Here is a 121,896-nt window from a genome sequence, read left to right on the forward strand (position 1 = left end):
TTTTGTTGAGATAAGAGTGCTGGAACAAGGTGACGTTTTTGTAAGTTTTTTTGGTTTATTACAATTCATTTATATTTTAAATTTCGTAGGTTTATTTAAATACATACATAGAATTACACAGAATTCATGTTTTCTTGATCACACATGGTCTATAATATAGCCAATAATGATTTACATTGAACTAAAACTAAAAGCAGACACTTATATAGTGATTTATATAGTCATTTATGGTTTATGACAGATATTCATGTTTCCTTATAATATTCCCATACTGATTCTCTACAGCTATAGCCTTCCTCAAATGTAAATCTGACTCCTTTACTCTAATTTAAGGGGTTTTAATAATTTTCCAATGCACATAGAATAAAATTAAACCTCCTCATAATGGCCAACCATCTGCTCTATCCTCATCTTATTGCATCCTCCTCCTACCCTACATCTCAGCCAACTCGAATTGCATGTAATTTGCTGACTACCACACCATATTGGACCTTTGGGTATTTATTTATGTGGTTGCCTCTGGCTGGAACACCCTTCCCAACATCAGATTTATTGGGAACAATTGCTCATGCTTTATCAAGACTTAGCTCAAGTGTCACCTTTTCCATGATGCCTGTCCTCTCTCTCCCATGGTCTCTGTGAGGTGTCCTTCCCTTCTACCTCTCACCAAGTGGATATGATTTTTCCCTTCTGCCCACTGCAGCCAGGACAGGTTTTCTTTACAGCACTCACCACATTTTCCTACACTGCTTTATATTCATGTCTGTCTCTCTTTCTAGACTGTAGGGTCCTTGAGGGCAGACTCTGAGTCTAGTTTAACTCTAACATGTCTCCAGTGACTGGTACTTAGTAGGTGCTTAATAAACATATATTGAATAGAGAATTTAATAAATGGATGGTTGAATGGGTAGATGGATGAATGGGTGGGTGGGTGAGTTGATGGTTGAATGGCATAGGAGAGATATTAGTAGTCCTAGAAGATTAAAATTGATCAAATAAACTGCCCAAGATTATACCACAGTAATTTGAGGGCTGAAAATCAAATTCAGATCTTCTAACCTAATGCTTTTATCCTCTACATGGTATTACCTTTTAAATTTAAAATTATAATATTAAAAACATTGTATAAGAGGACAATAATACATTTACTACTATTTAAGTGATTGAGTGTTTTTAAATAGGTGGATAAATCTAATCTGATTCCTTCAACACATTTAATTAGATTCCTGTTTCCTGATGTTCCTGTCTTATCTCATTTATGAAAGGTTTCATTAAAATTTAATCAAGGCTCCATATCATTTTGTTAATAAAGTCTTAATATTAATATAAATAGCCAAGAAGTTAAAAACATTTGCAATTTTTTCCTTTAAAGTGTATCTCACAATGATTTTTTTCATCCCATGTTTCCCCGTAGTAATGAAAATAGCATGGACATTTGACCCAGAGACGTTGGCTTGCATTGGCTTTTTGGGACTGTTATGACCTAGTTATCTGACCTTATCCAAGTCACCTCAGCTGTATGAGCCTCAGTTTCCTTACCTACAAAATGAAAATAATTATATCCACTTCATAGCCTTGTTGTGAGGATTAAGTAGGAGAATATATGCCCAGTGCCTGGTACTTATTAGTTATGCAAAACATGTCAGTTCCCTCCTAACATGAAATCAGTTCATTAAAAAAATATATAGATTTGTGTGTGTGTGTGTGTGTGTGTGTGTGTGTGTGTGTGTGTGTTTCAGAATGCAATTAGATAAATTCAAAAAGCAGGTCTTCTGTTCCAAAGAAGACTAAGGTTTCTTGAAGGCAAAGATCACAACTCATTTATCTTTCTCACAGTCTCACACACATTTTAAATAAATATTTCCTGATTGTTAATCATTTCCATCAGACATGTATATGTTTTTGTTTTTTTTTTTTAAACATATTTTATTGATATTTTACAGAGAGGAAGGGAGAGGGATAGAGAGCTAGAAACATCGATGAGAGAGAAACATCGATCAGCTGCCTCCTGCACACCTCCCACTGGGGATGTGCCCGCAACCAAGGTACATGCCCTTGACCGGAATCGAACCCGGGACCCTCCAGTCCGCAGGCCGACGCTCTATCCACTGAGCCAAACCGGTTTCGGCCATGTATATGTTTTTTGTTGTTGTTGTTGTCTGCTTGTTTTAATCCTCACCCCAGGATATTTTTCCATTGATTTTTTTTTTTTTTTTTTTTTTTTTTTTTTAGAGAGAGTGGAGGAGAGAGGGAAAGACAGAGAGAAATATCGATGTGAGAGAAACATATCGATTGGTTGCCTCCTGCTGGAGCCCCTCCTAGGGCCCAGGCCAGGGAGGAGCCTGCAACCGAGGTACATGCTCTTGATGGAAATTGAACCCGGGACCTTTTGGTCCACAGGCCAGTGCTCTATCCACTGAGTCAAAACTACTAGGGCTATAATATGCTTTTTAAAATTGTTTTAGACAGGGGGAAAGAGAGAGGGGGGGGGGGGCGGGGGAGAGAGAGAAACATCAATGTGCTGTTCCACTTAATATTTTTAAATTGATTTTTAGAGAGAGAGGAAGGGAGAAGGAAAGAGTGAAAGTGAAACATCGATTGGCTGCCGGGGATCAAGCACGCAACGGGGGCATGTGCCCTGATTGGGAATTGAACCAGCAACCTTTCGATGCATGGGATGAGAACCAACCAACTGAACTACTCTGGCCAGAGCTGTGGTCCCACTTATTTATGCATTTCTTGGTTGCTTATTGTATGTGCCCTGATGGGAGGTCAAACCCACAACCTTGGCATCGTGGGATGGTGCTCTAACCAACTGAACTACCCTGCCAGGGCCTACAGTACTTTTCAGTAACTTTTATGGATTTTCACTTACTATATACCTCAAAAGAAGAAATGCCTTCATTTTCAGCACTTTGGTGGTCACCAGTGAAGGAAGATGACTGATCATGGCCTTTGCAAGTTGTCACTGTGCAATGTCTTTATGGATGGGCTCAGGTGGAGAATCAGAAGCAAAGCTCATTTGGCCTCACATTATCTGGCTTTTTACACTGACTCCATTCTTGGCGCGCTCTGGAGGAATGAGGCTTAAGATTATATTGCAGTCTTCTCAGAACTTGCTATTAGAAGTCTAATATATATTGTATTTAGGTTTTTTTTGTTTTGCAAATATGTAATTAAAACAATAATTTTCAATGACTATTTACATGTTCCCTCATAGCCTAGGCAACTATTAATTTGCTCTCTTGAACAAAAACTATTCTGTCCTACATGTCCCAGCTCAAGTCCCACTATCCCTCAAAGTACTAATCATTCATTTTTGCCATTAGGAAAATTTCTTAAATCTTAACAAAAATAGATTATGTGCCTTTGATATGTTTAAGTTTTAACTGGCGGTGTGGCTCGTTCCTTATGAGTATATGATTCTCGGCTTCATATTTACTTTAGAATCCTGTAAACACAATTTAGAATCCCGTTTTATTTGACTCCCGAGAACCATGTGTAGGTCCACTGCGACAGGAGAATTAATAAAAAGACACACCCATGTTTCTGACTTGACTCTTCTTGTCTCTTGCTTAATTTAACTGATAAGGAGTTATTTATCATTTGTAGTGACTGAGGCTCTCTTACAATTTTAGGGGTTGGCAGAAGCATTGGACAATTCATATGATCTTCATGTGTACCTGGTAAGAGCATGGCCTTTTTCCAGAGTGGTCCCTGAATCATTCTTAGCAAAGTCATATGCTTTGTCCGTTTGGTGGGGAGCTCACAGACAAAACAGTTTCTAGCAGCGTTCCACAAGGTGGAAATCCAAAGAGGACCACGTCTCATGAGAATTAAAAAACTTCAGGTTAGGAATTATGGAAACAATTTAAATAGAATTAAATTTTTTAAATTTGTATTGTAATTTTATTTGGTCTCATTGGTTGTTTTTGTTTTCAAGAGCAAATAATTTTTTTTTTCATTTGCATTCTCCATGTCCGAATTTATGCCATATTAACAGAAAAGACTTGGGCTTTTCTCTCACTTTTTGAGATTCACAAAAGTTTTGAAATAATATAAAGTAACAGTATTTACTCAAGGAGGTTTTGAAACTCACATAACCAGAGCTTGGCCTGTAGACTCCATACAGAATTAGCCTGCGGAGCTGTGTGCTTGAGGCCAGCCTCTGCCCTCCGAAGCAGGCAGTTGCAATAGAGACATTTGTATTGGAGCAGTGGAACAACGTTAGAAACAAAGTCACTAACATAGTAAGAGACTGCCCTTCAGGCATATCCAACTTGGAATATCCTGTTTTCCTGTTTAAAATCCTGGAGGCTTCTAATTCACTCCCACCCTGAAAGTATTTAAAAGGCCCAAATGTCTGCTACATTGGCATTGGGCAATAGCAATTTTAAAAAGAACCCAAACTGCAAAACCAAAAGAAATAACCCTGCTGAACCTTGGGAGAGACAGAAATTTTGAACAATTGAGAGAATGAAGTCTCATGTGAGAAAGGGATCAGTCTCTTGTACACAACTCTGTCCCTGGCACACAGGGACCCATGTAAAACATAGAAGTGTACAGTAGAGGTCAGAGGCAGAGCACTTGACCCAATAGAAGAAGAGGAAGATCTGGACTAGGACCAGAAGAGAGGCACAGAACAGTGTGTTACTTCTGAGGGAGACTGACAGTTAACATCAGACTCACATTCCATGCTACCTGAAAATTGTTATATAACTACCTATCTTATATATAAACTATGCATAGCTTATCCCATTATGGTTCATATTTTCTTAACTAACTCTTTATAGTCCTTATGCAGAGTCCCCTAGGGTTTTGGTAAGGAGGGATGTCAGGATTACATGGACCCAAATTGGCTTTCCCAGTTGCCATCCTGGTCCCCAGGTTGGGTAGACAGTCAGCAGTTCTTCAAGTGCACAGCACATCCCTGGTGATTGATTAGGTCCTTGGGTGGGGTTGAGTGGCACATTAACTCTTTCAAATCCATGTTTGACCCTCAACTACGTTTCCCTCGAGAATTAAACAACTTAAGACAAATAAATATGTTTATTCTCTCTTCTAGATTAGTGAAGGAGTGGAGTGCATTTTTATTCCCAAAAACTTGTTTCTAGCAGAAGCCAGCCCTGAATTCAGGAGAACTGCTGGAGAGCTGGTGTGTGCATACCCCACAGAGGAGGACATTAGGGAGTACCTGGTGGAGCAACAAGCGTGGAATGAGTACAAGGCCAGGCTCTTGGCTCAGCAGCTGAAGACAGGAAGCTGACCGCCTGGCTCAGCTCATTTTTATTTTTATAATGAAAAATCTTAAGAGATTGAAAAACACAACTGGAAGGTAATTTTAATATGCGCTTAGAAGTGCCTCTGCAGAGGTCAGGGCCTGTGGTTTCTTGATTGCTTCAATAAATGATGCCGCACCCTAACTTGCTCAGAGCTCCAACTGTTAACTTCCTCATACTGGAAAACATTAATTGAAACTTGATAAGATATACTGCTGTTTGTCATTGAAAAGTGTGTTTAAGATTTAGTTAGTAAAGTGGTATCATTTCACACTGGAAAATCTGCAGCATATGACTATGCTGAAAATTTACTTTCATTCTCAAAGGCCTAAATTCTGAACCTTATTAAAATACCAAGTGTTATTTGTGCTTTGTTTTTATTCTATGTTCACAATAATTTAATTTTATTTCATTTTTAAATGACCCAACATTTTATCAATGGTGATCTGTGAATGATGCAGTTTTTTTGTGTGTGTTTAACCTTTTCTTCTTTGGGTGTTTTTTAATTACAAAAATAGTCTTAAAAAGTCTAGTTCTGCCAAGGTAATGTTTCTGTGAGATGAACTTGGCAGAGTTTGAAAGAATAACACAATAAATAAAGAGGGGGACACTCGTAAGGAGAACTTCATATTACATGAAACAGGTGTCTCGTCTTGGCGAAGTTAAAATGGTGCTATCCTGAGATACCTTAGCAGAAGCTTGCTGATGCCCCACCTCACATACCCGCAGCCCACATCCGCTTTCAGCTATGCGAGCTCCGGCATGTTGTTAGTATTCTACTTCCAGATTCTTGGATTTTGTGGGTAAATGCCTCCGCCTCCCAATTTTTGGTGGAAGGTTTCTGAGTTATAATCAACACAGTTCGTCAGAGGGTCCCGTATTCGTTATCTGTTGCTTTGTAACAAGTTACTTCAAATTTGCTGGCTTACAATAACACATTTCTTGTTTCACAATTTCTGTAAATCAGGATTCAGAGAGTAGTTTAACTGGGTAGTTCTGGCCTAGAATCTCTTCCAAGCCTGCGATCAGTGTGTTAGCCAAGGCCGCAATCACCTGAGGCATGACTGCACCTGACCATCCACTTCCAACTCCCTCATGTGGCTGTTGTCAGGAGGCTTCACCTCATCACGTGGACCCTTTCTAAGGCTCCTCACTCTATGGCTTCCCCCAGAGCGAGTGGTCTAAAAGAGGGCCAGTGCCCCAAATGGAAGTTGTAGTCTTTTTTATGACCTAATCTTGAAAGTGACATACCATTGCTTTTGCTGCTTTAGTCACATAGACCAACCCTGGTGGAGTGTGGAAGGACACGATACACAGGTGTGACCACAGGAGGCAGGGATCATTGGGGCCATCTGGGAGGTTGGCTACCACAGGTGGTCAGTCCCAGGTGCCTGGAGTGAGAGACCAAATTGATAATACATTCCCATGTTGTCTTTTTCTTCTTTCTTGTCATTCTTTCCATTTCTTCACTTCTGCTTCCTGAGATCATGTTCCTTTGCCCAGTCTCCCCCAAAACTGACCTAAACATAAACCTGACTCAGGTTCTCATCTCAGAGGGACCAAAGTAAGAGAAATCCTTGCCCATTATGAAAAATGTCACTTCCTTGAACTTTGTTAGTTGAGGGGAAAAAAAGGCCCTATTTCAAATTTATTTTTATTTGGAAACTAGAGGCCTGGTGCACAAAATTTGTGCATGGGTAGGGTCCCTAGTCCTGGCTGGTTGGTGATCAGGGCCGATCAAGGCCTTCCGGCTGCTGGCCAGGGACTTCCTTCGTTCCGTGCCGCCCCCTGGTGGTCGGCGCACATCATAGCCAGCTATGGAACTCCCAGTTGAACTCCCGAGGGGACACTGCATATTAGCCTTTTATATATAGAGATAATTTAAAACATGAAGTTGCAATAATAGTATAAAGAGCTCCCATAGGTCTTTACCCAGAGTCACCACTTCTTAATGTTTTGCCACATTTACTTTCATTCTCAAAGGCCTAAATTTTAAGCCTTATTAAAATATCCAGTGTCATTTGCTTTTATTCTATATGATTTAATGTAATTTAATTTAATTTATGTTTTATCTTTGGGGTATTCCCTTAATCTCTTCACATTGTTTTACTCACCTGAAATGTGAAGATAGTAATATTTATGTTTTTGGGTTGTTATAAGGATTAAGTGAATTGTGCACACAAAGCATTTAGTACAGAACCTGGCGCACAGTAAGTGCTCAATAAATTTTAGGCTTTTGTTCATTCAACAGATATTCTTTCAACAAATATTTATTGAAAAACTTGCTGTTGTTCTTATTATGTTGTTCTTTGATGACTGATAAATAATTTAATCCCAGGAGGAAAGCACTGGAAATAATAGTAAAAATTGTAATACATAGACACAGATGAAACAAAATGATATCTAGCTTCACTTCAAAATATTTTGCAGGGGAAATACATAAGGGTGTAGAAGAAACAAGATTGTTGAAGCTGAGTGATGGGTACATGAAGTTTTATTATACTCTCCTCTTTTTTGTATATGTTTGAAGTTTTCCATAATACAGAGTTTAAAAAAAGAACAAAGACACACTGCAGATTAACCACTCTCAAATGGCTAGGAAATGTCACATTTCCTCAGAGTTCGGTTATTTAATTGGTTCTAAAAATAGTAGAATGAGACAATGAATCTTAATATTCAGACGGTCACAGAAGTCATCTTCCTTTACCTTTACCATTAATTTGTCAGCCACTTTCGACATTTTTTTTAACTAATGAGCCTTGATACAAATTGTCTCTAGATATTAACCCACTGGCTATAACTGAATAGTAAGTTATTTATATCATGCTTATTATACAATATAGACATTTATAAAACTATATTTATAAACATGATTCTTAAATCTTCTAATCAGCTTAGGCCTTAAGTAATGGGAACCCAAACATTTTCAATGCAATGAAGCCAGTAGAGTTTAAATGTGTATTAGGAATGGCTATATTTTGAGAGCTAAACAGCAAACTTTTCTTGAATTTTTATAATGTTACTATATTGCTTTGATATGAAGAAACAAGTCTAAACAATAGGGAAGTTGTAAAGTTGAATACTTTCTAAGTTAGAGGACGCTGAGCTTTTTTAGTGGACTTCTGGACCTCGGCCTTCCAATGACTTTCAGATGAGCAGGCACTGCTCCACCCTTTCCCACTTCCTCCAGAATCTTTCTCCATTAATTATCCTCTCTCCCAATTGTATCTTCAGTCTCTCTCCATGTTCTTACATTGTATGGTTTTGGGATAGTGTGATCTGCTGATATTCCTTATCTTAAAATACTACATAACTCTTTCCAGGCACAAAACTCTTGCAGGTGCACAGAAGAGGACAAGAGTACATGCTCTAGTTGTTAAGACAATGTGGACAGAGAAAGCAGTGACTGCCCAATGTCCCAAGGACAGAGGCCAGGAACTGTGGTACTAATTTGCTTTCAAGGTGTTTTTCTTTTACATAGCTACCTCCAGGCATATGCTACAGGTTAAATGAGAGCAGAAATATTCCTATATAATAAAAGCCTAATATGCTAAGTGTCCGATCGTCCAGTCAGCTGTTCAACCAATCAAAGCGTAATATGCTAATGGTATGCTAAGGCATGTTAGCCTTTTGTATATATAGATATGTATAACCCATGGATACAAACAATAGTGAGGTGAAGAATTGCAGGGGAAGGGAGGTGGGTATGGGGTGGGGGGGTCAATGGGAGAAAAAGGGGACATCTGTAATACTTTCAATAATAAAAACCGCTTGCTATAATGTGCACTGACCACCAGGGGGAAGATGCTCTGACCGGTAGGTGAGCTTGCTGCTGGGGTCCGGCTGATTGGGACTAAGCGAGACGGGCCAGACATGCCATGGAGCCCTCCTGTGGTCCCTCCTTGGCTGGCCAACCTCCCAAGTCCCTCCCCACCCCTGATCATGCACTGGTGGGGTTCCTCAGCCTGGCCTGCACCCTCTCGCAATCTGGGACCCCTTGGGGGATGTCAGAGAGCTGGTTTCGGCCCGATCCCTCAGGCCAGGCTGAGGGACCCCACTCCATTCTGGCTACCTCTCCCGATAGAAGATGCTGCAAGTCTGACTTCATTCTTTCACCTGAGGTACATGGTTTGAAAATGCCAAAGTTAAAAATTTAAAAGTAGTGGATTCTAAGTGGAGGCTTTTATTCCTGGCAAAATCTTGGAAAAGGGGAATTGGAATTTTTCTCATTTTTTTCCTTATATATTGGAACTCTTTGGAAAAACTTAGTAGAAACAAACTCAATTGGGCTGTGTTAAAAGTGTACTCAGTGATAATTGAGAAATGTTCATCTGATTCACTGGACTGGTTTCTTATTTTTGTTCTTGAAGTTGCTTTCCAAAAAATATTAACTTAATTCTCCCTCTCTCATTCTCTGTTTATTATACTACTAGAGTCCCAGTGCACGAATTTGTGCACAGGTGGGGTTTGACCGGCCTGGCCCCAATCGGGGTGGATCAGGTCCAAGCCTGTCGAGAGGAGAAGATAGTGGGAGGTTGGCGGCTGGGGGGAGGGGCTGTGGGAAATTGGCTGGTGGGCCCCACCCCCGATTGGGGTGAAGTGGGCCGATTGGGGGTCAGCGGCTGGGGGAGGGACAATGGGAGGTCCCTCCCCCGGTTGGTGTGTGGGGGGCAATTGGGGGCAGAGCTGGCTGGGGGGAGGGGCCGCGGGCCAATCGGAGTGGTGGGGGCTGATCAGGGGTGGGGCCAGCCATGGGGAGGTGCTGTGGGTGGTTGTCTGGCCGGCCCTGCCCCTGATTGGAGTGGGGAGACCAATCTAAGGTGGGGCTGGGTGGGGGGAGGAGGTACAGGAGGTTGGCCAGCTGGCCACACCCCCTATTGGGGTGCGTGGCACAATCAGGGGCGGAGCTGGCTGGGGGGAGGGGCTGTGGGCCAATTGGGGTGGTGTGGGCCCTTTGGGGGCAGGGCCGGCTGGGGGGAGGGGCTGAGGGAGGTCAGTCGGCCAGCCCCACCCCCAGATCAGTCCAGTTCGCTGGTCGCAGTGGGCGTCATAGCAACTGGTCATTCTGGTCGTTCCAGCATTCCTGTCACTGGCTTTTTATATATATAGATGGCTCACCAAAAATAAGTAATTCTAATATTCAACATCAATAATATGTATTTAGTGAAATTAGATATGATTGCAGTTTGAAATGGAAACTTGGTCCAGTAGTGGGAAGAGATTAACCAAAGAAATTATATGCATACTAGAGGCCCAGTGCACGAAATTCGTGCACGGGTAGGGTCCCTAGGTCTGGCTGGCAATCGGGGCCGATCAGGTTCCCCACCTCCCTGCTTCCCCTCTCCTTCCCTTGCCACCCGTGCACCGCCACCATGTGGTCCCCCCTCCACCTTCCTGCCTCTTCCTTCCCTCGCTCCTGCTGCTGCTGCTGGTCACCCACCATGTTCCGCGCCACCCCCTGCTGGTCAGCGCACGTCATAGCGAGCGATCAAACTCCCAGTCTCAGGCTGAACTCCTGAGGGGACACTTTGCATATTAGCCTTTTGTATATATAGATATGTATAACCCATGGATACAGACAATAGTGAGGTGAAGAATTGCAAGGGAAGGGAGGTGGGTATGGGGTGGGGGGGTCAATGGGGGAAAAAGGGGACATCTGTAATACTTTCAATAATAAAAACAAATTTTTAAAAAAGAATGCCATACATTTTCATTTTTTGTTGCTTTGTCTTATGATGCTAAATGTATTTGCTGCATTTAATCACTAGCTCTTAGAATTGAAAGGTACCTTACACACCAGTACAGGGACTGATTCAGTACTTGTCCTCTGCACCTAGCTCCTGGAACATAGTATATGCTCAGCAAACATTTGCTGAATAGCATTACCTGGTTCAATCTTTCCAACCAGTGCAGGAATATAGGGTGTCCCAAAAAATGTACACATACTTTGAATAATTATAAAGGCAGTATTTATTAAAATACATTTTATTTTCAAAATGTAATAGAATCAGCTGTTAAAGTGTGTATACATTTTTGGGGGGGACACCCTGAATTTTCAATCGTTTTGCCCTAAAGATAGTCCTTCACATCTTCTGCTTGAACCTTTCTAGACCCAGGGACTCTCCTTCTTCCTCCTTCTTTCCTTCTCCCCCTCCCCTGCTTCCTTCAGTAGATATATGTTGAGTCCTTACTATGTGCAGGATCTATATTTTGAGTAAAAATACATTCCCTGCCTTCATGGAGTTTACAGATTAGGAGAGGAGACGAGCGTTACCTGAAGGGTCCAAAAAGAAAAGTGAAGGCAGGACTCTGATAAGTGCAGAGGGCAAAACGGCCTCTTCCAGGAGGTCAGGACAGATCCCACAAAGACGGGAAAGCTGAGATGAGTAGGACTGGGTTCGGTACAGGAAAGAAGAAAGACCACCCAGGCAGTAGGACCTGCACGTTCAAGACCGGGAGGGGGAAGAAGCCTGTGTACATCAGGGACTGAGAGAAGGTCGGTATGGCTGCGGCCAGCTGGGTACAAGCTGGGACTGGACACCCACAAAGGGCCTGTAAACCCTGCTCAGGAACTTGGACTTTATCCTAAGATAAAGGGGGTGACATGATCAAATTTACATCTCATTCACTGCTAGGTGTGTGTGTGTGTGTGTGTGTGTGTGTGTGTGTGTGTGTGTGTGTGTGTGTGTAAGTTCTTCCTTCTGTTTATTGACTTTAAACTGCCTCTATAGGACTTTCTTTCTCTGGTCTCACTCTTTCTTTGGGAGCTTTACAGAAGTAAGCCTACTTCTCAGAGAGGGCTTTTCAAACTCCAGTTCTGTTTCAGCTTCTTCTTATCCTGATCAGACCTTTCTGTACTTTATATACATCTATCTTCCTTTAAAAAGAAAAAAATGTGGCTCATCGAGTTGAGTGCAATCCTCCACAAAGTTTTGGAGAACAAATATATTATTTTCTGTAATCTGGACACTGTCCTTGATCACGCGCATCACCAAATTTTTCATAAGTTTGCAGTCTACTGAACAATCCAACCCCAACTTTTTCAGGTCTCTCTCATTGTGGTTTTGCTCCATTATTTGCTGGTTTGTTTTTTAATACGGATAAATGAGAGTTCCGGGGATCATCCCTGACACTGACACCAGCTTAGCTACATAATCCGGGGAAGGTTGCATAGTCTCTCTGGGCTTCCCTGCTTTACGGCAGGATTCTTTCCCGCTGATTGTCTCCTTCCGTGTGGTGGGGACCTCCTTCCTGAACAGGTCTAGGGCTCTCTACCCCTCTCAGTCTTCCTACAGAAGGAGTGATTTAATCTGATGCGTGTTTGGAGGGAGAAGATGGACATCTATAGCTCAATGTCCTTCCTCCTCATTCTTTGGGAGCAAGTGGCCTGCTCTCCATGTGCAGTAAGTTTTGCAAGGGGTTTGAGCCCCCAGGGAGGCCCGCATTGGTGCAGTGGGGTCCTGCATTGGGAGGCCCCACTGGCCTGCAGATTTAAGCCCATTTCTTTATTATCTTTTTCAGTCATAAGGTGCTATGTCATTGTCTTATTTCTGACAATGGTTCAGCACACGGTGCTATTTCACGGGCTTTCACAAATAATAAAGGATGAGCAATATTCATTTTCTAAAATTTCTTGTTCCTAGGAATATGACTTTACATTTATCCTATTAAATGTCTTGAGGTTTGTTTCAGCCCATTCTTCATTACAGCCACAATTAGCATTAATTGGTACCCAGTGGTCTGGAGGAGTTAGTTCATGTCCTTAACCAATTAGCTAACTCTAAGGAAGTGATGTTGGTCCTGCAGTACATTCTAGAAAAAGAATGCAATATGCTAGAATGTTGCCACATTATTATTCTCAATGTTATTCTCTTATTATGCTATTCTCAATGCCATTTTACAATTACATGGAAGCTCCCATTAGTAAAATGCCATTTCCCAGAGAGATTCAAAATCAAATCTGCTCTGTATTCAATTCCACTCTATTATAACTAATGTCACTGAAGCTTATATGCTACACATTTGACATATCCTTTGAAAAGTATGTCCATGGTGCCTGTCATGTAACAAATGCAGAAGTTAATTATATACATCGATGATGATATGTCAAAGTGTTAGTAGTTTATATTTGCCAAGTGCTGTAGGTGATTCAAGGAGCTCTTTAATTAGCAGTAATTATTTCTGACCTATCTACCTAAAAGAGTTAGAAATACCAAATTAAATAACTGCTCACATACAATTACAGTTCATTTTTAAGTGTTTTAAAGATAAAATTTAACTCTGATGTTGCTCATGAATATACTAAATATTTATTTCACTCAAATGCCATACTGAGGTGCTTTGATTCGAGCATCTATTATTATTGTAATTACTATCAATAGTGATAATAAGACTCATCTAAATGATTCAGTCTAGTAGAGAAAATATCATCTTGATTTAACTGAACATGCTTTCAAGGACCCAAAATGATAGGAGTTAGGCAAAAGACTCTGGAGACCTTTAGTGAAGGGAAAGAAATTAATGAAAATTTCCAAATATGAATCAACATCAAAAAGCATGTTCTTAAGTAAACTCTGTGTGACTTGGTCACCTTTCCTCAACTCAGTAAGTTGTAAGAAGTGGATTTTAGGATGAAATTCATAATTCTGGATATGACAGCATATTTAAATCACTTGTGATGCACCCAAATTGGTACTAATAGGAATCATTCCAGTTTTAATTCCGGGAACAATAGAGAGATGTGGACGAGGAGAGAGAGAAACATGTTTTCTCTCTCTTATCTGAGCAATGAATTGCAGAGTTCTGGCCCCTCCTATGCCTTTCTCCTATTTCCTAATTGTCTCCTCTCTGGTCCTACTATGTTCTACTTCTGCCCCGTGGAAGGGTCTGAGCGGAAATGCCTGCCTTTTATAGTAATCTGAGAATGACTAACCTTAAAAAAATCCCTGAACTATTTGGATTTTTTAACAGGATATTTGTGAGCCCAGAGCAACTGCTATTCCTAGGATTTCTGGCTAGATGACGAGGCCAATTTCAAAGATTCAGGTAGTGAGGGAGAAAGAGTTGGAGATTTTGCAGAAGGCCTTGTTGGCAGTTCCTCATCCTGTTGCCACTTGCTGCTGCTTCTTCTTTTCCTCCCCTTCAAACCCCACAGTTTTTCTCATATCTCTAGGATTATTCCCCCTGGCTCTCTGGCAACCACAGGAGAGATGCTTGGGTGAGAAGCAGAGGGTGTAGCTTAGTGACGTGGCTCCTTGTGTGGACAGACTGGCAGTCAGCTGTGCCATATTTCTGTGGACTTCGGTGCTTTTTAAAGGCCCAAAACTGCTATCATCAGAATAAACTTGTTTTTGCAGTCCTATTTATAATTTTAATTTCCCTAGTACATTTTTCTTCCTCCCTTTTTCTGGCTTTAAGCAACATGAACTTATTATCTCATAGTTTCTCTGGGTCTTTCCTTCCCTTTTTAATAGAGGGGGCCAAGTTAAATTATACCCAGCAATTACCTTCATCACAAATTCAGAACCAATCTAAAATAATGAGCAATCACAAAACACAGGCAAGTAAAACATAATTCATAATCTGCAGTTTCTTAGGTGCTGTGCTTGAGGAATAAGGAATAAGTAACAAACTGAGTTTGACTGCAAGGATGGGCAGATATGCACACACTCCTGTATGCCGTTCTGTTTCTCTTCCATTATGTCGCCATCATCGCTTTGAATCGTAAGGCTGCTGGTTTCTGTTGAAATGCCTTTTACATCCATCTCCTCTTCACGCCCACTCCCTGAATCAGTCCTGAGTGTGCACAATAGCTCCTGTCTTCTGGCTTACTCTTCTCCCATCCAGCCTCCCACATTGCATTAGAGTGATCTTTCTAAAATACAGATCTTCTAAACCACAGATCTTACCAAGGCATCTACCCACTTGAAACTCTTGATGGCTTATTATCACCCTATGAATACATCTTAGCACAATAAACAAAGCCCCTTTATAATCTTGCTGAGCCCATCTCTCCAGATTTACCTCCATTCATTCTCCCCAACAGATTTCTCACTGTGCACTTCCTTCCTCTATTCCATCTGACCTGCCTTTCCCTCTGCCTGGAATTCCTCTTTTACTTGGGGTCACCTGAGCTGCCCCCTGTGAAGCAGAAATAATCATTCCCTCTGTTCCCGTATACTTTATACTAGAGGCCCGGTGCACGAAAATTCGTGCACTCAGGGGGCGGGGGGGAGTTCCCTCAGCCCGGCCTGCACCCTCTCACAATCCGGGACCCCTCGGGTAGGGCCCCTAGGCCTGGCCTGAGATCAGGGCCTATCGGGGCTTTCCTTCCCCGGGCTGCAGGCAGCTGGCCCCACCCCTGCTGCTGCCACACTGCTTGCTATCTGTACAGCACTACCCCCCCTCCCCTGCCACTGGTGGCCTCCCTCTTCAGGTGACAGGCTGTGGTGCAATGGCTTGGCTGGCCTGGGCCTCCCTCTTTCTTTGCTGGGGGGCGGGGCCAGCCCTGGGAGGGGCCATCTGCCTACCTGATCTCCCCTAACCACTTGCCTGCCTACCTGATCACCCCTAACCACTCTGCCAGCCTGCCTGATTGCCCCTAACCACTCTGCCTGCCTGCCTGATTGCCCCTTACTGCTTGCTTGGGGGCAGGGCCAGCACTGACTTCCGGTTGGTCAGCCTCCTGTCCTTACTGGTTGTTACAACCCAGGGTTTTTATATATTAGGATAATACTAACCATTGCAATTTTTATAACATCTAACTTATTCTTGTAGTTATTTTTATTTGCTTCTCTATATTCCAACCTAAGAAACGAGCTCTATCAAGTCAGGGATTTCATTGTTATGAAATATAAAAGATGCACAAAATATCAAGATCAAATATTGAGAAATGTTGAGATTGAGTTGAGTCAATTTAAGTAAAACATAACAAGCAGAAATAGTCATCTAGAAATAACTCACTAAAATCTTAATAAATTAATCTGTTTACAGCACACACACAAAACATCTTTCCCATGTCTTCCAATTAGAGCCTTAAATAAAAATAATCAAATAAAACAATTAGAAATTCAGGAAATCAGAGAACACGGCAACTTAGGCATAAAAATAGAAAATAACATGTTATAATATTTTACACTAATGAAAATGATGAAGCTATCATTTGTTTGGTGTCTATTCGCCATGGCATTTCTTACATTACATTGCATTAGTTTATATAGTCTACCGTGAGCACCCACTATGCAGTAAGACACGTATTGGCGTTGTCATGCAAAAGAAAGTGAAAGACCTGTCTTTGCCCTTGGGAAGCCTTCACCAGTTCCTGACACGGACAATGTCCACAATATTGGAACTGATGTGCACCCAAAGATATAGTTGCTAGTGAAAAGACCCTTGTCTCGACACAAGCCTCTATCCTTTCAGCCATTGTGTTTCTTTTTGAAAGGAACATCTTAATCGTCTCACGGATAGGGTACTAATCCCTTCTACAGGAGTAGCAGGTCCAGATACCAGCAAGGATGCCAAGTAGCTCTTTTTTCTGGTTTGTAGTATTGAAAGTCTAAAATATTTTTTAGTCTATTTTCAGAAAGTGTTTTATGTAGAGGCATGTTTGTCATACTCTTCTTTCTAACAAACTTCCACTGAGCACCTATTTTACACAAGGCAGAGTGTTGGAGGCTCTTGAAGAAAGTGGACCCAGTTCCTGCTCTGCAGAAGAGGATACTATGTGGGGCTGTCAGATGTAATTGTTGTAAGAAGGCACTAACACAAGCTGGGGTGGGGGGGAGGGGAAGGGGCGAGGCTATGGGGGTTGCATAACATCTTCAGAGTAGGCTAGGTTTATGCTGGGCCTGATCTCCCCTAACCACTTGCCTGCCTACCTGATCACCCCTAACCACTGCAGGCCTGGTCCCCCCCCCCCCCAAACTGCCCTCCCCTGCAGGCCTGGTCGCTCCCAACTGCAGGGAAGTCTGGGCTCTTCATACAGTACTGGCGCTCTCTGCCTGTGTGTTTTGAGAAAGTTTTCTTTTGTACATGTTTTTCCACTTTACAATGAATGTGGGTAATATTGTCCAGTCTGAAGGTACAGAGGCCATCTGGGTGGGGGTGCTTGGCTAGTTTTCCAGGCAAGACCTCATAGATGGGTCTTTCCGTGGTGAAATCACCAGGCTCCCTAACCTTAGCTTTGTGACCTAGGCTCCTCACTTTCTCAGCCTGCCAAAAATCTTCTGACCTGTGTGATCTGACTTAAACTAACAACACCAGCCAAATGATCCATTTATGATGGGGGCTGCTCTTTCACGGCGACATGTTTACATCCGCCCTCCAGGAAAGTCCTCCTGGTTTCAAAATATCTGAAAGCCATCGTGGACATAAGTCAGTTTGTTGCTCTTTAAGCACAAAGCCAGAGCAAAGGGAGGGTAATAGATGGCTGAAGTCTCAGAAAACAGTCATTTCTAACTCAGAGCAGGTTTCTGCCCTGAAGTAGCATCTCCTTAGGGTTGGTATTTTCTCCCTGGACAGTGTTAAATGGGCATTGCCAACTTTAGTTATCCTGATCCCCATTTCCATATATTTATGTAGACTACCCTCTCATATTGCAACGTTCTTTATTAAGAGAAGTTAATATCACACAGATACATTCTCTCTTCTTGTTTGGGGGCAAGAATCCTTATTTATTTATTTTTCAATTTGGCGACCTTCGCATGTGTGTTGCCTTTTTTCAGTAAAGCCATTTTCTTACCCCCCTTCCTTACCTGCACCATACTGTCCTCATATACATGGCTTTCCCTGAATGGGGTAAATCAGACAGCTCTATGCAAGAAGTTATTTTTAAAACTTGCATTTTTCTTATTAAGATAGCTGTAAAAACACTGCTGGGGAAAATCAAGAAATAACAGCACTATTCCGCACAAGCCTTTACCTGGATTTCAGCCTTTTATATTTTGCTCCTATATTGGTTTGTTCTCCATAAAACTCCCTTATGAAAACCTAGAAGAGATCTTTAGACCACAAACACAGTTGTGTCAGATGGCTATTCAAGTTTGTAATATCTTTTTTCCTTTGGGGTGTACTTTCCCAGACGCTATCCGCTGACTTCCTTATTAACTTGATCTTTAAATGCCCTTATATGTATTTGGCTTATATCCATGACTAAAGGCCATGCTCTCCATTTGCAGTCTGTGCTCAATTGATTAAAACCTAAAAATGTTTCTGGTTTATTATGGATATTCACCTATTCCTTGAAGTTATAACCTCATCTATAATGCAAACATAATACCAGTACTAACTTATATTAGATTTTTTATCCACTGGTTCAGTCTCATATTACTTTCAGGCTCCCAACCATCTATATTCTTTAGTTCCAAAGGTAAGGAGTTAGTGTTGTATTCTAGGAGTTAAAGAAGCTCTTACTATCAAGTGAGAATGATTGGAAACCTCCCAAAATTTTAACTTATGTTCCTCCTCCACAGCCCTGGGGAATTTCAGAGTGGCATTGTAGCAGATGCTGTCAGGGTCTCACCCAGATTCCTCCCCCTGCCACTTCAGCTCACTCTAGTCCACTTCCAGCTGCCAGTGTCTGCACCGGTTTGCCTGAGGGCTTTTCCAGAGTCATGCTCTCTGCCCAGATACCAAGGAGCAGGCTAGAAGGAAGACATGGAGAATATCCCTGAATACCCTCAGCCAAGGCCTGATGGGACCTTTCCTCTAGGGTGGGTAACTTTGAAGTGTGCATTACGGTTCCTCCCGGTTCCTGGCACCACTAAGCTCCAGTTGCCCACAGTGCTAGCTGGCTCGATAACACAACCTTGACTGCTCCTTCCATTCCCTGGCTCACCTCCTCATTCTACCAGGTGTGATGCCATGGAGAAGGGGAAGCTTCCTAGCTGTAGGACCAATCAATATTCAGAAGCTGATGACCTAAAATATAGGACACAGTGTCTGGTACTTAATAATAATTGTTTTATGAATGCTTTCCAAAATATTTTCACATGTGTTCTCCCACTCAAGGAGTGTCAATCCATGGGGAGAGGTTGACATATAAACCACAAGACTTTAATACACTGTCGTTAGTGCTATAAGGGATGTGTGAGGAATTTTCTGTGGGAGAATAGAGGTGAGCCAACCATTCATCAGGATGGGATTGGAGGTGAAGGAGTAGTTTCAGAGAACGTTTTATTGTTGGGGTGACATTAGATAGGGAAGTTGTAAAAGAGCATTTCAAGAGGAAGAGCTTGGAAAAAGAGAGAGAGAGAGAGAGAGAGAGAGAGAGAGAGAGAGAGGTGAACAAGCTGTGAATACTGCCACAGTGAGGGAACAATGAGCAAGAGCCTGGGTGTTTGGGGAGCAGTGACTGGGATGAGATGGGGGGAGGCCTCAAATGCCATGCTGATGGAAGTTGGCCTCTTCCTGAAAGTGGTAGGGTGACATCAAAGTTTATTAAGCAAAGGAGTAACAGGATCAGCTCTCTGTATTAGCAAATCTTGTTTCCAGATTTATCCTATATAATAAAGAGGTAATATGCAAATTGACCATCACTCCAACACACAAGATGGCTGCCCCCATGTGGTCAAAAATGGCTGCCCCCATGTGGACACAAGATGGCCACCACAAGATGGCCTGCAGGGGAGGGCAGTTGCAGGGGACCAGGCCTGCAGAGGGGAGGGCAGTTGGGGGCAGCCAGGCCAGCAGTGGAGGGCAGTTAGGGGTGACCAGGCCTGCAGGGGAGGGCAGTTCAGGGCAATCGGGCCAGCAAGGGAGCAGTTAGGCATCAATCAGGCTGGCAGGGGAGTGGTTAGGGGGTGATCAGCCTGGCAGGTAGAAGTGGTTAGGGGCAATCAGGCAGGCAGGCAGACGAGCAGTTGGGAGCCAGCAGTCCTGGATTGTAAGAGGGATGTGCGACTGCCCGTTTAGGCCCGATTCCAGTGAGATTGGGCCTAAATGGGCAGTCGGACATCCCTTGAGGGGTTCCAGATTGGAGAGGGTGCCGGCTGGGCTGAGGGACACACACACACACACACACACACACACACACACACATACACACACACACCGTGCACATATTTGTGCACCGAGCCTCTAGTATGGAATAACTACAGATACTTCAGGCTATTTTTGGAGCTCAGTTTATAGATGGGGCAGAAGAAGGTGGTTAAGCATGTGGATGCCTTTATTGAGTACCAGCCTACTAATCATGTGATACAAATTATGTGATACCAATCATGTCACTTACTAATCATGTCATACAAATAGCTAACATTTATTGAGCCTACTAAGTACCCGGCACAGTTCTGAATGCTTTGCATGTACTAAATCATTAAGTCCTTTGTCCTTCAGAGTCTTCATCTATACAATGGAGATAACATTATTTCATGTCAAAAAAGTATTATTTTATGACAATATTTCATATAGCTGTCTTGCAGAATAATTACATAGATAAGTTTCTTTGTGTAAACTTCTTAGAACAGTGCCTTAAAACATAGGTAACTGGCGCTGAATAAATGCTCTTGTTATACTCCCCTCTGCTCTCAGAAGAGCTCATATGAAGGGGAATCTATGGTTTTCTGAATTCAGGCGTTACTGAACAGGAACCCTGACAGGCATCTGCCGAGGTAAGGGATGGGTAGGAGGCTAATGTGGTGCAACATCACATAGCCTTACTTCCCTTATGGAGCTCTAAGAATTCTGTCCTCTGAAAAAGCACTGTTCAACCTGGAGCAGAGCCTGTTCAGAGCTGTCCTTCAGTGGAGGTGCTGAAGAAGTTAGAATAAGTTCTTCAACAGCCAAGGCACCTAGGCAATGTTTGAAGTGCTAGAATCCAGGAGAAAAAAGACGCATAAAATTGGCAGCAAGCCCCAGGACCAGAATTTGGAGCGATGTCTGTCTGGTGTGTCTGACTCCACAGCTTCTGCTCCACTGCCTGTGGAGCTCTCGGTGGAGCCTGCAGTGAGCAACCAGGAAGTGGCCCAGCAGAGGGGAAGAGTCACATGGCTTTGATTATCTGTAAAAAGGGTTGCTGAGCTTCCTTCTGGAGGGACCTGATCCCTGAAGCTTCAGGTTCTGGTTATGAATGTACCATTTGAATCAGGTAGGACACCTTGAGGGGCAGTGGAGACTATGGAGCAAAAAGTCATTAAGCTTCTTATCCAGGCAGCTGATGAAAGTACAGATTTAGAATTATGAGTGTGGGCTGTAGGCACCCATGACAATTTGGTTTAGAACCCAACTTTTAGAATTCTGGAAACAAATGAGGTATGGAAAGAGAGAGGTGCAGTGATATTTTGATTTAATTTTTATACTCATGGTTTGAAGTAATTGTAATTCTTTCAGAAAAGCACTGCTTGCTTCTATGTATCCTTCCTGATTTTTATCTTTTTCACTGACTCTTTCATCCTGAAGCAAGCAGAAGTGGTGGAACTCAACTTTCTCAATAAAACATGATGAACTTGAGTCTTAAGATATTTCATGCTCACAAGGAACAGTTGGACCATTTTCAGGTTTCCTTAAAACAATGGTAGACGACTACTTACCATTGATTGTGTCCATATCTACTGATAATTTCAGTACATATCCTTGCCGTGTGTGTGTGTGTGTGTGTGTGTGTGTGTGTACATCTTTGATATCATATGTATGCTAGTCTGAAACCTGTTCACTTTTTTGAATAATACTCTATATTTAAAACTGCTTTTGATATTCACCTAACCTTTAAATTTAAAAAGCAAAGGTGTGAGATGTAATTTTGCAATTTGTGCTCTCTTGTGTCATGTAGGCAATAAATGGCATTTTTAATTTATGTGCTCTAGTCCTACTTTTTAAATTCAAACTTAAGTATTTTTAAAAATAATAGATATAAACAACTTTTTATTGTTTGCTTTCTTCATAACCAAGTACAATAAAAGAGAATTCACTTGTGTGAACAGCCTGGAAATTAAATTACCATTTTTATTATTTTAGGTAAGATCTAAAACATTAAGCAGGTTAAGTATCAACTTAGGAAATAATATTATCAGGGAAGTAAGAAGCATACTTTAGAATCCCCCATGCTAATTACATCAGTTATACCAAGTTACAAAAATAAAAGTGATTCAAATTCTCACCACACAGCATCAGAAACCATCTGACGCTCCCTTTTGTCCATCTGGGGAGCATTTCTAAGTCCTACAAACAATTACTAGTATATAGGAGCAGCCTTACAAACTTCTAGAATAAAATGTTTGTTATAAAATCTATTTAACAGGAGGTGAGTCTGTGAGTTTATGTATTTAAAAACATATACTTATGCATCTTATGGCCTTGCTACTCAAAGTGTGGGCCCTGGACCAGCAGTATTCAGATGACCTGGGAGCTTGTTAGAAATGCAGAATCTTGAGCCCTATTCTAGATCTTCTGAGTCCGAATCTACATTTTAATAACCTCCTCACTCAGTCGTATGCACACTGAAGTTTGAAAGGGGTTGCCCTGGGGAGATAAAATATATACTGAAAGAATATTATTTCAAGGCTATTCCTATCTAATTGTTTATAGGACTTAGGAATGCTCCCAACATGGGCAAAAGAGAGAAGCAGGTGGTCTCTTTCCTCTTTACCATGTTGATTCTCAAAATACTGAGAGGTCTTCTGTCTCATGAGGTATCAGAACTCCTTGGTTTGATTCCTGTCTTTACCATTATAATCTCTCTAAAACCTCAGCTTCTCTACCTGTATAAAAAGAATGATAGTATCTCATACAGTTATGAAGATTAAATTAATTAATATTTATACTTATACTAGAAAAGCTACTAGAACTTTAGTCAGTGTTCAAAAATAATTCATTGCATCGTTATCAAGGTCTGAGTTTTATAAGCCCTTATCTTAAAATTTCAGGTCCTCCTCTAAGGCTGTTGTTGATGGCAGAATGATCCAGAGACAAGGCTGCTCATCTCAGAGAGCCTGGGATGGAGAGCATGTCTAGGCCTGGCATAGGACTGTCATTTAGTAGCTTAGTGCCCAAGTGTAATGATCCTGGGATATTAATTATTGACCTCTTTTACTAAATTCCACCTATTAAAAGGGACAGAAGATTTTTAGCCAATTCCCTAAACCTTGTTTTCCTTATAGAAACAAAGCCTCTTGAGTAAAGTGAAAACCCTGTTAATTTATCTTATTTTCTTATTACATAAGTTGATGTCATTAATAGAATAAATTGTGACACCTCTCATTTCCCTCTTTACCTCCTATAAATAACTGTTTTAAGTAGAGTTAAGATGATATGTAAATGGCAGGACCCAGTTTTCATCCTTTACCAACCATTTATAAGAAAGAAATGTGGTCTGGACAGTGTGGCTCAGTGGCTGAGGAGCGACTGTTGAACTGGCAGGTCACAGTTTGATTCCTGGTCAGGGCACATGCCTGGGTTGCTGGCTCAATCCCCAGTTGTGGGGCGGAGGGGGGCGGGGGGGGGGGGGAGGCAGGAGGCAGCCAATCAACGATTCTCTCTCATCATTGATGTTTCTATATGAAATTATTTTGTTAAAAATTTTAAAAATGAGAGAAAACTATAGAACTAAACTTTTACTAGCATTGTTGTTGTTATGGTTATTGTTATTCAGGTTGATAATTCCTTGTCCAAAATGCTAGGAGCTAGATGTGTGTCAGAGTTCAGAATTTTTGGAACAAAATATTGGTTTGTGTTGTTGCCTCAAATGCAGCATCTCTTATTCACTCTTTGGAGACACACTCTGTTCTTAATTCTTGCCTTGGGCATGACCCATGAGAAACATTCAGATATGAAAATACAATATGAGGCTTAGCTTAAACTTTGGTATCATGAAATAAAATGCTTTCAAAGGCCTGTACTTGGCAAAAAAAAAAAAGTATGTGGAAGGTGTTGAAAAGAGTAGTTATTTATGTATAGTAACTCAATAATTTGAACTTGAAATTTCCCCAAGAGTTTGAGGAAGAATAATACATAATGTATATATATAAAAGGCTAAGTGACCATCCGACTGACTGATGGGCTGGTACATATGACGCACATTGGCAATTTAAAAATAAACATTGACTCAGACATGCATGATACATACAAAACTCTTGGAATGGATTTTATTGAAATCCCCCGTGAAATGATTTGTAACAGATCTATTATTGAAGCTACCTTTGGAAATAGTATATCTATAGGTAATATTAAAAATATATCTAAACGTGAGATTATTTGTCCTAAAAATGAGCATGTTCATAAATTAAATGAAGAAATTTTGTAATGTAAATATTATTTCTCTCTTTTCCATGTCCAGCGCGGCTAGAGAGTGGATCCAGTTCCTGAGTAGAGGAGCTGGGGATTGAGAAATAAAAGAAAGAAAGAGACAAGACACAGAGATAGAAGGAAAAAGCTGGGAACCGGGTGGGACCACTGCCCTCTTCTGCTGGAGAGACAGTGACCCAGAGCCAATGCAGCATGTTTATTTTATACCCCCACATACTAGGAAGTTTCACCAAAAGTCCAGACAAAGGAGATTATTTGCATTCTTGAGTAGGCCCGAGCATTCCTGGTGCTTGACTGGATTTACATATCAAAAACCCACTACCCGACACCTGGGTTGAAATGAAGGTCAAGCTGATAACACCCTTGCCTTTTTGGCAAAGCGTGTTCCCAGGGCGTGGCTTTGCCCATGTGCCTTCCCAGGCGATCTCCACAATTTTGGATATACTCAATGGAGATTTTCACACCTATTTGAGTGATGATTCCATCGATTCAACAGATGATGCCGAAAAGGAAAATTTTCCTATCAAATTTCTTAATAGTATAACTCCTTTGGGAATGCCATGTCATAAATTAAAATTGAAAGACTGTCAAAGCTCAGAGGGAAGGTAGGGGAGGGTGGGGGTAAGGGGAAGAGATCAACCAAAGGACTTGTATGCATGCATGTAAGCCTAACCAATGGACACAGACACCAGGGGGGTGAGGGCATGAGTTGGGGGGGGAGGCAATGGGGGGATAAAGACACATATGTAATACCTTAATCAATAAAGAACTAAAAAAAGAACAAATAAATCATTAAAAGTTGGTTATCTTACCCCAATACCATCATCTTTCAAATAAGCAGGGGAAAAAAAATCCCAGAAATGATTTTTTTTCTAACCCCTATAGTTAGATAAGGACAAAATAAAAGACTTACTTATCTTTGAATGTAACCTTATACCTATTACAGTAGGTGCTTCGTGAATTAAATTAACTTGCGCCAAGAAAAAAAGAAAGAAAGAAAGAAAGTGGGTGCAATCATCATGCTACTGAGAAATCTTAATAGTAAATGGGGTCTTTGTAATAATACTAGATTTATTATCACAAGATTTCGACCTAACATAATCAAAGCTGAAGTATTAACAGGATCTGCTGAAGGAGAGGTTGTTCTGATTCCAAGAATTGATTTGTCCCCATCTGACACTGGCCTCCCATTTAAATTAATTCGAAGACAGTTTCCTGTGATGCCAGCATTTACGATGACTATTAATAAATCACAAGGACAAACTAGACAGAGTAGGAATATTCTTACTTGAATCCGTTTTCAGACATTCTCACTTAATATGTTGCTTTCTCTCGAGTTCAAAGAGCGTGTGATGTTAAAGTTAAAGTTGTAAATACTTCATCACAAGGGAAATTAGTCAAGTCCTCTGAAAGTGTTTTTACTCTTAATGTGGTATACAGGGAGATATTAGAATAAGTTTAACCAATTTATCAGTCATTGTTTTTATCAATGTTGTTTTTATATCATGTTTTTATTGTTTTTATATCATGTCTTTCTTGTTATATCATGTGTTATTTATTTATTAATCAATTTATATATTATTTTCATATACATTTTACTAATTTTCTTTCATCTCTGACACTTCTATTTTAGAGAAAGGGCGAATAGTGATCTTAAAATATTTCTTCTAATTAATTTCCTTTCTTTTTTTTCTTTATTGATTAAAGTATTACATATGTGTCCTTATCCTCCCATTGCCCCCCCACTCCCGTTCATTCCCTCACCCCCCTAGTGTCTGTGTCCATTGGTTATGCTTATGCATACAAATCCTTTGGTTGATCTCTCCCCTTATCCCCACCCTCCCCTACCTTCCCTCTGAGTTTTGACGGTCTGATTGATGCTTCTCTATCTCTGGATCTGTTTTTATTCATCAGTTTTTGTTCATTATAATCCACAAATGAGTGAGATCATGTGGTATTTATCTTTCTCTAACTGACTTATTTCGCTTAGCATAATGCTAGAGCACCATCCAAGCTTTTGCAAATGGTAGCAGTTCCTTCTTTTTTTTTACCGCAGCATAGTATTCCATTGTGTAGATGTACCACAAGTTTTTAATTCACTCATCTGCTGATGGGCACTTAGGCTGTTTCCAAATCTTAGCTATAGTGAATTGTGCTGCTATGAACATAGGGATGCATACATCCTTTCTGATTTGTGTTTCTAGTTTCTTGGGATATATTCCTAGAAGTGGGATCACTGGGTCAAATGGGAGTTCCATTTTTAGTTTTTTAAGGAAACTCCATACTGTTCTCCACAGTGGCTGCACCAGTCTGCATTCCCACCAGCAGTGCACGAGGGTTCCTTTTTCTCCACATCCTCGCCAGCACTTGTCATTAGTTGATGATAGCCATTCTGACAGGTGTGAGATGGTACCGCATTGTCATTTTGATTTGCGTCTCTCAGATGATTAGTGATTTTGAGCATGTTTTCATATGTCTCTTGGCCTTCCTTATGTCTTTTTTTGAAAAGTATCTATTTAGGTCCGTTGCCCATTTTTTGATTGGGTTGTTTATCTTCCTTTTGTTAAGTTGTATGAGTTCCCTGTAAATGTTGGAGATTAAACCCTTATCGGAGAAAACATTGGCAAATATGTTCTCCCATGCAGTGGGCTTTCTTGTTGTTTTGTTAATTTCCTTTCAATGTGCACGAATCCGTGCACTGGGCCATTAGTGTTTAGATAATGGTTGCCAAACAAGGGAACTTTAAATACTCAAATTTTCAGAAATTTCATTCATAAAACAAAGTTTTATAATATAACTTAAAATTTCACTTTTACGTTACTTGTACTCCTGTACATTAAAAAAAAGCATTTAAATAAGCATTTCATTGATGTTATTTTTAGTATAATTTATGATGGTTGTATAATTTTCAGGTACTTTTGTAATGTTTAGGAATCCTTGACTTGGGGAGATACAGGATTTTGGGACTGTCTACAGCCATTTACATCTATCACAATCACTGATAATCCAGCTGAGCTTAGGTTTAGTTCATGAATCTAGAGTTGTTCAGGATAAAGTTAAATAATTCAGAATGCCTGCAATATGTCATTTTTTTGTGTGTAAGATTCAAAAGTGAGTCAAATGAATTTCAAGATATTACAGTTAATAGCCAAGAAAAGTAACACTTCAATTTTATCTCAGGCTTAGAAATTTAAAAGGGCTCTCATGAAGTCATATCCGCACAGAGGAGAAAGTCACAGAATTAAATCATCAATCAAACCTTGGGAAGAAAAGAGATATTATCCATTTGATATCTTTATAAGTTTTAAATGAGTACTGTGTGTGCTGGCAAATGAAAGTCTGGCTGTCAGAGCTACTGATGGACAATGGGAGTCATCTCATCGCCATCTCAAGAGAATGTTTATAATTCTTAGGAATGATGCATAGAATGAACCGTTTTCTCTGAACTGTCCTTTGACATAAGAATGATCAGTTATCTTGTGTGAGGTTTCCGTATTGTCATTTAAAAAATTGCAACCATTATAGATGAGAATGGTAATGTCTGGCAGTTTTGATATTATTGATAAATATAAAAATTAATTTCTAACAAGAAAGAACAAAAGTAATACATTAGAAGTCTATATAGTAAAAAGATAATGTTTATTTCTCATTTATTCATCTATCATCTGGGCAAGTTTTTTAGTCTCAAGATACTGAAAATAATGCTAATTATTTAATAAAATTTGATTACAGTGACTTTAAGTAGTTTTCCATTTTCCTGGGGCAATCAAAGTGCTCAGAGAAAACAAAAGTTATTAGTTATAAATTCGTCTATTTTCTCTCCAATAGAGTCTCTCTTTCTCTCTCTCTCTCTCTCTGGTACAACTAATACCATCATGATTTCACAAGAAATGAGTCTGTCAAATATCAGCCAAGGTAGTCAGAAAAGCTCTAAATGGTAACATTTTCTCATTATTATTAAGACTTGTTTCTCTCTAAATGTTCAAATAATGTGAAATAAAGCTGTTATATTAATGAATGTAGCAATGATATTCTCATGTACAAGAAGGGTAGTTTTTGAGGAGAAACTGTATGTAAGACGTTGGTACTTTATTACCTTTTAACACACTGAGAGTTATTTGCTAAGTAATACCTAGGGAACAGATTATAGATGCTCCAGAATGACATATTATGTCTGGTTTAATAGTTGTAAACAATATTCAGTTCATTTTAAAAATGTATACATATATTTTTAAAACATTTTATTATGAAAATTTCAAACTCACAGGATTAGAGAGAAAGGTTCAGTGAACATCCAGGCATTCATCCCCCAGCAACAAAACCTTCAGTTCATGGCTTCTCATTTCATCTAACTCAACCTCACTCTCTACCCACCTCCCTCATTGAATTATTATGAATCAAATTCCAGATAGCATTTAATTTCACCTGTAAAAATGCCAGCATTATCTCTAAAATATAAGAACACTATAAAAAACATGTAACGCCTATGCAACCATTACCTTAAAGTGTAATAATATTAGGAAAGCTAAAATTAAAAAAAGATTGGTAAGCATGTGGAGCAACTGGAACTCTCATATATTGCTGTTGGGAGTTTAAATAGCACAATTACTTTGCAGCTCCTTATAAAGCTAAATATGTATCTATCACCTAGCAATTTTGTTCCTAGGAATTTACACCCAAAGAAACAAAAGCTTACATATACCAAAAGACTTGTGCAAGGATGTTTATAATTTTTATTCACTAGATCCCAAACTGGAAACCACCTAAGTGTCTATGAACAGGAGAATGGATTTTTCAAAAAGTGATATTTTAATACAATTGAATGATATCTACTAGTATCCTATCTAATAAAAGAGCAATATGCAAATTAACCATCACTCTGCTACACCCACGAGCCACGCCCACCAGCCAATCAGGAGCAAGTATGCAAATTAACCCAACCAAGATGGCTGCAGCCACGGAGTGAGCAGGAGGCTTGGGTTTCCCTGGCAATGGAGGAAGCCAAGCTTTCTGCACACCCTGGCAGGCCCAGGCCTCCACTCAAGGCTACAAAGTTTCAAATATAGAAGATAAATAAATCCCAACAAAAATGGCAGCAGCCACAGAGCTGGAGAGAGCAGGAGGCTTGAGTTGCCTCCAGCGATGGAGGAAGCCAAGCTTTCCGCACACCCTGGCCAGCCCAGGCCTCCACTCAAGGCTACAAACTTTCAATTACAGAAGCTAAATAAATCCCAACAAAAATGGCTGCGGCCACGGAACAAGCAGGAGTCTTGGCTCTGCTCAAGGCTACAAAGTTTCAATTATGGACGATAAATAAATGCCAGATATCAGGGCCTCCACTTGGGTCGCTGGGGGGCGTGGCCAGCCTGAAAACTACCACAGGCCCCTCGCCCAGGCCGCCCCACACCCCAAGGGAACCCCCACCCTGATCCGGGATACCCTTCAGGGCAAACCAACTGGCCTCCACCCATGCACCAGGCCTCTATTCTATCTAATAAAAGAGTAATATGCAGATTGACCATCACTCCAACACACAAGATGGCTGCCCCCATGTGGTCAAAGATCCTGCCCCCATGTGGACACAAGATGGCCACCACAAGATGGCCAGCAGGGGAGGGCAGTTGGGAGGGACCAGGCCTGTAAGGGAGAGCAGTTAGGGGTGACCAGGCTGGCAGGGGAGGGCAGTTAGGGGTGACCAGGCCTGCAGGGGAGGGCGGTTAGGGGAAAACAGGCTGGCAGGGGAGCAGTTAGGTGAGATTAGACATAGTACTATAGTGCCAAGTGCATATGCTATTATTATTTTGCTGCAATTATTATAAATAATATCATTATTTATTATTACTATCACAGTACTATACTTTATTGACTTATGGTTGGAAAAAATTTAGCTGTTCAATGTAAAGTGCTCAGCATAAAGTCTGACAAAAAGAAATTCTTAGTAATGCTTTATAAACATTTTTATAACTTTACTAGAGGCCCAGTGCACGAAATTTGTGCACGGGGGGTGTGTCCCTCAGCCCAGCCTGCAACCTCTCCAATCTGGGACCCCTCGAGGGATGTCCGATTACCCATTTAGGCCCAATCCCAGTAGGATCGGGCCTAAACAGGCAGTTGGACATCCCTCGAGGAGTTCCAGATTGGAGAGGGTGCAGGCTGGGCTGAGGGACACACACACCCCCATGCACGAATTTCGTGCACCGGGCCTCTAGTATATATAAAAGCTTAAGCGACCATTCCACCTTTTGACAGTTTCACCGTTCAACCAGTAGCTGTGACGCACACTGACCACCAGGGGGCAGACATTCCGACCGGTAGGTTAGCTTGCTGCTGGGGTCCTGCTGATTGGGACTGGGCCAGATGGGCCAGACACACACTGGATCTCTCCTGTGGCCCCTCCCCAGCCCTGAGTATGCACCGGTGGGGTCCCTCAGCCTGGCCTGCACCCTCTCACAATCTGGGACCCTTCGGGGGATGTTGGAGAGCCAGTTTTGGCCCAATCTCCACAGGCCAGGCCAGGGGACCCCAATGGTGCATGAATCCATGCATCAGGCCTCTAGTTGAGCAATAAATAGGAATGAACTACTAATATATGCAATAACATGAATAGATCTCAAAAATATTATCTTGATATATCTCCATTAGAATGGCTGTCATCAAGAAGACAATAACACATATGAAAAAACAAAAATCCTCATGCATTGCTGGTGAGAATGTAACATGATGTAGCCACTTTAGAAAATAGTTTGACCTTTTATTTAAAAGTTAAACATAAATGTGCCATATGGCCCAGTAATTCATTTCCTACTTATCTACCCAAGATAAATGAAAACATATGTGAGAACAAAGACTCACATATGAGTGTTCATGGCAGCATTTTCCATACTAGCCAAAAAACCAGAAACAACCCAAAATGCTCATCCAAAGATGGATGGATAAACAAAATATGGTACAATAAAATATTCAGCTAATAAGCGGAAATGAAGTACAAATCTATGCTACAACATGGATGAACCTCAAAAATATGCTAAGTGAAAGAAGACAGACACAAAAGCCACTTATTGAATGGCTCAATTTACATGAATTGTCCAGAAAAGGGAAATATATGGAGAAAGAAAATAGATTAATAGTTTCCTGGCTGAGGAAATGGGGATTACCTGAAAATGAGTGTGAGGGTCCTAATTGGGTTAATGAAAATATTCTAAAACTAGATTGGATGATGGTTGCACATATTGACAAATTTACTCAAAGTCATTCAATTGTATACTTAGAGTGGGTGGATTTGGTGAGTACATTACTGTGTGAGTCCTTTTGTATGAAGCCCAGGAACAGGCAAAATTGATCTATGGCATTAGAAGCCAGGAACTGATGTCCTGCGTTAAGAGTCGGGGTTTAGTGACTGGAAATAAACAGGAGAGAACTTTCTGAGGGATTTAAATTTTCTGTATCTACAGCTACATCTGTATCAGTATCTTTTTGGGGGGTGATTGTTAGCCATATTGTTAAAGGAGATACAATTGTTAAAACTCGTCATACTGAACACTTAAGATCTGTACATTTTATTGTGTGAAAATTTCACATTTATTAAAAACATAATAATCTCTTTATAACATCAAATATCTAGTTCTGAATTGCCTAATTGTTTATTTACATATCATTGACTTGTTTGATTTAGTATCTAAATAAATTCCATACATTGCCCTTAATTGGTATGTCTCTCTTTCTTTTTCTTAAGAAAAATAACAAAATTGATTTATAGGTAGTGTGTTTTGCATGTGCATTTTATTTACCCTATTTCTCAGTACTTTATTGAGAAATATTTCACAAATAATAAAATGCAAGTGTTTGGTGTATAGCTCAATGATCTTTTGAATATGTACATGTATTTCTATTTAGAAAACTAATTTAAAACATGTGAAAATAAGAGAAAAATAAAGCATAAACAACCACAATTACCATTTTGGTGTGTTTCTTTTTATCTTTATTATTTGACAATTTACCCTCCTTCAGTAAAATAATATATGTAAAGTACAATTATTATTATTACTAGAGGGCCAGTTCACAAAATTCATGCACGGGTGCGGTCCCTAGGCCTGGCCTGCGATCCAAGCGCAAGTGTCTGGTGTGGAAGGGCAGGTCCCAGCTGACCTCTGGGCCCTGGGAAGCACCTGGGCCCCTGGGCCCCCCCACGCCCCCCTCTGCCTGAGCCAGGGTATCCGAGTCCCTACGCACGGAGATGCAGTAAGGGCAGCCAGATTCCGTGGGCCTCTGGGCCGCCCAGCAGAGCCACACAGAAGCCAAACGGGCAGCAGGCTCTCTTCCGGCCGGCCTTGCAGACTGGCTCCTATGTGAACCCACAGGGAGCCCGACCAGCCCCTGCAGTCCCAGCGGCTGTGGCCGGGCTCACCCAGAAGAGGCCACGCAGGTGCGGGGTGGGCCCCTCGCAGGCGCCTGGCACCTGAGCTCTGGGGTGGGGGGGGGGGGGAACCTGGGGGGGAAGGAAAGGGGCTTCCCCTGCGCATGAGCCCTGGCATCTAGGGGAGGGTAGCAGGGGAGTGAGAGTGAGCTTAATGGACACCCGCATTTTCACCGTACCTCCATCCCCGTCACCCCAGCCCCCAGGTAGCCGGTGAGAGGTCGCAACCTCCACCTGGGCGCTGCGGGAGGTTGGTCACCACTACCCACCCCCAGTTCCCTGTCCCAGCCTGGGCCCGGCCCCGATCAGGCAATCAGGGTGTGCCGGCCGCTGGTCAACGTCCGTCTGCTGGGGGATTGAGCCCCTGCTTGCATTAGCCTTGGCATGGCACCGCCCGCTCACCTGCTCCACTATTCCACTGTGGTCCTGCTCCCGTTGGGGCCCATTGAGGCCGGCAGAGCCTCCACTGCCGCCCGCTGCCAGCTACACATCACCAACACCTGCCATGTTCTGCACCACCCCCTGGTGGTCATCGCATGTCATAGCAAGCAGTCAAACTCCCGGTGGAACTCCCCGTTGGACAATTTGCATATTAGGCTTTTATTATATAGGATTGTTGTTATTCCACAGGCATATACTGCCGAGGAAATGCTCAGATTTGTAGCTGTAAATCTTAGTAATATAACCATATTGAATTTTGAAGCCCCAAGCATGAGATCCAATGCTACTCTTCTATTATGTCCACATCTAAGCAATAATTAGGAAAAGGACACGGGTGCAGCAGCACTGTGTATACTTACAAGTAATGTGAAGAATTGATTTCTTTTCTAGGATATACACAAACCTGTTCAAATTTCCCTGAGCATTGTAAAGATCTCTGTGTTGGATTCAGGGGAAGAGATACTGTATTAGTCCATCCACAGACCCACTCTCACTTTCCAGTACAGTCTTCCAGTTGACAGAAGGATCTCACAGGTCTTTCCTTTGACATTTTCAAGTTCTAAACTGAATATGTTTTCTTAAAAATGAAGTCACATCCCAGCACGTTTTGATCTACACTTAATGTAAACTGACTTACCCCATACACGGGCTTTTTGAAACAGTTTCTATGCAACACTTGAGGCACTGATGTCATTGCCTCTCATGTAAGTGCCAGGTTTTGTTGAGGAAGAAGAAACTGTTAAATGACTGGGCCCTTGGGGTTTGAGTATGAATTTTACAAGCAGCACTTTTTTTTCTGGCCTGGAAAAGGTCACACCATTTTAAAGAGTGTGCTCCTTGGGAGAGAGGGCGATGTTCTTTTTCCTGAGATGTAATGAGATGCAATTGATCTGTCAACAAAAATGGCTTTCAGAGGCTGCAAATCCAGTAAAATCAAATCACCGCAAACAAGATTATCCTAAAGTGACTTTTGAATAAAAAGTGGTTCTCCTGCTTTTTTAAACAGCTTTGAAAATAATGCCGAAAGGAAGAAAATATAACCAAAGGCAACTTAATGTTTTTAAAAGTTTATGCGAGCCTTTTCAAATAATGGCGTGGGAGCAATTGAACGTCCACAGGCAAAACCTTGGCTTAAACTTTACGCCTTATGTAAAAAATTAATTTCAAATTAACTACAGATTTAAATATAAAGCATAAAACTTTTAGAAAAAAAAAAACACAGAAGAAAATATTCAGAACCTAGGGCTAGCTGAAAATCTTTCAGGTATGACACTAAAAGCATGGTCCATAAAAGGAAAAATTTGATAAATTGGACCTCATCAAAATTAAAACCTTTGCTCTGTGAAAGACCTTGTGAAGATGATGAAAAGTGAAGCCATTAACTGGAAGAAAATATTTGTGAGTAACTATTCAATAAAGGACCTTGTATTTAGAATATATAAAGAATTTTCAAAACCCAAGAGTAAAAAAAATTAGTTAGAAAATGGGCAAAAGACATGATCATGCATTTCATTGAAGAGGACATACAGATTGCAAATAAGCAATAAAAAGATGCCCAATATCAATAGCTGTTAAAACCACAATAAGGTATCACTATACATATACCCATCAGGATGCCTAACATCTACACTAATAAAAGAGAAATATGGAAATTGACAGTACCCCCATGACGCCCACCAGCCAATCAGGAGTGAGTATGCAAATTAACCCAACAAAGATGGTGGGTTAATTTGCATACACAGGCACGGAGTGAAGACTGAAGGCTCTGGCCCGAGCAAAGACTGAAGACTGGAGAGAAACCAAGATGGCGGCATAGGTAAACACCTGAACTGCTGCCTTGCACAACAATTTCAAAACTACAACTAAAAGACAAAACAGACATCATCCAGAACCACAGGAAAGCTGGCTGAGTGGAAATTCTACAACTAGAAGGAAAGAGAAAAGCATACTGAGACTCACAGGAGTTGTGGAAGGCAGAGGTACGGAGGTGCGCGCGCAGAGAGGGCTGGCAACTGAGGACGCGGCTGGCTTTCTCAAGTGGGAGGGAGACAAAAGCTCCTGACTGCGCTCAACTCCAGTTCCGGGCAAGACTCTGGGGACCCAGACTCATACGGGGAGAAACTGGACTGTCTGGCAGCGGGTGAAACTCGAGGGCGGCTTTCTCTCCGAGGTGCTTGCAGCAATTACTGCAGGACACTGAGACCCAGGGGCCTCTTAGGGCAGGGCTGACGTGAAGCCATTGCTGTTTGCTCCGCCCTGAGACTCCGCCCCATCCAAGCTGAGCGCAGAGGCTTTTGCAAATGAATGGCCTGGTCCTTTGAATTCTAAACTTACCTATCAAACTGCAGCTGAGTCAGTGAGACCCAGAACATCCAAAAGAAGGCCCAAGGCCCTGCAGCAGCTTGCATTGCTTCACAGCTGGGCCTCATATGGGCACCTCCAAAACCCAAACAAAGAAGAGGAATCTGCAGATCTCTGTAGCTCCTGCTGGGTGGCCTCAGGCAGAGGCTAAATTAGCACCTCCTTGGAGATCCAAGAGCCAGTGTACCCAGGGGTTGGGGTGGGACCATCCAGATTACAACTCTTCAGATCCATAAGGGACACACTAAGGGGGCAGACTCAGTGAGCACCAAACCCTACTGAAGCAAGTCTTGCCCCATAAGGGTGTCTCCAGCACAGAAGTTCTCCCAGCATAGACACAGCTGATCCTCACAGCCAGTTGGCCTGGAGGTCAATTCGTCCCAGTGATAGCAACAACAATCAAGGCTTAACTACAACAGGACTGTGCACACAGCCCACAAAGGGGTGCACCAACAGTGTCCACCTCAGGTAAATGGGGAGACTGAGCCATTGGGTCCTATACGACACCTAGCACACAAAGCCACTCTATCAACTCAGGGAAGCAGCCAAAATGCGGAGACAAAGACAGATCACAAATGAAAGAAATGGAGGAAAGCAAACGACTGGATATAGAGTTCAAAACCACGGTTATAAGATTTTTCAAGAATTTTCTAGAAAAGGCCGATAAATTTAGCAAGACCCTCGAGGATATGAAAAAGGACCAACTAGAAATTAAGCATACACTGACTGAAATAAAAAATAATATACAGAGATCCAACAGTAGACTAGAGGATCGCAAGAATCAAGTCAAAGATTTGAAATACGAAGAAGCAAAAAACACCCAACCGGAAAAGCAAAAAGAATCCAAAAATATGAAGATAGTGTAAGGAGCCTCTGGGACAACTTCAAGCATACCAACATTCGAATTATGGGGGTGCCAGAAGAAGAGAGAGAGCAAGATACTAAAAACCTATTTGAAGAAATAATGACCGAAAACTTCCCCCACCTGGTGAAAGAAATAGACTTACAAGTCCAGGAAGCACACAGAACCCCAAACAAAAGGAATCCAAAGAGGACCATACCAAGACACATCATAATTAAAATGCCAAGAGCAAAAGACAAAGAGAGAATATTAAAAGCAGCAAGAGAAAAACAGTTAGTTACCTACAAGAGAGCACTCATACAACTGTCATTTCTCAACAGAAACTATGCAGGCCAGATGGGAGTGGCAAGTAATATTCAAAGTGATGAATAGCAAGAACCTACAACCAAGATCACTCTACCTAGCAAAGCTATCATTCAGAATTGAAGGGCAGATAAAGAGCTTCACAGATAAGAAAAAGCTAAAGGAGTTCATCACCGCCAAACCAGTATTATATGTAATGCTGAAAGGTATTCTTTAAGAAGAGGAGGAAGAAGAAAAAGGTAAAGATAAAAATTATGAACAACAAATACATATCTATCAACAAGTGAATCTAAAAATCAAGTGAATAAAAAAATCTGATGAACAGAATAAACTGGTGAATATAATAGAATCAGGGGCATAGAAAGGGAGTGGACTGACAATTCTCAGGAGGGAAGGGGTGTGGGGGGTGCGGGAAGAGACTGGACAAAAATCATACACCTATGGATGAGGACAGTGCGGTGGGGGGCGGGGGGGTGGTAAGGGCAGAGGGTGGGGTGGGAACCGGGTGGAGGGGAGCTATGGGGGGAAAAAAGAGGAACTATTGTAATAATCTGAACAATAAAGATTTATTTAAAAAAAGAAGAAGAAGAAGACTGAAGACTGAAGACTGAAGAGGCTTGGCTTCTCTGCTGCGACCAGAGCGAAGGCATGGGTCCCGAGTGCCAGAGGAAAACCGGTGCCGGCAGCCAGGGGAAGGAAGGCCTATTGCACAAATCTTTGTGCAACGGGCCTCTAGTAAAACATAATGATAACACCAAGTGCTGGAAAAGATACAGAGAAACTGGGTCACTCATTGCTAATGGAAAAGTAATATGGTGTATCCACTCCGAAATAGTTTTTCAATCTTTTATAAAATTAAATATTAACCAAATGAGCCAGCAGTTGCACTCTTGGACATTTATCCCAGGGAAGTGAAAACAAAAACCTGCACACAAATGTTCATAGCAGCTTTATTTATAATAGCTAACAACTGGATGCCCTTCCACAGGTGACAACAGGTGAATGGTTAAACAGAATGTAATAAAAAGAGATGAACTTTGATGCACACAATGTGGATTATGCTGAGTGAAAAAAAAAAAACCATTCTCCAAAGGTAACATAATAGATGATTATATATATATGTAACATTCTTAAAATAATAAAATAATAGAGAATATCAGATGGTTGCTAGGGTTAGGGATGAGGAGAGGGGGCTGGGTATGGCTATAAAAGAGTAGCATAAGGGAGCCATGTGGTGATGGGATTGTTCTGTATTTTTTTTTAACAAGATGAGATCACCAAATTTAAGTACATACACATGTACAGGAGAATTGTTCTATGTTTCAGTGATGGTAGGTACAAGAATCTATGCATTTGATAAAATTGCACAGAACTGCACACACACACACATGAGTACATGTAAACCTTGTGCGATCTAAATAAGCTTTATGGATTGTACCAATGTCACTTTCCTGACTTTGATATTGTACTGTAGTTATGCAAGATGTTACCTTTGGGGGAAACTAAGCAAAGGACACATAGAACCTGTCCATTTTTTTTTTTGAGGGGGGGGGGCAACTTCTTGTGAATCTATAGTTACTTCAAAATAAAAAGTTGTAAAAGTTTGTAAGAGCTTGGGTTGTGTGTTCATGTGAAGCCTGGATGGTAAAAGATTATTATAGTAAATTGTCCCATCTTCTCCTTCTAAGGTGGGTCTATATCTTGAAAGTTTTGTGGAAGAAAATGAATTCTCCTCTTTGTGTCTGTTCTTTATGAAATAAAATTTTTAAAAAGGTAAAACTTTAGAAGTTTCCAAAACCCTTTTATTTGAAGCCTTTTCTACTTCCTCCATTTTCTTGTCATCAACATAGTAAAACTTATTATGCACTTATTTTGTGCCAGTCACTGTTGCAAATTTAAGAAACCCAACTTAAACAAAATAAAAATGGAAAATTTGACTTACCTAACTTTGAACTCCAAAGGATGGACCTAGCTTCAGGCATGGCTGAATGTTAGCATGTATGTTGATTTCAATCTCTTTCTCTCTCCATTTCTCATCACTACTTGGTGTCATTCTAAGACAGCCTCTCTTCATGTAACCCACATGATCCTTGTATGTTAGACTTACATAGAGAGAAAGTCTTGCCATAGTCCCTGCAAAAATCCAGGGATTTATCCTTGAACTATGTGAGATTCTCACAGAGGAGGGAAGGGTTGATTTTCCAAAGGAAGGGGATGTTGTGCAGGCAAAAATATTATACACTCCTGTTTTAGAAATAATAAAAACTGCATCTTTTAAAGGTCAATTACTATCCCAAGGTCTTCCAGCTAGTAGGTGGTGTTGTCATGACTCAAAGCGAGATGGTCCAGCTCCATTGCTCAAGTTCTCAATCATGAGGTCATACTGCCTCCAAGAATTCTTGCTCTCCTAGTTAGACAATCCCACTTCCTAACAATATTTCTGTATTTATTTTAATTTTGTACCATATACTTATTCACTCTTTTCTATATCAATTCCAGGTTCTGACGTTTCCCAAACTGAGTAGAACAGAATAAGAAATAGAACCTAGGAATATTCTAAGCAATGCTTAATGCAGTGAAAGATCATTTCATCATTCCTATATAAGTTAAGGGTGTATCACTATTTATGCAGTATATATATACATGCATAAGGGTTGTATGCTATTAGAAATAAATGTTTCAGAAATCAGATGATCTATTTCCATTTACATGTATATTTCCCTTCTTTACACACACACACACACACACACACACACACACACACACAGTTAGTTCTCACTTCATGCTAAGTACCATTTTTTTTTTCAATTTAAATCTCACATAGCATTTAAAAAAATCTTGATTGTTGAAAGGATTACATAGGTCCTCCTTTTTCCCCCCATTATCCTCTTCTCGCTCGGCCCCCTTCCCCCCTGCCAGGCCCTCACCACCCCCTTGTCTGTGTCCACGGGTTATGCATATATACATACAAGTTCATTGCTTGATCTCTTCCCACCCATGCCCCCTCTGCCTTCCCTCTGAGGTTCAACAGTCTATTCATGCTTCTAAGTCTCTGGGTCTATTTTTGATCATCAGTTTATTTGCTTCATTAGATTCCACATATGAGTGAGATCATGTGATACTTATCTTTCTCTGCCTGGCTTATTTTGTTTAGCATAATACTATCAGGCCCATCCATGCTGTTGCAAATGGTAAGAGTTCTTTCTTTTTTATTGCCGTGTAGCATTCCACTGTGTAAATGTACCACAGTGTGTTTTTTTTTTAATCCACTCATTTGCTGATGGGCACTTAGGCTGTTTCCAAATTAACAACACCAAGAACTTGAGATAACAGAACAAAATGAAAGTGTATATAAAGTAAGTGTATTTTAAATGATAGGAGAGATTAAAAATCTGACTTGGAGTTTTTTTCTAGTAAAGGGAGACATAATAAACAAACCAACAACTACATAAGTAAAGATATCTAACATGGTATATCAAGTGGTAATAAGTGCTAAGGAGAAAAAAATAAAGCTATGTGGAAGACATAGGAAGTGATTAGAGGGAGGAGGGTGCTATTTAGTATCAAGTGATCAGGAATGAAGATGCCATCAGTAAGGTAATATATTATCTGCCTGGGATGCTTTGTCCAGCATAAAATTAGTTCAATATTCCTGAAGGTCTCTACTTTAAGATGGAGCAATGACGTGGTAGGATAGGGTAGGAATTGGAGGCAATTCCTTGACACAGTTTTATAGAGAATAAAAGCACAGGAGGATAGAAGGGTATGAAAAGAAGATCAAATTGATTTTGATTGATTAACTACAATTGTCACAAATCAATTGTTGGCAGCTGACCCAATAGACATTAAATATATGGATGTCATGATAGAAAATACCAGGGGTGATCTGCTTGGAAACCTACTTTTATTATTCAGTTTTCCCTAAGAAATAAATATATTAACCTACCTATTTCTGCTTTTTTTCCTTTAAGCTGTTTAAAACCTCTTAAATTAGGGTTGAAACTCAGTAAGATTGAAAGTAGCTTACTTTTTAGAAAATATATGTTTTATTCAGCCAGCGTGGCTCAGTGGTTGAGCATCAACCTATGAAACAGGAGGTCAGGGTTTGTTTCCTGGTGAGGGCACATGCCTGGGGTTGAGGGTTCGATCCCCATGTGGGGTGTGCAGGAGGCAGCCAATTGGTGATTCTTTCTCATTATTGGTGTTTCTCTCTCTCCCTTCCTCTTTGAAATCAATAAAAATATATTTTAAAAATATATAAACTTTTATTTTTTTAGAGTGAGAGAAAGGGAAAGGTATAGAGAGATAGAAACATTGATGAGAGAGAAACATCAATCGGCTGCCTCCTGCAAGCCCCCTCACTGGGGATCAAGCCCACAGCTCAGGCATGTGCACTGACCAGGAATCGAACCTGTGACCTCTTGGTTCATGGGTTGATGCTCAACCACTGAGCCACCCTGGCCAGGTGAAAGTAGCTTATATTTGAAATCATATTAACGGGTAAGGAAATATAGAAAAGGGACCTGTGATTAATTTTTTAGAAAAAGGAATTTGATTACCTTACAAATGAACAAAGACAACATTGCTAATTTCATTCTTCTCAAATTTCTTAAAATAGTATCAACTGGTATTTAATTTAGAGCAATATGACATACATATATATACAACTTTCAGCACTTCATATCTGTATGATACACTTAAAAGTCAGAGCTAAAATTATTTGAGACAGTAGAGATAAAATGAGTAGTGATTACCCCCTTTATAATACTAACTGAAATGTCACTTATTTTTATATTCAGTAACTCATTCCAGGTCTCTTAGATTATTTTAGCATTTCTTTATAAAGAACAAATTATGCCATTTTTTCCCTCTCAATTCCTTTGACCAAATGCCATAAAAATTTTGATGTGAACATGCCTATGTAAGGAAATTATGTATTTTTCATAAATATAAGATGTCTAGAAAATATGTTTTGATTCATTCTTAAGTAGATTAAAAACCAGTCTAGCTATAAAAAATGGTTATACAATTTACTATGTAGAAATAATGAAATTTACTTGATCGGTCCTTGTATTTTATAGCTATCATTTAATTTTAGGTTCCATTTTAATAAAACCTCACATGTCTGAAGTATCTGTTTTACTGCCAGATTTGCCCTGAGGTGATTCATAAATATCTCAAGAAAATCTAATAAATCTTTCACGAGTGTGTATTAATATTTTAATTGCAAATTAAGGAACAAAGAAAAGATTCTGACTTTGGCAGATGGGAATTTTTTTCAATGTCATGTTTCAAATTAGCAGAAACATTACTGCTTTTCTATAATGGCTTTACTCTCAGAACATCTATCACATGAAAATTCTAGCCTTGTGGGCACTGAAGGAACTGCAAGACGTTGCTTTTTTAAAAACCTCATTTCTTTTCTCGAAAGGCACTTACCTCCGAAGGCCCTCTGAGATGAACCCCAGCTGCTGTCCCTGGCCTGTGCGGAGAGAATTCACCCACAGTATCTCTACCCACAGTGCCTCCTGACTTCGAGAGACTGAAGAGATGAAACCTAGCTGCTTTTGCAAAAAAAATGGCAAGAATGTCTCTTGGACATACAAATCTCTTATTCGCCATCAGTCCACAGCACAGTCACTATGGGCATTGGATGAACCTGAAAACAACCTCAAGGGGAAGGACTTTTAATAATGTTGCTTGCTATTTCTCTCAACTGTTCAAATTAATTTTTCAAGAAAATAAGAAAAGTTTCTGTCTCCTGTAGAGGATGTTGTATCTCTTAGAATTATGTGTCGTATCTCTTAGAATAACTATGTTATTATCATGGCAAAGTTATTTATTCTACAACAGGAAGTCTTAAGACATGTAGGTGTATTTGGTCTGTGACCTTCCTTTATTATTATTATTATTATTATTATTATTTTTGGTATTGATTGTTCATGTGTTGTCTTTTAGAACTGTGTTTCTCTTGGGATGATTTCTCAGTACAATGTAGTTCACTCAAAACACTTTAGTCAAGAGATATTCCTGGAAGCAGAGGTTGATCTCTATATAGTTGAAGAGATAGATGGGAAAAAGATAATTATGATAATTTTATTGAAGTCACTATAGAACTTATGATATATTAGTGTTCAAAGAGAAGACAAACTCAGTTGTGAAATGGGAATTTCATCCAGATGCCAAAGACGTTTGTGGAGAGAGCTGAGAGGTATCCTTGAAACTAAGTAGATACCCATCTTCTGAACCAAACAGACCTTTTGCTATTTGGTCATTGTCCTGTAATTGCCACAAATGACCGTCTCTTCTGGAGCTTCTGCTCTGTAGCTCCACAAGTGACCCAACCTTCTTCTTAGAACCCACAGGCTAAACTGGGTTTTTGCAGTAGTTTGCTGTTAACGTCCATAACCTCCGTAGAATGTTTACTCTTTAGCCTTAGACACCCTTAAGCAAAACCTTTTCTCTACATTTCCAATTTGAAATGAGGGTGGTATATCTAAATGGTCCATCCTGCATAAGCATAGGCAAAAATAATAGGAAATTGGGAAGATATATGACTGGGTGCAGGTGGTCTTAGAAAAGATAAAACAGAACACTTAATGTTCAGCATTTTGTGAGTCTATAAATCTTAACAGCTGATACTGGCTTAAAAAATGCTCACTGAATGAACGAATGACTGCATATCCTATTGAGACATAACATCATTTCACAAATAGTATTCGCTTTCTATTTATTAGGTATCTATCATAGTTAACAGTTATATCAAAGTGACGATAAAGACCAACATTCTCCATCTGGTTTCCATGAAGTATTTTCTGCCCTGTAAACATTAAAGCTAGTGACTATAGCATAGTCATTGAGGCAGACATGTCTTAGGTGAATGCCTTCACAGTGTGGGAGAGAAGGATTTCATAGTTACCAAGGACATCCAGGCATTAAGTAGCAAAATTTGTATATTTCATGCCAAAAATAGACACGTTTTCCTTGTGCTAAATTGCAGACTGCCACCATTCAGGCCAACAGGTTTTCATCATCATATCTGGCCTGGACTTGTTTCTTTTTTTATAATTGAGATTTTAATTCACATACCATAAAATTCATCCTTTTAAAAATGTAGAATTCACTATTTTTAGTACACTGAGTGGCCAGATTATTATGATCTCTGAACGCATAATAATCTGGCCACTCAGTGTATATACTATGTAATAAAAGGCTAATATGCAAATGGTCCCCTTGACCAGGAGTTCGACCAGCAGGCAAGCCGGCCAACCGCCCATGTCCCCTCACCCTGGCCAGGCTGGCCAGACCCCACCCATGCACGAATTCATGCACCAGGCCTCTAATATATATACCGAGTGGCCAGATTATTATGCGTTCAGAGATCATAATAATCTGGCCACTCAGGTATATTCACAAGATTATGGGACCATTACCGATGTCTAATTCCAGAATATTTTCATCACCTCAAAAGGAAACCTCCGTACTTATTAGCAGTGACTCCTCTATCTCCCCAGGCCCTAGAAACCACTTAATCTATTTTTCTGTTTCCATAGCGTTGCCTGTTCTGGATATTATACATACCTGGAATCATATAATATGTAGCCATTTGTTTGTGTCTGGCTTCTTTCACTTAGCATAATATTGTCAAGGTTCCTCCATGTTGTGGTATATATAGAACTTCATCTCTTTTCTGGGGCGGACCTATGCAATGTCCTTCCACCTCTTCTACTGTACTTGCTTCTACTAGGGTCTCCCAGAACCTGCTCACCACGAAAGTGAGAGTACTCTTTTCCAAAGTTAAATCAGATTATCCCTTTACTTAAAATCCCCCAAAAGCTCCCCATTTTACTTAGAGAAAAATTTGAATTCCTTGCCATGGCCTCCAAGACCTCTCAATGATCAGGACCCACCCTGTCTACTTCTCTAACCTCAGTCCCCCACACTCCATCCACTCACCCTATGCCTGTTACACTGGTTTCCTCCAGCTTCTTGAGTGGTTCAGATTACTTTCTGCCTCAGGGCCTTTGCACGTGATATTCCCTCTGCCTGGGACTTTTTCACAGCTCTTTTGACAGTTTTCTTATCATCTTTCTGGCCTCTAATATCTTCTCTGAGCAGGCAAGCCTAGATAATCCTGTCTCAAGTATATTTCCCCCAACTCCCAGTCATCTTCTATTATTTCATTACCTTGTTTTAATTTCTTTGCAGCACTTACTACTATCTGAGATTACTTTGTTTTGTTTTCTCATTGCTATCTGCCAACTTCACCGAGGCAGAGTCTTTATCTGACTTGGCCACTGCTGCATCCCAAGCTTCTAGAATGAAACTTAGGTGCTCAATTAATAGTTGAAGGAATGCAGATCTTGCCTAGAATTACTAAATCTTCAGATCTTGCCCCTACTCTCAGTTCCTAAAACTGGTTCTTTTTACCTATTACTAGACTTTGCTATTGTTAACTATTGCCTCGCTATATTTCTAACTAGTATTTATTGCCAACTCTCCTCTTCTCCTGACATGCAACCATCCTACTCTTCCTATTGCTTTTTGTGATGACTTTTCTGGACATTCCTATGACAAGCTAGCAGATCTAGCTAATCTGGAAGTCCACAATCTAACTGAGTTTTAATTCTTGCAGGTTGTAAACAGAAATTAAAGTCCAGTTCCCAATGTGTGGTCAGGAATGTAAGCGATAACAGATGAGAGGAATCAGCATGGTACTCAGAATCCCCCATCCATCTTCTTTTATCATCCAAACACATAATGGCATGACCATTAGTGTGCAAGGCTTTTCTTAAGCATTTCTTCAAAAATAACAACTCCTACATACAGAAAGAAGAAAATCCCATAAATAGGGAGTAAAATTTACTACACATTTAACTAACAAAAGTTCCAGAATACATAAGACATCCCTACACTGGGATGAAAAAAACACAAAAAAAAACACACCTAACAATCCCTGGGAGGAAATGGGCAAAAGAGATACGTAGACATCTCACTAAAGAGAAAATAATAATGGCCAATACATTTGTGAAAAGATATTCAACCTCATTAGTACTGGGAACTGCAAATCCACAGTGAGATGCCACACCCACCAGACTGGCAAAGGTATTTGCAATGTCGCCAAGGGACACTTCATGCATTGCAGTGGAGTGTAAGTTGGTACAACACATTGGAAAAACCATTTAAAGCAGAGGTTACTAGATTATTCCCTGTGAGCTAAATCCTCTGCTACGAGGTTATACCCCAGAAAACTCTTTCACATGTGCACCAAGGAACTTGTACAAGAACATTCAGAACAGCTTAGTTTGGATAGGAAACACAAAAACAAAGCAAAACTTGTAATGCATGAGTTTTTCTTTTGCTGATCCTCTGAGAGCCACCTTGTTAGAAAGCACTGAGCCCGCTATCTTCAGGCTTCTGTTTCCACTGCCATCTCACCCCACATAGGCCACTGACAGCAGGAATCTTTCAGTGCATCTTCAGGAGACACAAGGAAAGCAATGAGGAACCAGAGCCACCTCCTACATCCTTACTTCATTTACCTCCTTTGCATCTTTTGCACTACTATTTTATTATTCTGGGAATAAATCAAAGTACAAGCACTCTTGAATCAAGGCTATTCTGATCCATCCTTGGACCTGGACCAGGCTCTATCATCTGGCCTTGCTCACAGATTTTGTGTATGTAAAGAACTTAAAAATGGCAGCCATTATTTTTGTTCACTGTTTCTGCCCGGCTTATACCTGGCCTCTCTCTGTATTTCCCAATCTGCCTTGTAATGCAGCTATTTGAGTGTGAGTTTGGCCTTCCTTACCTAATTGTAAATTCCTTTTGGAAAGGCCCTACTGTTATTAAGTGTTGTATGCTTAAGGGCAGGCCTTGATTATAGCGGGCTGCACAATGCACGCCTGATACATTAAAAAGCCTGATTTGGGGAAGGAGCCTCTTGCGAGAGTAGAAGGGACAATGGCTCTCTCACATGCTGACAACCTTGAACAGATCGTAGAAATCTCTCCGAGCATCATCAAAGGAGGAGCAAAATACCTCAACATCCCATAGAGGCCGTGAATATGAAATGAAATAGCAAGGGAAAGTGCCTGACTTAAAGACGTCCCTTAAGAAATGTTAATGTACTTCCTTCCTACGCTTTCCTCTGCGTTCCTTTCAAAAGGAGATCAAATAAGATCAGCCTTGCCTCGTTCTGTAGAAGGAAATTAAAACCTTATCAGGCCGTGTCCTGAAAGAGGCTGTTCCTGGACAGTTCCACTTAGGAAGTAAAGCACGGACAGTGACCGCAGAAGTCGGGTCACCCTAGAAATCAGAATGCAACCGCTAGGGATTGAGAGCCGCTGAGATGCAAAGGAAAGGGGGTTGGTTACCTTAGGCTTGGAAACCCACCCACAAGATAACCCGAGACATTCTAGGCTTGTTAGAAATGTATGTGTGGTCAAGCCCCCTCGCGGTGCTTTCTTCTTAACCTTCATTAACAGACAACTGCGTTTCCCCAAGTGGCCTCAGACCTTGCAGGAATTGGGGAGCATCAACATCCCTGTGGAACCAGTGTTTTCCTACGCACCAGGCATCGTGCTAGGAGCTGGGAATGAGGGAGTGAACCAGGTGCTGTGGCTCAGGAAGAGGAGGCACCACCCAGGAGGGTGGGCAGGGCAGGCTTCCCCAAGAGGGTGGGTGACTAAGCAGGTCGTCCCAGACACGCTCAAGAACCGGGAGAGGGTAGCCGCATTCAAGTGAAAAGTCCCAGCCTCTTGGGGCCACCTGGTTTGCCATCCCCCTTCGGAGGCCACCCTAATCCTTCCAAAGAAGGGAATGGGGTTCATTGTTTTAATTCCGTTCTCCGCGTTCCCAAAGCCCCGAGGGCGGCGACGACGAAAACCTTGGTAGCCTGAGTCAGAGTCCGGGCGAGGGGGCGCGGGTCCCGACGAGCGGTGGAGCGGGGGCGGGCAGCGGGTCGGGAGTGACGCCGGAGAGGCCTGGCGGGGGGCGCGCCCAGGGCCCGCGCCGCATCAGCCCACGTGTCCACGAGACTTAAAAGTTGGCGGCGAGCGGGGCGGTCAGTTCAGCGGCCGAGCCCCACGAGCGGCGCTCCAGGGACGCAGAGGCGAGGCCAGGACACCGACCCCGCGTGGGGCAGAGCACGTCGCGATCCCCGAGCCGTCCGTCCGCAGGCGCCGAGATGCCGCCAGCAGCGAACCGCCTCCCCGGGACGCCCCCCGGACTAGGGGCCACGGCGACCCCGCTCCTGGCGCTGCTGCTGCTGGCCTGCTGGGCGGGCACCTGCCGAGGTAAGCCGCCCCGCGCCTCTCCCGCGCCCGCCGCCCGCCCGGCCGCGCGCTCCGCTCCCTCTCCAGCCGCGACTCGTTTTCGCCCCGGCCCGGTGCGCTGCAGCCCGGGCGCAGGTGCCTCCGGCCGGCTGGCGCGCGCTCTCGGGCCGGCGCCTCGGAGCCCACCGGGCCGGGGACAGCCTGCGGTGAGGAAAACTCGCAGGGCTCCCTCGTGGCCCACGGGTAACGCGAGTGGAAAGAGTGGAAATGGAAATGCTTTCCCTTTGATCTTCATGAGCGGAGGGAGTGGTGGTCGAAGCACAACTAGAGGGAGTGCGATAGTGCACCTGCTGATGCGGAGTCAGTTTGGAGAGCGCTCCACCTGCGTCCGGAGAAACTGGCCCCGCTCTAGTTAGACCGTTAGAGGGATGAAAGGGGGCGGGGGGGGGGGCTCTGCGCCTTGTAGGTTTCAGGCGCCAGATCCGGAAAAGGGATACTTTTATTTTTTGTTTTTTATTTTTTAGCACACAGAGTTGGAGAGGCACATGTGCAAGCAGGCTTTCAGCCTGTGCTACAGCTCAGGTCGGAAGGCGGGTGTGACTTGATAACCATAGGGACGTCCTGAGCTTGGGTTAGGAAAGAAGTGGGAAAAGCAAAGACACGGCCAGGGAGGGAGGCCTGAAGCTCGGGAGGCAAGGCAGAGCAGAGCGCACCTCATAGTGGGGAGATCACTTACCGGGTCCCTCAAGGTTTCTTTCCAGGGACCTTGAGGGACCGTCCTTCAGGGCAGCCACTGCCCTAAGACCATGAATTTCCCAGCTTCCCCGCTTCCCTCTTCTCCCCTGTCAGAAACAGCAGACCCTTTCCTCATTGCTCAGAATATCGGGAACAGAAACCGCAACTGCAGGGACCTTTCAGGGCACGCAGCTCAGCTCTCAGGTAGAGGTGGGGAGACGGAAGCTATTTTCCCTTTTCCTAATGTATTTCTTTTTATTGTTGTCCTTCAATGGTTTTGATTTTCTCCTTTCCTTGGTGGTGGCGGGAGGGGAGGGGAGGAAGAGTCCCCTGCTTGAAAAACAAGGTAGTTTGACTTTGAAAGCTAAGCAATCAGAAGCTAGGAGTCCAGAACCTTCTCCATCACATAGCCAGCAGGGACACAGTGACTTATGCAAAGGAATGGTGATGTTTTTCAATTTGTTATTGGTAAAATTAGGAAGGTGATCTTTATCTAGCTTATCAAGGAAGCAGATAATCAGTTTTAAAAGTGTTTTTGTTTGTTTCCTTTGTAAAGCGAATGTACTTTCCATGCAGGTTACCTGCTCTATGTTTGCAGTGGTTTTGGCATCAGTGAGAGATAACTGCTTTTGGCGGGCTGGCGCGGGGGAGGGGGGGTGGGGGGGTGGGGGGGGAGGGCACTTCGGGGTGCTGCTGATTGCACAGAAACTAGGGAAGGCAGCAGCTGCTTTCAAAAAAGGATACGTCTTGGGCTTCATTTCCCAAAGAGCATATCTGCTGTCTGACAGATTGACTCATAAATATCCCCTAACATTTCTCAAGCAAAGGGATGAAACACATCTGTTACTACTCAGAGATCTCCCAAACGACCCTTTTGTGTCTTCTTTCCCCTTCAGACTGCTCTTGATACTAAAAGCTAATTTTATGTCTCCACAATTGTGAAGGGATGGGGAGAGGGTGGATATACAGTGTGAATATTCAGCCCTAGTCCTGAATCTCTCAAGATGACACTGATGGGGAAGCTTGACTTACATAAGCACACCTGGGAGATAATCTACCTGGATTACTCCTTACAGGAGATACAACTGGATGTGTCTAAGAACAAAATGCAGGTCATGAAGCCAGAAGAAAATAAAATAGTGTCAATAAATGAATTAGCAGAGCATGCGATAGCAATGAGAAGACAAAGGGCCAGTCGGATTCTGTGGATGGAAACTGTTTACTATTCAGAGAACAATCCTATATAATAAAGATGTAATATGCAAATGGTCATTACCCCATGAAGCATAACGACCTAACCAGACCTAACCACGGGATCACAGATCAGCAGGTGGGCAGCGGAGAGCTATAGGAGGGGGCAGGGCAGCAAGCTATGAGGGGGGAGGGGGGAGGGGGAGGGGGGAGGGGGGAGGGGGAATTCAGGACAGCGGCAGCGAGCTACTGGCACACAGATTCGTGCGCAGGGTTACTAGTATTAAAATAAAGGAAATTTCTGATAACTGGGCAACATTTGGGATATCTGCAACAAACTATCACTTGACTTGATCTGTGACAGTAAGTGATAAAGTGCCCAGGACTAAATTAAGAAGTGTCCTTTTCTAGTCAGGCCCCTACTCTCTGAAGAACTCTTAAAATTCATTCCTACTCCCAGCTCCAGGCAACCACTAATTTTTCTATCACTATAGATTTGTCTTCTCTAGAAATTCCATATAAGTGAAATCATACAATGCTTGGTCTTATTTGACTTAGTCTTACATGTCTGATGTTCAGCTATGTTGTAATATATATCAGTACAGACAGTCCCCGACTAATGGTGGCTCGACTTACTACTTATTTACTTCATGGTGGCACAAAGCAATATACATTCAGTGGAAACTATACTTTGAATTTTGATCCTTTCTCAGGCCAGCAATTCAGGATAGGGCAAAAGTAGGTTTACAGTTGTATGTGAAACAGAGTTTATTCTTGTACTATTACTAGTATTTATTTATTAATTACTGTATTATTTTCCGTACGAACAACTGTAAACCTACTTTTGCCCCACCCTGTATGTGGTGTGACAGTCTCTTCTGATGCTAGGCAGCGGCAGCACGTCACAGCTCCCAGCTGGCCACGTGGTCGTGAGGGTAAACAACTGACCCTCTACAGAGTACTAGTACTGTGTTGCCACCATTTTGGGGATATTGTGTTTTGTGTTTTGCATCCCACCATGGCTACAAAATGCCCATCTGTATCTCCTGCTTATGGTGAAAAAAAGAGGAAGGCAATTACTGTGGAGATGAAACTCAAAGTAATTGCCCAACTGTAGGCTAATGTAAGTGTTCTGAGCACATTTGATACAGGCTAGGCTAAGCTGTGATGTTGGGGTGTAACTCCATCATATGTTGAGGAGCATCTGTAGTTCTTTTATTATTATTATTATTATTATTTATTGTTGAAAGTATTACAGATAATGGGGGGGGGGAAGGAGACATGTACTATTTGTAATACTTTAAACAATAAAATAAAATTTAAAAAAAAGAAAAAAGGAAGTATTACAGCTATACCCCCCCCCTCATTTTGCCCCCATCAACCCCCTACAGGCCCTTACCACACTATTGTCCATGTCCATGGGTTATGCCTATATGCACATAAGTTCTTTGGTTAATCTCTTCCCGCCTTCCTCTCCTCCCTTCCTTCTGAGATTTGTCATTCCTTTTGATGGCTAATAGTGTTCTATTGTGTGGATGTACTATATTTTTTTACCGATTCATCGGACGGTAGATATTTGGATTTTTTTGTACTTTTGGCTATTATGAATAATGCTGCTATGCACATTCATGTACTAATACAGGTTTTTGTGTGGACATATGTGATTCTTTCCTGAGAGTAATGCCTTCGTAATGTTATAAAGGTTTATTTCATAATTATGTCTTCTTATCTGAAGTCAAATATAACTACAGTCATGTGCTGCATAATGACCTTTCAGTCAATGATGGAGGTCCTATTCTTACATAATAAAGAGATAATATGCAAATTAACCCTCACACCCTCACACAAGATGGCTGCCCCCATGTGGTCAAAGATGGCCACCACAAGATGGCCGGCAGGGGAGGGTAGTTGTGGGCGATCAGGCCAGCAGGGGAGGGCAGTTAGGGGCGACCAGGCTGGCAGGGGAGGGCAGTTAGGGGAAACCAGGCCTTCAGGGGAGAGCAGTTGGGGGTGACTGGGCCTGCAGGGGAGGGCAGTTAGGGGCAACTAGGCCTGCAAGGGAGGGCAGTTGGGGGTGACCAGGTCAGCAGGGGAGGGCAGTTGGGAGCAATCAGGCCTGCAGGGGAGCAGTTAGGCGTCAATCAGGCTAGCAGGGGAGTGGTTAGGGGGTGATCAGGCTGACTGGCAGGCAAGCGGTTAGGAGCCAGCAGTCCCGGATTGTGAGAGGGATGTCCGACTGCTGGTTTTGGCCCGATCCCTGTGGAAATTTCCTATAACCGGGCAACATTTGGGATATCTGCAACAAACTATCACTTGACTTGAACTATGACAGTAAGTGATAAAGTGCCCAGGACTAAATCAAGAAGTGTCTTTTTCTAGTAAGACCCCTACTCACTGAAGAATTCTTAAAATTCATTCCTACTCCCAGCTCCACAGGGATCAGGCCTAAACCAGCAGTCGGACATCCCCCGAGGGGTCCCAGATTGGAGAGGGTGCAGGCTGGGCTGAGGGACACCCCCCCTCCAGTGCACGAATTTTGTGCACCAGGCCTCTAGTAAGATTATAATAGAGCTGAAAAATCCCTATTGCCTAGTGATGTCCTAGCCATCTGATTGTCCTGCCACAATGCATTGCTTGTGTGTTGGTATGAACATACTTACTGCACTGACAGTTGTATAAAAGTCTAGCACATACAGTTAGGTAAAGTACATGATACTTGATAATGATAAGAAACGACTATGGTACTGTTTTACGTATTTACTATACTATACTTTTGATCATTATTTTAGAGTGTACTCTTTACACTTATAAAAAAAGTTTTGCTGTAAAACAGGATGTCATGTTATGCCAGCAGCAGCCTCATGCATCTTGTATTTACTGTGTCTCTTAATTGTTCCTTTTCTCTTGTGCTTGATTTAGTCTCATGTTGTTTTCATCATGGCCCCCAAGCAAACAAAATCCACTGCTAATCTTGCCAATAAGAGGTGTTTAGTGATTGACCTGGAAACAAAATAAAAGTGATTGACTACAAAGATGGAAAATTAGCGATGGTTATTGCTTGCCAGTCAGGCATATCCCACTTCACCATCACTATAATCTCGAAGAACAAGAACAAAGTGACAGGATCTGCTTCATTGTTAAGGATCTACTTCATTAAAGACAACGAGACTAACAAAATTTGAGAAGGGCCTAGGACAGACATGGCCTTGATTGGAGACCGGACACAGAAGTTATCCCTCTCAGCACCATGATGATCGTGGTCAAAGCAAAAAGTTTCTTTGTAGTGTTGAAAGAAAAGGCTGGGCCTTACTACAGTGTTGGGTTTACTGCTAGCTCCGGGTGGTTTAAACAATTCAAGACTTGTTATTGATTACATCATGAGAGAGTGAGTGGTGAGTCTGACAGGCTGATGTGAAGGCAGCTGAAGAATTTTTGGAAACTCTTAGATGATTGTGGTGGAAAATTACTTGCCAGAGCAAATAATTTTCAGCATGTATGAAAACTCCCCGTTCTGAAATGGATGCCTAAAAGGACTTTCTTCTTTCTCAGGATTGCTGTGGCTATTCGGGGTCTTTTTTTATTCCAGATGAATTTTTGGAGAGTTCTTTCTAGGTCTGTGAAATATGCCGTTGGTATTTTAATGGGGAGTGCATTGAATCTATAGATTGCTTTGGGTAGTATGGACATTTTAATGATGTTGATTCTCCCAATCCATGAATATGGTATGTTCTTCCGTCTGTTTACATCTTCCTCTATCTCTTTTTTCAGTGTCCTGTAGTTTTCCGCGTATAGGTCTTTTACCTCCTTGGTTAAGTTTATTCCTAGGTATCTTAATTTTTTTGGTGCGATGGTAAATGGGATTGCTTTTTTAGTCTTTCTTTCTGTAAGTTCACTATTGGTGTATAGAAATGCCATAGATTTCTTGGCGTTAATTTTGTATCCTGCTACATTGCCGAATTCATTTATTAAGTCTGTTAGTTTTTTGATGGAGTCTTAATGGCTATCATCAACAAATCAACAAACGACAAGTGTTGGCGAGGATGTGGAGAAAAAGGAACCCTCATCACTGCTGGTGGGAATGCAGAGTGGTGAAGCCACTGTGGAGAACAGTATGGAGTTTCCTCAAAAAACTGAAAATGGAACTCCCATTTGACCCAGTAATCCCACTCCTAGGAATATATCCTAAGCAACTAGAAACACCAATCAGAAAGGATATATGCACCCCTATGTTCATAGCAGCACAATTTACAATAGCTAAGATTTGGAAACAGCCTAGGTGCCCGTCAGCAGATGACTGGATCAGAAAACTATGGTATATCTACACAATGGAATACTATGCTGCCATAAAAAAGAAGGAATTCTTACCGTTTGTAGCAACCTGGATGGAATTAGAGAACATTATGCTAAGTGAAATAAGCCAGTCAATGAAAGAAAAATACCACATGATCTCACTCATTTGTGGATAATAAAAAAACATTATAAACTAATGAACAAAAGGATAGATACAGAGGCAATAAAGCATCAAACAGACTGTCAAATTACAGCGGGAAAGTTAGGGAGAGGTGGGGGAAATAAGAGATCAACCGAAGGACTTATATGCATGCATATAAGAATAACCAATGGATGCAAAACATTGGGGGGTGAGGGCATGTATGGGAGTGGGGTGGGGTTGGGCAATGGTAAGATATGTACACATATAATACCTTAATAAAAAAATTTTAAAAATAAAAAAATAAAAATAAATAAAAGACTTTCATCCAAAAGGAGGCCATGTCAATGCCAGGTTTCCAGGCTTCTCAGGACAGGATAACAGTCTTACTTGGGGCCATGTCACAGGCTGCAAATTGAAACCCTTTGTGATCTGGCATAGTGAGAACCCCAGGACCTGGAGGCATATCAATAAGCACACACTGCCAGTGTCCTACAGGAGCAACAAGAAGTTGTGAATGACCCAACTTCTCTTCCAAGATGTCCCCCTGAATTGCTGTGCCAGTGAAATGAAGTACTGTTTGGAGAATAATATACCTTTTGAGATTTTGGTTATTGTCGATAATGCTCCCAGACATCCACTTTTTATTGGTGATTTTCATCTCTATCTCAAACTGATATTTCTCCCTCCAAACATCACTTCTTTGATCCAAACAGTGAATCAAGGAATTATAGCACCTTTCAGGCCTATGACATGAGGAGGACCTTTGAGTAGGCTATTGCTGCAACTGAGGAAAACACTGAGAAGATACTAATGCAATTATGGAAGGATTACAACATCTGTGACTGCATCAAGAACCTTTCTCGGGTTTGGGTGATGTCACCAAGGAGTGTATGAATGGCATCGGGAAGAAGAAACTTAAGAGATTTCTCCATGACTTCAAAGGATTTGCCAAGGATGAAGAAGTTGCAAAAATCAACAAGGCTGTGGTTGAGACGACAGACATATTTAACCTGGATTGTGGACCAGGGTGACTTTGAGGAGCTTCTAGACATGGGTCCTAAGGAACTGACGAATGAGGAGGTGTTGGAACTGGAATGGTAATACAGAGCTAAATAAAAGGCAAGAGAAAAGGAAACTACAGGATAAGAAAAGGAACCTCCAAGAAAACTCACAATGAATGACTTGGCAGAAGTTTTAGCAGACCTCAGTAAGTTAATTAAAAAGTTTAAAAACATGGACCCCAATGCCAAAAGGTTTTCATTAATAGAGAAGAATAATTATGATGCACTATCTGCTTATAAGGAAATCTATGATGGGAAAAAGAGACAAATCAAGCAAACCACCATGGACGCATTTCTGAAAAGTTTGACACCTCCTCAAAAAGAGCCTCAGGCGGATCCTTCAGGAAGTGTTCCAGAAGAAGGCATTGTTGCCATAGATGATAGCTCCATATGCCTTCTGCCCCTGAAGAAGACCTTCCAGGGGGGGCAAGGTGTGCAGGTGCAAGATAGTGATATTCCTGATACTGACCCTGTGTAGGCCTAGGCTAATGTGTGTGTTTGTGGTTTAGCTTTTAACAAAAAAGTTTGAAAAGTAAAAAACAAAATTTTAAAATAGAAAAAAATCTACACAACAAAAAAGAAAGAATATTTTTGTACAGCTGTAAAATGTGTTTGTTTTAAGCTAAGTATTATTACAATAGTCAAAAGCTAAACATTCAAAAAGTTTATAAATTAAAAAAGTTACAGTAAGCTAAGGTTAATTTATTATTGAATAAAGAATAAGTTTTTATATAAATTTAGTATAGTCTAAGTGTACAGTGTTTATAAAGTCTATAGTATGTACAATAATGTCCTAGGGTTTCACATTCACTCACCACTTACTCACTGACTCATTCAGAGCAACTTCCAGTCCTGCACATTCCATTTACAGTAAGTGTCCTATACGGGTGTTACATTTTAATCTTTTTTTTTTTTTTAATCCTCACCCAAGGATATTTTTTCCATTGGTTGTTTTTTTTCTTTTAGAGAGAGTGGAGGGGAGGAAGGGTGAGGGGAGAGGAAACATCCATGTGAGAGAGACACATCGATTGGTTGCCCATCCCCTCACCCCGCCCCATACTCTGACCGGAGCTAGGATAGAACTGCAACCAAGGTACGTGCCCTTGACCAGGAATCAAATCCATGACTCTCCAGTCTAGAGGCTGATGCTCTAACCACTGAGAAAACCTGGCCAGAGCCCATTTTTAAATCTTTTATACTGTATTTTTATTATACATTTCCTATATTTATATATGTTTAATTATTTTGTATTGATTTGAGAGAAATGTCAATTTGTTGATCCACTTATTTATGCATTCATTGGTTGCTTCTTCTATGTGCCCTGACCAGAGATTGAACCCGTACCTTAGCAAATCATGACGACACTCTAACCAACTGAGCTACCTGACCAGGGCTGTTTAGATACACAAATAGCATTGTGTTACAATTGCCTATAGGATTCAGTACGGTAACATGCTGTATAAGTTTTTAGCTTAGAAGCAGTAATTGGCTATACTATATAGCAGGTATATCTTAAGCTATACCATCTAAGTTTCCCTAAGTGCACTCTATGATGTTCACATTATGATAAAATCACCTAACAATGGATTTCTCAGAACATATCCCCGCTGTTAAGCAACTAATAAATGTATATATAAATGTTTAATTTTTGAAGAAGTACTACAAAATTAACATGTGAATATAACTTTTTTTTTAGGTGCTCCAATTTTACCTCAAGGATTACAGCCTGAAGAAGAGCTACAATTGTGGAATGAGGTAAAGAATTACCCTCATACAAATTAGTGGAAACTATACCCTTCTTTGAACTTACAGTAAAATGAAATAATATAATTGAGTTTTGAGACAGCTATAATTTTACTAACATTCTGATATTATAACATTTAGGATTATAATTTTTATTAAATAAAAGAAGGAAAAGTGAAAAGAAACAAAGGTGGCAGAAATAATTTCTCATAAGAGAGAAATTAAAAAAAAAAAAAGTGGGCTAAAATACACCACTTAAAAGACGGTCAAACCTGAGAGAGAAGGTAGGGGAGGGTGGGGGTAAGAGGGAGAGATCAACCAAAGGACTTGTATGCATGCATATAAGCCTAACCAATGGACACAAACAACAGGGGGGTGAGGGCATGAGTGGGGGTGTGGGGGCAATGAGGGGATAAGGACACATATGTAATACCTTAATCAGTAAAGAAATTTTTTAAAAAAGTGAAAAAAAAGACAGAGCTTCTCAGATTGTATTTTTTTTAAAAAAAGAGTTAGCATATCTATATATATAAAACCCTAATATGCACATAGACTGAACAGTGGAACAACCGAACAACCGGTCATTATGGCGTGTGCTGACCACCAGGGGGTGTGCGCAAAACATGGTGGGTGTTGGCCGTGGTGGGATGGTGGAGCAGGTGAGCAGGAGACCAAGGTGGGGCACCAGTCGCTGTCATCGGGGCCAGCCTCTGGTGGTTACTGGAAATTCTTTGCTCTCGCGTGCTGTGGTCCCATCCGGTGCTCTCACTTGCTGCCGGTGCTGGAGCCCACGGCTTGCACCTGCTGCTGGCCCCCAGCGCCGGCCCCAATTGCTCAGCGCCATTAGCAGGTGAGAGTGGTGGCTGCCGGCCCCGATTGCCCCTCACGGCTTCTCCACCTTCCCCTACTCCTGAGGGGCAATCAGGGCAGCAGCTGCCGCTCGCACCCACTGCCAGCGATGGCTCTGCTTGCACCCACTGCCGGTGCCAGAGCTGCCGCTCGCACCACTGCCAGCATCGGGCCTGCTCTCACCTGCAGCCGGCGCCAGAGCCACTGATCACACCCACTGCTGGCACCCGGCGCCGGTCCTGATTGCTCAGCACCATCAGCAGGTGTGAGTGGCAATTGCCGGCCCCAATTGCCCCTGAGGGCTTCTTCACCTCCCCCTGCTCCTGAGGGGTGATTGGGGCAGTAGCCACCGTTCACACCTGCTGACAGCACTGGCCCTGCTTACACCTGATGCTGGCACTGGCCCCAATTGCTCCACGTTGTCAGTGGGTGCTAGCGGGGCAGGCACCATCAGCATGTGGGAGCGGTGGTGGTGGTGAGAGTGGGGCTGCTGGCAGAGAGGGGACTGGGAGTCACGGTGGGAGAGGCTGGGTGGGGGCGTGGAGGATGGGCTGAGACCCGCCCCTGTGCCCACTTCAGCCTTGCGGCCCACAGTACCTTCCAAGGTGTACAAATTCATGCGCTGGGCCCCTAGTGTTATCTATAAAATGTACATTTAAAACAGAAAACAAAACAAAAAAAAGGCTAAGCATAAAAGGATGGAAAATGATGTGCCAAGCAAATATGAATGGCAAGAAAATTGGAATAGCAATCTTATATCTGATAACATAGAATTAAATGAACAAACTGTTATAACAAAGACGAATGTTATATGCTAATAAAAGAACAAACAAAGATACAATCATCCTTAATATATATTAACAAAACAACCTCAAAATTTATTTAACAATTGATAGAACTTCAAGGAATAATAGGTAAATGAACAGTTGTAGTTAAAAACTTTAATATACCTTTCTCAAAACAGATAGTTAAAACAGATAACACAAAGTAGATATAGCAAAGACCTAATCATAACATTAATAAATTTGAGCTATTATATTTTTAAAATCCGGCACTAAATAGTATACACATTCTTTTCTAATATAATTGGACATTAACAAAAAATAGACCAGGTGTTAACACGCAAGGAAAGTTTCCATAAATTAGAAAGGATCCATTTTAAATGTATTCCAATCATAATTCAATAAAATTTGAAATGAATAACAGAAGTATAACTTAAATATTCCATCTATTTAGAATTCAAATATCATTTTGGTAAATAACCCTAGGCTAAAAAAGGAAATTACAAAATATTTGAACCAAATTACATAAAAATATAAGTCAAAATTTGTAGGCAACAACTTAAATAATAGCTAGAGATAAATTTTAGCTTCATATATATTTATCAAAAAGGAAGAAAATTTTAAAACAAGCTAAGCAGTCAACTAAAAAATGTGAGATAAAAAAACAACAGGGAAAATTCAAAGAAACAGGAATGAAGTAGGTAATAAAGATAAGGGCAGAATAAATTTTTAAAAGGTGCACTAGTAACACAATAAGCACTGAAGAAACAACTTCTTTTTTCCTTTGTTTTTTCCTAAAGCCACCAATACTATATTACATAGTAAATAATATAAAGCTTCTCCATAAAGTACATACATTTGCTCTAGAATTTTGTTATGTAATTTATCGAGTTAAGGAAATTCTCTTTTTAAATTCTCTTTTGATTTTAGAGAGAGAGGAGGGAAGAGGGATAGATAAAAACATTGATGAGAGATGTTTCTTCTGCACACCCTGTACTGAGGATCGAGCCCACAACCTGGGCATGTGCCCTGACCTGGAATCAAACCGGTGACCTCTTAGTTCATGGGTCCATGCTTGACCATTGTGCCACACCGGCTGGGCATGGAAATTATCTTTTATTTATTTATTTTTTTATTGATTAAGGTATTACGTATGTGTCCTTATCCCCCACTGCGCCTCCACCCCACTCCTGTTCATGCCCTCACCCCCCTGGTGTGTGTGTCCATTGGTTATGCTTATTGAATGCATACAAGTCCTTTGGTTGATTTCTTCCCCTTACCCCCACCCTCCTCTACCTTCCCTCTGAAATTTGAGCATCTGATCGATGCTTCTTTGACCTGGAATCAAACCGGTGACCTCTTAGTTCATGGGTCCATGCTTGACCACTGAGCCACACTGGCTGGGCATGGAAATTACCTTTAAAAAAAATCTTTATTGTTGAAAATGTTGCATATGTCCCCCTTTTTCCCCTTGTAGCCCACCCCTGCCCCCGGCCTTCACCACCCTATTGTCTGTGTCCATGGGTTATGCATATATGCGTACAAGTTCTTTGGTTGATCTCTTCCCACTCACGCACCCACCCCCGTCTTCCCTCTGAGATTTCAGTCTGTTCCATGCTTCTGTGTCTCTGGATTTATTTTGTTCATCAGTTTATTTTGTTCATTAGATTCCACATATGCGTGAGATCATGTGATACTTGTCTTTCCCTGACTGGCTTATTCTGCTTAGCATAATAATCTTACTAAGAGTTTTGTTAATCTTAAATCAAATTTGAACTTAATCAAATACGTTATCTGCATCTTTCGAAATAAGCAATATGCCTTTTCTCCTTTATAATCATAATGAATTACATTAAGAAAATTCATTTAGTTTTTTTCCAGAAACTTCATAAATGTAACATAAAATTGATATGGAAAAGTCTAGGTCTAAAAATAGCTAAGGAGCTTTTAAATATAAGGAGCTAAGAATGAGAACCAGCCCTAGCAGTTATCAAGAAGTACTAGAAAACTGTAGTAATAAGAAAGGTAATGACACAAGAACAGACAGATGAGCTAACAGAACAGGGACGAAAGCCTGGAGAGTTTAACGGACACTGTCAGTGCCCTGCTCTGTCCCTTTGGCACTCACCGCCCCAGGGCACCCCAAATTTGTTGATTCTAATCGCATGCCCCTGTGAATCTGCCTGCTTGGCCTATGCTCAGGGCACACCAGAAATGCCTGGGAGTAAATGCCCCCATGGAGAGCAGCCCCCAAGTGGTGACCCAAGGGAGTTGGTGGCTAAATACCTTAACTCTGAGTTCTACGTTGGCTCCCAGAGTTCCCCAGACATATTGACCCCAGCTACCAACAGTGATAACCTGCTTGATAACATTCCCTTAATTTGATTTCTTCTCGTCCCTGTTTTATTTCTCTGGTCTTCTATTAGTGCTCCTTGGGTCATCTCCCCCAAATCTACTTATATCAACATCCTTATCTCAAGGCCTGTTTCTGGGGGAACCCAACTTAAGACAGAAATTCAGGTACACGCAAACTTAACTTACAATACAAGTGATGCTAAAATTCAGCGGGGAAAAGACAGAGTGTTTGGCCAGTGAGGGTTGAGAAACTGTCTTGCTATATGGAGGAAAGTAAAACTTAACACCCTAACAAAAGGGGGCTCCAGGTGGATTAAAGATCCTATATAATAAAAGCCTAATATGCAAATCGACCAAATGGTGGGACGACTGGTGGAACGACTGGTTGCTATGACACGCACTGACTACTAGGGGGCAGATGCTCAACGCAGGAGCTTCCCCCAGCCCGCAGGCCCCAGGCCAGCCAAGGTGGGTGCCAGTGGGGGCCCCCCAATCACCCTGCCAGTCGCCCTGCAGAAGAAGGCAACTGACAGCAGTGGTGGGGGGTGGGGCCGGCGAGCAGGTGGTGCCAGGCCGGCCAAGGCAGGTGCCAGTGGTGGCCCCCCGATCACCCTGCTGGTCGCCCCACAGATTGGCCCTGATCGCCAGCCAGGCCTAGGGATCCTACCTGTGCTTGAATTTCATGCACCAGGCCTTTAGTCTAATATAAAGGGTAAAATTATGGAATTAATAGAAAACATTTTCTATTAGGAAAACATCTTTGGGACCTAGTAGCAGGGAAGGACTCCCTAAATAAAACCTCAAATATAAATCGTAGGGTCAAAAAATGATGAATTGAATTACATTAAAAGTAAAGATTTCTTTCAACAAAAGATACCATGGAAAAAGGTAAGAACCTTTGAAATGAGATACTAACAATGTTTAAACTGATAAGGGATTAATTTCTCGAATAAGCTAAGAAATACTGTCAAATCAATTGGATAAGGATGGGAATCCAGGTAAAAATAGTCAAAGGATAGAACAATTTAAGACGAAACCGAAAAGGCCAACAAACCTGTCTACAGCGATGCTTAAATTCATTAGTAATAATGAAATGAAAATTAAGAAAACAGCAAAGTGTCATAATGGCGAATGTTAGCAAGAATGTGGGGTGTACGTACCCTCACGCATTGATGGTGAAAGTGTCAACTCCGGAGCCATCTTTAAAGCCACCTAGATTTCCCCATTACCTCTCCTGGGTATATAGCTCAGATATTCTCCTACAGATCCATGAGTGGAGGACAGATACAAGGAGGTAAAGGAGGGATTCGAGGGAACCCAGCTGTCCATCATCGGGGAATGTGTAGGCAACATGTGGTACACATTGTAGGTATTCTCCAACAGTTGGGAGCAGCATACTAAAGTACCCAGTATCATGGATAGGTCTCAAAGTATAGTGCTAATTGAAAAAAAATTAAGAAAATACCATAAGTGCACACCAAACAACAGTAACATTTCATAGGATCCTAAGCAAACGAAGGATCTACATAAATGACAGAAGAGTTGCCTATGGGAGGATGGAATGGGAGTAGGAAACGGAAATATAAAAATAATAAATAGAGTCCAATGATGATAGTGAGCTATGAACTGAGAAGTATACCCTTTGTACCTAGCCACCCCCATCCTATCTAATAAAAGAGCAATATGCAAATTAACCATCACTCCACTACACTAGCAAGCCATGCCCACCAGCCAATCAGGAGCGAGTATGCAAATTAACCAAACCAAGATGGCTGCAGCCATGGAGTGAACAGGAGGCTTGGGTTGCCCCCACTGATGGAGGAAGCCAAGCTTTCCGCACACCCTGGCCAGCCCAGGCCTCCACTCAAGGCTACAAAGTTTCAATTATAGAAGATAAATAAATTCCAACAAAAATGGCTGCAGCCATGGAGCAAGCAGGAGGCTTGGCTCTGCTCAAGGCTACAAAGTTTCAATTATAGAAGATAAATAAATGCCAGATACCAGGGCCTCCACTTGGGTCGCTGGGGGGCGTGGCCGGCCTGAAAACCACCACAGGCCCCTCGCCCAGGCCACCCCACGCCCCAAGGGAACCCCCACCCTGATCCGGGACACCCTTCAGGGCACACCAGCTGGCCCCCACCCATGCACCAGGCCTCTAGCCTATCTCATAAAAGAGTAATATGCAAATTGACCATCACTCCAACACACAAGATGGCTGCCCCCATGTGGTCAAAGATCCTGCCCCCATGTGGACACAAGATGGCCACCACAAGATGGCCAGCAGGGGAGGGCAGTTGGGAGGGACAAGGCCTGCAAGGGAGGGCAGTTGTGGGTGATCAGGCCTGCAAGGGAGGACAGTTGGGGGCAATCAAGCCTGCAGGGGAGGGCAGTTAGGGGTGACCAGGCTGGCAGAGGAGGGAAGTGGGGGCGACCAGGCCTGCAGGGAAGGGCAGTTGGGGGTACCCAGGCCTGCAGGGAAGGGCAGTTGGGGGTACCCAGGCCTGCAGGGGAGGGCAGTTAGGGGTGACCAGGCCTGCAGGGAGGGCAGTTAGGGGCAAACAGGCTGGCAGGGGAGTGGTTAGGGGGTGATCAGGCTGGCAGGCAGAAGCGGTTAAGGGCAGTCAGGAAGGCAGGCAGGCGAGCAGTTGGGAGCCAGTAGTCCTGGATTGTGAGAGGGATGTCCAACTGCCCATTTAGGCCCTACCAGGATCGGGCCTAAACGGGCAGTCGGACATCCCTTGAGGGGTCCCAGAATGGAGAGAGTGCAGGCTGGGCTGAGGGACACACACCCCCGTGCATGAATTTCGTGCACTGGGCCTCTAGTAATATATATAAGGGAAAAGATAAGATAGATGGTGAGTGCCAAGTACTAAACAGTCTTTAATCACATAGAATTCATAAAGTTTATTATAAGGATCTTTGCTTTGGTATATCGAAACACACACCAGAAAAATATAAACAAGATGAAAGATAACTTAGACAACAGCTAATGTATAATAAAGAAACATTTATTGTAGCTTGAAACCATCTACTAGTATATTCTGTGGGAAATTTTTGAAAAAAAATAATTTAGATGATAATGCTGGGTAAAACTCCGAGATGTAAAAGCCCTATCATTTAAGTAAGTTAAGATGCTAAGAATACTAGAAACACATATTTTCAACCCATTTACAGAGAATTAATGGACAGGAAAGATGAACAAGCAGCGTCTATCTGTGAAAAAACGAAATGCCAGTTATAATACATTTTCAACCAAATTCATCAATGGATTCTGCAGAGTTCTCGAAAGCCATTAGTGGCACTTAAAACCATTAGGGCCAGAATCTGCGTACAGTGAACAAATGGGTGAGCAATGTTGCTGTGCCCTCTAAAAGAAAGGAGGACAAAGACTGAAAAGCTTTGCAGTTATCTCTTAATTTAATTAATTGGTGTTTTTTCTGATTCTGATGTTTTTATTCAAACGATGTGGATGCACTCATTACTTATCTTGTGGCTCAAGAGTTCTGTATTCTTGGACACTGTGGCCATCCCACACAGATGGGCATCCTGGTCTGTGGGGAGACAGCCTTCCCCCGAGCTTTTCTGTCTTCAGATACGTAAGCAACACAAAAATTTTAGGAGGAATCACTTTCTCCAACCTGCTAAATCACAGTAAATATCATTGGGAGGTGATAGATTACACATGGGTCACAATTCAGAGCTTGAAAGGGTATCTTTTTTTGACTTTCCTCTCTCAGTTGACTTGTCTTATATTTTTTCCATAAGTTCAATTACATTTAGTTAAATAATATTTATTGAAAACTTATTCTAGGCAAGTTAGATATGGCATAGCCCCTGCCCTCAAGAAGTTTGTCACTATGTGTATATATGTGTGTGTGTCTTTATATTCATGATTCTGGGTTTATATGGCATGGAAGAGGGAGCGAGGGATAAGTGGGATAAAACAATTTCCCCAAATCTGCAATATATAGAGAGGATAACAAGTTCTGTGAGGATAAAGAGGAGAGAGATGTAAGCTTGCTTTTTTATAGTATTGGGCACCTTTGTTATTCCCTAATTAGAGAATAATATATTTTAGGACATGTTCAACTTGAAAGCAACAAGGAACTTGAGAAATTATGACTGAAGAGTATGATAATCCCTTCTTCAGTTTGGTAGGAGAATGGAAATTAAATTAAACTGTTCAAAAAAGAATTCTGAGACTAGAAAGGGGCCCCTGCTATATTATGCCATAAACAGGACTCAACCTAAATGATTCCAGACAAGAATCAGTTCCATTTTAAAAGGCCACTAAAGCCGAAACCGGTTTGGCTCAGTGGATAGAGTGTCGGCCTGCGGACTGAAAGGTCCCAGGTTCGATTCCGGTCAAGGGCATGTACCTTGGTTGCAGGCCAATCCCCAGTGGGGGCTGTGCAGGAGGCAGCTGATCGATGTTTCTCTCTCATCGATGTTTCTAACTCTCTGTCCCTCTCCCTTCCTCTCTGTAAAATATCAATAAAATATATTTAAAAAAAAAAAAAAGGCCACTAAAAAATAATAATAATAATAATAAATGCCACAAATAACTTCAGATATCTAGCTTAGTGCTTAACTTCTCAACACTGTTTTATGAATGATTAATAGAAGTCCTTTATATTACAGTTTAAAATATTTCAAGTTTTCTCTTTAGGAGAACAGCTAGTTGCCAACTGTAATTCAATAAACTCTTGTACAATAGAACCCTTTCTGATGCTGGTTCCTTGGTAGCAAACTAGTAGGCTGCCCTTGTTGTGTAAGAGTTTTTACCGTCTGCTACTTACCATGCTATTTGTAATTTAGCACTTACACTATTATCATTTAATTTAGATGGTGTGGTTAGATTTATGTGTAATAAAGAACCACATAATAATAGGGTGCTCCTTAATTCCGAGGCCATTTTTTTGGTCACCACTCACATTTCTCAGGCTGAAGAATACAGGAAGTATTTTTCCCTCAGTGTTTGAAGCATCTTTATACTCTCTAATGATCCCTGTGAACATAGGACCCCTGTGACTGGGGGTGAGTTTTTGGGAAATCCCAGTTGCAGGACTTCCTTAGAAAGTTTAAGAGGCTCCTCTCCCGCAAATCCAAGAGTCCTAAGCTGTCATGGAACTTCGATTACCGTTGCATAGATAACCTGACTTTGTAAAATCTGCTTTCCATTTTCTGTCTATCTCCAAGATGTAACTAGCATTTTTGTTTTCTACAGATAGATGCTGCTTGTTCATCTTTCCTGTCCATTGGTTCTCAGCCTCAGGTAATTCCAGTGGGAGGTGTTTTGTAATGACATAGGCATTTGTGTAGTGCTGAATGCTCCATTTTCCCCTTTGGATCTGTCCTGACTTTGTGGACTTATTAAAACACTAGTGGCCTGGTGCACGAAATTCGTGCATGTGGGGGGGGGGGGTTGTCCCTCAACCCGGCCTGCACCCTCTCCAATCTGGGATCCCTCGGACATCCCACTTGCAATCCGGGACTGCTGGCTTCTAACCGCTCACCTACCTACCTGCCTGATCGCCCCTAACCAGTCTGCCTGCTGGCCTGCTTGCCCCCAACTGCCCCCCCTGCCAGCCTGATTACCCCCAACTGCCCTCCCTGCCAGCCTGCCCTCCCCACCGGCCTGCTCACCCCCAACTGACCCCCTGCTAGCCTGATCGCTCCCAACTGCTCCCCCTGCCAGCCTACTCACCCCCAACTGCCCCCCCTTGCCAGCCTGCTCACCCCCAACTTCCCTCGCCTCCTGGCCTGATTGCCCCTAACCGCCACTGCCTCGGCCCCGCCATCATGGCTTTGTCTGGAAGGACATCCAGAAGGTCTCCCGGTCTAATTAGCATATTACCCTTTTATTAGTATAGATAGAGGCCTGGTGCACAGGTGGGGGCCAGCTCTGCCCTGAAGGGGGTCCTGGATCAGGGTGGGGGGGTCCCCTTGAGGGGTGGGGCCGGCCTGATGAGGGGCCTGGGGCAGTTTGCAGGCTGGGCACATTCCCATTGGGTGGGGGTCCTCGCTGGGGAGCGTGGCCAACCTGGGTGAGGGGCTGAAGGCCGTTTGCAGGCTGGCCACACCGCCATCGAGGTGGGGGTCCTCACTGGGGGGCATGGCCAGCCTGGGTGAGGGGCTGAGGGCAGTTTGCAGGCTGGCCACACCGCCATCGAGGTGGGGGTCCCCACTGGGGGGCGTGGCCAGCCTGGGTGAGGGGCTGATGGCTGTTTGTCTGGAAGGACGTCCCGAAGGTCTCCCGGTCTAATTAGCATATTACTCTTTTATTAGTATAGAAGTCAGCATATTGGAAATTATTACATCATCTGCAGGTAATATTGAGAGCTAAGAGCTTATGTTGTAAAGTGCTAGGACTTTTATCTCTAAGAAAAATATATTTGCAGATAATATTCATGTATTTTGGAAATTAAAATGCTAATTAAAATAATGATCCTGTTGCTGTATTTGGGGGCTGATATTCTGTCCCTCAATTGAGTTTGAAACCCATGGAGGGAGAAACTTACAGAATCAGACTTATGGAGATCAAAGTATTATTGTAACTGAAAAGTCAATGTGTGAATGTGGCCTTAGAGCTGATACCAAGAGTGTTTGCTAAAACTATCCCCAGAACTAAACTGGGTTAGACAGTGACTTGGGCCTCCCGCGAGATTCAGATTTTCTGCCACAGGACAGAGACCTGACAAGAACAGCTGGCCAAAGAGCTGGCTCCCTAGGAGGAAAGGGCTGAATGGAACATGCCCAATTTCCTCCTCTCACTCACCGCTCGGATCACTCACTCCTCTCCCCATGGGAAAGAGTTAAGAGGGGGTGGGGAGAGAGGAGTGTTAGTCTAACTCCTGTACATGGAAACATGAGGAGTGGGATATACGTATGTCTTCCGTACACCGGCTTTGGGCACTACTGCTTCTGTCTGCAGCTCTGAGTTAAAGTACAGCAGAGTTAGCCTTAAGTGTCTTGACTTTTTAAATCAGTATCACTAGTCTTCCAGATGGAGAAGAGGGCTCAGCAGAAGTCTGGTTTGACCCTTTCAGAGTAATCAGCTTAGTGCTTAACTGAGGGCATACCTTGGGCGTATCTCCAAATAGTCTGGCCAAGATTCCATCTCCTTCACAGTCCTTCCAGGATGTCATCCTGGCCAGTGTGGGGACAGCAGCCCTATATAATGCTGTATTTCTTCTGCCTCAAGCCATTCCTTGATCTGCAGAGGATCACCTGCAGGAAGTTAGGTGGTAAAGCGAGACCAGGATTGTAATAGGTGACCTGTTTATGAATAATAATTCAAATTACTTTAGGAGGGTTGATAGATATATAACACATGATGGATACAGCATACAATTTAAAATTCAGGAACACCCTCAGAATCACTTTCATTTCTGCAGTACTAAAAAGACAAATTTTAAAGCACTCATCTAACCCCCATCAAGTTAAACTAGGCTTTTGTTGGATTTGGATAGCGAGTACATTTTGAGGAGAGGTTGGTTAATTTATTACGGAATTTTTTACATTACCTGATACAATTTTTTAAAAAATCATTAAGTTTCACATTAACTATTATTTTATTTTTATGTGATTATCTGAATAGTGCTTCAAAACATTTTTACCAAATAGGGAATAAAGGATCTTTAAGGTCCACATATAAAACAATAAAATATTAAAAACTGAGTCTAAAATAGATCCTTAGAGAATATTGTAGCTCATTAAATAATGGCTTTGCATAAAGAGTTGTTGGAGAAAATGTAAAGTTTGTTTAGAAACTTTTTCTGTCAAATTTCAGTCTTGTTGCAAAGACTAATCCATTTTAGAATATGTTTTCTAAGGAGACACTCATGTATCAGAATTTATTCTTCTTCAAATTAAGAGATGCATCTTTGACAAATGACATCACTGGACAGTTTTGTCATTGTTTTATATTTTGTAGCATTTCTAGATGGGCCATAAAAGGAAATTTCAGGGATTTATTTCCAGATTTTTATGGGGGGACCAGTGTCCCCATCCCTGAAGAGAAAAAGTGAGAAAGGATGTCACAGTGTTCACACTATTTTTCCTCTCATCCAACTCCCAACCATAGGTGTAGCAGTCAATACTAGCATGATGCGGGGATATCTAAAGGTCACATTCTATCAACTACTAGCCATGTGTGGTTTTGGGCAAGTGACAGTCTCTTAGAACCTTACTTCTACATGTGAGAATAACACTTCCTGTCTTATATACCTCCCAGCTGGATTATAAGGACAGAATAAGAATTATGTATGTGAAAGTGTTTTGTAATTTATTGAAGCACTATATAAACACGAGCCATTTAATACTATTAATAAATATCCCAACCATTTGCATGGCAGACAAACAAATGGAAGAGAACAAAGTAGACCTCTGATGCTAGGAAGGATGCTAAAAGAAGCTGTTTCATGATTACAACTATATCCCTCACTAAAACCAATCATATTACCCATTCACTGTTGTTCAAAAGTTGAGGATATTGGTGGCCCAAATAATCCTTTTTTTTTTTTTTTTTTTTTTTTCTTTTTTTCTTTTTTTTTTTTTTTTTTTTCAAATTTTTATTAAGGTATTATATGTGTACATATCTTATCATTGCCCCCGACCCCCACCCCACTCCCATATATGCCCTCACCCCCCAATGTTTTGCATCCGTTGGTTACTCTTATATACATGCATATAAGTCCTTCAGTTGATCTCTTATTTCCCTCACCTCTCCCTAACCTTACCACTGTAATTTGACAGTCTGTTTGATGCTTTACTGCCTCTGTAACTATCTTTTTGTTCATCAGTTTATAATGTTTTTCATTATCCCCAAATGAGGGGGATCATGTGGTATTTTTCTTTCATTGACTGGCTTATTTCACTTAGCATAATGTTCTCTAATTCCATCCAAGTGCCTACAAATGGTAGTAATTCCTTCTTTTTTACGGCAGCATAGTATTCCATTGTGTAGATGTACCATAGTTTTCTGATCCAGTCATCTGCTGATGGGCATTTAGGCTGTTTCCAAATCTTAGCTATTGTAAATTGTGCTGCTATGAACATAGGGGTGCATATATCCTTTCTGATTGGTGTTTCTGGTTTCTTAGGATATATTCCTAGGAGTGGGATTACTGGGTCAAATGGGAGTTCCATTTTCAGTTTTTTGAGGAAACTCCATACTGTTCTCCACAGTGGCTGCACCAGTCTGCATTCCCACCAGCAGTGCACGAGGGTTCCTTTTTCTCCGCATCCTCGCCAACACTTGTCGTTTGTTGATTTGTTGATGATAGCCATTCTGACAGGTGTGAGATGGTATCGCATTGTTGTTTTGATTTGCATCTCTCGGATAATTAGTGACTTTGAGCATGTTTTCATGTGTCTCTTGGCCTTCCTTCTGTCTTCTTTCGAAAAGCTTCTATTTAGGTCCGTTGCCCATTTTTTTATTGGATCATTTATCTTCCTTTTATTAAGTTGTATAAGCTGCCTGTAGATGTTGGAAATTAAACCTTTATCAGTGATACCATTTGCAAATATGTTCTCCCATACAGTGGGGTTTCTTGTTGTTTTGTTGATGGTTTCTTTTGCTGTGCAAAAGCTTTTTATTTTGATGTAGTCCCATTTGTTTATTTTCTGTTTGGCTTCCATTACCCTAGGGGCAGTATCACTGAAAAAGTTCTTTTGGCATATGTCTGAGATTTTGCTGCCTGTGGATTCCTCTAGTATTTTTATGGTTTCCCGTCTTATATTTAAGTCCTGTACCCATTTTGAGTTTATTTTTGTGTATGGTGTAAGTTGGTGATCTAGTTTCATTTTTTTGCATGTATCTGTCCAATTTTCCCAACACCATTTATTAAAGAGACTGTCTTGACTCCATTGTATGCTCATGCCTCCTTTGTCAAATATTAAATGCGCATATTGGTTTGGGTCGATATCTGGATTCTCTATTCTGTTCCATTGATCTATATGTCTGTTCTTGTGCCAGTACCAGGCTGTTTTGATGACAGTGGCTTTGTAATACAGCTTGAAATCTGGTATTGAGATCCCTCCTACTTTATTCTTCTTTCTCAGGATTGCTGTGGCTATTCGGGGTCTTTTTTTATTCCAGATGAATTTTTGGAGAGTTCTTTCTAGGTCTGTGAAATACGCCGTTGGTATTTTAATGGGGAGTGCATTGAATCTATAGATTGCTTTGGGTAGTATGGACATTTTAATGATGTTGATTCTACCAATCCATGAACATGGTATGTTCTTCCATCTGTTTACATCTTCCTCTATCTCTTTTTTCAGTGTCCTGTAGTTTTCCGCATATAGGTCTTTTACCTCCTTGGTTAGGTTTATTCCTAAGTATCTTAATTTTTTTGGTGCGATGGAAAATGGGATTGCTTTTTTAGTCTCTCTTTCTGTAAGTTCATTGTTGGTGTATAGAAATGCCATAGATTTCTTGGTGTTAATTTTGTATCCTGCTACATTGCCGAATTCATTTATTAAGTCTGTTAGTTTTTTGATGGAGTCTTTCGGGTTTTTTATGTACAATATCATGTCATCTGCAAATAAGGACAGCTTTACTTCTTCTTTTCCAATTTGGATGCCTTTTATTTCTTCTTCTTGTCTAATTGCAGTGGCTAATACTTCCAGTACTATGTCAAACAGGAGTGGTGAGAGTGGGCATCCCTGTCTTGTTCCTGTTCTTAGGGGAAATGGTTTTAGTTTTTGCCCATTGAGTATGATGTTAGCTGTGGGTTTATCATATATAGCTTTTATGATGTTGAGGTATGATCCTTCTATTCCCACCTTGTTGAGAGTTTTTATCAAGAAAGGGTGTTGGATTTTGTCAAATGCTTTTTCTGCATCAATTGATATGACTATGTGATTTTTATCTCTCAATTTGTTTATGTGATGTATCACATTTATTGATTTGCGGATATTGAACCATCCTTGCATTCCTGGGATAAATCCTACTTGGTCATGGTGTATGATCTTTCTGATGTACTGCTGGATCCTATTTGCTAGAATTTTATTGAGGATTTTGGCATCTACATTCATGAGGGATATTGGCCTGTAATTCTCCTTCATTGTGTTGTCTTTATCTGGTTTTGGTATTAGGGTGATGCTGGCTTCATAGAAGGAGCTGGGAAGTGTTCCTTCCTCTTGAATTTTTTGGAATAGTCTGAGGAGGATAGGTTTTAGTTCTTCCTTGAATGTTTGGTAGAACTCTCCTGTGAAGCCGTCTGGCCCCGGGCTTTTGTTTGCCGGAAGCTCTTTGATGACTGCTTCAATTTCTTCCATAGTTACAGGCATGTTGAGCTGTTTAGATTCTTCCTGATTGAGTTTTGGAAGGTTATATTTTTCTAGGAATATGTCCATTTCCTCCAGGTTGTCCAGTTTGTTGGAATAGAGTTGTTCGTAGTATTTTTTAACAATCCTTTGTATTTCGGCGGGATCTGTTGTTATTTCACCTCTTTCATTTCTGATCTTGTTTATTTGGGTCCTCTCCCTTTGCTTCTTGGTGAGCCTGGCTAGAGGTTCATCAATCTTGTTTATCCTTTCAAAGAACCAGCTCTTGGTTTTGTTGATCTTTTGTATTGTTTCTTTGGTCTCTATGTCGTTTATCTGTGCTCTGATCTTTATTATTTCCTTCCTTCTGCTTACACTGGGCTTTTCTTGTTGCTCTTTTTCTAACTCTTTGAGTTGTTGGGTTAGGTAATTTATTACCCCTGTTTCTTGTTTTTTGCAGTAGGCTTGTAGAGCTATGAACTTCCCTCTCAAGACTGCTTTCGCTGTGTCCCATAGATTTTGGATTGTAGTGTTTTCATTGTCATTTGTTGTCATGATGTTTTTTATTTCTTCTTTGATCTCTCTGGTAACCCAGTCATGGTTTAATAGCATGCTGTTTAGTCTCCATGTGTTTGATTTCTTTGGGTTGTTTTTATTGTAGTTGATTTCCAGTTTTATGCCACTGTGGTCTGAGAAGATGCTTGATATGATTTCTATCTTCTTGAATTTGAAGAGACTTTGCCTATGTCCCAACATATGGTCTATCTTTGAAAATGACCCATGTGCGCTTGAGAAGAATGTATATTCTGTGGCTTTGGGGTGAAATGTTCTGAAGATGTCAATTAATTCCATCTGGTCTAGTGAGTCATTTAGGATTGATGTTTCTTTGCTGATGTTTTGTTTAGAGGATTTGTCCAATGGTGATAGTGGGGTATTAAAGTCTCCTACTATGATTGTATTGCTGTCAATGTCTCCCTTAATATCCTCCAGGAGTTTTTTTATGTATTTGGGTGCTCCTGTATTGGGTGCATATATGTTTACCAGAGTTATTTCTTCTTGTTGGATTGCTCCCTTTAGTATTATGAAATGGCCTTCCTTATCTCTTGTTATGTCCTTCAGTTTGAGATCTAATTTGTCAGAAATAAGTATTGCTACCCCAGCTTTTTTTTCAGTTCCATTTGCCTGGAAAACCTTTTTCCATCCCTTCACCCTCAGTCTGTGTGCGTCTTTTTTTCTGAGGTGGGTTTCTTGTAGACAGCAGATATATGGGTCGTGTTTTCTTATCCAATCTGTTACCCTATGTCTTTTGATTGGGGCATTTAATCCATTTACATTTAAAGTTATTATTGATAGGTACTTATTTGTCGCCATTCCTATTCTTTACCCCTGTGTTACTTCTTCGCTTCCTGTTTCTTTCTTTCTTTTTTTTTTTTTTTTTTACAGTAGACCCTTTAGCATTTCTTGCATTGCTGGTTTGGTGGTAATAAATTCCCTTAGTCCTTTTTTGTCTGTGAAGCTCCTGATTTCACCTTCAATTTTGATTGACAGCCTTGCTGGGTACAGTATTCTTGGATTCAGCCCCTTCCTTTGCATGACTTTGTATATTTCATTCCATTCCCTTCTGGCCTGATGAGTTTCTGTTGAGAAATCAGTTGCTAGTCTGATGGGGGTTCCTTTGTATGTAACTTTCTGTCTCTCTCTTGCTGCTTTTAAGATTCTTACTTTGTCGTTGGTGTTTGCCAATTTAATTATAATGTGCCTTGGCGTCGGTCTTTTGGGGTTCATTTTGCTTGGGACTCTGTGAGCTTCTTGGATTTGTGTGGGTTTTTTCTTCCCTATATCTGGGAAATTTTCTGTCATTATTTCTTCAAAGAGGTTTTCTATTCCTTGCTCAGCTTCCTTTCCTTCTGGAACCCCTATTATGCGGATGTTGTTTTGTTTCGTGTTGTCCCAAAGTTCCCTTAGACTCTCCTCCTGCCTTTTAATTTTTTTTTCTAGAAGTTGCTTTTCTTGGGTATTTTTTTCCATCTTGTCTTCTAGCTCACTGATGCGGTCCTCTGCTTCTTCTAGTCTACTCTTGATGCTTTCTATTGAGTTCTTTACAGCGGCGATGTCATTTTTCATTTCTTCTTGGTTCTTCTTCATTTCCTCTTGGTTCTTGCTCATATTGTCGAATTTGTCTTCCATTCTTTTCAGCCACCTTATGACCATTTCTCTGAATTCTTTTTCTGGAAGGTTGCTTGCCTCCATTTCGTTTACTTCCTTTTCTGGTGATGCCTGCTTTTCTTTCATATGCGGGCTGCTTCTTTGTCTCCCCATGGTCTCTCTTCTCTGGGTGTCTGGTTATGTAGTTCTCTCTCTCCTGGGTTGATTTAAAGGCACAAAATACAGCACTACCAGGTACAACTCACAAGGCACTGAACAGGAATGTATTCACGATATTAATAACCTCCAATAAAGGTGACCACCAGAGAAAGGCAAATTAGGTGATAGGAGAGAAAGAAGAAGAGGAAAAAAGAAAGAAAGAAAGAAAAAAAGAAAAAAGGAGTGTGAAAATGAAATTGGGAAAAGGGAAAGTAAAGAGAAAAAAAAAGTAAGAGAGACAAGAAAGTGACTAAGAGAGAAAGGGGAACAGACTATATATATTGGGGATAAAACTCCAATAGAACAATCACTAATCCCAGCAAATGCCAGCAACAAGTGCCTGGGGATTAATACAAACTACAACACCAACTAATATGGATTGAGGCAAGGGAAAGCTGAAGCACAAAACAAACAAAAAAATAAAAGAAGAATAAGCAAAACAATCTCACAAAAACAGCATAAAAATTGGATATAATCTACATTCAAGCAAACAACAACAAAAGGACAGAGAGAAGGACAAGTTTATGGATAGCTCAGACAGCGAAGGGAGAGGTGTATGTGGACTTGGAGCAGGGGATTAGAGATTAGATATGTAAGTAGGGTGAAATTTTAACAAGGGGTAAACAGAAAGAATAGGGAAAATCTAAAGCAGTAAAAGGGTAAGACAAACAGGACACTGAAAAGGGGGAGGTTGGGAAGAGAGTGATGGCCTAAAAGTAGAGTTGAGATAGAGTAAAACGATGCTAAAGGAAAGATAAAAAATAGAATGTAGAACCCTAATCCCAAAATAAAATGAAGAGAAAATAAAATGACACTTTAAAAAAAAAAAAGATAAAATAGCAGTAGTAATAATACGGATTGAAAATAAAAATGTAATCATTAAAAAGGTAAAATCAAGTGATGAAAAAAGAAAAAAAAGTTTCTTGATTAAAAGATGCAAAAAATGAAAATAAAAAAAAAATAAAAAAATAAAAAAATAAAAGGTAAAAATAAAATGTGAAGTAGTGAAGGTCATTCACTTCCTCTGTTTTTCTGTTTGGCACGCCTGTTTCTCAGTCCAGACAGTATTGCAGTTCCCTGCGATCCACTGCTCTTCGGTGTTGTAAGCCAGTCCTGATTTTAAGCAGGCGGTGTGTCTTAATTTCTCGTATTCCTTTATTTTTGATTACGCAAGAGTCAATTTGTGATTCAGCCCCTGGGTGGCAGTGTTTCTGGATTGACTTCCGGGTCTATCTATGGCCTCTCTAGGCAGTGTTAGAGCCTTCTTTCCCTGTGGCACTGCCACCGGCCTGTGGGCGTGGTCTGCCTCAGAGCTGACTCTCTGATGGTCACTCCCCGCTCCGATCCCCAGGTTCCAGAAAAACAACTTTCCCCTGCAGTCTCCCAGGGTGTCCCCAACTGGGTGATCCTATGTATTGGGCTTAGTAATCAGAAGCAAGGATTTGAAGAGGAAAAAGCCCAAGTGTGCGAACTCCAGGACTGCGAGTAAACCCAGGCACAAAGGGAGCGCACGGGCTGCGCGTAAGTCTGGACAGCCTGAAATTCTTAGGGTGTCCCTGCACTTCAGATCAAAATGGGTTGCTTTTTAGAGTGCCCTTCTCTTAGCAGCTCTGAGGACCCCTTTCCACAATCACAGATCACGCCAGCCCCTACAGCCACGGACTTTTCTAGGCACAGACTTCCCTGGTCCTCCAGCTCCCGCAAAACGCGCGTTCCTCTCTCCCGCCGGGACCAGAGACCTCACCTTATCCCAGGCAAAATCTGACCTTTCCGTGGTGGAGTGTAGAGCTCCTCTGAACCCGTGTGCTTGCGCCAGTTGGGGAGCGTTGTTCTGGGGCTCGCAGCTGTTCCTGGGGTGCCGCAGTTGTGGATTCTCAGGCTTCAGATAAGCTCCACTTTCCGGATCAAGATGGCGCAGACTCCGCGTCCAAGCCCGCAGCTCCGGGAGGGGACCCAGCCGCAGTTGGTGCTGCCAGGTCAGGGGAACCCCGTTCAGCAGTCCCCCACCTCCTTCTGGAATTCAGCTGTCTCCCAACCAGCCAACAAACACTCCTTGTGCGTCCCTCAGCTGTTCTTTCTTTCTGCTCCGGGACAAGGCTCGGAACACGTCTGTCTATTCCGCCGCCATTATTCCCCCAAATAATCCTTTTGACATGTCTTCTAAATTATGAGTAAACTAGAGGCCTGGTGCATGAAATTCGTGCACGGCGGGGGGGGGGGTGTCCCTCAGCCCAGTCTGCACTCTCTCCAATCTGGGACCCCTCAAGGGATGTCCGACTGCCCGTTTAGGCCCGATCCCAGTGGGCAGTCGGACATCCCTCTCACAATCCAGGACTTCTGGCTCCCAACTGCTCGCCTGCTTGCCTTCCTGATTGCCCCTAACCGCTTCTGCCTGCCAGCCTGATCACCCCCTAACCACTTCCCTGCCAGCCTGATTGATGCCTAACTGCTCCCCTGCCAGCCTGTTTGCCCCTAACTGCCCTCTCCTGCAGGCCTGGTCCCCCCCAACTGCCCTTCCCTGCAGGCCTGGTCGCCCCCAACTTCCCCCCTCTGCCGGCCTGGTCACCCCTAACTGCCCTCCCCAGCAGGCTTGATTGCCCCCAACTGCCCTCCCTTGCTGGCCTGATCATCCACAACTGCCCTCCCTTGCTGGCCATCTTGTGGTGGCCATCTTGTGTCCACATGGGGGCAGGATCTTTGACCACATGGGGGGAGCCATCTTGTGTGTTGGAGTGATGGTCAATCTGCATATTACTCTTTTATTAGATAGGATACAGCTGAAAATCAAGCTTCACATATTTTTTTAATGCTGCCATTGTTAACTGCTAGATACCTGGCACTGTACTAAGAGCTTTACTGACATTTAATCCTTCCAAGAGCTCCCTGCAGTGATGTTGTCATCCCTGATTTATGGCTGAAGAAACTGAAGCTTAGAGAGGTTAGGTAGCCAGCCCAAAGTAGCACAGCTAACAAAGAGTAGAAATGGAATTTGTATTGCTATAGCGCTGCAGGCTGCTCAACTCCATAGCCCATGTTTTTAACCATTAATTATATCACCCCCATGGTTCCAGATCCTCATTATTTCCTATGTGCGTTTTTATTAAGTAATCAATTGTTTATGGTACTACTGTGCTAAATTCTGTGCAAAGTAGGTTTCGCCTCTGCTTGTCCATTTGTGCTGCTCCTCACCACACCCAGCTGGCTGCTAACCACAGGGAGCCCTGCCCTACTTCTGTACTCAGATGCTTTGAAAAACCTGATCCTGGGGTGTGCAGTCAGCAGCCTGGAAGGGTGGTAACTCAGGTTAGGTGCCCCATTGACCGCTCCTTCCCCTCCAACTCCCAATGTTTTCGAGCAATTGAAGGACTTCCAAATTAGCCAATAATAAGTAATATTCATATTCAGCGAGGCTCACAGCTTTGGCCTGTAGATTCAGACTTTGCTACAAATCGGGAACCATAATCCCTCTTTTGGCACTGCCTTCATTATTGTCAGTCATAGAACTCCATGAAATCTTAGCAAGTACTGAGGACTATGTATCTGGACCACAGTGGAAGGCTTAATCAGTGCATATATATTGTACATAATTCCTTTTTTCTAATTGGAAGGAAGGTTTTATGTTTAAGAGTCAAGTTTTTGTCGTGAGAAAAATCAAGGGATTCCAACAGAGTTTCAGTGGGCCACCAGAAGGATTCTAGTCTGGGTAGTTGGAATATCCTTGTTTTCCCAATATTCTGCAGTTATGTCTTCTATGCAAATGTTGTTAAAACAGAAGCATAGCCTGTGTGCCTTCTCATTTCCATTAGGCAACCAATGCTTTGGAGGATCTTTGCTTCACAATTATGGGGACCCTACCAAAGCCCCAGGTAAGGTTGAAATAGTATTTTGTTTGCAGGGAAAAATTGCTCAGTGATATTTTGGAATTCCTACTAGAAGAAAATGCCCTATTTAGGGAACAAGCCAAGAGGAGCTTGAAGACGATAAGCTGTTTTGGATGAGAAACAAATACTTGAATTTCTCTGATGTCTGAGGATTTAAGGTCTTATCAATGAAGTTTACAGTCATGGAATGAAAAGTTATATGTCCCCCTCAAGTATGTGTCCTACCTCTGATGAGAGAAATGTGGGGTCATTTGGCTTCTTCTCTCTCCCTGACTCACATTACAATTGGAGAACAGATGAATCTTTGTTAGAGAGAAGGATGTTAAGAATGCAAAAAAATCAAACTATATTGTCAATGTCAGTTTGAAAATTATATTCTTACTGTCTTGGCTTCTTATTAAAATTACTTGATTCTTCTGGGAGAACTTTTAGTCCTGAAATGAGAATATGTGGGAAATGGAAAAATAGCATAATGTACCAAACCTTATTTTATATTCTATATCTTACCGATGAGCTTATTTTAAAACTATCTTACTAAGGATAACAGCCTCAAGTTTAGAATTATATTTTTCATTAATAATTCTAATTTAACCACGATCATTGATACATTCTGACTGTCTTGCCTTTCACATACAATAAATCAAGGAAACCTTGATATTTTGAAAGCATAAATATTTACTGAAACTAAGTGTTTATGACTGTATTTGTTTCCAGTGTTTTTAATGGTCATTTTCCAAAATTTTTTCTTCTAATTAAAATAAAAGAAATGACAATGGTGTTTATCCATGAGTTTCCTTTAATATTAAAAGCAAATGGGGACAAAAAAGAACAACAACAAAAAAAGGAATGATATGATTCATTCTTAAAAACAGATTTGTGGAGTGAAAGAGGAATATAGAAAAGTTTATGGAAGAAAGCAAAAATAACTTACAATCTTATTACTTGGTGATAACAACTACAAGTATTTTCATGTGACTCCTTGTCTATTTCACTGAATATTTTAGACATAATCATATCCTTCCCAATGTTGAACTTGTAGGATGTTTCCAATTTTTTACTCTTATGAATAATGCTGTAGTAAAGATCTTGTACTCTTTATTTATGAATAGTCTTTAATTTCTCATTTATTTTTAGAGCAATATATGTTTAATCAATTTAAGTCTTACATTTTTTATGTAACTTGTCATATGTTTTAAAACTTATGTGACAATTTTATATATAAATTTTATACTATATAATATATTACATATAACATACATTATAATTTTATGTTAGGCATAATATAATGATATTTGTATATCTTTTTTCAACAGAAAACAGATGAAAAAGTTAATAACAAAAGGGTAAGGTGATTTCCATAAAAATATACATTAAAAAATAATAAAGGAAAGTACTAATCATCTATAGTAAAGCTCACTGCTTATTTTTTAACAGTTCTTATTTCATTATTCGAAGACAGGGAAGTTGGGCAACTCAAATGTTGTGGTAAGTAGAATTACTTCTTATTAGTAATCATTGGTATTTTTTTCTAAACCTGTTTTTGCAGTTTATTTAATAGACCTAGAACAAAATTCATTTTTTTACTTTAAAAGTTTATACATACCTGAACAAATAGCATTCAATATTTATTATACATTTAATTTATTTTATATCTCAATAATTGCATATATATTAAAATCATTCATTCAGTCAACAATTATTTACTGAGTATCTGCTATGTGCTAATCACAATTCTAGGTACTAGAAATAAAGCAGTAAATCAAATTAAAAATTAAAAAAGAAATCCCTGCTGTCATGGAACTTACATTCTAAAGGCAAAACCAAGTAAAACATATTATTTTAGATGGTGATTAGTACAAGGGAGAAATAGTTTTATTCAAAAGCATTTTGAGAATAATATTAAAATATAATTGTTAAAAATATAATTAAATATAACTAGATATATCTACTTCTATTTCTAAGATCTCCTTATTTGTAATTAGACATTTAGAGTGAGAATTTACTAAGATTTGCCGGATACCAATAACTTGAATTCAGTTCACTTCTAAGTTTTGTGGTTTAGTGGTAGTTTTTCTTTTTATGCATGGATTTAAAAAATGCTAATGAACCTACTTTGGCATTTCAGTTAGAATACTTAATAATAACTTGACTATAATATTCTTTCTAAGCTTGTGACTCACAGCTATAGACCAATTTAGGGAATGAGGAGCATAGTGTATTTTAAACATGTATATACCTGTAGAAAGGGAACTGTAATCTTAAACTCAGTTTTAAATGTTTATCACATTGAGTATTCTTACAAATTAGGAGTTGAAAGTTAGGTTATACTGGCTTTAAAAACCAAAGACAAGTTGAATTGGTTAACAGATAGCCTTCTATAGGGCTTAAAGCAATCCATTTGATAAGTGATTTTAATATTTGTGAGAAGGTTCAATCCAAGCCATGCTTTTAAAATGAGACTGAAGCAGGTAACCACATGTCTCCGATGTGCTTTCATTTCCTTCTGCTTGGCATCTTTACATTTCGAGAGAATGTATCTTAGTCGTATTTTTTGCTATCAACAACACACTGTGTCATTTTTTGTGTCCCCTGTCATCTTGTTCCATATGTTGAATTTTCAATAAACTATATCATTTATAAAGGAGATTACTAGATGTGTGAACAGTATAATCTTCTAGAGAAACATTTTCATAATCAAAAACTGATTCTCCCAGAGTTGTTTCCATCTGCCCCAGATCATTGAGGAAGTCTGGACGCAGACACTGCTCTTTGTCAAAGATGCAGGCGGGTGTTCTACTTCTTGGCAGGGCTGAAGCCTTCAGGAAAGTGCCTCATCAACATAATGGCAAAGATCCTAGCGTAGAGCTACCAAATTTTATTACATCTCTTGGCGCATCCTCCGCAGTTCTTTGAAATGCTCACAAAAGGCCATCTTCGATAACATCTTTCTTGTTCTGTTTTGTCTGAAGCAAGTATAGTGGGTGAAAAGAGACAAATAGGAAACAGTCTTTATGCCCAGTGCTGAGAAGCCTTTGTGCTCATTGTGTGTGTGTTCGTGTCTCTCAGTCGTCTGTCGTGCATCCGTTGCTGCAGCTCGTTCCTCAACTGCATGAGAGAAGAATGAAGAGATTCCAAAAATTGAACGTATGTAACACAACTGCATGCTCGCTTTGCCGCTCTGTGCGGGGCAGCCCTTCTGATAATTCCCAGCTGTGGTAATTTATAAAGATCCTCTTCTTCAGGATAAACCACACAGAAACGCCCAGGTAGCTGAAGAGCGTCTGTTTGCCTAAATGTTCTCACACTCTGAAAGAAAGCAGGTATTTTCCTTCCCCCTAGTATGGCCCCTCTATCCCAAGCTATGGGCAGTGAGGAAAGCTGGGATTAGATTCCCTTCCAAGGATCATGACCCCCCCAGCGAGGAAGCCTATGCTGGGTTTAAGAAAGGACACCGCCAGGCCCTGGCCAGGTAGCTCGGCTGGTTAGAGTGTGGACCTGGTATACCAAGGTGGCGGGTTTGGTCCCAGGTTCGGGCACATACAAGAATCAACCAATGAATGCCTAAATAAGTGGAACAACAAATTGATCTCTCTCTCTCATCAATTTTTTAAAAAAAGAAAGGACACATCCACTGTGGCTAGTCAGTAGACGGGGAACAGAAAAAAAGAAAAAATACAATTTACTGCCCCTCTGTATACAAGTTGGCTACTGACTGGGATGGCAATCTTTCTAAAGTGTTAGTAAAAGCAACATTTTAGGCTCAAGAAATAAATATATCAGGAACTAATTGCAGGTGTGTTTTGTTTTTCCCACAATTAACAAAAATAGGCCCTAAATCAGTATTGTGTTTAAGATAAATATAACTTTGTTAACAGCTTTTTAAACTAGAAATTGAGGAGTTTATATTGTTTTTTAAAAAGAATGTTATCTCTTTCAATGATGAAAGTTTCTAGGTATTATTTTTAAGTAATGCCTTACATTGTTAAAATGCATTATAGTTTTCAGTCTTATTTTATTCTTTTGGTAACTCTGCTGGCACTTATGTAAGTACTGTTATCCTCAGTTTACTAAAGGGAAAACAATTCGGAACAGTTAAAGGTGTTTCCCAAGATCATTCTAGTAAGTGAGATTAGAAATTCCAATCGATTCTTCTGACTTCTAGTCTTGGCAAATATTTTTTTTTTTCACTATGCCATTTCGTTATAGTCTAGTCTTGGATACTTCAATTATTTTATTTTATATTTCCCCTTAATTTAAATGCCATCTTAATTTTATTCTTCTTAAATGTACTACTGAAAGTCTTCAAATACTTTTTAAACATCCATACAGTTTAGGCAAATACATTTCTCAAAATTTAGTTTTATGGTCACTATTTCCTCCCAAATTCTTCACTCTCTTAAACTCAGATTCCATCAAGGAAGAGAGTAGCTGCCACCTGCTTAAATAGAAATGTAAAAGGAACTGTAATAGCCTTTAAAATTACAGAATTTCCAGTATGAAAAGAAACAAATCAATTGTTATCAAGCTTTCTAGAAGTAAGAGGTGCTTTTAAAAATTAACTTCTACTCTCTGAAGTTTGCTTAACTTATGAATGGTGTAAGATTTCAATTTAAAGATTCAGTTTCTTAAAATATACCAACAAATTATGAGTTTACAATATCACTTCAGACTATATTTCCAGACAATCTAAAAATATAAACTGTGACTTGGTAGTATATTCTGCTAACTCCTGTATTGCAGCAAGATAAGTTTCCTAGGAACCTGTGAAAGAAAAGAATGTAAGACATAAATAGAAACAAATTACAGTAGTGTTAGCTTTGCTGGGCCTAAGTCGCCTAATTTTAAAACATATTTTTTAAGTGAAGTATTTTGGGTTCTTAAAGAAAATGAGTTTTCAGGTCCTAGTACATTCCAACACTCTTCTTAAAATTTGATTGCTAGACATCCTCACTTCCATCCCCATATCTCTTTACCTCCCAAATTATTTTATATACTGCTCTTCTTCAATGATAAGACTAAAACAACCTGTATGTTTGGATTTGAGAGTTTTAAATTTTAGCACATTTTAAGTTACATTTTGCCCTTTTAAAAAATATAACAGTACAAATGTATAGTTATAATGTATACATTTTTAATAGAAAAAATTCAATCTTTTAAGTATTTTGAGTGGATTTAGTCAAGATGAGAATTAGGTATAAAATATTGAAAATGTAAGATATGTTTGTTGTAAAGCAGGGATTTCAGAATTTTAATAGTTGTCAGAGCTATTTCATAGAATTTAAAAATATGAATTTACTTATATTATGGAATAATTTTAAAAAGGTCTTGTTGACACATTTTCTAGTGAATGCCATCCTGATACTTTTATAGTAAGTAGTTGATGAAAATAGGAAGCTATGAAAACCAATTTTATGGAAACCATAAAATGTTAAATATTTTTTCCATTAAGTTTAAAAGGAAATGTTTTAAGAAAAGAAACACTTCTCAATATACCCATTATGAATAATTGATTTATTCCTATTTGATTTTTTATTACTATTTTTATAAATAGAATTATATTGGGAAAATCTCTTCTTAAGTCTCATTGAATAAATATAGTTTACCCTCAATTTCTATATAAATTTCCATAGCAATATTGTGTATTTTAGCTCTGACAATTATATTTTATATTTTTCCTTGTTGTTGTGTTAGCACATACAATATGTATTTTAAAGAAATTATTTTGTTCTAACAAAATGCTGAAAGGAGATTTTAAATACAGTTCATTATAAAGTGTCTCTCATTTCTCTTTCTACTTATTGATGAATATACATTGTGACAACTTCCTGAAAATAGAATCTTTATATTAGTAAGGAAATTATTTTAAAATACAACATTCTGTTGTACTGCTAGTTGTTGAAAATTCTTCAAGTATAAATACAAAGGTTAACTATTGTTATGAATTATATACTCAAGTCCTTGATTCCCTCTTTGTTTAATCATGATAGTTGTAAATAACTTTGAGCTTCACTATACCCTCAAGAGGAATTTGCACTTATTTCTCCTGTTATTTTATTTGGAATGTCCTCATTTTGTCTTCCAGGGAGAATTTCAAGGTCCTATTGCAAGCCATAGTCGCAGATACTTTTTATTCAGGGTATGCACATACTGTATTTTTTAAAAAATCAATTAATATCAAAATTGAAAAATATTCTCACTGTGCATTTATTTGCATTAACTTGTAAGTTTTGAGTTTTGAAGTTTATTTATAGATATTTGACATCAAGTGTCATAGTCTGAGATTTACTTCTTTTACCAACTTATTTACTGCTTTAATACTATGTCATATGTGGCCTCTAATCCACTACTCATGCTTGTAAATACCCCAGGCGACATTCACCTATTTCTCAGTTTAGTTCCATAAAATTTCATGCGCAGGAAATGAGTGTCTTAAAGATGTATTCTCCTTAAGTTCTAAGGACTCATTTACTAAATGTTTTATTAAGTAGACTAGTGACCCGGTGCACGAAATTCATGCACATTAAAAGGGGATTAATTAGAGGAAATAATTTAATATTGCTATTTGCCCTTTCTCTATAATAGAAGTGATAGAGATGAAAGAAAATAAGTAAAATGTATATGAAAACCTTCCTCCTGTCAGAGTCTGGGGCTCACCACCAGACCCAGAGTCAAGTCCCTGCCTACCCACATGCACCTCAAAATCGCGTGAGACCCAGACCCAGCCGGCCCCCCTACCCCATTGGGCTAGATCCAGACCCGGCCAGTCCCACCCATGTCAAGCCCTGCCAGGCAGGGGGCGTAGCCTCAGGTCCCCTGGCCCGGCGCCAGGATGGGGGGCGTGGCCTGAGGTCCCCCAGCCCAGACCAGGGTGGGAGGCATGCCTTGAGGTCCTCTGTCAAGCCCCTCCAGGTGAGGGACACGGCCTGAGGTCCCCCATCAAGCCCTGCTGGGTGGGGGGCATGGCCTGAAGTCCCCCGGCCTGGCGCTGGGGCAGGGGGAGAAGCCTGAGGTCCCCTAGCCCAGCACCAGGACGGGAAGCACACCTTGAGGTCCCCTGTCAAGCCCCACGGGGGCGAGGGGAGGGCGTAGCCTCAGGTCCCTGCTGATTGCTCATTAAGGCTCCTTATGGAAACTTGGCCTCAGCTGTGGGTACAGCCATCTTTGTGATGGAGTGATGGTCAATTAGCATATTCCCTTTTATTAGGATTGGGAGATTTATGGCTATTTTCATCCACTTTTAAAAGTAAAAGAATCAACTACAATAGAGGGTATAAATAGACAAATCTTTGTTATTGTAGTTAGTATTTTGTATGTCCAAATTGTCTATTAAGTATGAGTTTCTTCCTAAGCAGCTATACTTTCTAAAATGCTTGTATTCCTAATATATTACCAGAAATTTTTCATTCATTCATTCATTCAGCAGCTAATTATTGAATATCTATTGGGTGCTGGACAATCTATTAAAGGCTAAGAATATAAAGCCAGATAAGATTATATTCTTATCTCTAGAAGTTTACAGCCTAATACAGGAAATTGATAAATAAGTACATACAAAATACTATATTAAATGCACCTTCAATCCAGGGGCTATGGTTCTAAAAGAAAGGCATGCAACTCAGGCTATGGAGTGAAGGAGATCCAGAGAGGCTTTAAGGGCTGAGTTTAAAGAATTAATGGAAATTATCCAATACAATATTTAGCTAAGGAATTTAAACTTTAATGTAGAAATAAGGGGAACCATATGGTAAAATTTGCATTTTGAGAACTAATTCTAACAACCAATTGGAGAATTAATTGAAGGAAAGAACAAGACTACATAGAGGAAAAGATAATATCATCCATCAAGATCATTATTAGGCTGCTTTCTATAAAATTAGCTTCCTTCCTTAGTTACACTGATTTATTGCTAATTTGTTATTTTCTAGCCACGCAATGGAAGAAGATCAGAAGGTTACATTTAAAATGGTATGTGTTTCACAATTCAACCCAGTTGGGAAATTTCTGTTGTTTTCAGATATCCACAAATTAAACTATATGCAATATATTTCTATTATTTGATTGCATGTATACATTAATATTCCTATATAAGTACTATAATTTTAGGATCTGTGAGGGCTATATGATGGAAAATGTCAGTATTTTAGGGCCAAATTTGCTTTATCCATGTCATGTATTTCTCAGGCTGTGCCACAATATTCATTATCATTGATTTTGTAGACAGTGACCTCACCATCATTTGTTGTGCAAGTAGTTGTAAGGGATTGCGTTTTTTTTTTGGCAATTAGTATTCAATGTAATGGGTCGAAACTTACAGAATAAATGTACTTCTGTTGTCCAAATGATTCATATTCAAAGATTCTTTTTTAAATCATTTTTATTTTTCAAGTATAGTTTTTTTACAGAATAACAAAATGTGTAAGACATGAAAGCATGACTTTTGCTTTGGGACTCCCAGTTCCCACTCCAGTGCTGGAGATACAGTAGACAGTTTGAATTGCCCTACCTGTTTAATAAATATGGTCATCCTAATATCTTATTATGCTATGACTTTTGAAATCAACCCAAATGCAGACTGATAAATTTATACCATAGTAATGAAAGTATGTTCTACTACTACTTTATGTAATCCTAAATGCAGATTCCATGCTGAACATATTTTTGCAAATATTTCATCCATATAATTTATCTCAACCCTTAATACATATTTAGCTTTAGAGTTATAAAATTCTTAATATTTTCTCAAAAAAAAAAATCCCCAAGTCCTAGCCAGTTTGGCTCAGTGGATAGAGCATTGGCCTGTGGACTGAAAGGTCCCGGGTTTGATTCTGGTCAAGGACATGTACCTTGGCTGCAGGCACATCCCCAGTAGGAGGTGTGCAGGAGGCAGCTGATCGATGTTTCTCTCTGATCGATGTTTCTAACTCTCTATCCTTCTCCCTTCCTCTCTGTAAAAAATCAATAAAACATATTTTTTTAAAAAGCCCCAAAATAAAATTGCACTACTTCTAACCAAAGAAGATATCAACACAAATTATACAATACTTAGAAAATAAAGATAATGAAAACAATGAATATTAAAACTTATGGGACTCTGCCAAAGCCATAGTTAGTGGAAAATTTAAGACCTCAAAAACTCTCAAGCAAGAAAGAATGAGTGAATTAAGGATTAACTCAATAAGTTAAAAAAGAATAAGTTGAACCTTAGGAAAGCAAATGAAATAAAACTATAAATGGAAGATCAAATTAATAAAATGTGAAGTGGAAGAATAGATAAAGCAAATTATCTGATTATTTTCAAAAATAAAATAAGCTAGTTTAATTAGCCTAGCCTAATTAAGAAAAAGGGAGAAACCATAAATATACAAAACTACAAGTGAAAAGAGAAAAATTAAAACAGATATGGAAGAAATGGATATTATAAAAGAGTACTTGACAAATCTCTATGCCTATCTATTTAGAAACCTACGTAAAATAAAGCGTTGTCAGTAAAGTAGGTGTTACCAAAATTCACTTTAGAAGAAAGAAAAAAATCTAAACAGACGAATGGCCATGGAAAAAAAATTGAAAACATTATCCAGAAACTCTCCCCTCAAAAAGTCCTAGACCAACAGATTTTGAATTTTTCCAGCTCAGAGAAGAAAAAAATCTCAAAATATTTTTTATAAAGTCTACCATATTTTTTTAAGTGAAGCTTATACCCAAACTGTACAAAAGTAGTATAGAAATGGAAAATGTGGGCAGTAAAGGCCTGGGGTGGGGGGCGGCTTAATGGGAGGAATAAGGGGACATATGTAAAACTTTCAACAATGAAGATTTATTTTTTAAGAAAAGGAAACTGAAGGTCAAAGTTATTTATAAATTTTAATGCAAAATTTAAAAGAAATATTAGTGAACCATATGCAGCAGTATATTTAAAGAATTTCATGACCCGAAGTTTGTTCCAGCAACTAAGTATGGTTTGACACTAGGGAGCCTATTAAAATATTTTCACCATTAGAAGAAAATTATATGATTATCTCAATAGATGCTTTTGGTAAAATTCCACATCAATTTCTGATGTATTAAAAGAATAAAGAGATGAGTTTTCATATTATATATATAATGGTTTCAAACAAAGTTAGTACAGGCTTGATAGTAAAACACTTCAGAACATTTTCATTAATGTCAGGAATAAAGCAAGGATGCTCTGTTACCTTTTATTTAATGTGGTTCTTATGCATTAGTCATTCAGTTGGACAAGAAAAAAATAAAACATAAATATGAGAAAAGTAAAGAAAAAATTTAACATGATCATGGGGCATAGTTAGGAATATAGATTTTCAAACTATTTCTGGCATTAACTCCTATTTCAACAAAGGCCTGTTCATTTAAGAAATATGAGCCAACATATTCTTATTTTTTCTTTTTTCAAGGAAATAAGAACAAAGAGTTGTGGAAAAGAAACTATCTTTCATAATACTTTACAAATGTAGAGGCATTTACATAATGTGAACAAAAAATACTTTAATACTTAATGGAAAAAAATCTGTGATTATAACATCAAACTAAGTATTAGCATGCTCACAAATGTGAAATAGAATTTATTCTATGATTGGATCCATTTAGTAAAATATTCTCTCTGAAGCTGAGAAAAATAGCTCTATCTGGATTGCTTCCAAAATTTGGCTTTACACAGACTAATTCACTCAGGATTTCATTTTATTTTGTCAATAAAAAACAGTTCAATGATTACTTTTTCTTTGTTTTTCTTACCTGATTATCTGAAGTTTTAAACTTTTTCCTGATGACTTATATTTACTTACAAGGTAGCTACACATATAACAGGAAGATTTAACTGCAAATACATAAGGAAATAAATACACGAGGAATAACTGTGCAACTTTTGAAATATTTTATTTATAAACTTTGTTGATATCAGTGAACTTTAGGAAACCACTTTTATATATTACTGGAAACTTTTGAGAAATATAGACATACAGAGTAAATGTTCCAGTGAAGAGAGATTAGAAAGATTAAATGATAGCTAAAAATATACAAACTGAAGAAATGCTGAGAAATACCTCAAGTGTCAGTTTTATCATACATGACAAAATATAGGAACATCTATATAAAAACATTATATACACATTTACATGCTCATGTATACTTGAATCTAAATTCAATTTTTCTTTTTTTACAGAATACCAACTATTTTCCACAGAAGCAATGCCATGGAATACAAAATATACTGAGATTTTGTGTGTTTTCTTTTCTCAAAAGCAATCCTTGCTAAGTTTAACATGTTTGAGAATATTTGTGTTGTAAACATTCTCAGTAAAAGTCAGTTGAGATTATAAATGTCTAATTTGTTGAAAATTAAAAGAGCATCTTAAAATATATTTTCTTAAGTGTTGTAATCCCATCTAATAAGAGAGTAATATGCAAAGTGACCATACCTCTGCTACACACAAGCCACGCCCACCAGTCAATCAGGAGTGAGTATGCAAATTAACCCAACCAAGATGGCTGCCACCACAGAGCGAGCAGGAGGGAGGCTTGGGTTTCCCCAGTGATGGAGGAAGCCAAGCTTCCCACACACCCTGGCCATCCCAGGCCTCCACTCAAGGCTACAAAGTTTCAATTATAGAAGATAAATAAATCCCAACAAAAATGGTGGCAGCCACAGAGCTGGAGAGAGCAGGAGGCTTGGGTTGCCCCCGGCGATAGAGGAGGCCAAGCTTCCTGGCCGCCTTGGCCTCCGCTCAAGGCTACCAAGTTTCAAGTATAGAAGATAAATAAATCTCAACAAAAATGGCTGTGGCCACGGAATGAGCAGGAGGCTTGGGTTTCCCTGGTGATGGAGGAAGCCAAGCTTTCCGCCCGCCCTGGCCTGCCCTGGCCTCTGCTCAAGGCTACAAAGTTTCAATTATAGAAGATAAATTAATCCCAGATACCAGGGCCTCCACTGGGGGGCGTGGCCGGCTTGAAAACCACCACAGGCCCCACGCCTCAAGGGAACCCTCACCCTGATCCGGGACACCCTTCAGGGCAAACCAGTTGGCCCCCACCGGTGCACCAAGCCTCTATCTAATAAAAGAGTAATATGCAAATTGACCATCACTCCAACACACAAGATGGCTGCCCCTGTGTGGTTAAAGATGGCTGCCCCCATGTGGACACAAGATGGCCACCACAAGATGGCCATCAGGGGAGGGCAGTTGGGAGGGACCAGGCCTGCAAGGGAGGGCAGTTGGGGGTGATCAAGCCTGCAGGGGAGGGCAGTTAGGGATGACCAGGCCAGCAGAGGAGGGAAGTTGGGGGTGACTGGGCCTGCAGGGAAGGGCAGTTGGGGGGGACCCAGGCCTGCAGAGGAGAGCAGTTGGTCAGGGGGGCCAGGCCTGCAGGGGAGGGCAGTTAAGGGCAATCAGGCTGGCAGGGGAGGGCAGTTAGGGGCAATCAGGCTGGCAGGGGAGTGGTTAGGGGGTGATCAGGCTGGCAGGCAGAAGCGGTTAGGGCAATCAGGAAGGCAGGCAGGTGAGCACTTGGGAACCAGTGGTCCCGGATTGGAGAGGGTGCAGGCTGGGCTGAGGGACACACACCCCCCAACACACACACCCGTGCATGAATTTCGTGCACTGGGCCTCTAGTGATAAATAGTGTACAAGAAAGCTGTAAAAATGATGTTTCTTTGATCCCTGCAGCTTTTGACAGTACCGATACACATGCCCTTTTGTTATTTTTATTAAAAGCAGCCAGTAGAAAGTTGAGTTTTAATGAGCTATTTTAGTTTATCCTATTTGGATTTTGTCAGTAACAAATTCACCAGCTCTTAAAATACCAGAATGCCCAATAGCTAACAATCTTAGACTGTGAATACCAAATAAGCCTGCTGGAGGAATACCAACTAAACCTATTGGGGAATTTGGCCATGATCCATCCAATAGTCCAATAAGCAAGTTCTGATTTATATTATGTAAAATTGGCGTCTGATTGCTACAAACATATCGAGGGACTAGCTTTTTCTACCAACTAGTAGTATTCACTTTATCTTAATATAAGTTATTTTATCTTGCAACATCTAAAAGGCAACCAGTCTGGTCCATTATCAGAAAGAAAACAGTCTTCCTAGTAGAGGATCATGAATATACTGTTAGAACTTTTTACATCAAATCAGTGTTTGGTGGACACAGCATTAACCTTGGATAGATGTTGAGATTATCTCCCTTCAGGTTCCCTTGGGTTTTTCTTTTTTGACACTGACTCTTGCATAATCACCTACTCCACCAACCAGGTTGCTGGCTGATGACGGAAGGGTGGCTCTGACTGGATAGGATTAGGTATTATATTCATCAGAGCAGAGTATCTTGGTTAATGTTGACCACTGACTATAGTTTAAATTATACCTTATACTTTAAGGTGTAAGGTATAATTTAAAGTATAAGGTATAAAGTATAAGGTAAAGTCCCTGAATTTCACTTCTTCTCAATCTGTGTGAAGAACATAGGTAAAGAACGGAGCAGAATAGGACAAAAGGTACATTCATCTTTGAAAAATGATTTGCTTTGACAAGCTGGGGACTTGAAAGTGGAGAGGGCCTCCTGCTGTATAACAACAGATGCATAGGTAGTGCTATGCATAGTAATCAACTAGCATGAATTTTGGATTGTTAAAATAAGAAAACGGACTGGGTCCTAGCCGGTTTGGCTCAGTGGATAGAGCACCAGCCTGTGGACTGAAGGGTCCTGGGTTCAGTTCTGGTCAAGCCACATGCTCAGATTGCCTATTTGATCCCCAGTAGTGGATATGTAGGAGGCAGCCCATCAATGATTCTCTCTCAACATTGATGTTTCTATCTCTCTCTCCCTCTCCCTTCCTCTCTGAAATCAATAAAAAATATATTTAAAAAAAAGGCGGGGGGGAGTGGAACACTAATTTAACCAGCAGTTCCCAGGGCCTCTCAGAAATCCAGAGACTTAGGCCATTTACATGTTTTAGGGCTCACATGATATTAAAATAAGAAATACCAAAACATAGTTACAAAAATTGTGGGATGTTTTAAAAATATTTTATATTTAACACATTAATATCTTATATACAAACACCACAAAACACATAGGCTACAGGGAGTATAGTGCTTTTATTAAGTAACTAGAGGCCCAGTGCATGAAATTCATGCATGGGGGGAGGGGTGTCCCTCAACCCAGCCTGCACCCTCTCCAATCTGGGATCCCTCTCACAATCCAGGACTGCTGGCTCCCAACTGCTCACCTGCCTGCCTTCTTGATTGCCCCTAACTGCTTCTGCCTGCCAGCCTGATCACCCCCTAACCACTCCCCTGCCAGCCTGATTGACGCCTAACTGCTCCCCTGCTAGCCTGTTTGCCCCCAACTTCCCTCCTCTGCTGGCTTGGTCACCCCTAACTGCCCTCCCCTGCAGGCTTGATCGCCCCCAACTGCCCTCCCTTGCAGGCCTGGTCCCTCCCAACTGCCCTCCCTGATGGCCATCTTGTGGTGGCCATCTTGTGTCCACATGGGGGCAGGATCTTTGACCACATGGGGGCAGCCATCTTGTGTGTTGGAGTGATGGTCAATCTGCATATTACTCTTTTATTAGATAGGATAGAGGCCTGGTGCATGGGTGGGGGACAGCTGATTTGCCCTGAAGGGTGTCCCGGATCAGGGTGGGGGTTCCCTTGGGGCGTGGGGTGGCCTGGGTGAGGGGCCTGTGGTGGTTTGCAGGCTGGCCACGCCCCCCAGCGACCCAAGTGGAGGCCCTGGTATCTGGGATTTATATTCTATAATTGAAACTTTGTAGCCTGGAGCGGAGCCAAGCCTTCTGCTCACTCCATGGCGGCAGCCATTTCTGTTGGGATTTATTTATCTTCTATAATTGAAACTTTGTAGCCTTAAGCAGAGGCCAAAGCAGGCCAGGGCTTCAGAAGCTTGGCTTCCTCCATCGCCGGAGGCAACTCAAGTCTCCTGGTCTCTCCAGCTTCCTGGCTGCCACCATTTCTGTTTGGATTTATGTATCCTCTATCATTAAAACTTTGTAGCCTGGAATGCAGGCCAGGGTGTGCGGAAAGCTTGGCTTCCTCCATGACCGGGGAAACCCAAGCCTCCCTCCTGCTCTCTCTGTGGCCGCAGCCATCTTGGTTGGGTTAATTTGCATACTCGCTCCTGATTGGCTTGTGGGCATGGCTTGTGGGTGTAGGAGAGTGATGGTTAATTTGCATATTACTCTTTTATTAGATAGGATAACTGAGCACCACAGATGTTAAACTACCCCAGTTTAACATTGTGTCCTTAAAAACATCTTTTTTCTTTTCTCCAAATCTTATCAGACTATCTCTGTGACCATCCTATATAATAAAGAAGTGATATGCAAATGGTTGTTACGCTATGAAGCGTAATGACCGACCACGTAATGACCCGATCACAGATCAGCAGAAGGGTGGGGCAGTGAGCTACAGGAGGGGGCAGGGAAGCAAGCTATTGGGGGGTGGGGAGCGGAGGGAGCTACAGGAGGGGGCAGGGCAGCAAGGTATGAGGGGGGGGCGGTGGAGAGGGGTAGGGGGAGCTACAGGAGGGCAGCAGCAAGCTACTGGCCCAAGGATTTGTGCCCAGGGCTACTAGTTTGTATATAAGCTTATTTGGCAAAAACATCAAATGTTTATCCCATGATCCTGGCAGCTCCTAGTAAACATTTTCTTAACCTAAACACCAAGGAACCCAACTATCTAGGTTTCCTACCTAAAGCCAAACCTTCTGTCTTCTAATCCTGTGCGTTTTTAAGATGGGGGTGAAGAGGCATTTGGTAATCTGATGAAAGCTCTGGTCCTTTACTCTGTACACACCCTCTTCCCCCAAATTGTACACATACAACAAAAGTTGTGTACAATTGGGGCTTGGGGGCTAGGTAGCCCCTAAAATCCATCCAAATACAGACTATGGGCTCTTAGCTAAGAATTTCTCCTCTGAAGGGTCCCCTCGCCAGGATTTTATTCATATTCCATTAAAACATGACTCAGGGATTGAAGGGTGTCGGAGGGCTCAGAAACAATGCATTGATTTGGTGGCGGCGTGCAGAAGGGTGGGGGGAATGCCAGCCCTCAGGACCACGTGGTGAACAGGGAAGGCACAGCTTGGGATAAATACCCCAGCACCGGGTGCGTCAGTGCCCACACCACCCCTAGACCACGCCTCCGCGTTGCCTGGCAACACAGCTGCGCTGGAGGCACGTGAGTAAACGAGTAAACGTGTCCAGGAGCGCTCGTGGTCCCCTCCCGCTCAGGGTGGCGGTGGACACCGCTGTCCCGGCTCCGGGCTCTCTTCGCCCCCAACCCCCCGGAGGAGGCGTCTGAGTCCGGAGTCCCTCGCAAGCGGTCTGAGGACGCCGTCACCTGAAGGTCCAGGCTGAACGTCATGCAGGTCGGAGTCCCAGCCGCCGGCAGCTCTGGGGCACCGGGCAGAGCTCCCCGCTGGGCCTGAGGCTGAGCGCCCGAGGGGAGGGCGGCGCACGGGGCTGGGGGTCTAACGTTTATTTTTGATAAGAGCTAAATTTTGCGTGAGTCTCGAGATTTGAGAGACATCCAAATTAACTCTAGGAGAGCACCATTTTTTTTTTTTTTCAAGGTTTGTCGCTGGGGGTTAGTTTGAGATTGTGTTTCACATCTGAATCTTGGAAATCTCACTGCTGCACGATTTCTGACTTAAGAAATAGACCAGCAACTTTAGCCCAAGTGTAATTCAATTTAAATATTCTGCCCCACTACCTTAAAAAACAAGCAGAACGGAAATACTGGTTGCATCTATCTTGAAAAAGACCAGGTGTCCCTGAAGTTTCGCCTACCTGGTCACAAAAGCTCTGTTAGGCTTCCATTTATCCTTAGGTCCCGAGGTGGCTCCTCCCCTTATGAACCAGATGTCTGTGCTCTTGTGACTTTATTAGAGTAAAATTTTCACTTTCTGACTTGGAGAAACAGCTTCTTCCCACCTGCTTCTCCACATTAAAACTACTGTGATTTTTCTTGTTTTACATATTTAATTTTGACATTCAGATATACCATATAATTTATTAGGATATTTTAAACATAAACCACATATAAATTTAATGGATAGCCCTTTTGTGTTAATTATAGGTTTCTAGCAAGTACATTTTATCCAATGTACAAAGACATTTCTAGACACTGTAGTAAGTAACCCAAAAGAAAATTAAGAAAATAATTCCATGTATGATCACATCAAAAAGAATAAAATACTTAGGAATAAATGTAATCTAGGAGGCAAAAGAATTGTACACTGAACACTACAAAACATTGCTAGAAAGAAATTAAATAAGACACAAATAACTAGAAAGACATCATACCTTTTTAAATTGGAAGACATAATATTGTTAAGATGTCAAAACTTCCCAAAGCAATCTACAAATCCAGTGTAATCTCTATCAAAATCCCAATAATAGTTTTTGTAAAACTAGAAAAACCCATCCTAAAATTCAGATGAATTCTTAAGATACCCAAAATAGCCAAAACAGTCTTGAAAAAATGAACAAAGGTGGAAGGCGCACACTTTCTAATTTCAAATATACTACAAAGTTACAATAATCAAAACAGTGTGGTTAAAAAAATACACAGTGTGGTACTGGCAAAAAGACAGACCAATGGGATAAAACAGAATGCAAAGAAAGAAGCCCTCACAAATAGTCAAATGATTTTCAATAACGGTGCAAAAATCATTTAAGTGAAAGGATAGTCTCTTGGACAAATGGTGTTGGGAAACCAATATTCACATGCAGAAGGATAAAGTTAGACTGCTAACTCACAGTATAAGCAAATATTAACTGAAAAAGGATCAAAGACCTAGAAGTGAGAACTAAAACTATAAGACACTTAGAAGAAAATATAGGGGGAAATTGCTATATTAGATTGGCAATGATTTCTTTAATATGACAGCAAAAACACAGGCAATAAAATAAAAAGTTAAATTAGATTTCATCAAAATTTAGACTTTTATGCACCAAAAAATACTATTGATATAATGAAAATGCAAACCACAGAGTGGGAGAAAATGTTTTCAAAATACATATTTGATAAAAATTAATATCCAGAATATATAAAGAACTCCTAATATTCAACACCAAAAAGATAAACCAATTAAAAATAAGCATATAAAAAGATGCTTCACATCTATGTCATCAGGAAAATGCAAATTCAAACAAGAGACCACTACACCTATTAGAATGGCCAAAACATGGAACATTGACATTACCACGTGCTAACGAGAATATGGAAGCATCAGGAACTCACTCTCATTCATTGCTGGTAGGAATGCAAAATGGCGCAGCCTTTGGAAGACAGCTTGGACGTTTCTTACAAGACTTAACATGTTCTTACCATTTGATCTAACAATCACATTCCTTGGTATTTACTCAAAGGAGTTGAAAACTTACTGTCCACACAAAACCTGCACACAGGTGTTTATAGCAGCTTTACATCATCGTTGTCAAAAGTTGGCAGCAACTAATATATCCTTCGGTAAGTGAATGGGTAAACAAACTGGTACATCCAGATAATGGAATATTATTCAGCACTAAAAAGAAATGATCAAGCCACGAAAAGACATGGAGGAAACTTAAATACACATTACTAAGTGAAAGAAGCCATTCTGGAAATGGCAAAACTATGGAGACAATTAAAAAGTTCAGTAGTTGCCAGTGTTTGGGAGGTGGAGGGATGAACAGGTGATGCACATGGGCTTTTTAGTGCTCTAAATCACTCTATTATATCACAGTGATTGGCACGTGTCATCATGCATTTTTATCCAGACACATAGAATGTACATCAAGAGTGAAGCATAATGTACAGTATGGACTTTGGGTGATTATGATATGTCAATGAAGTTTCATCAGGTGTAACAAATATGTCATTCTGGTAGAGGATGTTGCTAATGGGGGAGGCTATGCATGTGTGGGAGCAGGATGCATATTAGAAATCTTGTACCTTCCCCTCAATTTTGCTGTGAACCTAAAACAGCTACAAAAATAAAGTCCTAATAAAAAAATTGTTTCTGTTTTATTTTGGCTTTAAATGAAGAATTTGCTTAAACTCTGGTGGTGGATATTGATAACGGGGGAGACTATGCATTTGTGGGGGCAGAAAGTATACGGGAAATCTCTGTACCTTTCCCTCAATTTCGCTGTGAACCTAAAACTGCCCTAAAATATTTAGTCTTAATTTAAATTTTTAAAAATAAAATATAAAATGGACAAAGAACTTGAATAGACATCTCTCCAAAGAAGATATACAATGGCTAATATACACATAAAAAGATGCTCAATATCATTAATCATTAGAGAAATGTAAATAAAAGCCACAATGAGAGACCACACCCATTTGAAAAACTATTATTGAAAACAGAAAATGACAAGTGTTGATGAGAATATGGAGGAATTGGAATCCTTGTGCATTGCTGGTAGGATTGTAAAATGGTGTAACTGCTATGGAAAACAGTCATTCCTTTAAAAATTATACATAGTATTATTATATGAACCAGCAATCCCACTCCTAGGTATAGTCTCAAAAGAATTGAAAGCAGGAATTCAAAATATTTTACGCATATGTTCATAGCAGCATTATTCACATTAGCCAAGTGGAAACAGCCCAAATGTCCATCATTGGATGACTAGAAAAACAAGCTATGGTGTGAACACACAATGGAATATTATTCAGCCCTAGAACAGAAGGAAATTTTGATACATGCTTCAACATGGATGATCTCTGAAAAAATTATGTGAAGTGAAATAAGCTAGTAACAGGACAAATATAGACATGTGCTGCAAAATGACCTTTTGGGTCAACATTGGACTGCATAAATGATGGTGGTCACATAAGATTATAATGGAGCTGAATTTCCTGTAAGAAATGGAAAGATAAGATTCAGGAGGAATTTTTCTGATGAGAACAATATCTGGGAGCTTGGCAATAGATTTCCTCTTACTGCAGCTCAATTTTGAGTGTGCAGTTTACATCCCAATCAACTACTGGCCTGTTTCAGCATATAGGAGCCTATCTCCCTAGGACCACGTATTCAGAGGGTGCTACAGTCCTCTCAGATCTACTTGATGGTCTTCAGAGTACACTGCTGTAATTCTTTGTTGAGGAACTAAAATCCTATGCAAGGACACAGGTCCACAGGAACCATTATAAGTAGTAGGTGCCACTGCCACTTTAGTACAAGCTTTCTGTGGTGGTGTGGAGCCAGCCTGTTCCTATACTTTGGAAATATTTTCAGATTGTACTGGTGCAAAGCATGAGTTTCATTTCTTCCATCAATTCAATGCTAGAGAGAGCCCTTTTTTGCCAGCTAGGGTCAGTGGAACCAAAAACAAATTTCCAAAGTCAAACTATTGAGTCCTCAGTTCTACACCCTTTCCATGTTAAATACCCTCTTTTAAAAAAATAAATACCCCAAACTTCATTAATCTGACTTCTCCTCCAACATGCATAGCCAAAACCACATTGCCAGGGCAATCCCTTATGCTCTTTGATGTCTTATTGTTACTATTCCTCAAAGCACCATATACTCCTGACAGTAATCTAAACCTTAGCCAGCCAGTTTCTCTTAAATATTTCCAATCAGTCCAGCCCACATCCCTGTTCACGGAGCAGCACTGGCAGCTTCCATGTCCTATTTCTGACCCTGTTGGAAGGAAGGAGGGGTGGGCTTGTAGGACAATGTTTATAAAATCTACAGTAGTGTTCAGCAATGGCAAATTGCTTCATCAAAGCCAGCAAGTGGATAGAGAGTGCTGGCAAGATAAAAGTTACAGTCTCTGGAATTCAATCACAGAAATGACATTCCTTCACTTTTGCCATATTCTATTGGTTAACAGCATGGCACAGTTCCCACCCATCATGTTGGAGAGGAGATTACTCAGGGATGTGAATAGCAGAAGGTGGGACTCATTCAGGTGATCTTATACTTTGTTTGCTACAGTATTCACTCCCTTCTTTTGGAAATATCAGAAAAAAAAAAAAAGGATGGCATACTAGAGAAACAATAGTTAATATATGATTGACAACTTCTGGAAAAGCAGGAAAAAAATCAAATCCTAAATAATAAAGAAAAAAAGGCTAACTTTCATAGAAAGAAATTGTGATTAGACACAAATGGAACTATAAAAAGATTCCTGGCCTCTTCTAAGATTTAACCAGGGAATATGGGTCCTAAGAAACTGCATAGCTGAAAAGAGAAGCGAGTTCACCTGAAGGTCTTGAATGTGTATGTAGAAATAGAAACAAAACAGTATTTGTTCATGGTGTGAATTGTTCATGGCGCTATATTCACCAGAGAATATTCCTTCACTTTTTGAGTTTACTTCATTAATACTTCAGATGTGTTCTAAATTGTTGTTTGTTTGTTTTTATTAAACACCTCAGTGTAATTTTGAGGGTCGAGAATGTATCCTGTTTATCAAAGTATGTAGTTCCATTAGTTCTAGGAAATGGGAAAAAGTAGGCTGCTTTGTTTTATTCTTTGAAACTAGTTATATGTTTACCTGTAGAGTTCATTGCATAGTTGGAAATGCTACATATTAATTTTACACATAATAAAATACACAACTATGTTAATAGATTTTCTGTTTTTACATAGGATCCAAATGAAGATACAGAATGGAATGAAATTTTAAGAGATTTTGGCATTCTTCCTCCAAAAGAAGAGCCAAAAGATGAAGTTGAAGAAGTGGTTTTACGTTTACAGAAAGAAGCCATGGGTATAGTTGTGCATTTGGGGGGCTGGGTGAAGGATAATACAGTTACGTTAGTGATAGTGTATTTCGTGAACTTCAAGGGAGAGAGGACATTAGAAATCATTTAATATGTCCCACCATACTTTTGCTGATACCTAAAATTCCTAATTCACGTGTTAAAAATTCACATGCTAGTTTATTAACAGAGCTGAAATGTCCTAGTATCTAACCTAGTGAGCTTTTTTTTTCTCTCCACATTTTTTTTTTTACCTTGTGATTACCTTATATTTTGATCATTCTATATAGTATATATTATTTGTCAAGATTTCCTGGAACATGGGAAAATCTAAATTTCTGAGGTCTAATTTATTTTTACATCTACTTTTAAAGGTAGCCTGGTAGTTCTGTGACTCTGAGGGAGTAAAAATGCTTAAACAAAACTAAAGCAGTCAACCACAAAATAGCTTTATATATTTCAAACACTGCAACATTAAAGATACTCTTGATCTTAATTTATCTAATATATCTTTTTTCTAGACATGTGACTATAAAGTAAAATTAATATTTAACTCAACTGCCTACAATTTATATTGTTTTAGTTAAACCATATGAAAAGATGACTCTTGCACAGTTGAAGGAGGCTGAAGATGAATTTGATGATGAAGATATGAGAGCTATTGAAACATATAGGTACAGTGATTCACTGGGGTAATTTATGAGTTTTGGAATGAAGAATTGTAAAAATGAAACTAAGATAAAACCCTATTTTGTCTACAGAATAGATTAAAAAATAACAAAACTAATTTTTAAGATTTTAAAACTAACTTATATAAAGTAGAATTTTTCCTGAAATTCTTTTGCCTTTGCTTAAATTAAAAACTATCCAATAATGTACCATAGGACTTCATCAAAAGATATATGAGTAAAGTGGAAAATATCAATAAGCAGCCAATAAATAGAGGACTATGATGTTACTTCTGTCATGATAGCTGTCAATGATTTCTATAATTTAATAATTAATTGCCAGTCATTAATTCTCTCAGAAATTAGAGTAGGTGCATACATTACCCAACTTATCTTGATACTAAAAACAGACAAAGAGATTATTAAAATGTTATACCAGAGGAAGATATCACTTATGAATGCAGGCACAAAAATTTAAACAAAATATTTGCAAATTAAGTCTAGCAAATTTTAAAATAGAATAATGAACTTCGGACAAGTAGTCCTAGGAATGCAAGCTTGTTTTAACATTAAAAAAAAACAACAAACAACAACAACAAAAAACACAGTAAATTGTGTTAGAAGCAGCAATGTCAAGTCACAATGAGCATACCTTGCACTCATAAAAATTGAACTAGTGTTCCTTGGAAAACTGCTTTATTCCATGATGTGAGTTGCGAAAGTACAATATAAGTCTTGAATATCTTATGGTGCCAGCAAGTAAAGAAGTGCTAAAGAAAAAGTTTAAGGCATAGAAGCCAAACTAAAAGATCTCTCAATGACCAGAGTTGCAACAAAAAGATATAATATTAGATTATAAAATAAATAATGAAATAAATATCCATTAGTTCATAATGATATAAGTAATTAACTGAATACATGAACAAATTCAAAAGAAATAACACTTCTCCCTCACTAAAGAATTCCAATTAATAAGTGTGTATGGAATGAGGAAAATAGAAAAATCACCATCAGATCACCATAGCAATAATTCTTGATGGGCAAGATCTGCTGATAGATGCTAAAACTGAGTGGGTGAAATTTTAAGTAGAAGCATGGTATTTGCATAATCTCAAAGTATCTCTCCCTCCAAATATTTAGTAACTATAAGGAAATAGTAAGTTTACAGTGTAGAGTTTTGGCAGACTCCATCTTAGGGAAATGATCAAGGTTAAAATCACCAATAATACATGTTGACATTAAGTAACTCAATATGATGTGCTGAAGATGACACAGCATCTCTGCGGTGTCCTTTTAAATAATTAATCATCTCAATCTAATAAGAATACATCAGAAACCAAAATTTGAGGAACTTTCAAAAAACTGATCAAGTTAATGTCAGGAAAGATGGCAGAATAGAAAACTCCAGAAATCCATCTCTTTACCTAGACAACAATTGCATTGGCTGAAAATGTCTGAAGTGACGGCTTTGGAACTCTGGAATCTATTTGGACACATGCAGCTTCCAGGATAAAACTTGGCTGGTAAATTGCAGTGGGTAGTGGCTGATTTCATCCTTAGTTGGTACTAGCTATCCATCTCTCACTCTGTAGTTCCCTGGCAGGCTCCTGTTTGGACAGCAACCTTTATTTCTGGTAAAGCTTGCTGGAGCAGGGTGGGCAATAAGGACTTTGTGTTCTGATTGTGGAGTGCTGCTTCTGAATGCAGAGGTACAGGCACAGAGTATGAGTATCACTGTGTCAACCCCATTGGCTCAGGGGGATTCCAGAGCACTTAAGGGAGCCACCTCTATTTTTTATGGACATTAAAAAACAACCATACATATGGGGGAATTTAAATGCCTAGGAAAAGGTGAAGGCTCACAGAAGACGTTATGGTTTCATCTCAGGCTGATCCCTGGCTAGAGACACCTTACAATAATAACAAAACAAGCCATGGGAAAGGAGGAGAATCTGATTTCCAGAGTTATAACATTATATGAATCAAATGTTCAGTTTCAGCAAAAGAATCACAAAGAAATGGGAAAGTGCGGCCCATGCACGCTGTCTTCCAAAAGCCGTACCATTTTGCATTCCTCCCTCCAGTGAGTGAGAGTTCCTGCTGCTTCATATCCTCTCGGGCATTCGGTGGTGTCAGTGTTCCAGATTTTGGCCATTCTCTTGGGTGTGTAGTGGTTTCTTGATTTATTTGCATTTTCCTAAGACATAGATGTGGAGCACCGTTTCATAGGCTTATTTGTCATCTCTATATCTTCTTTGGTGAAGTGTCTGTTAGGCCTTCGGGCCATTTTCATTTTCAGATTGTTTTCTTATTGTTGCATTTTTGAGTTTTCTTATAGTAAGGATAACAGTCCTTTGTCAGATGTGTCTTTTGTAATTTTCTCTCAGTAACTGCTAAGGAAATAGGTTCCTAGAAAGAACAGTTGTTACAGCAGTTTTCTGATCCCCAGAGGAATTAGATTCTAGGGCACAATTGGAACAGTAGTTCCAAATTTCCCAAGTTTCTGGATTGCAGCAGAGAAACTTGTTCCCTTGGCAGACCAATTTTGCAATGTTGCTCAGGGAGTCATTTTGATAGCCCAGTTTAGAGCCTCCTCCTTTCCACTGAGTTTGTAAATAACTTAATTTTACAGATTAAGCTTCTTGCTGCTTAAAATAGCTAGGACTTTCTTCAGCTGAGTCCCATCTGATGTGTTGTTGGGTGTAAAATGCAGGCTACTGAGCACTAAATCACTTCCTGATGGCAAAGCTAACCCAGGTCTTTCTGTCTCTCCCTGCCTAATTCCATTGAAATAACAAAGAACAATGAGGAAGAGAGGTGGAAGAGGGGAGGAGGAAGAGAGATAGTTGATGCACCATTAAGTAGGGAACACAAACTTCTTGAAATTTTTGAAAGATACTAAGCCAGTGAGATCAAATTGAGGAATTTGATATTAAATACTCAGTGCCAACAAAAAAACAGCTCCCAAAAGATCTTTGGAGTAACTAAATTCTGAATATCTGGGTCAGTAGAGGGGAAATGGAAGGACTTCAGTTTGAAAATTGTGAGAGGGGCCCTCCCTCGATGTGGGTCGTTATTCTTGGCATTCTCCTCTAGGCTTCATTTTGCTTGGATTACTTGTTATGTAGAGTGGTTTCACCTAACATGTTTCTAATTAGTAAAATAAGGACAGAGTGTTTTAAAATATACCCAGGATTTTGTATCTATTCATGTAGAGTGAAGCCAACAGGTCAGGAGATAATTGCCATTGAAAAGAGGTTTTTACTCAGAGTTCTCAAGAACAGGGGGCATGCACCACAATACAAGGCCACACAGGGAAGCACTGGAGTTGGTTGAGAGGCAGGAGTGAAGGGATAACATGGGCACCAGCCTTCATTGTGGTTTCCATGGGAAAGACAAGCTCAGCAGGGTAAGCAGATTTAGGATTGGCTGGTTTGAATAATGTTGGCAGGCTGTGGGCTACAGTGCTGTCTCTGGTTGTCTGGTATCTGGCCCAGGGATAATTAGGGCAGAGAGGTAGTGGCTCAGTTTAATTAAAGAGGTGATTGAGAGATTGGGCTCTGGACTGGTTGGTTTGCATTTGAGGAATTTGCTCTCCAGCAGGAGGTTGCTGTCTTTCGGAATTAGCTAGACCTGGGAGGATCAGACTTGTCCAGGATCAGCAAGGCAAGAATACAGAAAACAAGAAAATACAGTTAATACACAGGGAAGAAAGTATTCCCAAGATAACTTAGGGATATAGAATCGGTAACTTTTAAGACATTTGCACATGCATCAGAAAACATTTAGATCTGCTTCATGAATCCAAGCATTCAACAACTGAATCAGAGTATGTAAATTTTGAGACTTGATTAAGAAAGCTTTAAGGCTCCCTGTGGATGAATAACTAGGTAACATGGAATGCTCACTGTGTGCTAGGCACCATCCTAAGACATTTACCTGTATTATTTCATTCAGTTCCCAACAACCCCATGCAAGTAGGTATTAGTATTATTCTCATTACAGAAGCTTAGAGAAATCAAATAACTTGCCCAAATTCATGCTGCTAGTACAGGGGTGGGCAAACTTTTTGACTCGAGGGCCACAATGGGTTCTTAAACTGGACCGGAGGGCCTGAACAAAAGCATGGATGGAGTGTTTGTGTGAACTAATATAAATTCAAAGTAAACATCATTACATAAAAGGGTACGGTCTTTTTTTTTTATTTCAATAGTTTTATTCATTTCAAACATTTTAACAAGAAGAATGTAAACACTAATTATTATAATTTGAAACTTCAAAAAATGGAGGAATCATAGCACAATAACATACCTTATATTGAAGATGGCAAAGGCAAAATAAAATTGCCTAACAAAGGAAAGGTACAAAAGCCTTTCAAATTAAACTTAAATATAATAAAATAATTTAAAACTAAAACAAATAGTAAAGAACAAAATGTGTAAACAGTAAATTAAACATTTTCTTTAGTGCAACTTCCAAATTATGCCCGGGACGTAGATGTAGATGGCAATGTAGACTGGGTTGAAAGGTTTTTGGTGTTTAAAACATCAACTTCAGTGGGAACAGTGTTGTTGGTCTCCTTTTTAGCTAATGCTCTGATACTGTGCTCTCCAGGGGCATGTCTCCCTACATCACCACGATAACGTGTCTACGCATTCCCAGGGTGATGTCGGGGGACGCATCCGCGGGCATTACAAGGAGCCTCTGGAAGATTGAGAGGTGGTTCCTTCTACTGAATGGGCGGATATAAATCTGCCCACTCAGAAGAAGGAGCTGCGGCCGTGTTTCCCGACGTTGCCATGTTAACACTGCTGCTGGTGAAGGAGCGGAGGGGAGAGCAAGAGAACCCTCCACTCTTTCAGCTCCGTGGGCCAGATAGAACAGCCAAACGGGCCGGATCCGGCCCGCGGGCCGTAGTTTGCTCACGGCTGTGCTAGTAACTAGGAACTGGTATTTAAACCCAGCCTAGTCTCACCTTAGAGTTCAAACTCATCATTCTTCTTTATCACTTCCCTACCGGCAATAAATTTTATAACAAGTAATTATACATATTCATAAGGGCTTTAGACTGAAGGTCAGTTTAGCATGATAGTTGAGAGCACATAAATGGGGATAATAATAACATTAACTTTACACAGTTTTTTGCAAGGATAAGTTAATTTAATGTACTTAAAATAGTGCCTGGCAACATAATAAGCACTCCATAAATGTTAGCCATTGTTATGATTATTCTATACAAGTATTTAACCTGTATAGGAGAATTTGTTGGTTCAGTGTCTAAATAAACTCCCTATAGCTATGATTAAGACCTAGTCTTAAATAAAAATAAATTTCGAAGTCAGTAGCTAACTTCTTAATTGCAATACCAATGACAACACAGATTTCCATATAAACAGATAAATTGGCATTATAACACCATTAATAGTTAGTCTATAATTTTTAAAGTGTTTGATATGTACTAGCATTGCATTCATTACCCTAAATTGTTACTATAGATGGGAATGACCTTAAGAAAATAACAATTTTATTATGTAATTTTATTTTTTAAATTAGAGAAAAGCGGTTACAGGAATGGAAAGCTCTTAAGAAAAAACAAAAATTTGGGGAGTTAATAGAAATTTCTGGAAATCAATATGTGAATGAAGTCACAAATGCAGACAAAGATGTATGGGTTATAATTCATCTATACAGGTCAAGGTAATTACCTTTTTTGTAAAATACTAATATATTAATGTTTTAAGATACATATCACTGGTTTTAAGGGTTTATAAAGCATATAACAAAGACTACTCACAAAAGGACATACATGTATATACACATACATATATGTATAGAGTCATTAGCTGTAGGGATTAAATTAGGTGAACTTGTCATACTTTTTAGAAAAAAATAAGCATTCTTTAGCAGTTAATTTAAATAAAACTTATGGAAATTTTCAAACATATAGAATAGATTTAAGGGTAAAATAAGCTCCCTAAATACTGGCCAGGTAGATTCAACAGTTAACATTTTGCCATATTTATATGATTTTTGTGTATTTACAGAATGATTTAAAAGTAAGTTACACACACCATGACACTTTTAAGTATTTTAGCATGCATTTTCAAAACATAAGGGTATTTTTCTGTATAACCACAATTCCATTTTCTCACCTAGCAAAATTAACAATAATTTCTAATAGCGTCTAATACCCAGCCCTTACTCAAATTCTCCCAACTGATTTCAAAATGTCTTTTATAAATACATATATTTTTAATTGAATCCAATCAAGGCTCAGGCAGTGCATTTGAATATATCATATCTCTTGTCTCTTTTAACAGAATAATTTCCTTGCATGTCCCGGTTCCCCCCAGTTAATTTTAGAGTACCTAGTTGTACTAAGTATAATCCATATGGCCCCCTGTCTCATCAGCCTGGTATAATGATAATTGGGAAGAGTGGACTTTCCCCAAGTCTGTGCCAAAGAGGAGCTACAACCTCCCAGCTTCACAAATCTCTCATAGAAACAGCACCTCTAATATTAGGTCCCAAGCCCTCTGCTTGGGCTCTAACCCGATCCAGGAACGGAGGCCGTGGCAGTAGCCCTTGTTGTCCTTATTTCATTCTCTGAATAAAAAACATCTTCTTTCTTCAGGTCCTCAGAGAAATTTTATACAGAGCAAATTAGAGCCCTGCTGTTTACCAGCTCACCAGTTCCTCAGACGATTTTTGATAGGAATCATACCCCATAAAGAAGACATAATTTTACTGTAACTAAAATGCTTGGTAAATAATTTTTTAATAGTTTTAAAATAATCATTTCCCATTTATCCTGTTCCACTTATCTGGCTAACCCAATTTGGAGATTTGTTGATGTGGGTTCTTCACAAATAAGTATATGAAATAACAACATTTACAGAACTAAGATTTGTGTGTCATAAGTGTTATATACTGAACTGGTACATTGAATGTTTCTCCTGAGACCCATTATGATAAGCAGAATAGATGTTGGTTCTGAATTACCATACCCTGGTATAAAATTATTTTAATGGTTATTTCTAGATAAATTACTGGTTTTGACCAATAATTTTCAAAAACTCATAGAAGAGGTTGAATGAGTTTTAGTGTCAAGTTTTTCAAACTGCCATGTGCTTTGATGGACTTAAAGTGTAAGGATCCATTTTTATATTTTAAATATTTGTGAGCTCAGAAGGTTCTTTTGGGCAATCTAATAAAGTTACATAAAATATTAGTTTTCTTGACATTAAGAAAATGCATTCATGTGTCAGTATAAAACATAAGAAAATCCTATATAATAAAAGCCTAATATGCTAAGTGCCCAGTCATCCGGTTGTCTGTTCAACCAATAAAAGCGTAATATGCTAATGATATGCTAAGGCCACTCAACCAGTCGCTATGACATGCACTGACCACCAGGGGACAGATGTGCAATGCAGGAGCTGCCCCCTGGTGGTCAGTGCACTCCCACAGGGGGAGTGTCTCTCAGCCGGAAGCTAGGCTCATGGCTGGCGAGCGCATCGGTGATGGTGGGAGCCTCTCCCACTACCTTGGCAGTGCTAAGGATGTCCAACTGCTGGCTTAGACCCGCTCCCTCCCAGACTGCGAGAGGGCACAGGCTGGGCTGAGGGACTCCCCCCCCGCCCCCACACCGAGTGCACAAATTTTGTGCACCAGGCCCCTAGTTAATCTATAATCAAATTTGTAAAATGGAAAAGATTTATCTGTGTTACAAATATTCTTTATAAAGTCTAGTTATAATATTTACTTATATAATATAATATTCTTTTAAAAATATATTTTTATTGATTTCAGAGAGGAAGAGAGAGGGAGATAGAGATAGAAACATCAATGATGAGAGAGAATCATTCATCAGCTGCCTCCTGCAGGCCCCCACCTGGGGATTGAGCCCACAACCTGGGGAATGTGCCTTTGAATGGAATCGAGCCTGGGACCCTTCAGTCCACAGGCCGATGCTTTATGCACTAAGCCAAACCAGCTAGGGCATAATATTCTTTATAATAGTTATAATTTAATATTATAAAATGAAGTATAACTATTAAGTTTGTATTTCTAGCTGCCTTTTGTAACTATAGGAGGGTAAGAGTTTGTTTTTTAACTAGGTTCCTAAGTTTTATGATTTTAATTTTTTGCCTCTAAATTTCTAGAACTGGGCCCATTCTTTATCCAAGTGAAGACTCAGCCTACATAGAGTACCTTAGAGGGATCTAACTAACCCTGGGCCTGTGATCCTAGTGGCTCAGCTTAAAATTAGCTTTGCTACTGATTTTATTAAATCTTACATCTGTGCCCAAATTCTGATTTTGGCGGGGTAGGAAGAGGGACTTCTATATTATTCTTATACCTAATTGTATATTTTGAATCTCGCATACCATAGCTATGCTCTTGTTTTCTGATGTTAGAGGTCTCCTTAATATTTTATAATTCTCATGGAGTTTAATTCTGGCCCCCAAACCCCAAATCCACATTTGTTCCCCTACCACTTGCTGTCATAACTGTCTTCAAGGAGCTACTTTCTCCTTGCACCACAGTCTGTTATGCCATACTCTCTTAATTCCATACTCCTCGCTGCCACCACTAGTGCCCACCTGCCTTCTGCCATTCACACCACTCACTTCATAAGTGTTTATTATACCACTGACTCAGCTCTCATTCTGATAGTAATGAGAAAAATAATCTAAATTTGATATTAGTGGATTAAGTTCACCTATTTGAGGAAAACTGAAACTTATAAAGTCAATTTATGGCATTGTTTTGTTTGGAAAATTAATATTTAAGTTAGGCAGTACATGCATTTCTAATGTTACTTTTAGTAGGCCACTCACTAAAATAAAGCATTCTCTACATTTGTAGCAGGTTATAATCATCAAAAGAATTCTGAAGTATAAATGAAACATATAGTCATTTAACTTGTTAGCTTCTTGCTCCATAAATTGATATATAACATCAATTATTTTAAGGGTATTTCTGAAGATTTTGTAGGTGTTGGAGATGCAAAGGTGTGTATATAAGACATCTATCTCTGCCATTAAAGAAATTTCAGTACACTAGAGAAGAGACAGTTAAATGTAGTAATAAAGTCTTTTGTGTGCTTTGGTTAAATTCTGTAGAGTAGAGTGAGGGCACTGAAGAGGGGGTAGTTAAGTTCTACCCTGGTGCTGTCCTCCACAAATGAGAAAAGATCCCCCAAGTTTACCGAGTGAGGAAGTAGACAGGCTGAATTGGGTATTTTAGGTGGAATGTACAGCTTGAACAAAGGCACATACAGAAGAGACATCATGTTGCTTTGGAGTGCTTTAAGTAATACAATAGCGGGCAGAGAATAATGCTGGAGAGATAGGCAGAATCCAGAACATGGAGAACCTTGAAAGCTACACTGAGGAGCCCAGACTTTATCATGAAGGTAGTGAGAGCTGTTGAAGGATTTTAAGCTTGAGCGAAGGGCAGTTGTTACACAATGAGATTTTCATACTGAGCTCCCTTTGTCAGCAGGGTCAAGGATGAATTTGGAGAACCAAGCCTGAAAACAGACCATTCAGGGCAATCTGACATAGCTCAGATAAGAAAGAAAAGGAGTAAGGCAGTGGAGAAAGAGAGGAGAGGCCAGGTATGAGATAAGGAGGTAGAATCAATCTAATCAACATTAGATGTTGTAGAAGAAAGGGAGATTTTTGGCCTGGGTGCAAGACTTAAGAAAATACAGTAGACAATGCATTATGGTATAGTTTAGATGAGAAAAGCTAAGGAGGACTCCAATGAGCAGCCCATGGGCCAGTATAAAGATTAGTAAATGAATGTATGTTTGTATATGTCAGATGAAGATAAAGATTTTTTTTGTGTGTGTAATTCTCTGCTTTGACCTATTTTTTAACCTTTTGACCTCCACCCATTTCTCCCAACCTCCATCCTCCATTCTGGCATCTACCTATCTGTTTTTTGTATCTGTGAGCTGCTTTTTGTTGTTTTGTTTTTAGATTCCACATTTAAGAGAGATCTTAAGGTACTTGTCTGTCTTTCATATAGCATAAAGCCCTCAAGGTTTGTCCATGTTGTTGCAAATGGAAATATTTCATTCCTTTTTTATGGCTGAATAGTATTACATTGCATATATACTGTATAAACCACAGTTTCTTTATCTATTCATGAACTGATGGACACTTAGGTTGTTTCTGTATCTTCACTATACTATATAATAAAAGAGTAATATGCAAATTAACCATCACTCTGCTACAACCACAAGCCACGCCCACAAGTCACGCCCACAAGCCAATAAGGAGCGAATATGCAAATAAACCCAACCAAGATGGCTACAGCCACAGAGAGCAGGAGGGAGGCTTGGGTTTCCCCGGCAATGGAGGAAGCCAAGCTTTCCACCTGCCCTTGCCGGCCTAGGCCTCCACTCAAGGCTACAAAGTTTCAATGATAGAAGATACATAAATCCAAACAGAAATGGCGGCAGCCACGGAGCTGGAAAGAGCAGGAGGCTAGGGTTTCCCACGGCGATGGAGGAAGTCAAGCTTTCTACACACCCTGGCCAGCCCAGGCCTCCACTTAAGGCTATAAGTTTCAATTATAGAAGATACATAAATCCAAAAAAAAAATGGCTGCTGCCACGGAGCAAGCAGAAGGCTTGGCTCCGCTCTAGGCTACAAAGTTTCAATTGTAGAAGATAAATAAACCCCAGATACCAGGGCCTCCGCTTGGGTTGCCAGGGTCATGGCCGGCCTGCAAACCACCATAGGCCCCTCGCCCAGGTTTCCTCACACCCCAAGGGAACCCCCACCCTGATCCGGGACACCCTTCAGGGAAAACCAGCTGGCCCCCACCCATGCACCAGGCCTCTATCCTATCTAATAAAAGAGTAATATGCAGATTGACCATCACTCCAACACACAAGATGGCTGCCCCCATGTGGTCAAAGATCCTGCCCCCATGTGGACACAAGATGGCCACCACAAGATGGCCATCAGGGGAGGGCAGTTGGGAGGGACCAGGCCTGCAAGGGAGGGCAGTTGGGGGCGATCAAGCCTGCAGGGGAGGGCAGTTAGGGGTGACCTGGCCAGCAGAGGAGGGAAGTTGGGGGCGACCAGGTCTGCAGGGAAAGGCAGTTGGGAGGGACCCAGGCCTGCAGGGGAGAGCAGTTGGGGGGGGGGGGGGCAGGCCTGCAGGGGAGGGCAGATAGGGGTGACCAGGCCTGCAGGGTAGGGCAGTTAGGGGCAAACAGGCTGGCAGGGGAGCAGTTAGGCATCAATCAGGCTGGCATGGGAGTGGTTAGGGGGTGATCAGGCTGGCAGGCAGAAGTGGTTAGAGGCAATCAGGAAGGCAGGCAGGCGAGCAGTTGGGAGCCAGCAGTCCTGGATTGTGAGAGGGATGTCCAACTGCCCGTTCAGGCCCGATCCCGGTGGGCAGTCGGACATCCCTCAAGGGGTCCCAGATTGGAGAGGGTGCAGGCTGGGCTGAGGGATACCCCACCCCCGTGCACGAATTTCATGCACCGGGCCTCTAGTTGTAAATAATACTGCAATGAATATAGGGGAACATTTTTTTAAACTAGTGTTTTCATTTTCTCTAGTTAAAAACCCAAAAGTGGAATTGCTGAATCATATGGTAATTCTATTTCTAACTTATGAAGAACCTCCGTACTGTTTTCCATAGTGACTGCATCAAATTACATTCCCACCAACATGGTTTCCTTTTCTCCACATCCTTGCCAACACTTGTTATTTCTTGTCTTTTTTATAACAGTCTAACAGGTGTGAAGTGATTACTCATTGTTGTTTTGATTTGCATTTCCCTGATAAATAACGATGTTGAACATCTTTTCATGTGCTTGTTGGCCATCTGTATGTCTTCTTTGGGAAAATATCTATTTAGATCTTTGACCCATTTTTTATTTGATTGTTGTTGTTTTTTGCTATTGAATTGTATGAGGTTTTTTTCCCTATATTTTGGATATTAGCCCCTTATCAGATATATGAATTGCAAATATTTTCTCCTATTCAGTTGATTGACTTTTCATTTTATTGATGGTCCTTTTGCTTTGCTTTTTAGTAGAATGTAGTCCCCTTTATTTATTTGTGTTTTTGTTGCTTTTGCTTCTGGTTTCAGGTTAAAAAAAATAATTGCCAGGACCTATGTCAAAGAGCTTACTGCCTATGTTTTACTCTAGGAGTTCTATGGTTTCAGGTCCTGTGTTCAAGTCTTTAATCCATTTTGAGTTAATTTTTGTCTAAGGTGTAAGATAGTGGTCAAATGTCATTCTTTTGCATATGGCTGTCCAGTTTTCCCAGCACTTTTTATTGAACAGATTGTCCTTTCCCCATTGTATATTCTTGGCTGGCTCTTTTGTCATAAAATAATAGACCATATATGTATGGGTTTAATTCTGGGTTCTCTATTCTGTTCCACTGTGTCTGTTTTTATGCCAATACCACATTATTTTAATTACTATAGCTCTGTGGTATAGTTTTAAATCAGGGAGTGTGATGCCTCTTGCTTTGTTCTTTCTCAAGATTGCTTTGGCTATTCAGATATTTTTTGTGGTTCTATACAAATTTTAGGATTATTTGTTCTATTTCTTTGAAAAATGTCATTGGAATTTTGATTGGGATTGCACTGAATCTGTATATTGCTTTGGGTAGCATGGACATTTTAACAAAATTGATTTTTCCAATCCACTAGCATGGAATATCTTTCTATTTATTTGCTTTTTTTCTTCAATTTCCTTCATTAATGTAGTTTTCAGTATATAGTTTTTTCTCCTCATTGTTTAAACTTATTTCTAGGTATTTTTTTACGCAATTGTATAAGGGATTGTTTTCTTTATCTTTCTGATAGTTTGTTAGTGTATAGAAATGCAACATATTTTATATATTGATGTTGTATCCTTCAACTTTACTGAATTTCTTTTTTGGTTCTAATAGTTTTTTGGTGGAGTCTTTTGGGTTTTCTACATATAATATCGTATCACCTGCAAGTAGTGACATTTCTATTTCTTTCTTTCCATTTTGGTTGCGTTCTATTTCTTTTTCTTGCCTAGTTGCTCTGGTTAGGACTTCTAATACTCTGTTGATTAAAAGTGGTGAGAGTGGGCATCCTTGTCTTATTCCTGATCTTATAGGAGAGGCTTTCAGCTTTTCACCATTGAGTAGGATGTTAGCTGTGGGCCTGTCATATATTGCCTTTATAATGTTGACATACATTTTTTTCTGTACCCACTTTGTTGAAATTTGTGAAACAAGTTTAGTAAAAATATATTGAGAATAATATATAAAATTCCTCTCCCAGATGTTGATTAGAACTTAGTGCATTTTCATTGATTTCCATTATCAGGGTTTGTTTAAAGGGAGCAAGAACTCAAATGCATGCAAAGCAATTTGCAGAAATCTGTATTTTTCTCTGATCTTTTACATTTGTCTGGCCCACATCTAACCATCATTTTTTTCTTAGTAACTTTTATCAAGTTTCCTAAAGCATGCATTTGATTTTCACAAGAACTACAATGATTTTTCTTGTCCCACAAACAGGAAAAGCACACAAAAGTCTAGAAGAATCTTCATCTGCCTGGAGCATACAGCATGCCCTGGCATGAGTCACTCAGTAAGTGAGCTTAGACTATGAGTGTGACAGGTTTTAGGAGTTGAAAATACTAAAGGGAAATAAGATGCTTCTATGGTATCATGAAAGAGGCCAATTAAACATTGAATATTTTTTAAAAATATATTTTTTGAAAAGATATACAAAGGCAGTCCAAGAGGAAAAACTAATTTTGTCTGTTCAAAGGAGCTTTCCCTGATTAACACAGTTCACACTAATCTTTTTGTTCTCATACACTATTTCAAATATACTCCATATGAATGATGGGGAAATGAGTACAAAGACAAAAAGGAAAGCTACACTTCTAGCAAATTTAGGTTTATTAAAAGAAAATAGTAGATTTTTGTTTTAGTTGTTAAGAGAGGAGGGGAAATGAAGTTCAATAACTGTTTATGTTAAATTGGATAAGATTGCCCAGAGAATGTGTCTTAACTGATAAGAAGGTTCAGAACACAGTCCCAAGGAACATGTATGTTTGAGGCATAGATAGGAGAAGGTAGTCAAAGAAGTAAAAAGGAAATCAATAGAAAGTATTTTCACAGGAGCCAAAATAAGAGGGCCTTTCAAGAATGGAGGTGAACAGTACAGATTTTTATTTTCTTTTTCATCTGGGCTGTGAGCAGAAGGAGAGAAAGTAATTATTAGAAGGGGACAGAGAGTTGTAAGGGAATTTTTTAAAATTTACTGATTTGAATGTGTTTATGTCAAGTGGAGAAGGAAAGATTGAGAAAACAGGAGAGGAGGGGAGCAGAATAACAGAGAAAAGTTCCATAGGAAATGCAAGAAGTATGGGATGAATAGAGGACTAGCTTTGAAACATTTTAATAAAACTGTGAGTGAATGATAGACTGGGAGAAAAGGGATAAATGGAGATAATGGGAGATAAGTGATAAAGCAGGAAAAATCACAGGATTTGGTTACACTTCCAATCAATTTTAAATATTGTTCTGGATTAAGGAGGACAGAATGTGGCATGGAGTGGGATGTCAAAAGTGTGGGTGATGTTTGAGTCAAGAAAAACAAGGAAGTTGGAGATAAGGAATTTTGGATTTGATAATCTCATGTGAAAATAAACCTGTGATGGTGATAAGAGTTGGAATTCCTTTGTTTCAACTTTGAACTGCCATGGGTTCCCTAGAAGTGTCATTTTTTCTCTCTCTCTTATCTATATATATAAAAAAGGCTAAGCAACCGAACAACAGGTCGACCGGTCACTATGACGCACACTGACCACCAGGGGGCAGACACTCAATGCAGGAGCTGCCCCCTGGTGGTCAGTGTGCTCCCACAGCGGGAGCACAGCTGACTAACAGGTGCCAGATGCCAGGCTCACAGCTGGCACGCGCAGCTGCAGTGACACGAGCCTGTCCCGCCTCCACGGCAGCACTACTGAGCAAGTGGTGGCGGCAGGCGCAGTGGGGCCAGCAGCACGGCACCTGGTCTGGGCTGGGGCTCCTCCCCAGCCACCTGCTGCTTCACACACTACTACATCCCTGCAGGGATCAGGCCAAAACTGGCAGTCCAACATCCCCTGAGGTGTCCCCGATTGTGAGAGGGCACAGGCCAGGCTGAGGGACCCCACCGGTGCATGAATCCGTGCACTGGGCCTCTAGTGTCTTACAAAGTGGGAACTAGCTTGATTAAACTGATGCTAAGTCAGATGTGGTTAGCTTTAGTTAGGCATCAAATTCCCATGGTAGCTAGCTTTATTCCCAGGCTATAATGGTGTTTGTAATGAAAATCAGGTAACAATAGAGGACAAAACTGATATGGACTTATTAAAAGAATATCTAAAGATATATTGTTGTTATGGAGATGTTTCATTTATTTTATTAGACTGAGATGAGTAGTTTGTTTTTTAAAGATATTGTATGTACTGTTTCTCTTTTTAGCATACCAATGTGTTTGTTGGTTAATCAGCATCTTAGTCTTCTAGCAAGAAAGTTTCCAGAAACTAAATTTGTTAAAGCCATCGTGAATAGCTGTATTCAACACTACCATGATAATTGTTTACCAACAATTTTTGTTTATAAAAACGGTCAGATAGAAGGCAAATTCATTGGAATTATAGAATGTGGAGGAATAAATCTCAAGCTAGAAGGTAATTATATTATTTTAAAAATTTGTTTGGAAAAAAAAAGAGATGAAACTTCACTAAATGAACAAATATCATGAAAGTTTATTTCCATAAAACATAAGATTGCTTTCTTTTTCTTCCAGTCTTTGCTTGTATTCCCCCAGATTAATTTCCTACAATGCTCTTAGCATAACACCCAGTTCCTTAAGTCCTTATTGGTTCCTTGTCTCAAATAAGTTAAAAATTCGGAATCTTCTGCCTGAGAATTTCAGCCCACTTACCTAACTGTATTTCTCAATGCTTTCTAGTTTCTGCGCAGCCAGGCTGGTCGTCAGCCACTACCCCAGACACACTCATTTGTTCCTTTATACTTTGTTTCATACTCTTTCCCTGTGCCCCAAATTACCTCCTCTTCTTTATTCTTGCTTCCAAATCCTATTCTCTCATGGGTCTCCTAGTTTTCCATTTATCCCATGATATGATTTTGGACCAATTCATAATCTGTCTTCCTGTTCTCTGTTGAATTTCTATAGCATATATTCTCTTGTATACAACTTACTTTTCACTTATCCATATGCTATCTGATTTTGTTGGTTAATTAATTCCCTTTGAATTTTGTCTCCCTAATAAGTACAAGGGCCATATATCCTATTATTTTCTTTTTCATAGTACATAACACAGGCCTTGATATTTCTACCTTCTTTGTTGATTTTTACTTCCTGACTTAGTCCTGAGGCCATATCCTTCATCAAGTCATTACTTGGAACTGCATTAATTTCATATTATACCAATCTTTTTTCTCTTACCATTGTGTTAAAGCCATTGTGAATAGGTGTTTTTAACAGCTAGTTTATCCACTCTTTAGTTCCCTTAAAACTGTTTTTGGCCTTACTAAGGCCTCTAATACTTTAATTGTTCCAGAATTACCCCCTTTCCTTCTCCTAGTCTCTAGGGCCCTCTTTGTTTTATCACCCTGTTTTTTTCAGCTTGGACCTCATTCCTTTATTTAATTTTTTAAAAAATACCAGGAAAAACAATAATACAACAGTCATTCATGTAATTACCAAAAATAACAAATGTGAACATTTGTTCTTGTTTGCTTCAGCTATTTTGTTAAATTGCTGAAATAAAATTTACAGATATAGTTGAGGTTACCTATATTTCCATTCTTAGTACCATTTCCTCCCTAGAGGCAATCACTATCATGAATAATGTGTTATCTTGTCCAGGCTTTTTTACTAGTATATTAAAAACATTTTCAGCCCTGGCTGGTTTGACTCAGTGGATAGAGTGTCAGCCTGCTGACTGAAGGGTCCCTGGTTCAATTCCAGTCAAGGGCACATGTCTGGGTTGCAGGCTTGATCCTCAGTAGGGAGCATGCAGGAGGCATTCAATCAATGATTCTCTCTCATCATTGATGTTTCTGTCTCTTTCTCCCTCTCCCTTCCTCTCTGAAATCAATAAAAATATTTTTAAATTGTCATAAAATATACATAATATGAAATTTACCATCTTAAACATTTTAAAATAAATAATGCAGTATTATTAACTACAGTTACCATGATATACATTACAAATCCAGGACTTTATTTTGCAAATAAATAAGTCATATAACCATTTTCAAGTATAGAATTCAGTGGCATTGTATACATTCACATGATTGTGCTACCACCACCATTATCCATCTCTAGAACACTTTTCATCTTGCATAACTGAAACTCTATACCAATTAAACAATACAGTATTTGTCCTTTTGTGACTAACTTATTTCACATAGCATAATGTCCTCAATGTTCATCCATGTTGTAGAATGTATCAGAATTTCCTTCCTTTTTAAGGCTGCATAGTACTCCATTGTATTTTTATACCATATATTGCTTACCCATTTATCTGTTAATGGACACTTGGGTTGCTTTTATCTTTTGGTTATTAAGAATGATGCTGCTATGAACATGATGTACAAATAATCAATTTTAGTCCCTGTTTTCAATTCTTTTGGGTATATACTTGGAAGTAGAAATCCTGAGTCATATGGTAATTCTGTTATAATTTTTTGAGCAACAGCATACTGTTTTCCATACTAGCTGCACCATTTTATACTCCCACCAACAGTGTACAAGAATTCCAATGTCCCACATTCTTACCAACACTTGCTATTTTCTGGTTTGTTTGTTTGTTTGTTTTTATTGTAGCCATTTTAATGTGTGTGAGGTATTTTCCCCACTGATTTTAAATGTTTCCTATATTATTTTTTATGGTTCAAAAATACTTACGTTTTTTTTCTGACGTTTCTACTATTTGCTTATGTCTGAATCAATATAGCATGGTCTTAGCTTTATAACTATAGCTTTATAACAATCTAGTTGTCTCTAGTAGGGCAAGTCTTTTTTAAAATTTCATATAAATGTTCGAATCAGTCAAGTTCTGTGAAAAATCCTGTTGATTATTTATTATTTGTTGGAGACTTCATATCCTAATAACAGTGGATATTCCTATCCACGAATGAGATATCTCTTGTCACTTATTTTGGTCTTTTATAATTTTCCTCACAAATATAATATATACATATTATATATTGTAATGTAATATATTTTGTAATTTTCCTTAAAAGTGTATTTTGTAATTTTCCTCATATTCTGTTCATCTACTCAGTACTTAGGAATAAAATTGACAAAATGATGAATTTGTAGGAATGAGGGTGTTTGTGGTTATCAAGTCAATTCATTTCAGTTTTTCTCTTGGATATATTTTGGTATTTCATATTTTTGTTGAAATTTTCTCATTAAAGTTTTCAAATGTATTGGCATTAGTTTTTTCATAAGTAGTCTCAAAGCTTTAAAATCTTTACTTTGGTTATGTCCCATGTCAATTCTTGATATTATTTGTTTTTTCCCTCCTTATCACCATTTTTGTGTGAGGTGTGTCTATTAGTCTTTTCAAGCCACCAGCTTTTTATTTTGTTAGTCACCTCTACTTTGTTTTCCTACTTTTGTGGAGTGTTTTCTTGCTGTATATCCCTCTTTCTGATTTTCTTGGGTTTACTTTATTGTTCTTTTCCTAGCTTTTTGATTTGAACTTTCGAACAACTTATTTTCCATCATTGTAAAATAAAAATTTTAACCAAAATTTCTCCCTTTAAGTATAATTTTGCTCTATCCAGTGCATATTTTGATATTGTAGTGCTTTCATTGTCATCCAGTTCTAAAAATACCTCTTCTAATAGCATTTCTCTCTAGTTCTCAAAAATGTGACCAAGCCTTCTGTACTTTGTCACAAAAAATGGGTTTTCCAGGTGACTATTTTGGTGAGTGTCAAAATAAGAATTTATGGTGTATCAATTCGTTTTTAATTAAGATATATATATGTATATATATATATATATATATATATATAAACAAAAAATATACCCTTTTCACATTAATTTTATTAGAATCAACTCTTTTCATATAGATGAGAAATTCTTCTTTTCATTTTTCTAAGATTTTAATCTAATTTAATGATGGGTTATTATTGCAGAACTTGAATGGAAGTTAGCAGAAGTTGGAGCAATACAGACTGATTTGGAAGAAAACCCCAAAAAAGGCATTATAGATGTGATGGTATCTTCAATAAGAAACACTTCTATTTATGATGACACTGATAGTTCAAACAGTGATGATGACAATACCAAATAGAGGGAAATAGTTAATAAATAGCTTTAAAGTGTTTATGTACTGAATGTTTTATTTGTCACTGCCTTTATAATCAGAGATCAGAAAATTTATAGATTTATTGTCATTTTCATGTGAGAATTATAGCTTAGACATCATTTCAAAAACTTTCAGGTATTTCAGAAATTGCCTCTAACAAAACCAGAATGTATACTGAATCCTTAAATTATTTTTCTCTGGTTTATCCTTTTTCTGAACCATTTTGGACAAAAATGATGATATTACAAGTCCTGTGAATGAAAATGATGAAAGAGAACCATGAAATTTCATTTAATTTATATTAATAAATTTTAAAGTCTATTATTTAGGGGCCTTGATTGTAAATACTTAAAATGTGACCATATGCTTTTTCTTTGAAATTTCTCACTATTAAAAAAATTAACCACTCAATATAAAAATGCAATTTAGCCCTAGCCGGTTTGGATCAGTGGATAGAGCGTTAGCCTGTGGACTGAAGAGTCCCAGGTTTGATTCCGGTTAAGGGCACATGCCCAGGTTGCGGGTTCGATCCCCAGTAGGGGGCATGCAGGAGGCATCTGATCAATGATTCTCTTATCATTGATGTTTCTATCTCTCCCTCTCCCTTCCTCTCTGAAATCAATAAATATATATTTAAAAATGCAATGTAAACATTCTAAAAAGTACATAAGAAACATCCACTTATTATTACTGTTTTAATAGTTCTATTATTAAGTTAGAAAATGAATACTGTCATTAATAGACTATAGAATCATTAGAACTATAAGTTTCTAAATCAGGAGAAGTGATAAAAACATATTGTGAAGTTTACCTATGTTTTAATAGTAATACCAGAATAAATCATCAGTAGAAAACATACAATAAAACCTGGGTTCCCCAAGATATGTGATCAGTGCCGGGGCCCCGCCAGCAGACGAGGGGATCCCAAGGCAGGTGCTAGGTGTGGAGGCCACGGGGGCATAGGCTACCAAGGAGACAGAACAACCTCACATCACCCTGCTTGGCCCGGGAGGATGGCTGGTTAGCCAGAGATGGGTAAGATTCCTCAGGGAAGGAACAACCTAAGACAGGCACAGTCGCAGAGGGGCCATCAGGAGAGAACTTGGGGATCAACAGAGGTGGGGCACAGACCCTCACCCCTTCTGAGGGAGGTCTCCTGCGCCCATGGCTGCTTCGCTTCCCATGCCCAGATCAAATCAGGACCCAGGTAACAGACAGAGACTTGACCGACAGCAGCTACCCTCTCACTGCAACAAGACTTGTTT

General features: G+C 40.2%; 2 protein-coding genes across 3 annotated transcripts; both read left to right on the forward strand.

The window, feature by feature from the left end:
- Window positions 1-47,956: 47,956 nt before the first annotated feature.
- On the forward strand, window positions 47,957-90,173 carry NMU (neuromedin U). 2 transcript variants are annotated; one of them, XM_080640248.1, is made up of 10 exons: window positions 47,957-48,198; window positions 57,293-57,351; window positions 66,553-66,600; window positions 78,767-78,826; window positions 80,155-80,184; window positions 80,276-80,326; window positions 81,908-81,985; window positions 84,924-84,977; window positions 86,767-86,806; window positions 90,021-90,173. In XM_080640248.1, exons 1-9 carry the CDS (start codon window positions 48,090-48,092, stop codon window positions 86,800-86,802), a joined length of 525 nt encoding a protein of 174 aa, XP_080496374.1. In that variant the 5' UTR covers window positions 47,957-48,089; the 3' UTR covers window positions 86,803-86,806; window positions 90,021-90,173. The 2 variants fall into 2 exon arrangements, with proteins under 2 accessions (XP_080496374.1, XP_080496375.1); XM_080640249.1 differs by lacking the exon at window positions 81,908-81,985 and having other exon boundaries at window positions 48,015-48,198; window positions 90,021-90,136.
- A 10,303-nt stretch (window positions 90,174-100,476) lies between these two features.
- On the forward strand, window positions 100,477-120,616 carry PDCL2 (phosducin like 2; the record flags this gene model as incomplete). The annotated part of the gene is made up of 5 exons (XM_080640277.1): window positions 100,477-100,591; window positions 101,167-101,257; window positions 106,805-106,948; window positions 116,758-116,966; window positions 120,459-120,616. The coding sequence occupies exons 1-5, from the start codon at window positions 100,588-100,590 to the stop codon at window positions 120,614-120,616; spliced, it is 606 nt and encodes a 201-aa protein (XP_080496403.1). The 5' UTR covers window positions 100,477-100,587.
- Between the last annotated feature and the right edge of the window lie 1,280 nt (window positions 120,617-121,896).

The sequence above is a fragment of the Plecotus auritus genome (assembly GCF_963455305.1).
Source record: "Plecotus auritus genome assembly, chromosome: 1".
Classification (NCBI taxonomy): domain Eukaryota; kingdom Metazoa; phylum Chordata; class Mammalia; order Chiroptera; family Vespertilionidae; genus Plecotus; species Plecotus auritus.

Coding starts and splice junctions, on each gene's coding strand:
- NMU (XM_080640248.1), top strand. CDS start 48,090: ATGCCGCCAGCAGCGAACCGCCTCCCCGGGACGCCCCCCGGACTAGGG. Junction 48,199..57,292: donor CTGGGCGGGCACCTGCCGAG/GTAAGCCGCCCC, acceptor CTTTTTTTTTAG/GTGCTCCAATTTTACCTCAA. Junction 66,601..78,766: donor CCATTGGTTCTCAGCCTCAG/GTAATTCCAGTG, acceptor CATTTCCATTAG/GCAACCAATGCTTTGGAGGA.